The 143,479-nt window shown below is 43.8% G+C and overlaps 2 protein-coding genes and 1 long non-coding RNA gene across 6 annotated transcripts; 2 read left to right on the top strand and 1 right to left on the bottom strand.

Annotated features, from left to right (window-relative positions):
- Positions 1-24,931: 24,931 nt before the first annotated feature.
- SLC22A15 (solute carrier family 22 member 15) lies at positions 24,932-65,829 on the top strand. The gene is made up of 12 exons (XM_051779663.1): positions 24,932-25,307; positions 37,877-38,089; positions 41,176-41,308; positions 42,300-42,464; positions 43,495-43,624; positions 45,340-45,555; positions 46,919-47,059; positions 47,815-47,900; positions 49,344-49,464; positions 50,368-50,440; positions 53,715-53,903; positions 56,978-65,829. Exons 1-12 carry the CDS (start codon positions 25,221-25,223, stop codon positions 57,062-57,064), a joined length of 1,641 nt encoding a protein of 546 aa, XP_051635623.1. The 5' UTR covers positions 24,932-25,220; the 3' UTR covers positions 57,065-65,829.
- MAB21L3 (mab-21 like 3) lies at positions 57,013-94,391 on the top strand. 4 transcript variants are annotated; one of them, XM_051779669.1, is made up of 7 exons: positions 57,013-57,060; positions 76,553-76,661; positions 81,075-81,215; positions 85,989-86,280; positions 89,028-89,209; positions 89,970-90,164; positions 92,928-94,390. In XM_051779669.1, exons 2-7 carry the CDS (start codon positions 76,614-76,616, stop codon positions 93,159-93,161), a joined length of 1,092 nt encoding a protein of 363 aa, XP_051635629.1. In that variant the 5' UTR covers positions 57,013-57,060; positions 76,553-76,613; the 3' UTR covers positions 93,162-94,390. The 4 variants fall into 4 exon arrangements, with proteins under 4 accessions (XP_051635629.1, XP_051635630.1, XP_051635631.1 ...); XM_051779670.1 differs by lacking the exon at positions 57,013-57,060 and adding an exon at positions 73,848-74,890 and having other exon boundaries at positions 76,479-76,661; XM_051779671.1 differs by lacking the exons at positions 57,013-57,060; positions 76,553-76,661 and having other exon boundaries at positions 81,084-83,392; positions 92,928-94,391.
- Positions 94,392-108,983: 14,592 nt separating this feature from the next.
- On the bottom strand, positions 108,984-111,640 carry LOC127467583 (uncharacterized). The gene is made up of 3 exons (XR_007903195.1): positions 111,411-111,640; positions 110,122-110,313; positions 108,984-109,043 (listed from the first exon to the last, which is right to left on the bottom strand). It is a non-coding gene; the product is annotated as an uncharacterized LOC127467583 (long non-coding RNA).
- Between the last annotated feature and the right edge of the window lie 31,839 nt (positions 111,641-143,479).

Raw genomic sequence — 143,479 nt, 5'->3', positions numbered from 1 at the left:
TGCATCCACCTCCACCTTTTGTCCTGATGGAGGTGGCAAACTCATCTTCTACAGCTGCAAGCATTGCTGGGCTCCAACAGACTCAAATCTCTCTGGATTTTTCTGGCTGTGCACAGTTAGCACACTCCTGAATCAGGGCTGCTGCTTGGCTTCTCACCTTCGAGAAGTTCTGAACTGCATTTCCAAAAGTATTTAGGTGTGAATCAGTACCTGATGGGATATTTAGAAACACCTAGACTTGAGCAAATTAAAAACAATGGAGTGGGTACCTGTAAGCAGGCATGGTACAAAAATAAAAAACTGGACTGAATACTTAGGTCTTTCAGTTTTAAGACAAGCTGCAGTAGGTTACTTTCTTGTTAGGTAAATCAACCTTGTTTTTCTTTCACTTACCTATGTACAGATGCACTTCCCCAGGACAGGTGATGTCTTGCTTGGAACAAAAGAGGCCATTTGTCCACATTGCAGCAGCAGTGACTGCATAGTGTCATCTCATGCTCTCCTCCAGTAAATTGAGTTTGTCAGTGCTCAGCCACACAGCTGAGTGGAGTGCTGCATGATGCCTCACCTCTCCTGGGAGAGAGAAGTTGGCATAAGCAATATTGTAATGGGATCCAGAAACAAAGAAGCGTGAATGAAGTGCTAATTGCATTCATAAAGACATTAACAAAGGAATTAAAATGGCAGAAGCTTCCTTTCTCCCTCAAGATTCATATAAACAACCAAAAATATATTAATAATCACTGAGATTTACAATACTTTGAAGAGATTATACAGAGATGGGGCATCAGGTCTTGCACAGACCATTTCAGTGGTGTTTTTTATTGGATTCTATATCAGAGATGAGACACTCCACTGCTTTTGTTTATCCAAACTTGCTCTTTTCTTTCTGTCTTTTTTCCTGTCATTGTGCTTCCTTCAAGGAACAGGAGCATTGCTCCTCATTTTCCCCATGATTTCATCCTTCCATTACCAAACTCTAGCACTCAGTCTGCATTGCTAAGACTGAGAGAAAACAGTTCCTTGTTAAAATTCTTTCCAATCGATGGGGGTCTTTTTTCCTCCATGGGAATATTACTATTAGCCTTAAACTTGGAAAGAGTTTGTTTCACAGATCCTAAATTTTGAGGCTACTTTAAATTGCTTGTATCAGCAAAATTAGAGCCCTTTGCTTTTTAGACTGCTTGGCTGTACTTATCACACCTCCCTGACTCTTGCACTTGCCTTCTTTCCACCTGCTGATGTGGTTGCTGTGCTAGTGACAGCTACAGCTAAAGCCAGTTAAACATTTTTGCTCCGTTCACTCATCTTCAGGCACTCATAACTTTCTAAAATGTTCACTCTGGAGGCTGCACTCCGCCAGTTCCTCATGATCACTCAAAGGTGGGTTTATCTGGCAAGGATGAGTCCAAGCCATTCAGCAGTTCTGCAGAAGGAGACATTTGGTGACTAAGGGGATGAGGCTGAAGTGCCTGCAGAGGCATCATGCATGGAGAAGAGGACCCTGAACCAATGGGGGGAGGTTGCCAGTCCCCTTTCCCTGGGCTTGCTCCATTTGTTGGCTGCGACTCAGGACTTGTGAATGCAGGGATTGCTGTTTCTAGCTCTGGAGGGCCAGGAGGCAGGGAGAACTAGAGAGCACATCCAGGAAGATGAGATGGGATGTGTCACAAACACCCAAAGGGAATGAAGCTCAGATCTTCATGCATGTGAGAAGTGTGTGGGAGCATGGGGATGGAGTCCAGGATGCGGTTTCTGATGGAGAGGGGGGAAGGCATGAACCAAGGGGGAAAGGTTGTGTAAGGTGGGACAGGCTGAAAGGGCAGGGGGCACAATCTCTCCAGCATTCTCTGTTCTCAGGAAGAGAGCCTTCTCCAAGGAATGTTGGGACATGAGCTAACAAGGGAAGCCTTACCTGAAGACATTTTGAGAAAAGAAAGAGAAGGAAACAAAGCCCTTTGTGCTGCATGGAGTATGGAGGAAGAGATTATGCACCCCAGCCACTTTGAAAGAGCTGAACCACTCAGGGAAGTGTCCTTGTTTCAAGAGCACTCCTCAGCTCTTTCCATGAAAGACAGATTTGGGATCGTTAGGAGAATGAGGAATATTGGAGCTCAAGCACTCACAAGGGTGAGGCAGTTGGTATTAAACGCTATTCCTGAGGTGGATTTAAAGCCTGTAGACCCTCCCACACCAACATGGCATCTCCCACTCCTTGCTTCCCCACTTTGCTTCCCTTCTTTACCCCCAGGCACAACAAAATCCCTCAGAAATGCACCAACAGTCCATCCTTCCTCCTTTGCCCCTGTCCTGTCCCTGACAAGGTCCCAACAACACCTCAGTGAGACCCCCCCCCATCCACAGTGCTCTCCTGGCTTTCCTGCACTGCCTCAAGAGCTCCTGAGGTCAGGAACTAAAAGCACTATGGAAGGAGTGATGAAAAGAGTTGATGCTAGGAGTAAGAATGAGCAATGGTCCTGCATTAAAGGTAAAAACTAAAATTAAAGCAATTTTCCATGTTACAGGCAGCTACAGGAAAACTGGTTACCAATTAGCAGCAGCAGAATTTTTCAGGAGGTGCTGGGAGTCAGGATAGGGCTCAGCTATTCACCTCATTTCAGTATCCCCAGCTCAGGAAGGAAACACCCCCCCGACTGTGACTTCAGCGCAGGTGAATGGAGAGTAAGGGCAGCCTCAGCCCAGGTCTTGTTTCTGAATAAATGAAATGTGTAGCTTCCACGTGGTCAGCTGGGAGGGAGAAGCCTATCTCAGGAGTGATGGCAGGTGCTGCTGAGCTATTTCCATTTTCCAGCTCTGCAACCTCAGGAACCTCTTTAATCCAAACCACCCGCCAAGCTCCATTCATTGGCCCTGAAGATCAGCAGCCGTTTTGGATTCATTTTTAAGGCTGTCTTTAATTTTTTTGAAGCATCTTGCTGGCGGATTTTTGGTCTCACCTGTGACTCAAGAAGAGATTTGCAAATCTCATTCTCACAGTATCAGTCATTTAAAGGGGCACATCACACCAGGAATTTAGGTTCTGCTTTTAATAGAGGGAACACAGGGGTAAAGGGCTATGAAAAGAAAACTAGGAGGTACAGAAAAGCTTTAGCAGATTTGTTAGAGATGAAAACATTTTTTATTTGAATTCTGTACTCCCTGGGGCAGTGAGGGGAACCAATATGCAATTGCATTGACATAAAGTATGAAAATCAGAGAGCAAATTTGACAAGAAGCTCCACCTAACTCACCTAGCAGCTCAGTGAGGTGCAAAATGTAAAGCAAGCAGAGTAAAGAGTGGCATAGCTCAGGGGCAGGATTTTGATTATTGTGTTTTAAGGCATTAGTAACGGGAATTGAGATAGGAAAATACACAGAAGGTACACCCCAGCTTGATTTTACTTGGCGATTATGTTCCACGGTGTTGACAGCTATTGAGAGATGTCCAAGGTAGACAGTAATTTTTTAGTCAATCATGCTTTTAGTCAATCATGCAATTTTTTACTCAATCTTCACAAGCAAATATGCACACACGGAAATGTGTGTGCTGCTACTGGTCCAAGTGCTTTTTGGTGTCTAGCTTGCTGAAATGCTTTCAATTAGAGTTTGGAAATGGTTGACTCAGTCAGCCTACACGACACTTGCCAAAGACAAAATTAGTTTCAGTCATTGCTGTTTTCCTTCCCAAAAAACAAAGCCCCACTCTTTCCCTTTTCTCTTTCCCTTACATTAAGCAGAGAGTATTTCTCAGGTAGGTGTTTAGCTGATTTTTAATGTCATGGAAACTTAATCTGCAAATTTGTTAGAAACTCTTGAGTAAAGCAGCCTAGTAAAACAGATGATTAATATTGGTAAGCTCCTCATTTGCATATTAATTAGTCTCTGTACTCAACTAATTAAAACAGGGCTGCCTGTTTGTAGACTTTCTGAATTCCAGATTGTTGCTATTGCTCCCATGTAAGTGTATTTAACACAGCTAAGGCAGCCATTGGTATTACAAACTAGCCACCCCCAGCAGTGGTGGCAACATTTTAAGACATTTGAGGCTATAAGAGAAGTACTTTCAATGTTTTCTTCAAAAAAATCAAACAAGACTGATGCTTGAAATAGCAGATGTAATGACTAAGCAGTGCTCCTATTTCCCTATTCTGCTCTGACAAATCCAAGGCCAAAGGGAGAAGAACATTGAATGGCACAAAGAAATCCAGGCTGAACTGCCCTTAAGCCCTGTGGTACTCGCTTCTCTCCAGAGAGGCAGTCTAAAATCAAAGCTCAGGCTGATGACTCAAGACATGAAAATTCAAGATTAATTTTGACCTGTGGTGCTCTGGCAGAGCTCTGTTCATCCTTTCCAGGCTGGAAGTGTAACTAGACTTGGAGTCTCTGCATGTTAGGTGGAGTTGGCCTTGCAAGCCCATCTCATGGCCCCGTGTGCTCTGCAGAGATGCTGCGGGGGACGGGCACTGGATGAACTTTTATAGGTAAAGAGCTGCATTTTCCCCATTCCACATTTCCCTGTTGACACTGGCTGGGCGGATGAATTACAAAGAAATTCCTCTGTTGATTCCTTGCCTTCAAACTTTAGCACATAAAATGCAGCCCTCCCATCACCCACGAAGTTCTTCTCCATCGCAGAGCCAGAGTGCTGCCCTCTCCAACAGTATCCTGCCTCCTCCTCCCTTTGCCTGGCTTGAGGACACACCATTGCCCCCTCTGCCATCCAGGCCACCAGGCAGCCCCCTCATGTGTTTCTCAGCCAAACACCTGCTTGTGGCCATGATTCTCCTCTGTCTTCCTACAACCCCTTCTAGCTCCTCCTGCTGTTTGTGCTTCTGGACCTGATTCCTGGCACTTTTTCTTTTCTTTCCCCTTCTCATGCACCTGTTTTTTGTTCCTCCCAGCTGTTAGCATTCCCCCCTTTGCTATCCCCACAGTAGTGCTGGACTCCTGTAGAAATTCAGGGACTGAGGCTAAAACACCCAAGGCTGAGAGGCACTTCGTGAATATATATTTACTGCCATAAAATATTTTGCATGGCAGTGACAAGTAGGCTTTCTCAAACTGTCTGTGCACAGAGAATTTTCCTCACCCTAGCTGCCAATAGCAGTTTGACAGGTTTTATTATACTCCATTATTCACAACAAGCCAGGTCGCTGTGCCATATGCTGTCCAGTCCTGCTAAAGCTAACCATGTGCCCATGTTGGCTGCAAACCAAGGCTGGTTAAAACCTGCTCCTTTTTTGCATGCTATTTGTTTTGAAAGAATTGGAGACAGGGACTTCATGTCAGATGTCCCAGTGTGTCTTATCACACCACTTTGCTCACCCTCAGCAGCCTAAACACCAAAAGAACTGGAAAATCAAGGGTCCTGGTATGGTTTGGACCTGAGATTCTTCCAGAAACCTGCCCTGTCCTGGAGTTGATGCAGTTTTAGTCAGGAAGAGAGCCTTAAATCCCTCTGGGTCACTGCCAATGTGTTCAACTTGGAGTGAAGCTTTAGATATGGTTTCATGCGCTGCTTAGTAGGACCCACAACAATGAACAGTGCAATGTTTCTAGGACTAAATCTCTGCTTCACTGGCAACAGCTGTTTTAGAGGCACTGCAGCTACAGCAGTCATGTCTGCATGTGGCTGGACAGACTTCCTACTGCATTTCCAAATTTTAGCCTCCTCCAAGCCTGCTCTCCCTCCTTCATGGCCCATGCAACTTCCTGTAGCCTGCTTTTTAGCTGCTTTTGGTGCTCTGTTTTGTTTGAATGTTTACTGATTTGCCAAACCTTGCAGTTACCAATGCACAGCCCCATCTAGAAAGAACATTTATTGCTGCCTTTCAAGTTTGAGAGACTTTGAATCCCTCTCCTACCCATTGTTTGCACTGTAGCTGTTCTCAGGTGGATGTTTTCCTTCCTCTTGCTGCATCCATTTAGCTGATCCTTGCTGCTCCCACAGCTTTTTCTTCCCAACCCTCCTTTGTCAGCCAAGCTAATGGCAGAGGCTACTTGTAAGTGCACCCATTTCTGGACAGGGCTCTTTTTAATTTAGGTGTGCTGTCCGCTGGTTCTCTTGCATTGCCTTTGGTGGTGTTTTCCCTTTGGGGAAATGAGCAAACACTGTAGAGCATTCCTTTCACCCTGCTCCATGCAGGTACACCACCAGCCTGTGATTTCTCAGATCATGCTGCTATGAGGATGCTCCAACACTGAACTGCCTATGATTGCAAGGTGTGTGGCACCATAAGGACCAAACAGAGGCTCAACACTGTCCATGTGGTATCACTGTGATGGTACACATGGTTCATGGTGGCAGCCTCAGGTTGGAAACCCTGTGTCTCCTATTGCCTACAGTGAAGGCAGACTCTGCTTATGTGTGCGCTGATGACATGAGGCACATTTGATTTTAAGTGTATATCCAGATTTGCACTTGAAACAAAGTGTGTGGCCTAATTCAAGGGCTTGTACACTTCTCAGTGGTGTAGGCAGAATCCACGTGCTTTGCCTCAAAAGGTCCTTGTTTTCCATCACATCCTTAGTACATCTCAGTTTCTAAGGGTCCAGTCATTTGCAGAAGTTATCATTTTAATGCTGTGTATGATCATGACCTCTAGGTATGACTGTAGCAGACTGCATGCTTCATTTTTGCTATACAACCTGGGCTCTTCCTGCCACTGGCTTTTTCTCTTCATGTTGTCATAAAGAATCTATAGATGTTCTTCATGGTTTGCTGGCTTGACAGTCAAGTCTGGTAGAACTCTCCATTAGTCTTGCAGATCACACAAAGGGATTAATATCTAACTTTATCTTAGTCTCAAAGGGCTTTCACCTTCTTGAAATATTTTGTTACAGTGCTGGATAAGATTTACAATAACCTCTTCATTCTTATGCATGGTGAGGATGTTCTGGCATTCCGCCATGATCCTGTACAATAAATTAAGCAAGAGCATCTCTTGCTTCCTGAGGTTTTCAAACTGAAAGTTTCAAACACTCACTACTCAAAAGGCGTGTTTCTGAGTGCTATTAGTACCTGAGGGAAAAGATTGACTTTAACTGACCTGCCCAGCCTTTTTTAGGCTCTCCACCAATACACCTTCTGACCATAAGCTGAAGGACACCAAGTAAGCTCAAGACACAGGTGCCCAGATCTAGTCTGAGTTGCATCCTTTGCCTCATCCTGCCTTACTGGTCTGTTTTCAAGGCTGGACATCAGACCTATGCTGTAACCAGCTTTGTTCCAAATCCCAGCTCTGACCCTATCTCCTACTGCTTCTGACCAGACATCACTTCACCTTGTCTGGACTGTCAGTGGTCTGTCACTACTCTGCCCTGCTCAGATACTGTGAGACTGTGTTAGTGAAGGTGCTGCTTTGCCTATGCTGAGGTCACCCTCAGCCCCCTGCCTGCTCTCCTTTGCAGAATAGTCCTTATCAAGCTGCTCCTGGACAGGTATTGTGTTGGTGCTGTCAGGCATGTCCTTTCTGGTCAACTCCATAGCAATAAAAAGCAGTCAGCTTCCCAGCGTTATCAGGAGAAATGGCCCAATGTTGTGGTAGATCTAGAGAGACAATTAATTCATCACGCCTATAACCTTCAAGGAGATGTTGGCACCCAGATAACCTTGCTTTAGTACACTGCACACATCAATACTAAAATTCTTCCCTCTGTTGTGGATTTGCTCCTGACTTTTCTGAAGCATGTCTGTGGCTTCTTTTGAATCCTGCCTGAAATCAGGATATGTTTAACTGTTTCAAGATTGCAGTTTATTGTACAGAAAAAGAAATTGTATTTGCCTTCCACTGGCCAATGCATATCATCAGTACAGGATGTATTTCTCCCAGCTCATTTTCACTTATCATTTTTGCTAGTATTGCACAGCAGCTGGGTCAGCAGTCCAGCAGAAATCAAACTGGTCATTGGTTTTAGAGCAGACTTACTACAATGGTAGTTGAGTGGCAGTCTTCAGAGATGTGCCTAGCATGTGTGAATCTTCCTGGCTCTGTTATCACACTACAGAAATCCTCTGCACTGGAAGCCTGTGTCATGTACTTTACCATCCATTACACAGCTGTGCTTTCCCTCTGCAGAAGATGTCCCACTGGGAGGTGAAATGGTGAAATGGATGCTGTTTCTCCAGCATCTTCCACACCTGCTCATGACCTGTATATTATCCACCTTGTCTCTTGAATTGTTTCTGCGGGATGTGTGCCGGATTATGATTTATTAGTCAGCTTTCCTGCTTCATGAAAAGTGTTACCTCTGGCAAATACATTTGTTCTTCTGCAGCAGCCATTGTTTTAATGCTGCCTTTGGCTGGGTTCAGCAGCCCTTCCTACTCTTTCCCTAAGCTTGGGTTTGTGTCTCTGGGCAAACTGGAGTCCTCTCAGTTCAGATGTAGGATGACTTGCAGGGATCTTTAGCAAGGCTCAGTGACAGTTTTGTTGCTGTTGCTGAAGAATGTTTCTTCCTCTGTGTATATTTTTTTCTGCATTGTATGTTTATTGTCACTTCCCCAAAAGCAGCTGTCTCAGTTCTAATTTCCCTGGGGTCACTGTACTCACCAAATACATTGCAGGCTTCCCCATATCATAGGCATGTACCCACAACAAGTGTATCTCACTCACTACTTAACCTTTTCCTCCAGTGAGATGGGAAAGGGGTAGATTTAACTTCTCTGTCCATGTGCTCCTTGACCAACAGTGTTTGCATCAAAGCAGGAGCATTGCCTTGCAGGCTGGGGCACATAATTTTGAGACTTGAAATAGACTCTCCCTGCACCATTTCTGCAAGTTACTTTCTTTCCATGTAGTCTCATTCTTGCTGTAGATCTCACAGGACTGCAGTCATCCTCTTTCATATTGCCACATGCTCCCTGGGTAGGAACTAGAAAGGCTCCATCTATAAAAGAGAAGAAATCTACTTAGGGATATCTTTTTACCAATAGCATTAAAATATACGTGTACACTGACTTACCAATTCCTCTAATACTTCTTCCTGACTTCAACACACACTGCTACATCAGAAAAGATGTCCTTTGCTGGATCCTCAAAATCACTGCAAATGCTGCCCAAGGAACTGTGAGCCCTGAGCCCCAAACAACAGATGGAGAGGTTTCAAAGGCTGGAGTCTCCACTTTGTCTAGTAGCTACTTTATTAGTGCCAAACAGATGTGTGTGCAAATCCCTCCTGCTGGAAGCAATGCCTTTGATTCCTGATATCTAAACCATTCACTGGTAGAACAAGCCAACAGCCCTGGTTTAATAATGACTTATTGTTACCCATTGCTTCCTAGTTCCCTGGATCCTCTCCGAGACGAACTGACGGTTTTGGTAGATTACTTGACAGACAGAATTAAGACATTGGCAGCTTCTCAAAGACATCCCAGGCTACAGAAACTTAAATCTTCAACCTCTGCCCCTCCAAGCCAACCCTGAGGATGAATGCTGCAGCACGCTTTTGTAATAGGATCTGAAGACGAACTTCGTTATTAACAAATCACAGAAAAGTGCCCTAACCCCATGTGATTCCTGACTTTTATCTGACCATAAATGCTGCCCCTCTTGCCCAACCCTGGGAAACAGCCTGAGAAGCTTCGTGATTGACTTTCCCTGCTTACCCACCTGACACAGTGCACTTCTGTTAGCTTACAGGGGATTCTCTGCATGTGGCACCTCTTCTAGGCCAGAAAGAAACATTTGTTGTGGATAGTGTGACTCCAGAGTCACAATTCAGACTTGGGAACTGCTACCCCTGTCTTGCTTTGACAAGCAACATTACGGGGTGTATGATCCAAAGAGCTATCTGAGTCTCATATACAGGTCAGTGCCTTTGATTAAACATTCAACGCACTTCTTCCAAAAGCCTGGCAAAAGGAATGTGTTTGGAGGTGTAAACAATTTTGACAATTCAAGTGTTGTGTGTTAATACACTGATCAAAATGCTGAGAATTTTCAGGTCAGGGCGCATCTGTTCATCTCAGCAATCTTGTTAAGAGGTAAAGCCTTATAGCATGGGAGACATTGAGGAAACATTGCAGGATTTCTCTGTCTGGCAGGATTCCTTTCCAGTATTAACTAGTGCTGGATCTTCACCACAGAAGGATTCCTGTCAGGGTCTTAAGCACTAAACAGAGACCTCAGCAGATCACTATTAAACCAAACAGGACCGAAAAGGCCAGAAGCACCCCCACACTGTTTCCCAGCATCAGCACCGATGAATGGCGAAAGCCGGCAACCATTCATCAACAAATGAATGCAAGGAGTTTGGACAATGCTAAAAGAAGGAGCAGAGTCATGCAGACAATCTGCAGAGCTATTCTTGCTCTTGTGAGGTTTGGGTCAGTTCCCTGCATGTGCTACCGATTCATTAGATAAATCTGGGCACTTCTGAGGCTAACAGGAGGTTTCCCTTTGTGTGACAGGAGCTTGGCTTTAAACCATCATTGCCTCTTACTCCCTGGTTAGGAAATATGGATGCTTCAGAGGGTAGCTCTCTTTGGGCTTGCACCACCTAGGATGTAACAAAAAGCTAGATCTCCCTGCCGGGGTGCAATGCATCTTGCCTATCAAGAAATAACCCTGAGAATAAGCACTTCTGGTGCGTTGCTGCACTTCATTCCTAACAAAGCAGAACAATTTGCATTACAAGTCAGTTGTTTTAGAAGACAATGGGTGAAATCTGGAGCTTGACACTTGGCTTTCACTCAGTCTGTATTCTGTGGGACTCCTGCCAGCCAAAGAACTGACTGAAGGCAGTGTAAGATGCAGCAGTACTAACAGTGCATTTTTACAGTGCTATTTGTCCAAAGGCTTCAGAGTATATTTATTAACTGAGGTAAAGCCCTTGAAATCTTTGCATTGACCTTAAGCAGCTTTTGGATCAGTGGCAAAATAAGGAAATATGCAGGTTCTGGAAAATCTTGGCATGTGGGCAAGAAGAATGCTTTATTTCCCGTTGGAGGCACAGAGGTGAAACAGCTTGTCTGGTGCTGCTTGGATAATCTGAGATTGACGCTAGGTAAATACATATGTTTTAGGAAGTACTGACCATGGTGTGAGGATGTTCACTTGATGTGAAATGGGATAAACTTCAAAGTGCAAATTCAAATAGCTTCAAGAAACTTCTCTGTCTAAAAAAATCCCAAAGTCTCATATAGCACAAATTAAGGACAAACTTCTTATAATTGAATCCAAAAAGCTCTCTTGACTATTCTTTCTTCCATTTCTGCCTTCTCCCTCCTTTAGTGTCTCTGTAGCTGTTATGTTTTATTTACAGATAATTGGAAATGGAACATAAATGACCCCAACTGGAACTCCAAAGAATTCAGCAATTAATGAGTGTATTTAAAACAGTCTTGCTTAGAGACAATAAAGATGGATGGATGGATGGATGGAGTTGCAGTAGGTACATTCTGCCATGTGCAGTGAAAATACTTTAGACTATCCAGATCTGGCCCAAATTTTCCTGGCTTAGGGAAAAACTCAATCCCCAGACCTAAAACCTAGGAACTGACTTCTCAAGTGTTGTGGTTCCTGCATAACACTGACCTGCCTCTGATCACAGCTTTCAACTGACTCAACTGAAAAGTCTTTACTGACTTTCAAATAGCTGAAAAAATAGATCCCTGCCTGAATTATGGAGTGTGGTTCCTTTTTTGTTGTACTAGGAACATAACTTAACTAGTGGTCATAATGGGCTAGAACATGACAGAGGAGAACATAGGACTCCGCTCAGATTACTAAAGACGCAACAAGTTTTGAAAAAGGGGCAAAAAGGGGCTATACAATTCTACCTCAAGCACTGCATTCCCTTTCCCAGGAGGTATATCATCCATGTTGGCTGATTGATAATTCTTTTCTCCTCCCCATGGGCAAATCTGTGGCTCTCATCTCTTGACTATTTGCTTGTAAGTCTAGCAGTGCATCTTTGCCAAGAAAAAGACCCTGCGTTTCCATTTTCCCTTTTCCCCTTTAAGTCTACATAGACATATATGTAATCTTTCTCACTTAACTTATTTTTGTTGATTTCTTTATGATCAAATATTAAACTATAGAGAAGTTTGGGTTGCAGCCTATATGGCACATATGATAAAGTTTTTCTAAGTGGCACTGTGGACTAATCACTTCCTAACTGTTCTCCACTCACGAAGAGCAAAAGCAGCTCTGCCTGTATTCTTAGCAAATCTTTCCTTGCTTTTATTGGCAATGCTTCTGTTTTGGCAGCAACCTGTCAAGTTTAGAGCTGTCAACCACAGTTTTTTTGCATTCTCAGATGAAACGTAGGCAACATGTTTTCTATGAAAACACCCTTCCTACTCTTCATTAGTGCTTCCAACATTATTGTTCTTCGTACAGAAAGCAAACATTGGTAGCTTTCCCTCTCCCAGCACTGTATCTTGAATGGAACGGGGCTGAACAGACATGGAGTTTTTGACTGTGAAAAAATGTCCAGCAAAGTAACAAGAAGCAAAGTCCCTCTTAGCAAGCCGAGAATGGTTGAGTCTGTTTTGCAACTGTATATCGAGGTTAAGAGTTGTAAGTTGGTTTTGAATGAACTGGTAGATCCACACTACGCCATGCAGAGATACTTGATTCAGAATATTGGAAATGCTATGGAAATGAAATGGAAGTGTTAGCTTCATTGCACCATGTTCCATTCATGTTCCATGCACCTCTTTCAGCTCCACAAACCGATCCTTAGAAACACATCACACAGGAAGTAAAGCAAGTCAAGTCCAGGAAGTCAGGTTTCTTTTTCCGCTCAGTAAAATATGTGGCACATATCTGAAGCATCAACTGGATCAGGATTCTCTTTGCTTGAGCAATGAGCTTGTCCCTACAGTCTCTGTTTAAAACTCATCTGGCATCCTGTGCATCTCACAAATTATTTAAAATCCAAATCCCTGTAGGGACCTTATTTTATCCTCCTAGATCTCTGTTGTCCTACTGTGTCTACTTTTATTGGGACTTTTCTACCACTGGTTCCTTCCTCGCAGGAAGGTTGCCAGCCCAGACTTTGCAACAAGACCTGGGATAGTGGCAGTCCATTTCACAGCTGCATGTGGAAAAAACCTCGTATCATCTTCTGGCACTGTTGCTGACTCTCTGTGCATCTCACAGAGCTTACAAAATTCAGCTTTGCTCATGGCCTTCCTTTCCCTAAGTCTCCTATAACCGACTTCTGAATTCTTCTAAATTCTTCTGAATATGAGGTGGGATTCAGTTCCCAATACCCACACATGAGGATTTTCAAAATAAACTGTGAGGCAGTGAGGAAGTTAATCTCTGCTGAGAAGCTCGGAGCCCTTTCTCTTGACCACCCTGGGGTTAGGATGGATATCCCAGCTCCAGTAAAGAGTAACGCAGCTGTTCACACTTGTGCTTCCTTTATCCCTCCTAATGGAGCCTCTGCCCCCTTGACACAACTCACTTCAGTGACTGCAATCATTAAAGGCGTTGGAAATAGGGTCTGAGACTCATGCAAACTGCTGCCTCAGGTGTCATGACCAACGAACCGATCAAAAATGCCAGCTCCTCTTAGAATGCCATCCCTGAATTCATACCCGACGGCAGATCTGTCACACAGTAGCCAAACATGTTAATACAGCTCAAGCCTTTAGGTGCACTTGTACCCTCAAAACTCAGTGGAGTTGCTGTCACCCTCTAACTGTTCAGTGGCCTAGATGAAATTAGTTAGAAGTCTAAACGCAGCTGCTAATAAAGACACTGCATTTCCACCTCAGAAAAAGCACCAGCTCCCTTTTCTACCAGATGTCCTCTTTGGCAGTTTGAGTCAATGAGGAGCTAAGTGATGGAGAATGAACCCAGCCTCCTAGAGGAGGCCTCAGGCCCTGAATGCCAGTAGCAGGAACAGCAGTAGGGAAGTTCTCTATTGCTGCTCCCTACTGGGGCTTGGAATTGATGTTGGTTCCTGCTAATGTTGTTTGTCACCAGAATGTAACAGAGCTGCTTGTGTGAACGGTCTCCTGTTCAGGAAACTTCTTCCCTTGCCTCCACACATGTCTCCTGGAGATATATCTGTGGGTGAGTGGGCAGAGCAATCCCAAGAAGAAATGCAGGGTCTGGGGCCAACTGACAAGTACACCCTGTGGATGTCCAGATTTTGGGAGGAAGGAATGTATATCCTACTTTCTCTGCATGCTTGTTACTATCAAAAGGAATTAGAATGGGACACCAAACTCAGTTGGATGGACTCTTCTCACAGTCCAGAGCTCCCACTGAAGGAGGAAAAGGAGCAGGAGTGTTGCCTCCAACCTTTGCTGAGAAGTCCATAGATATGAGCGCTATGTGTAGCTTGAATTCAGCACCACTGCCACCTTTGGTAGCAAAAGTGCTCTTCAGCTTTTATTTCATTTACAGCAACGGTCCTAAATCAGATTGCTCCAAACAGCCAGCTCTGGACTGAGCAAAGTGCTTTGGGAGCTGGTCACAGAAAATCACACACCTGAGAACCTTTTACACACTTTCTCCCTGTGTTTCCAGCCAAGGAGCTCTCCCCAGGTAGTTCTTCCTCTGTGCACAGTCCCAAAAGAACAGCAGGAGATTTAACAAAGTTGGCAGTCTGAGAGAGTTCGGGCTGTTCAGCCTGGAGAAGAAAAGGCTTCAGGGAGACGTTATAGCACCTTCTAGTAGCTGATGAAGAGGGCCTACAAGACAGCTGGAGACAGACTTTTCACACATGCATGTAGTGATAGAACAAGGGGAAATGGCTTTAAACTGAAAAAGGAGAGATTTAGATTGGATATTAGGAAGAAATTCTTTACTGTGAGAGTTCTGAGGCACTGGAACAGGCTGCCCAGAGGAGCTGTTGTTGCCCCATCCCTGGAAGTGTTCAACATCAGGTTGGATGCAGCTCTGAGCAACCTGGCCCAGTGGAAGACCATGGTGGGAGGGTTGGAACTCGATGATCTTTTCCCTTCCAATGCAAACCGTTCTACAATTCTATGATTCTGTGAAAGTTTATAGAACTACAAGTGGCATGGAAGATGTAAACTTTCCTCCATTTTACCAAATTAAGAACAAGGCATTGGCAGGTGGCAGGTGGCAGAATAACAACAAAAGGTCCTCTTTTCACAAAACATGCAGTTAAACAGTGGAAATCCTTGCTACAGGACACAGTGGACAAAAAAATGAGCAGAACTTCCAAAGGGCATTGGACAATGGAAGAAAACCTGTCTAGACCTACTAAGCATAAAGGTATCAGCTGTGGTTGAACCAGCCACACATTGTAAGAAGACTGGGAAATCTTGGGGTATGCTTTCCATCTTCCCTATAGTCTTCCCTTGATATCTGCAACTGGTCAGTGGTGAAGACAATACTGATCTTTGTTGAGAATCACTACAGTTACTTCTATATGCGGTGCACACTAATGATACTGGTAAGGGTTAACGGGACTAGTTAGATCCTAGTATGAGTTAATTTCAAAGTCAGATATCCCACCCTGACCCGCATGAGAGGAACTGGCTTTCTCTGTGGCCATAAGGCACTCGTGGGAACAGAAGTGCAGGCATTCATGGCCTTTGACTCTGGATTCAGGAGGACATCCAAACTCATTTCCATGGAGCTGTGGAAGAACTGAAATCCCCCCAAAACAGCAACATTAAGATTTGGAGAGGCATCCACATTTTCATCAGATCTACAGAGTACAGAATCTGCCCTGGAATGAGTGCAGCAGAGTCACCAAGTTTGTCCAGGGAATCACCCACAATTTTCCAGGATAAAAATATTAGTGGAAATAAGCTCTCCTTTTCCTTTATCATACTTATGCAGAACAACCAGAAATGTGTTTGCCTCTTGCTGGATGTATCTTAAATTCCTCTAGAATGCATTGATTCAGAAGATCATGTATTTTTAATGAAGAGAAATCCTTCTTCTTTTGGAGAACGAGTCTCTCAGATTTTAGTATTGCCCAGACTTTCTAAAGAGTGTACTAATTTGCTGCACAAGACTTAGATTCTACCATTTCAGTTTCCTAACAGGATTTCTCCCATTCAGCCTAAGTTAACTCAAGACAAATTTGCTTCTGTGCTGTAGTCTGGAGACTTAAAAAAGTATAAAAACACCACATGCATTTACCACCAGGAATTTACCTATGTGATTTAGACTTAGGAAGGGTCACATTCTCTCTCTGCCCCTCTCCCAGGTTTTGCCAACATAAACAAAATACACAACTATTCTGTACCTGTTATGTCAATTTAATACCCTCCATACTCCCTGGATAATGTGACCATCGTGGCCAGGTGACAATATGCTGGTAAGACTGATATTTAGCACTGCCATGTCGAGTAAGTGAATCGTCTGTAGAGCAGTTGCTGCTCTCATCTCTGGTAGAAAAATGTTCTTTGGCTTTTGCTGTATATTACAGCTCTGTGCCTGTATAGCATGATATAGTGATGGGCACAGTGACTGATAGTAATGGCAATTAAGAACTAGATCTTTACAAGCCTGAATGGCAAATTTGCATATCTTTCGCCAGAAACATCCGACGAGGCTGATATTCATATTCCGACAAAGATTAATCCAGGCTATGCCATCCACCCCCGGCATCTCAGACGTGCCTTACTTAAACAGCACATTCAAGCAGCGAGATGCGCAAGTTGCTGTCACGCCCTATGCTTCGGGAGGCAAGCCAGGAAGGCTGAGGCTCGAATGCCGCTCTGGATAAGCAGCCAGCACCGACCGCGGCACTAATTAGCGGCGATTAAACAAGTCTCGGAGCGGATCGCGGCCCAGCGCGGGCCCGGCCCGGCCCGGCCCGGCGGCGCTCGGCCGCCCCCTCCCGGCCCCCGCCGCCGCCGCACCCGCTCTTTGTTCGCGGCGCGGAGGGAAACACGGCCAGCTGTCCATTTGTTTATGGGGTTTTTTCCCCCCTGTCCTGAAAAGTGATTAAGGCATCTTCCTCGGTGCCTTCCTTCTGCTGGTGGAAGGGTTCCGCCCTCGCGTTCGTTTCGCCCGCGTCAGCCCAGCGCTGGGGCCGGCAGGGAGCCTCCCCCCCACCCCGACCTCAGAGGGGCTCGCTTTTGCCTTCCTCCCACCCTGCTCTTTTGCCAGAAGTGTCAGCTGCTGAGCAAACACATGAGAACCACGACACCAGGGGAGGTTTAGATTGGATATTAGGAAAAATTTCTTCACTGAAGGGGTGGTCAGGCATTGGAACAGGCTTCCCAGGGACCTGGAAGTGTTCAAAAACATCTAGATGTGGGATATGGTCTTGTGGTGAAGATCATAATGCTGGGTTAACAGTTGGATCAGTGATCTTAGAGGTCTTTTCCAAGTGTAACAATTCTATGATTCAATGAAACTGTGCCCTGTACAAAAATAAATTACCCTAATCCTGCCCAACTGGGTTGCAAAGCCCTATTCTTGGGCTTATTTTAGGAATTACTTCAATGGTTATGCTCAGCTGTTGTGTTTGGGTGATTTCAGCTTATATTAAATCTGGTTGTAACTCCATAGTAAAAAAGACGTGAGGCCGAAGTGGTTTTTATCCAGCAGTTCCTTCTCTCACTCATGAAAGAGCTACTAATGTTCAGACTATGAGCAGTGGTACAGCCAGCCTTGGTACTGCTCTGATGTCCTCAAAATTCAGATGTAGACTTGTTGTTTCTTTGCACAGACAGCTATACAAAGCTGTTTTGACCCCAGATGGATTTCCATCCTGTTGCATTGGTTCCCAGATTGTCCTAAACCAAGAAGGTCCCAGCTGAGGTCTCCAGGCTTCCTGAGGTCCTGAGCATATAGGCAGTGATGCATCTTTCCTGTTCTCAAGGCAGTGTAATATCAGCTATCACACCATCTGCACTTTCACATCCAGGGTACATAACATCCCCTCCCATCACCTCTGTTGCAGAGACCCCATATAGTCCAAATCCACTCCATTTGAAAGCCTGCTCTGGGACCTCTTTCTACCTGAGTGCCTGTGGAAATCTCTCAGCACGTTAGATGTAAGGGCAGTTCAGTGCCATTGTATTTATCTCATTTGTATTGTACTGTTAACCTCAGTGGCAAAACCCTGTTGTCTCCATGTTTTCTGCATCCAGCTAACTTCACAGAATCATAGAAGAGTTTGGATTGGAAGGAACTTAAATGTCATCTAGTTCCATCCCCCCTGACATGGGCAGGGACACACTTGTTCACTAATGTGGATTCACATTACTGCCTTCCTGTTTCACTTTATTGCTCTCATTGACTCATATCCTCCACCAGACTGTAAGTTTCTGAAGGAAAAATAAAAACTAGTATTGTGGATAGCTGAGAAATCCTTCTGAATGTAGGTGTCCAGGAACTGCAGGGTAAAGCCAGCAGTTTCTCTGGGATGCTGTGCTGGGTAAGGGGTTTGTGTCTTTTCTTTTCCCCATATATGAACTGGGATGTCTGAACAAAAGGATGACTTGAAATGTCCTATTTCCTTGGGTAATGGGAAGCACATGAAATTCTCTTTTTCCATGGCCTAGGTGCCCAAGCTTCAAAAGTGTTCTTTGCTGCAAAAACCCTGACTGTGGCACTGACCCTTCCTGGCATTATCAAGTGAGGGTCTTTCCTTGCAGACATCTTTTCTAGATGCTCTACAGGATTCCAAGACCACTTTAAGAAGTACAGTTCTTTGGAGAAACAAAGTCCAGAAAACCTTTGCGTCTTGGGAACTCCCCCAGGGTGCAAACCTGCTTACTGGAGAAATGCCCTACTATTACCTATAGAAAAACCTCTCTGTGGCATCCTGGTTATTCACATAATGAGCATCCCCTACCTCCCATGTCTAGAGCTAAAAATACAGAATCCTGTCACCCATGGATGCTTCCTCTTTTTTGTGCAGAAGCCTCAGGTATCTCTACACGGTTCCATAGATCACACTTTGGATAGCCCTGAGCTAGTGCCAGCCAGAACCACATAGCACAGTCTGTGACAACGCATCTGGTCAGACAAGAAGGGTCTCATGAGATTTTCTATGTTGCTTCCACAGTGCTCTTAGGTCTCCAGACTTCTGCTAATTTTGACTACAAGCACCTGTCTGGCACCTGGCTGTCTTTACACCTTCATTTCTGAGGGGTTTTCCTAAGTTATTGCACTTCATTTGCAAGGGTAGGACAGGAACAGAAGGCTTATTTTGCAGATTGGAGTTTCTGTTGAAGGATAGATTGCTCCTGTGATAACCAGCAGCAGCAGTGGTTAACAAATTTGATGGGGGGCCAGACATACCGAGCAGAATACCAGTACTGCACTACATGGCACACCTGGGGCAGGAATAGCTGCTGAAATCCAGGAGGTTGTCCTTGTTATGGGCTTTTTGCATTTTGAGGAAATTGTGAGGAAGCTATCGCTCGCCAAGTGCCCTCTCTGCCTCCAAATCCAGAGTGGTGATGTCTCTGCCAGACAAACCATCTGTAAGTGCTTCTGCTTACTTCTGTGGGATCGTCATTAGTCTCCAGAGCAAGAGACATGGTCCAAATGAATCTTCTGCATGCTGGTGATGACACGGCAGAGAATGAACAGTATAAATGTCAAGATTATGAACAGTGCTCCAGCCAAATGATGGCTGCTTGGAAAGAAAAGAGCCTACAAAGAACACATGGGTTCTCTCAAAGGCAGTGAGGCATAACTGTTGAAGAGAAGCATTTTGAGGTACAAGCATTCACCTTAATGTTCAACATTGTTATCTCTGTCTCAGTCACTGCCGAGACACCATAGTGGCCAATCCTGTCTCTTAGGACTACATTGTTTTTTCTTTTTGCTTTTAAGTCTAAGATTTTATTATGTTTAAGCACAAAAGTGTGCTTCATAAACTCCTTTGCTCAGCCTGAAACCCCTGAGGGTGTTTGTGGCGAAACCAGAGCTGCCACCCCAGGATGGACACTGCAGGTAATATCTAAGTGATGGGAAACTGAGCAGGATCAGGAGTTACAGAGGCTGTTGGCCAAGAAGGGTGTTGGTCACAGATGTGCACTTTGGGACATGACCAGGGAGACATCTTGAGAGCAACTATCCACTGCCACAGATACATGATACGTGAGCAAGCTCAGATTTCCTGGGAACCTGAACTGGAGCTGTTTTGCAACAGACAACTGTCCATCTAGGAAAGGAGAGGGAATCAGCTTCTAACATCATTCACTGTTCAGACAGAAATTCAGCATGCCCAAGCCTCATCTAAAATTGAAAACTGCCTCCAAAGGAATTGTTTGTTGCTTTGTTTGCAAAAAGTGCAAACAGCACATCAGAGAAGCAAAAATGCCTTGGTGGATTGTTTGGCTGAACACTTAGTCAGGGTATATTGTAATGAGCCATATGCTAGCTTTGCACAGTCTTATGCGGTAAGCCAGCTGCAATGTGCAGCTGATTAGTCTGGTTGGAAAAATCTTCATTTTCCATAACAGGAGGCCAGCAAAGGCAAGCATTCTGTCAGATACCATCAACCCTCTGATTGCTCCTGTCATCTTGCTGTGGATCAGATGAAGTTAAGAGATCAAGGAACCTCTGCTTTATTTTCATCCTAAAGGAAGAACATTCTTTTAGCCCCAGGCTTGTTTAATAGTAACTGTTCTTATGAACTATAACCCTCTTATATTATTATGGAAGAGGTTTCCACTACCTCTTCCCACCGGTGCCATTCTCACTGCCTCAGTTAGAGCTCAGTTATTTGCAATTCAGTATTCAGCTCAGATGATGTGTTGGAAGCCTCCTGTGAGTTAAGGGAATGGAGGTCAGGAGGGGATGGAAACCTGATGAAGTGCAAGATAACATAACTGGCTGTGCAACAGGACAGCAAAATCCCATCTTTTTGACCCAAATCCCATCTCCTGCTGTGGCCAAAAGCTGATGCTTAGACAGGAATATCAGAAGAGAGGGTAAGTATTTCCTCCAGATACCAGCTTTGAACAATTTGCCTCTCAGGGACTTTCCAGAGACAGAGGTGTTTCCTCTTTGCATTTGATAAACTTTAGATAAATTTTTACCTGTTGATTCTTCACTCGAACTCACTCACCTTCAGTCATCCACAGCAGTTTGGGCTATGGAGTTTCATAGCATACTCAGAAAGTCCACTCATGGACAAGCTGAAGCTTCCTCCATCAGGAACAGATCTTCTTTAGATCTTTAACTGTGCTAAATGCTGAATCCACAATTTGTGTGATCACCCTTTGAACAGGTAAGAAATCCTCAGCTCGAAGGCTGTGTTGTGTTGTATTATTGGTTGTGTTTCTAAGGCAAAATTAACAGCCATTGTCAGAATCTACTACAAATGAATATAACAAATCTGGAAACACAATGCCAATGAACCAGAATGAGTTTTTAGCTCTAAGATATCTGATTTAACTATTGTTTGGTTTGTTTGTTTGTTTGTTTTTTACAGAGAGGAAGGTAGCTTTGAGTTATCCCTTTGCCTTCACGTGTATCTAGTGCTTTGAGTGCTCTGGGTCATCATTACGTACGGATAGAAAAGGGCTGAATGCATCTGAAAAAGAAGCCGTGCACTCAGTTTTGGGGTACCCAGATGAATTTGATGTGTAAGCCTCTACAGAGCAACAAACGCATAAAGCAGTAGTAGAGGGGGGTTGGGAGCAATGTGGAAAAGTCTAGGGGATACCATATTTATGGCTGAATAAGAAGCCTGAATCTCTCTCATTAAAAGAAAAATTCCCCACAGACAGGATTGTTAAGAGTATTCTTGTTTGACATGGTTATTAATGAGGACGAGGAGGAAGCAAATTGCACATTAATGAACTTCACAGACAATAATGCTCTGGGAAGATCTGAGGGCTCCAGCAAGGACAGATCATTGGCCAAGTGCAGTGCAGTGCTATCATTATGTCAATAAAATGCTGAAACCTCTAAACATTGCATCTAATCCTTTCCAAAGCCAGTGGCCTCGCTGGGCAGATACCTTTAATTGTCAGTGAAAATCAGGAAGATGAAAAAGCTCTTTTTCCACTAAATTCATCATATGGACATTGCAGAATGTGACATGAGGTGAGCTGCATGTTTGGCGTTTAGGATGATGGTTAATGGGTATTTTACTTGACCTAGTCAGTTCTTCCTCTCCTCCCCCTATTCTCTGCTTGGCTTCCTTGCTTCATACCTCTGGTCAGTCCGCCACAGATCCACTCCTGCCAAGTCCCACCTTCAGGCTGACCCCAAAACACTACCCTTTCTTCCAACAATTCAGATTACACTGCAAAAAATGAAAAGCCAAATCCCTACTAAAATCAGGTACTTTGATGGTGTGACCAAAATCTGTAAGGTTTAGAATGAAGTGGGAATGTGAGAGGCTCTGTCATAGTTGTGACACACAAACTACAGAATCATAAAATAGTTGAGATTGGAAGTCACTTCTGGAGATCATCTAGTCCACCTTCTCTGCTCAAGCAGGGTCAGCTAGAACAGGTTGTCCATAACCATGTCCAGCTGGGTGTTCAGTATCTCCACAGATGGACACTCCATAACCTGTTTAAGGCAACCTGTTCCAGTGTTTGACTACTCTTACAGTAATACATAAATAAATGCATAAAAATTATTGTATTCAGATTGAGTTTCATGGCTATTTCTTAATTTATTTCCATTGCCTCTTATCCTGTTTGGGGGCAGCACTGAGAAGAGCTTGGGCTCCTCCTCTTCAATACTTCCCATCAGGTATTTACACACATTGGGAAGTTCTTCCCTGAGCCTTCTCTGCTTTAGGCTAGACAGTCCCAGCTCTCAGCCTTTCGTCATATCACAGATGCTCCAGGCCCTTAATCTTCACGATTCTCCAGTGGACTCTGGGAAGCAGCAGCACAAGAGGAGACAGCTCCCTAACAGCTGTTCTCTGCAGGTGTAGAGCATTGTTGCACTATGTTGATGTGCCTAAAGCCAACATGTAAACTTTGGTACAGTCAGGACTGGGGGCTGCAGAGTCAGAGGCGTTAGCAGAGCCATGGCAGGAGCAGAGCAAGAGCACCATCTGAAAGGCAGCTCTCGTGGAGGCGAATACAGCAGAGAGCTGCCAGTTCTAATTGCTGCCTGTGCAGCGAGCAGAGCCTGTAGCTTGGGTGGCTGTAGGGAAGCAGGCAACTTGGGAAGGAAAACTCCCAGGCAGGGGTCTGGAGGTCCCAAGTGAGAGGGATGAGATGAGAAATGCCTGGGGACTGCAGGGAGCACAGCAAGGCAGTACCTTCCTGATAGGGAGCCAAGTACCATCTCCTTCCCTGGCTCTGTTCACCTTTGCTCAAGAGCTGAGGAGGGGTTGGGGGCTTGATGGCAAGGGCAGTAGCTCTCCCTGTTGCTGGGCAAGCTGGAATAAAGCTGTGATTGCCATAGAGTATGACTGAACTGACTGGGAGAGCAGGAAGGATGCAGGGGAGATGAACACAGAGCGTCCCAAGCACCAGGACATCTCCACATCTTAGCTGAGCAATAAAATGAGACAACTGCAGTTGGGTGAGCAGTAGAAAGGTCCTGACATTTCAGAAATCCTTTGCTGCTTTGCCTTTAATCAATCTCTACTAAGCCTCAAATATGAAAAGAAGTGCTTAGGGCAAAGGTGAATTTCATATTAAGAGCAAATTGCTTTGATGCTTGTCAATTTGCCAAGATTTTTACAGCAAGGAAATCGTATTATTTCCTGGCTCCTGGCATGATCCTAAAGGTCATATCTCACGACACAACTCTCTTCCTTTCTCTCCAGCTGTTGCTCATACAATAATAGCCACAAGTGTAAAGATGTTGCTGCTGTTTCTTGGTACCACAAGGTAAAAAAAGTCTCAATAATCATTTGTTTCATGTTCCTAGAGTTTTATTGTAAAGATACAATGGAAATGGACCATGAAAAGCTCATTGCCATTTTGCATGAATATTGCTGTTTCACATGTATTTATCTCACTTCCATTCCCTGTGCAGTAAAGTTTGTGTTCCTTCACAAACCAGACCCACTACTTTTAAGTGAGAAATTCTACCACATGTTCATGATGAAGGCTCTCCAAATGCTTTTCATAAAATACATTACAATTACAGTTTTGTAAAGACTTGTAATGGAGAGAGGCATGTCCTCACTAGGCATTAAATCAAGAACAGCAAGATTTGTGTAGCTCCAGAAATGGCCTCCAGTGTCACCTACGCAAGAGTCTTACGCCACATTTGGCTTTTTTTCCCCCCCCCAACTACTAGCAGGTATGCTATGATATATCATTACAGAATATTCCACAGTTGTTAGCATTTCAGGGTCCTGCATGAACTTATAGAACTTAAGCAGCGTGCACTATGTGGGTACAGCTTCCCAGATGCAGGGCTAACACCGTTCAGAATCACAGAATCAATTAGGTTAGAAAAGACCTCTGAGATCTGCGAGTCCAACCTATGACCAAACACCACCACGTCAACTAAACCACGGCGCTGAGTGCAAAGTCCAGTCTTTCCTTAAATACCTCCAGGGACAGTGACTCCACCACCTCTCTTGGACAGCCCATTCCACTATCTGTGGAGATTCCACCTTTTCTGTGAAGAATTTCTTCCTAATGTCTAACCTAACAGGTGCAAACCCGCTGGACAAAGACTGTAACTCCACTGTGCTCTTAGGACGTGCTCTTCAATGGACGACAAGAGCTAAACTGCTGCACGAAGGATGCCATAAACCCCAGAACCACCTGGCCAGCGCGGACCCAGCGCAGCCTCCTTCCCCGACCCGCAGGGCCAGCGTGTGCCTTGGTCTAACCAAGGCTCCAGGGGTAACACCTCTCTGCCCCTTCCCCTTCCAAACGGCTGGGACCAGAGGTGCTGCATCTGAGGAGGCACAACACCTCCCTCCACCTGCACCTGCACCCACCTCCCCAGTCCCGCACCCGCTCACAGCCCAGCCCGAGGCAGCTCCGCGCTGCCACGCTGGCACCCCCCCACACAGCCCCCGTGAACCCTCTCAACTCTCTCACATAGATCCTCGCACCCCACCTCCCGCACCCGCACCCCCACCCCAAATTATTTAATCCCGGGCCGTGCGCGTGCGCTAACGCCGCGCGCGCTTCCGCTTCCCCGGCGGGCGCCCGGGAAAGAAGGACAGAAGGAGGGAGGGAGGCGGCCGCATCCAGGCTGCTCTTCCCGGCGCCTGCGCATGAGCGCCGCATCGCGCCTCCCGCCCTTTCCTCCTCCTTCTCCTCCTCCTCCTCCTCCCGCTGCTGCTGCTGCCCCGCGAGGGCCCGGCCGCTGCTCCCCGCCCCGCCCCGGGGATGCGCTGCCCGGCGGTCGCGGAGCGGGATGGAGGTGGAGGAGGCGTTCCCGCTGGTGGGGCAGATGGGGCCCTACCAGGTGTATCTGTGCGTCCTGCTGGCCGTGCTCCTCCAGGTGAGAGCCCACCTCCTCCCCTCCCGCCCCTGTCCCGAGGGCCCGCGGGAGCGGCAGTGCCGGGAGAGGGATGGTCTGGGTGCCGTGGGAAAGCCGTTCTCCAGAGTGTTGGGCGGGTGAATGTCCCTGTCGGAGGTGGGTGGATATCCCTGCGGTGAGTGGGAAGGCTGGTATGGGAGGGCTTGTGCTGTGGCAATAGCTGGTCTCCTGCTCTGGATTTATCCAGCATCAGTGTGCTGTGCTCCTGGGACACGGGTGACGTCTATCCAAAGGCAGGGTGAAGTTCTACAGAGTGAATTTGGGGCGGCTCATGCTCTCTCTGCCACACTGCCTGAGCAGTTGTGCCTTGTGTCACTCACTGAGCCCATTAGGAGTTTGAAGTTTGTCAGGTGAAGGGCTGGTTGGAGTGAAGTTAAACTGAGGTTTCCATGAGCTAGACTGGAAGAAGGTGACTTCCCCCAACCTAAAGTTAATGGCCTAGGCTAGGGATTTCTAGGTTGTGTGTGGCTTGATTGTCACCAATAAAGTGGCAGGTGGTCAGTGATACCTCTCTGTGCAGATCATCTCATCTAATCAACTGGTAGGTAAGGACTGCTTATGGTACTTTGGCTTGCCTTGACTTAACTCTTGGAGTGCAGGGGGAGTGTCTCTCCATAAGGTATTTGGACGAGGCTCTACATTTTGGGTAGTCAGGTTTGTATTCTGTGAGATACAAAACTGGAGCTGTCTTAAGTTTTGTGGTAAAAGTGGATTCCAAAGTAACAGTGAGTGCTAGATTATCTTTCCGAGACTGCATGACCAAGTGATGTGCTCTGCAGCCACATTTGTCATCTTTCAACTTTGCTTCATCTTTGTGCATATTCCTGTGAGGGTAGGGGTGGAAGATAAGAATGTTATGTGTACCTTCACAGTCAGGCCTAGGACTGAAGTAAGTTTGAATCTGACAGAAGTCTGGTTCACTCCTGGTTGGCATCAAAAGCTTAATTGTAAATTCAGCTAGGCTGACAAATGCTGGGTTACTGCCACTGTGGAAACTTAATAGCTGCAGGAGGGAAGAGGGGAATTTTAGTGTCTTCCCACCTCTGCTGGTCAGTATTTTGTAGTAATCAAGAACTTCCAGTCCCGAGCTGTGACACAAGATGTCTTGTCCTGGCAACTAGGGGACTGACTGAAATACTGAGAAGCTTTATGAGATGACCAAAGAAAATGCATATGCCCAGTCTTGTTGGAGGGGAACTCCTACTTGGTTGCAAAGCTACAGTGATGAACAGCAAAAGCTTTGTAGGTTTCTATTTCCTCCCTACTTTTTTTAACTGATTTAGCTGGTTAATCCTTTAAAATTAGACTTTGCTTAAAGCTTGTTCTGCTGACTGAGTGGCTAGAAAATTTATATGCTCACTGAAGATTAGGAATTAAGGAAGTAGTAGTTACTTTTTCTTCCAGTGCTGGTTGTGTTCTGGAATGAACTGCAGCCATGACAAGTGCTCTGTGTTTCCAGAATTTTAAGTAGTATAGGTCAGCTGTTCTGTAATGTTTGTGTTTGTCTGTTTTGTTTTTAATGGATTAACTTGCATTTCTCATGCGAGGAGTAAACAGAAGGATCACTGCAAATCCTAGAACTAATTCAGAATAACTAAAGAAAAAATGGTAGCAGGTCTGTTTTTTTTTTTCTTCTCGTGTTATTTTTAATTCTTGAACTTTACCAAAGAGGATAATCCTTTGATTGGCATATTTTCTTTGCTTCAGGTCATTCAGGCACAGGAGTCTGTAAGGGATTTAGATGTGAAGTTTGTTGTCTTTCAGTCCATGAATAGATTTGGACTTATACAACTGGTTACTGCTTGGGTGGTTGATTGCTTTTTATGTTCCTTTATTGGTGCCAAGTTACATAATGTGTCACTGGGATGTGCAAGAGCAAGACTGAAGGCAGGTTCCACGACCGGTATTAGTCTTTTGTCTGGTTTATCATCAACATTTGGAGGATGGACCCAAAGGTAAGTAATGTCTGGTGTGTGTGATGTAGATTTAGGTAATCCTGGGCTCCTTTAGTGGACTTGATGCAGCATCTGTCATCAGAATGAGAACTCCTGGTAGTCTATGTCACTGGCTCTGCCATGGGCTTATTGTTCCATTTTATTGCTTGTTTGCCTGTCCATTTCCATGTCCTCCCTCAGTTGGCCTATATTTTCACGTTGGCCTATATTTTTGTGTTGGCCTGTTGGTATAAAAAATATTTCTGCATTCTTAAAGATAAGAATATCCCATGTGTGAGAAATATTTTTATCTTTGCTGTGTGAAGTCCCTTAATCTCTGATGCCTATATCCTGAGCTTAAACTCTGTGCTTTTCCTTCCCACTAAGATTCCCAGCAGATGCTCTAACTTTCCTTGGAGGCTTTTGTGCTTTTTCTTCTCTGCATGTTACTGATTTTTTTCTTTCATACTCTATAAGTGCTTTCCCTCATTTTAGTGTTTTTCTTATATAAATTTCTACAGTAAACTACTTCCACCACATAGTCTTATTGACATGCCGACATATCTGGTCTCTGAATTCTAATTACAAACATAGTTTAGGTCACAGAACTTCTTTAAGGCACCAAACACTTCTGTTTGTATGGGCGAGACTTTCCACACGAGTCAATTTTCGTGTGGGCTTGCATGAACTGGGGCTTGACCTGTGGCATGAGCTTACTGACATTCTGGCAAAACCCTTCAGGTTGCTTGTAGTCAGAAAAATGTTTTTGTGTGTTATCAGTGTAAAACCAGATTAAGTGTAAGTCTTGTGGGCTGTTTCTTTCATCTTCCCTGATTTGTATTATTCCTCTGCTACCTGCTGCTGTTATTCATTAACCTGGTGAGCTGTTCCTGTATTAAGGTATGCCTGGCTTATTCGCTGACTTAATTGGAACTTGGAAGATTTTTAGGAATGTTCTGTAGCAGTGGTTGCTAGCTTCATAATGGATTGATGACAGCTAATGTAGAGAAACATTTTTCCAAATTATATGGAGTTACACAAAGACTGAACTTACCTGAAGAATGTGAAGATAGACTAATGATGTGAATTTGAGGTTGGACCAGTCTTGCATTTCCAGTATGTCTTTGAGTGAGGGAGAAATAAAGGGAACTTGTAACTGTTAAAAACTTCGGACTTTATCTTGAGCTCAAAGTAACTGCTTGACACCTGTTGATTACTGGAAGGGTACTTGCAATCTTTTGAAGAAATTATATTGAAGCATTATTAAAGAATGGTCTTTTGATGTTCGTTTAGTGCGTGTGGCAACATGAGACAAAGTCTTACACCTTGATCAGATGCTTGAGAGCGTACAAGCATATTTAAAAATAAGTTTCTTGGTCTCTAATGATTCAATATAGGCAGTTGAAAGAAGTTTGCCTTTACCAGTGAATCTGAGCTACAGGATTGCCCAAGTCCAAAGTGAACCTGGAGAAATGTGAGAATGAAGGTGTGTTCCTACTATATCTCTATTGAGAGGCTTTTAAAAACATGTTAGAGTTTAAAAGGGAGTTCTTGTTTGCACAACTGAAAAAGACTTTGCCTCAAGTGCATGTGCATTGCACAGCAGTATGGAGAATTACCAAGGGTAGTTTTTCCATCTATCTTAGGAACTCATTACTAACTAAAGGGAAGATGGAAAAACAGTTACATCAAGTTGCTTGAATGGTAATTCGCTTTAAGGCAAAGGCATTCTTGATGCAGTGCAGCTATAATGAGCAGTGTTACTAACATCTCTTCACTGTTGACAACAATATCATGTATGACTTCTATCATTACAATATCCCAATGCAGAAAGATGCTCCTTAATCAGCCCATCGGCACAAATGTTATGAGGGAAAGTAGATTCTAGGACATGTGACTTAAGTAAGGCAGGTTCATCCCGAATATTTAGAAATAATTCAGAAGAAATACTGTCTGTTTTCTGACAGGATACAGATGTGATCCCATATGTAGCCTTGTTTAACTCTGTTTCTTGACACTTCTTATTTACATCCTCTACATATTCTACCTCTTTTAGTGGCATGAGACATAACTCGGTAGTTGCAATGATGGTAATGAAATAGTTTGTCAGTGAATCTTCTTTTAATACTTATGTTTGCTTGAGTATATTAAGCTATTCTTTGAACTTGCCAGAATTGATCATAAATTGAACACCTTACTCCCAGTCCTTGGTGATGCACACTATTAGGACTTTATTTGAATTGGAAGTGCAAAACAAATCTGAAATTTAATGAACAGTTTAAAATTAAGGAAAGAGAGGGATATTACACAGGTTGCATTACAATTGCTAGTATAGTGTGTTGCAGTTGTTCCAGAGGCTTCATTACAGGTATTATGTTTGCCCAGAGTTACTTGCACCATAACTTAAGACACAGTTCAACTATAAGTATCTCTAGGGTAAGTAAGCAAAGTGGCAGATATAAAAAGGATTTACAGAATTGCCATGTAACCTTCTTTCGCTTTGATTACCTCACTGTTTGGCTTTTTTTCTTTATGTTTGCAGAAGAAGTAAGAGTTCTAAGTCCCTCTGATTCTCAGGAAAACAGTTGCAGAATGTGGAGTCACTTATGTGGAGGGGTGGTTTCAAATGTGACATGAATGCAAACATAAAAAGTAGGGGCTCAAGTTTTTTTTCTTGAGGAGATCTTCATATTCCCCCATCTTTTTGTGCATTACTCAGAACATGCTTACGATAAAGGATGTTCTTGCTTTTCTTGTGGATGTGATGAAGGCTTTTAGAGTGGTTGCATCACTGAATACAAATCCTTGTTCTGGTATAGTGTGTTCCTGCTTAGGAAGAAAAATAAACTACATGGGCATAAATTTCATGGCTGGGCTTCAATTAGGTGGGGGGAATCTTCTAAGGGTTTAAAAAAAAAAGGTAGTTGCTTGGTCACATGACATTTCATTTCAGCAATTTACATGGTAACCAAGACTCCTTGATCCTTTAGTCTCTTACTTCTTTCATATCCATAACTGTTCCTTAAAAGAAACAATCACTTATCTTTAATTATGTTATAACCATATAAACATGAATGCAGCTGATGCAGACATTGTGCTATATTCTGCAGAAAACCTGAAATAACGATGCTGAGTTGTGACATGCTTCTTTAGCAGTGGGGTCCTTAACTCTCAGATGTAATGTGGAAGTCTGGATTGTAACAACTGCTTCCTTACCGATTAATTTTAAATAGCTAACTTGCTATTGTTTTTTTTCCAAAAATAATCCTTAGTGGAGGGAAGGCATGAATTCCTTATCCACTGCCTACATCTCCATCTTCCCTCAAAATTTATGTTGTCTTACACTAGTTTGATTCTCTCATGTAACTAAGCTTTACATTTTTATGCATAAGTATGATCAGAGCAAGCTGAAGGTTTAGAAGAAAAGTGAGCTGTAACTTCAAGACCTTCCCTTCTTCAACTCCATCTGAACTGCAAAGCATGTGTAATTGAGCTTATATTTAGGTGGTTTTAAGTGCCACTGACAATTGCTGGATGTTCTTGCTCTTCTAAGGATCACTACCTTCACTTGACACTGAAACCACCTTTTCGGTGTGTATGTATCCGTATCAACACCTCTAGTCAGCTTTTGCAATTTAACTTACAAGCCTGGCTTCAGTTTTTGTGCAGTTCAGTCCTATAAGGTGCCTGTTCACTGTGCTGTTGTAAAGACCTTGACAGAATTATTGCTGATGGGCATAGCAAGAAGGAGGAGTTCTGAGAGAGGCACAAAGAAGTAGGTATTCTGAAGGCCTAGCAACAGAGGGAAGGAAGCAGGTTGTTCTGCCTGTTTAAAAAAGTAACCCAACTGTTTTTTTTAAAAAAGGAGTTTACATGCTGTGTAAAGAGTGAAGTTGTCATAAAGAACTCGCTCTGGGGTTCTTCAGTCGAGCTGTGGATGAATGTCTTGCTTTTTGCAAAGTCTTTTTTAACAACTGGGAGTGGAAGCTGTCTGGGAGGCACTGTGTCAAGAGGGATTGTCATCTTTATATGGAGTGTGGGTAAAATACATGGGGAGATTTTTAATAATAAAGTTATTGCTATGTAGAATATTTTGTGCAGTGGAATGGTATTTAGATTCAGTGGGAGCTGAAGAAATCCCATCTTTTGCTATTCATCAAGATGTCTTTCAGCCTGGCAAACTGTTGAAAAAATCCATCTAGGCAGTCTGTCCTCTGAGCACCCTTGGGAGATGAGCCTGGGAGTTCACAGGGAGTTCTACTGGATAGCAAAGAAAGCATTAAACATATTTCTGTTATGACACATTATCTCCCTTTCCTTCTTCCCTGCCCGTGTGTACACACAGTCTCTAACTGCCCATGTTTTGTAGGCAATAAATTGCTGTGTTTTTCCACTAGCAAGGCACACCATCAAGGCTCTCCTCAGTGGCACTTCCTCCATCGTAGATGTTCTAATTTCCTTTTCTCTTGGGTGATAGAATTAGTAGGTGTGTAATTGAACTCAGAATAGTTGTTTCCAACCTGCATACGATAGTTGCTCTTTATTTCTGACACAGATAAAGTTTTGTGCTCTCAAAAGTCTTTATTTTAACTGGAGTAGTTAATATGTAGCTATGCTATGTAGCTATACTTGTGCTTTGTGTGCATTGTTTGCATTAAGTAAAACCTCTGTTTGGTTTTTCCAAGTGTCAGCCGAGCGTGACTGGAGTCCCTCTGGAGCAGCAACATCTGTTTTCTAGGTCTTGTCTGTTTACAGTATGATCTCTGACTAAGTTTATGACTTAGCCTTGTTAAACATTGTATTTGTGTTCACCTGGTCATTTTCCTAATCCTGGTGGGTTTGGGCTGAAAGGGTGTTAAGAATTTGCCTCAGAAGGCACAATGAAACTTTTGAGATCCTCACGTCAGGAAAGCTGGAGAGAGTTGTATGTACAGCTTATCAGGCTTTCTGTTTGTGATATGATGTTCAGTTATTGTTGTCTTAAAAATATATAAAGACCAGAGGTCTCTAATCTCTTTCAGTTTGCAGATCCCTTACGGACTTCCCACTGAAGAGGTTAAGTCCTTGTGCAGTAAATTTAAGACCGCTGACAGCTTTGTTTCTTAATTATTTTTTCCAAGCACTTTTAAGAAGTAATTCAAGGAATTCTGAGGCCTGTAGGCTGTAAGCTAAAAATCACTGGTTTAGCAAGTTCCACCACAAAACTGAAAAAAAAAATGTTCTTCAGTTCTGAAGCATTACATTGCTCTGAAATAGCAGTAAACCCAAGACTTTTTTTTAATTTAAAAAACCCACAAACAGCAAAACAGAAGTACAGCTAATTGCTTACACTCAGACAGGTTCTTAAAATGAATAAATAAATGAAAGTAGCTTATGCAAGTGTCATCATTGTCTTTTAGTCTGGATATTTAGGCCAAAATGTCTGAAGTAATGGGTAATTTACCAAGTTAAATGCTTTAGCCAAGAATGTGCTCTTCTCATAATTGTAGCAGAACTGCCTCTGTAGAACCAAGGTGTTCACCCAATATTCTTTGGCAGCGTCCCAGACCAGTGTGCTAAGGTGAGGACTTTGACCTCTTCTAATCCTGTCTGTGACTCAGGTATGTTCATAGCCAGCACAGGCTGGAAAGTATGGAGGGAAAGAGGGACAAAGGTGAAATCCAGACAAAAGAATAATCATGCTTTTGGAAGCAGGACTAAATCCTGCCTGATACTTGTTAGCCCACAGTTCCACTCTTTCTGCCAGCCATTGCTGCCTTTTTCTTTATGTTATCCTATAATGCCACTGAGGAGGTCCAGTCTTGGGCTGCTTTGCAATATATTCATGAACTGAAATAGGAACTTCTGGCACTTCTTTGCTTTGTTCTCTTATAAGTTCTTCTTTACATAGGAGGAGTGGAGCAGCACTTCTGATGTGATACTGGTGAAACTGTATAGCTGATGTTTGACTGAGGAGTCTTGCCACATGATTACACATAAAAGTATTTTAGCTTTCTTGAATATTCCCATTGAAGCAGGGGTAGTATTTATAAAGCTTTTTGCAATTTTGTTTCCTGTTTATTGTCTTGGTTTTCTAACTTACCAGGGTGTGAGGTTTCTTTTTGTTTTGTGTTTTTAGAGGCAGAAAAATAATACTTCCAACTTCTTTATTCATGTTCAGAGACCTGTCAGCCCATGATGTGAGGGTGCAGTGTTTCCACAGCCCTGTCAGGCAAAGGTGTTTACACAGGGACCGACCACAACTTGGGCTGATGTTGCAGAAAGCTTGTACAGTGAAGCTGTTTGCTCTTGAGATGCCAGAGTTTGTCCATGGAAAGTAAAGCAGCCTTTGTCTGTGCACGACAGCACTTACCTGGCTAATGGACATGTGTGCTGGCTGACCAGGCTGAGCAGGAGTAACAAACCCCTGCCACTGCCCACCAAAATAATGCTGAGCATGACATGGAGTTGAGAGGTGTGTGTTTGGATGTTTGGAACAGAGAAAAAGGGAAAGCTGAAGGATCATTTTCTACAGACCTATAGGAAGCGAGGCTCAAGGAGTGATGGTTTGCTGTGCAGTGTTAGTTTCCAATGTAGATATTAATTTCTAGAATGAAGTTATGGTTTGGACTTTCTTCTGTGGATTCTGGAGGCCTGCAATTTCAGGCTGAAAAACTATTTTGGTAGGTTTTCTCTGTTTCTCTTCAGAAGCCCTAATATGTGTCTGCTCTGTCATTGCTAAGTCATAGGTGATAATCAGCAATGGTTACATTCTGCATGGGGAATATTTCCTTTCAGAGTGGGACTGGGAGAGATGACCTCATGTTCTTCTGCACATGGTGATTCTCTGCTTTAACTACAACAGCCTTTCCTTCTTCCATATGGTGTTCTCCCTGTTATTGTGCTACAAAGAAGGAAGGTTACTTTGGTAGGAGTGTGTGTTTTCAGCAGCAGATAATAATTTTGCACCAAGAAGACATTTTGGGGCTTTTCTACATCATAGTTATTGAGGAGAAAAAATCATGTGAATTTAAAGACAAATCACCCTTTGGAAATAATTCAGAGCAGATGAGATCATCAGATTTTCAAAAATAAGGTTGCCCTCCAGCTTTTCAGCTGCTTGTCATGGGTTCAGAAGAAATGACTGTAATCCTGAACTGTAACCATCTCTTCATCAAAGGCTTCTACTAGGGCAAGATCATTCACTGTTCTTCCTTTATTTCTCTCTTTCCCCAGGGTGAGGTTTTAACGTTTCTATATTTGAAGGGCAGAAGTTGGTGTCTTACTCATTATTTTGTTCATCAGTGAATGCTTCAGCTGATACTTGTCTAGAATGACCAGGCTAGTTCTGAACTGCTGATGAGCTCCTCTTGGTAGCATTGAAGTCTTGCTTCTGTTTTTCTTTTGTGCTTTGTAATGGGTATTTCTTACATTATTTTTATGTGTGCTTTCATTATACACAATTGAAACTATTTAAATTCTTCCTCCCCCTCCCTTGCTAGTCTTATTAGAGATTCTGCGTCTTTTTTGCAAGTAATTCATTATGAAAATGAGCACCAGGAAAGCTGGTCAAGGCATGGCAGGCACTTCTATTAATAATAATTTTAAGTTAATTTCAAAACCTGTCAATGAAATAGCTATAACTGGCTAACTAAAATCGCTTCTGCTTAGCAGAGAAAATGGAAGTTTACAGGTTATTAAGGCCTTTTAATAAATTTCCTTACACCATAGCTTTCTCATCTAGTCTATAAAGTTTTGACCTAAGGAGAATATCGACAAACAGGAGAAACTAAAACTAACAAAACTCTCATCATTTCATCATCAGTGACTATGAGCTGGTGCCTTGTCCCCCTGTGCTTGGTATTCATCTTAATTAATACAGATCAGTGTAGGAAATTTGGTAGGGAACTGTTAACATCCATATATAGCCAATTAAAAGTGTTTGACTAGAACCTGTATACTAATGACATAAGTTTGACTTGACTTGGGTTATAGAACAAATGAAAAATGAAGGGCTTTGTTTGCCACAGTGCATATAATGCAGCCATTTTATACCTTATAGAGGTGTTATATAATATTTCTGTTTGATTTGATAGTGTTTTATATTCTTTACCAGTCTGCACAACTATGTTACTGTTAAGTGCAAGCACTGAGAATTCTTAAGGGAGAAATCTCCAGATTCATTAACACAAACTCCTGCCTCTTACTTAAATCATGAAAACTCTTTTTTGAAATTATTTTAAGTCTAGAGTTTGCTTTATCATGTTTTTATGACCACTTTTAGAAAATCTTTCTGATCTTCAGAATTGTAAATGAATTTTGGGGGATGTTTTGTGGGCCTTGTTTTCTCAATGGAATGAATAGGGTTTACTGTGCCTCTTGCCCAAACTACAAGGCAGGTGTTCAGTAGGAGGCAGAGTCTTGTGTCAAGTGACTCCAATGAACTTGAGTATAGAACTATATTATATGATAGCATCAAAAAAATCTCCGTCTTCATATGTTTTTCTGATTCCACAGATCAATTCAAAGTATTTCTATCTTTGTTCTATCCTTGGTTGCTGCAGCCACTCGGATACTTAAGGCTGATTTTTCTTTATTGAAAGAATATCTGTAGTGTTTGTCTATGTACCTGCAATCGCTTATTTTTCCTATTTCGTTTTCTGTAGCTGGGGTGGGGTTGACCTAGAGCAAAAATGAAAAGCGTTATGCTTTCTTTCTTTAAACCAAATGCCTTGAGGATTTCATTTCCTGATCTACTTCAAAAATATGTTTATTATTTCACAAGACAAAAGGAAGGATGTTATTGCTTAGTCCTGATGTGGAATCGGTTGAGTGAGTCAGAGTATAGGGGTGCACTGCATATCATGACCTATAATTCTTGTTTCTGAGTAATTTCAAACTGTTCTTGAGAGTACTGTATCTACACATCCCTAGCAACATGGCCACTCAACTTTTTAACACTGCTTTCCCCATGTAATCTTAGTCATTGCCTTCTTTCCCAAATGAATTCTTTTACTTTTTATTGTTGTCGATCTAGTTGTCCTTTATCTTAAATAATAACATAGTTAACAGATAGTGGGTTTTTTTCAAATTCCTTCTGATATTCAATAATTTTAGTATGGAAAATGGAAAGAAACTTTTTTTTTTTTAAATATCTACCTTCTGCCACTACAGTAGCAGTTTATCCCATAGACTGCAAAAAGGAGCTGTTGAGAAAAAATGCTTTCAGGGTCTTTCTTTTAAGTTTAGTAGTAATTCTCATTTAGATCTAGGTTGTAACTGCAGCTGTTATGCTGTTGTACAGAACAGAATAGTATTGCCTGGTGTTACTTGCATCAGAATTCAGAGGTCTTCAGGCTGCTTTTTTTGTACCTGTGGTCTTCCCAGTTTTGCAGATTATTTGTGTGGCAGCCTTCTGAGAGAACACACTTCCTATGGGTACATATGCAGGAGGTGCTGGGAGCAGAGCAAGGACTGTGTTAGGGAGGTGCCTGAAGTGGGGTTTGAGGACTGTAGAGGCATGCATGAGGGTTTTTTTGAGAAGCAACAGGAATTTTTTCTTCGTTTGGGTTTTTTGGGGGGGTCTTGGGGGTTTTATTTGTTTGCTTGTTTTGTTCATTTTGTATGGCTTGTTTTGGTTTGGTTTTTTTCCAGGAACTACTATGCTGAGTTACAGATCCCCAGTGAGGGCTTAAGACAAAAGGCAGTTTTCTTTGAAGAGTGTCTGGGGGTCTTTTTGTTATTACCGACAACTTTTGTCTCTCAGAAGACTTTATCATCTGTCTTCTGTTGCAAAATTCATGGCACTTCCGTGTTCAAACAGGTCTCAAACTATTGGGTTTTAAGTTGGAGCCATAATGTGGCCTCTGTGTTTTTCTGAGCAAGCAGCAGTAATCCAGCTCTAGATCAGGCTTGAAACATCTGGATTTCCAGCAGTTTTATTTGTTCTTTCCTAAGCAAAAGCTGCTACTGATCACTTAGACCTTGATCATTTAGACATGTATGTATAAATGTGTAGATACATAAAAAATATGTATATATATATATATATATAAATATATATGTTCACACTTTTCTCTCTGTCCTTTTTTAAAGAGTGAAACAGGTTCATAGAAGATTAAAAGATAAGAAGGAATAAATGTTATTAAAACTGGAAAAGATTAGATATGAAACCATGAGGAGGAGATCTATTCCAAATATCAAATTAGAGAAGTGAACAACACAGGTGGAGGGAGAAGATACAATAGAGTAATATACTTGCATTAAAGAATAGCTTTATTTTGTCTCCCTAGTGCTACTAACAAATCTTCATGCTTTCAGGAGGTGTATTTGCTACGTGTGGGAGTTTGAGGGCCTCTGATTGAGGGAAAGGGGTCAGGAGGGGAACTTATTTTCTATCAAATAATCGACAGTTAAAAAGTGCAAGAACCACTTTTTTGAAGTTATGGTTCTTCAGTGTGTGATACTTGGTAGATGGGGGCTATACCTGACATCTCATAGTGGTAGAAGGCAAATATAAGATAGGAACATTTTTAATGCTGATTTGATCCAGCTGTGCAGGAAACATTGACTGCATGTAAATTTAGCATCTTTGCTGTTTTTTGTCTTTCATGCCAGCTCTACGTGGCCACTGAAGCCATCCTCATCGCACTGGTGGGTGCAACTCCTCCCTATGACTGGGATCTCCCAGGGCTCTCAGCTAATCAGAGCCATGGCAACCATTCCATGAGTGAGCAGAGAGCTTTTGGGGAATGGCTTCTGACTGCCAATGGCAGTGAGATGCATAAGCACGTGCACTTCGGCAGCAGCTTCACGTCAATAGTCTCTGAGGTAAGTCTGAAATGGGTTTTGCTGCCTCGTGTGAGTAGTAAATCTTACTGAGTTGGTTTTGGGGGACTGGCTGTACTGCTGCTTTCTTGCATACTAATGCATGATTTGATTAGGAAACGAAACAGGTGCTACCTTCAGGTAGAGAACAGGTAAGCACATCTTTACTGACAACAAAAGCTAGCTTTATTTTGCTATGCAGATCCAATGTTCTGCTCCAAAACTTCCCACCTTTTCCATATGGAAGTTATATGTTGGTCTGGTTCCACATTTGAGCTGGAATCACAACATTCATTTTACTAATGTGCTCAAAATCCTTTATGGACCCTGAGGTCTTTCTGGCCACCTTTGGTGATTCCCTTGCTAAGCTCCACTGCACATGGTACATCCATTGTGCAGCTGGCAAGCAGTGGAGGAACTGGAGAGGAAGTGGCTTCTGCAGTCTTTGCAACTCCAGATGTGGGAGAGGACATGGGCAGTGGGGACTTAAGTGGACAAAGCAACTCTTATTCTATTCCAGAACAAGCTTCTGCTTTATTGGTGTGGCCTCTGTGTTTTGTAAGTGTTTTCTTTCATGGTCTAGTCACAGTCCCTACTGGAATGATTCCAGACTCTGCATGATGAGTGCAACACCTGCCCTTCCTGGGGCTGTCAGTATCTGTTAATGTCAAATTGTTCTGTACAAGAGCCCTAAATGCATTGGTTACAAGACCTGAATTTAGAGCTGAACTCTGGAGCTGTGTAGTACCACTAGATAGTTCATGGCTATTGTCCAGAGGTATTAATGCTATCTGAATTACTCGTCTAAAGCACTTTATTGGTTATAAGCACATTAATAAAAGTGGCTGGCTTTGGAATAGTATGAAGCTTTGTGTACAAAAGGCATTCCTTCTTACTCTGGTAACAAAGAGGATATGAGTACTTATGACACTATGTAAATTAAAATTCTAATGGACAGTGAATTTTTTAAGCATTATTTACACCCCAGTAAGGTTTGCAAACTTTCCCTGGGATTTTTCTTTTTTGTTGTTTGTTTGTTTGGGTTTTTTTTAACTTATCCAAGAATCTTTAATTCTCTAAAACTTCATGGTCAGACACACTTGTAGAGGCTAGCATATGACATAAATTTTATAAAGATTTTTATCATTTTGGTTGCATAAATAAGAAATGCAGGTAAAGAACAAAGTTTACTTGAAAACTAAAAAACTAAAACAAAACAAAACAAAAGAAAAAAGTCCCAAGGCAACTTGTGTAGATTCTGCTCCATTGTTCTTTAACATATATTTTTTACAAGTCCCATGTGAATAAAATCTTGTTACCTCTCCTGTTTCCCCCTATTAAAACACAGTTTTAAAACAATTTTTAGCTGAATCTGTAGTATATTTGGAAGTTATGTGCTCAGTGCAAAGGTTTTGGTGAGATCACACTTAATTGGGGGATAGTTCACCAGTATGTAATTTCATTACTGATGTGTAAAAAGATATTTTCTGCATTTGAGGCAGATTTTTTAATGCTTGTCTTGTGACATTACTTATTGATAATGTGACCATTGCAAATTTACACTGAAAAATATTCAAATGTAAAAAGCTTAATTTATGAATAACAAGCATATATGTAACGTGCTTTTATGTAGAAAAGCCTTCAGCTGTTTAAAGGGCTTAGATGTTGAGCTTAATTTTCAGAACAAATTTTACTATGCAACCATATTATCCCCTAATCCCTGAATGATTCAGAAATCATCTAATCTCAGCAAATTTCATGTTGGCAGCTTCTTTCATGTTTATACTAAAAGTTAAGGCATGATTCTTGTAGCTCTTATAAAACAAATTGACCGTGTTATTTCAGGATAAAATTAATCTCTCATGCAATTATACAAATGTATTTTTCTGGAAATTGTTTTTAAAGTCTGCAGAAGCTTCAAAAGCTGATTTGTGGTCATGTGTTTAGTTTTAGAATTGAATTTTGTCAGTCTTGACGCTTTATTGTCACATTACCTACTGTATCAGTAAACACCTCACCATTAAAGTGACAATTCAAAATGAGTCATATACTGCAAGTTATTTTCTTGGAGCTTATGAATGATGTTTTGTTAACTTCCTAATCTTGGTGAGGTTGAATTGCATGGCTCTGTTCTCATGGTGAGGTAGTTTATAAGTGAGCTTCGAAATAATATAAGCTTTGCTAGAAAGGATATTTAATGGGATTGTAGTAGAGGAAGAGAAGATTATGAGGAGATTAGAGTGTTACTGCAGGGATAATGACATAATCACCAGCTTACCAGCACAGGCAGAAAAGTTGGTTGTCACTAAAAGGAAACATTATCTCAAGGTGCAAGAGAAATAGAAAAGAAGATGTGGAGTGTTTAGAATACAAAAGGAAATAACTTTTAAACAATGACAGCATGGCATATTTTCATTCTGCACTTTCATGGGGAAAAATTTCTGTCAGGTTCAACTGGAGACATTGAGTCTGTAAGAATCAAACATTTGAAGATTAGGTTTGTATTTGGAATTGAGAAGAATTGGAAATGACAAAGTATTCTGTAAAAAAAATGAGTATGTGCAGAAAACTTGACTAACATGTCTAAAGCTACCAGAGTATTTCTCAGTGACAAGACAGTTCATAAGGAAGAGCATGTGCAGGATTATCTTCAGACATAAACCACAATTATCTTTTTTCATTGTGTGCCTACACGCTGCAGGACATATATCAGTAGGTAGAACTGAGTCTATTTAGGTTGATAGATTTATGTGAGAAAAGGCAGAAAAAGGGAGAGTGGGAGAAAGCTGCAAAAATTAGAGTATTCTGAGGGATCTGTTTTTGATTTCAGAATCAAAGACTGCATGTGATTTGGGGGAACTGTGCAATTGGTTAGTACCCCAAGTGAGTCTGGGATACAGCAGTTATGTTTTGATGACTGTCTGGTGCTCTACTGAATATGATGCTTAGAAGATTTACAGAGAGTTTGATCTCCTCTAAAATATGTCATCCCCTCCACCTACTAGCTGCTGGTGATCTGCTGAACTGCTTGGATTCTGGTTAATTTGCCTTTTTGTTGGTGTTTGTTTTGTTTTTTCCCCTCCATCCAGTGGTTCTTGATTGGCAATGCCTCATACAAAGTCAGTGCTGCCAGTTCTTTCTACTTCAGTGGTGTGTTTGTTGGAGCAATCTCCTTTGGTCAGCTCTCAGATCGCTTTGGGAGGAAGAAAGTCTACCTCACAGGTAACCACTGCCACCTAATGAATGAAGTGGTGTCTTGTCTCTGAAGATCAGTGGCAGGAGCCCACTTTCTGCTAGAGCTTGATATGCAGCTGTGACTCACGTGTTGTGATTTTGTTTGTTTGTTTTATCCTTCCAATATACTTCAGGAATATAAGTCATGAAAAGAAATTAATATTTGACTGTTCAATCACCATATGAATATCTGCGAGGTATTCTGGATTTGAGAGTCATGCCATAAGGGCTTACATCCATGCATATTGTGGTCATGGGATCCCTGCAGGTTGCAATTAATATTTCTAGGAATTTTTAATAGTGTTCTTACATGTATAACCTGTTAGGAATTTGTTGCACCTTTTATCTTCTCTCTGCATGATTTAATTTTTATGTATTTGTGATCCTCATAGTGTTTTAAAGCTCATAAGCTTTTTTACTATGCTTGGATCACGTATTTTAAACTGCGTGTTTTGGGTACGTATGAAGTTTTGTGTCAGTGGATAAGCACATAGAATTTAAAAAATGGATTTTTTTTTTTTTGAAGGAGCAACCTCATTCAAAGCAGATAAAGGGGGGGCCTGCTATGCAGTGCAAAGCCACCATGTTTTGTCCCCTTGCAATGTTTCTTTTCTCTAGTTTCTATACACTGCTTTCTAAGAATGAGTGGAGATATTTGGTCGTGTATTTAATCTGTATTGGGGATAAATGTCAAGCCATCTTAAGTGGAGTCAGACAGTGGTTCTGAGTATATGAAAAGAATTGTCCGTCATGAACTGAATTTGAAGATTTAATACTGCAAACTATGTATCAAAACCCACTCCTTTTGTGTCCTCCCTCTATGATATGACTCCAGGTATTTAAGTTTCTGCCCAAACCTGTGGTGGTATAGTTGACTGATTGCTTAGGACAGATGCCAGTGAACATCAAGTAAAGATACTAGTAAATGCTTTGTTTCTTTAGGTTCTCTTCTGAAGTGAAACTTTACTGTGTTTTCCAGGTTTTGCTCTTGACATCTTGTTTGCCATTGCAAATGGATTCTCACCCTCCTATGAATTCTTTGCCATCTCTCGATTCCTGGTAGGAATGATGAATGGTGGGATGTCACTGGTAGCCTTTGTTCTACTGAATGAGTGTGTGGGTACTGCCTACTGGGCATTAGCAGGTAATGTGCCTTTATTGTCAGAATTTATAGATTTCAGCCTCTCACACCACTTGAGACACACCAAAGCTAACACCATAGCAGTTGCAAATTTAGCTCTACTTGAGCATTTCTGTGACCAGTCTTTGAACTCTGCTTTGTTTAATATGAGCCTTGGGCAAGCAGAGTAGATTACTTGGGGCCATTCAGGTTTCTACATCACTCAAGTTGACAGAGGTCCAGTTGAAACATCTCCTGTGAATGTTACCCAGCTAAATACTCACCCAGGGGTTGTCACAGCCGAGCACTGTCCATCAGAATTTTGGACTCTGCTAAACAGAGAGCTTAGTGTTTGTGTACTGACTATCAATTTTTTCCTTCCTGGTAGTTCTCAAAAAGAAATCAAAAGTGCTTTTTATATAATGGGAAGATGAGACAACTGTTGTTTATATGTTAAAAAAACAAAAGTTGTCCCATGTGGTAATTAACCTTAGAATTTAGAACAAAAAATACAGACACCCTTAGCTGTCTTGGTTGCTGGTGCTGGACCTATCCTTCAGACATGATGTGTATAACCTGTACTGTTACAGCTGGAGGGCTGGACTTACCCAGTCTGTGCCAAGTGCCAAAGAAGTGCTATGCTGAGACTGTTTTAAAGTAGGGTATCTTACAAAAGGTGAAAGCTACAAATAAATACTATATGTTCTAACATACCTAATTTTTCAATGGTTTGTAGTATTTATTTTTACACATAGGAAGCTGAAACATACTTATATTTGGAATTAGAAGACTTAACTCTTTATGGGGCTTTGGGTGCACAGGATGTAGAAGAGTGCTTTTGGGGCTCTTATTGATCATTGCAATTAGATGTAATTCATCTGCCCTCCTTGAGTGAAGAACAGACTATTCTTTGGTCAAAGAGGTGTGTGGTTTTGTCTGTATTGCTGAACGAATTTTTGTTAATGAAGAGTTAGTTTTTGTCTGATCCTGTGTGTTGAGATTTACTAGTGTTTCTTAAAGGAGTGATAATGTTTTGTTTTTAATTGTATGTTAGGTTCTATTGGTGGCTTGTTCTTTGCTGTGGGAATTGCCCAGTATGCTTTATTAGGGTACTTCATTCGTTCCTGGAGGACTCTGGCTGTTGTGGTTAACCTGGAAGGAACAATCGTCTTTATTCTCTCTCTGTAAGTTATTTTTCAAACTGAGTTTCATAAAGAAAGAAATTTAAAAAATAAACAAACAAAACCAAGTAACAAAACCAAACAACTAAGTCAAGATACCTTTCTAGGATAGCATGAAATGGTGTAAATAACTTATTTCTCTCAGCTTTTACCACCCCATGTTCTGTGGTTTGTTCAAACAGTAATGCTGCAATGTTTGACAATGTTAGTCTACATTGTATGGTATATGCATAATTACTGAAGATGGGAACAGTCTCAGAGTAGTATTGAAGCACATCCTGTTCTTTAGCTGGTATATGTGGATGATCTAAACTGTTGTCTGGTATGCTACAAGGCACTACACATACATGTTAAGAGATGGAGAAATGGTTTTGTGGTTATGTGATAACACAATTTCTCCTATAAGTTTCTCTTATAATTGTGCTTACACAGAAGGAACAGCATCAAAATTACTTCCACATACACTCTTAAAGGTGACATGCAAAAGAAATGGGCAGCTTCCTTTTATTTTTTCAAATGAGATCTTTTTGGAGATAGTAGGGGGTTTGTGTTTGTGGATTTTAGCACTCAAAGCTATGTGATGCACTGTACTTTTCTTTTCTTACCTACTTCCTGACATCTAAATCTCAGTAACTGAAAGAAGAAAATAACTTTAGGTGCTGTTTAAACTAAAGTGTTTTTTATTTTCCTTTCCAATATCTATTTAACTTCAGTAACTTTTTGGATAAAACCTTTGCTAAAGAATCCACATGCCCTTTTTCAAAGGAAGCATCAGAACTCAGGAAAAGGTCTCAGAGGCTGTTCATGAGGTGAAAGGGAGAGCTGACACTCTGGATATTTCAAAACTTAGTGGTGCTTGGGGCTTTTGGCGAAAAAATTTTAACTTTCAGATTGCTATGTACAATTTTTTTAAATGAGTTATACTTGGGACTTCAGAACTGTGCTCAGAGGCCTATCTTGCTATAAGAAAGGGATTTTATTCCAAATTTCACACTGCCTTCCTCCCGCATGGCTTAAAAATTACTCTGTGCAGAAAATACAATCAGATTTTTATCATGGGGAAGAAAATACATTCTTTTCTAATCTCTTTCCTTTTATAAAAGCACAGAATCACTTTCTTCTAAATTTAGTGGTAAAATGTCATTTCTGGTCAGAGGCAAAAGTCCTAAAAAGCTTCTTGCAAAATACTAAAGTTTAAATTAGTTCTGAAAATCCAAAAGTAATAGAAGAAGATTTGTTTTGTAGTCCATGTTGAAGTTATAGACCTGTCGAGTCAACAGTGCACATGAGGAGCATGACTTTCATGCAGCATCTGCCTTCCCGTCTAGAGGAGAGAATTTGGTAAAAAGTTGGAAAATGAGAAATGGAATTGGTCTTATGAAAAGTGAGAAGTGGAACTAGTTGGTCTTACTAAAACATCCTGTGTTACTTGTAGTAATGTGTGCCTTCTTAATTCTGGATCTTCCAAAGACAGGGTCCTAATCATACTGTAACTTGTGATATTGTCCTTTCTATGTGTGTGTCTATGTATACACTCAGTGTAAATTCTTGGTATCTAAATTACATATATCTTACGTTTCCTTTGACTGTGATTTGTCTCTCTTTCAATTAAGTCAATTTTATACCTAAAGGGCTGTATTTCAGCCTTGTTTCCCATAGGCAGGTCAAGCCTAATGGAAAAGAAAAACCCTAAGGGTGTCTGTGTATGTGTGTTTCAGGTTCATTCCCGAGTCCCCCCGCTGGCTCTATTCTCAAGGCCGTCTGAATGAGGCAGAAGATGCTCTCTACCTCATTGCCAAGAGGAACCGCAAGCAGAAGTGCACTTTTTCATTGAAACTCCCAGCAGAGAGGGGCTCCAGAGAGGCTGGCAGCTTTTTGGATCTGTTCCGATACAGGATTCTCTTGGGGCGCACCTTGATCATGATGTTTACCTGGTACTTGAAATACTCTGTAGGCCCAGCTTTGCTACTGTGGCCTCTTTAAGTCTTTGAGAGAATATGTTGCTGGGAATTGGCTCATCCTGCAGATTGTACTTAGTCTCAGCCTGTATTGTTAGGGACACTGTACCTAAAAAGGATCCTTTATAGTATTTCAGTATGTATTAACAGTATTTTCTTAGCGCATTTCTAACATTAAGCCATTTTTAACATAAAACAGTCTAGTTCTGAGGTGTTTTATCTTCGCATTTCTGTCTTGCTTTTTGAGTCTCGAAATAGTTGAGAACTACCTATTCTCTTCTGACCCCTGCTGAGATTAGTCACGCTGTCCTCCTCTTAGGCCCAGTGCTGTCAGTATTTTGTCACGTGGGTTATTGTTTGTTTGGTGTGTAAGGAGCCCATGAGCAGGTGGGTGGCCTACCTTGTCGAATGAGCATGTTTCTGTTCTTCAGAGAAAGCGCTGCCAGTGCTTGCAGTTGTTGTAGCGAGGAACAGGAGCCCACCACGCTCCCTCTGGTCACTAGCAGAAATTTAACTCCAAAAGTGCCTGTTTTGTTTGAGAGAGCTCTGCTAGCCCTGAGGTCTTTTGCTGCTACTTTGAAATAAACCTTATGTATGGCATAGTGTGTGAGTCCCCTGGCATTACTGCTCATACAGTTGCTTTTATAATGCGTATATTTGGGAGAGATGTATTGATTAAGAATAAACCAAATGATTTTGTCAGCAGACAACACAGAGCTGTTTTCCTGTTGCTTTTCCAAATGCTTACTGCAGAATAAATAATTCATTGTTTTGTTCCCTAAATGAGAATTGATGATTTCCTGCGGAATGAGTTAGTAACCAGTTTCTTTACTTTCTGTAAAGACGATGGTCTTTACAGGGATGTACAAGATGACAGAGTTACAAAAGAAAAGTTAAACAGAGATGGAGAATGAATAAACTGGACCAGCAGAATGTAAAAGGGGGTCAAAGTGTCGCTTGAACTGCTGGAGATATTTAGTTTACGCACAGCTGGAAACGTATAGATGAACGTGAGACCTGATAAAAACAAAAAGGCCAAAGACATTTTTGAAGTCAACTGATATAATCATGATGATATTTAACTTGATTCTGGTTTATGCATGTTCTTTTTAAGAGTAGTCTTAAGTTTAACTCAGTAGTAAGTCAAGAATTGGGTCTGTGAAGGGACAGAATGGTTTCTTTGCCTAGAAGGCATCATACACTTGTAGAGAAACATTTTAGACCTATCTTCTGAAATGCTAAATATAGTTTATAGTGTATTGTACCAGACCAGTGCTTTGATTTGGCAGTCAAAGTGTCAGCTCTGATTTTACTTTTCTTTTAATTCTGTCTTTTGCAGGTTTGTGTGCAGCTTGGTTTACTATGGTCTTACCCTTAATGTGGGTGACTTAGGTGGAAGTATTTATGCCAATTTAGCCCTTTCAGGCTTGATAGAAATCCCAGCGTACCCAATCTGTATTTACTTGATTAACCAAAAGTGGTAAGTATGGAACTTATTAACCCATTCAGGGTTTTTTTATAACTTTTCTCAAAGATAACGTTTCCCATATATTGCATCTCCTGTCTTGTGCCTGTTGTGTGGGGCTTCCCGCTTCAATTTGAAAGTGCCATGATATATCTTTATTTCAAATAGCAGTTTAACTTGTTTTCAAGATAATAGTGAGCCATCTCGGTTTGGCTCAGATGAGGCTGATCTAGCTCAGCCGAGCCTGGCTGTGCTGACTCCATGCTAACACTAGATAGCGTTCTTTCCACCGCTGTGGGATGTGATCCCCATCCTCACTGCTGGGACAAAGCTATCGAGACTCAGCTGGAGCTGTCTCAGCTGGAGCTGTTGTGTGGTCTCGTGCAGCACTACCTGTGTGTGCTAGTATGTGAGGAGAGCAGGTATTTATTTAGTCTTTTCCTGAACCACGATACTCTGGACAATGTCGCTCACTTTTTGTAGAATTCGCCTCCTGATCTCTTCTCCGTGTGTCCCCCAAGGAGGTTCATAAATGTGCACACACAGAGGGAAGCAAATCAAAATCCTAGAAGTTGTCAGCCAGTGCAGAAAGTTGGTGCTCATTTTGCAATAGAAGCTACTTTAAAAACGGTGTGAGAGGAAGTGTTGGTGGAAGATGGCATTCAGAATTCCCAACTGCAATTAAAGAGTCAGTGTGAACTTAGAGGTTGCATTGCTCTGCAAACTACAGACCTAATGCAGAATAAAACTTTGTTATCCTTGCATCTCAGGTTTGGTCGTAAGCGAACACTGAGTGCATTTCTATTCCTGGGAGGATTGGCTTGTCTTATTGTCATGTTTCTTCCTAAAAGGAAAGGTGAGTATTTCCTTTTGTTTCTGGAGTATGGGATAAAAATAGGTAAAGGCAGCATCCTACAGCCTAAGAATTTGATGATTGCTCGTAGATCAGGCTCATACCACGTGTGAGTCTCAATTTTTGAAATCAGAGAAGCTAACTCACAGAAAGAATAAACAGCAATCTTCCTAAGACCTTAAGGAAAGCTTGTTAAGAAGGTTTGGATTTGAACTTTTGCCTTTGGATTCTGCCCTTTACTTCTGATCACATCAGTTGCTCCTTTCCAAATTTTCTGATGTAATCCCAAAGGGTGATGTTTCTTGTGGTATCTCCATTAGCCAAATGATATGTCCGTCTAAGTAGTACCCATGCAACTTGTATGTACCTGTCAAAGTGAAAGACCAGTGTCAAAAGATCCAAAGAATTGAGTCTTGGAACAAGTTTCCATCTTTTCCTCATGGCTCTGTAATGTTCAAGACTAGTGTGATTGTGGTATTAGTAGTGTGGCCACATAACTTTCAGTTCAGAGAGCATTCTGATAATCTTTTGAAGCAAGGGGTCTTTAGGAAATGTGAAATTAAATGTCTTTTTTGTTGAGACACACTAGCGTTAATTTTCAGGTGTTTATCAAAATGATAGAAACAAAACTACAGAGTAACTTTTCTTTTGAAAACCAGAGGTGTAAACTCACCTCACTTGTAAGATTTGTGGATGTATAACACCTTTGAAGAGTGATTAAAAAAATTAAACATTTAGGATAGAGCACATAAGTTGCTCTAGATGGCAATGAATCTAATAGGTGAAGCATTTTTTTAAAGGGATGCAACTCAAGTTTCCAGAATTATTCCAGATGCTAGAGCCTGGACACTCAGAGATATTCTGGTTCAACTGGTATCAGTCATCAAGTAGTTTTTGCATATTAGTCCAAATAAAACATATGAAAAGAGGGGATAGAATTGCAAGACTCCAGGAAATCAGCTGTGTACTGAACTGCCAAAGTCAGCCAGGGGCAAAGTGCCTTAGGAAGTGAAATGGCTCACTGGCCAGAAGGAAGCACCTCTTTCAGCTGGGCATGAGCTCTGATGTGCCTGATTGAAGTGAGTAAGAACTAGCTGTTCTGACAAAAGTAAACTGGATGGGATGTTTGGTATGGTCCTTTACAGCATCTTCCTTCCAGAGTAATAATGTTAGAAGCAGGTAATGATACTATAAAATTGACACTGAATTTCTTGTTACTGAAAAAGCCTACTCACTTTTGAAAAATGTATCACTCTTTTCTTCAACTTACCAATGGAACTAGTTTAGTATTTAATTAGTGGTAGACTCTGAAAATACTGAGTTATAGTTTCAGCTCTTAGACTCTTCACTAGATTCCTGTTCACTCCATACTATTGTGTAATTGAAATCATTAAAGATGTATTTGAGTTCTCAAAAGCCTTAAAAGGGTCACATTTTCTCCATCAGATACTGGGGTGTTTGCAGTGGTGAATAGTCACTCTCTATCTTTGCTGGGGAAACTGACAATCAGTGCTGCGTTTAACATTGTCTACATCTACACATCAGAACTTTATCCCACAGTGATCAGGTAACACAAGTTAATTTTTAAGTCTTCATTTCTGTGGTTCTCTTAGCTGACCATCTTTTACTTCTCTGTTAGTTTTTTTCTATTAACTATACCTTTTCATTTGAATTTTTCAGTTACATATAATGGTTATCTGTAGTTTTACGTGTTAAATTTCTTCCCTTATCCTCTTCTCACTTTGTCTTCCCTCAAATTTGCAGTGTTCTCTTCAGACTAACTGTGTTTCTATATAACAGTAAAATAGTCCTCTGGCTGCTTGCCATGCTTACGACTCTCCTTCCACCAATGAGGATAGCAATAGTAACTGCTGATATTTCTTTTAATGAGTGATATCTTACTTTTTCAGTACTTTGTGACGCACACAACTCTATTATCATACTTGCTTAACCAGGAACATTGAAGATGACTGATCAATAAGCTTTGTAAAAGTAACTTGATGCTTCATAGGCCCTATATAAGCTACAGTAAGGTTTCACTCACTAGAGGCAGAAATACCCTGTGCTTGGGCTGACAGAGCAGACAAAAGCATCTGCCATAGGGGTGCCTATGATGATCAGCCACCAGTGAAACTATAAAGTGCTGTTTGTCATGGGTGGGCAATTCTGCTGATTAATAGGATTTGGATAAATTAATTCAGGCAGAGTTTCACACAGAGACAAGATGCATGAACTGAAATCACACAAGTTTTGTGTCTCTACATATGTCTGTATGTTAGAATTCTGAACGTAAAGGGGACTTTTGCTTCATTTTAATTACAAAAATGTTTCATTCCTGTCTTGGGATGCTTTCAGTTATATTTGACTTTTCTTTGCCAGTTAATGTGCTGAGGGTGATGACTGATGAGTTTTTTTCTTGCTTAGTGGCACTTTTCAAAAGATTAATTATTTTTGTTTTTTTTTTTCTTAGGAATGTTGGAATGGGTGCCTGCTCCATGTTTTCTCGTGTTGGTGGAATCATTGCACCTTTTGTCCCTTCCTTGGTTAGTCTGAATTTCTGTTATGTATATTTTTGTTTTGTGGCTCTGATGTATCAGAGCCTTACAGAGATGGGAATATTTTTGATGGATTATGTATGTAAACTAAGATATGTAAGTTGCATACCTTAACAGTATCATGGTAGGCCAAAGGCATTGCAGTGTCATCTGTGTGATTAGACAAAACCTCAGCATTATTTAATTTAGAAGGTATTTTATCTCTAGTAAAAATTTTGGGATTTATCTAGTGGACCCTAGCAATATAGTAATTTCAAATTACCAAGATGGTGATACCCAGTTTTAGACCCTAAGCGAGCAATAGCAGAAAACCCATATAGTTAAAGGATCTGCTGTGTCAAAATAAAGCATATGGGCTCAATAACTTGTGTTTCTGAGAATAAATTTGTTTTACTGCCAGTGCACTTCATGGTGTATAAACATCAGCAAATTAGTTTATCTTTCAATGAATGAAGATGATGATGTGGAGATCTGATACACTGACAAGGCTTTTGAGCACAAACTTCACAGCAATCTGTCAAGGCAAATTAAAATTCTGAAGAACAAAACGTGGGGAAGATATTGTTATTTTCCTCTGCTTATAGTTTTATGTATATGCAGGTGAAAGAGTGTGCCAGTTTTTCACATCAGCTGCTTGCAATTCCTTTAATGTGACAGATTTTATCTGAGGTAACTTTGTGCTCTGCCATTTGCTCTCTTATATGTGAGGCAGAAGGCTCACAAAAAGGCAGGTGAGCGTAGGGAACTCTTCAATCTGCAGAATGAAACGCTGGATAGGTGAGAGTGAAAAGCCCTGGGCTACAACAGGCAAAGCCAAGACTGGTGCTGGTCTGCCAGGTAGGTTTAATAGGCAGCTTTTATGTAGCAGTTTTGTCATCGATTATATTGTGTCTAGCAGAGGTTTGATACTGCCTGAGACATAAATCTTGAATCGTCATGCTTGAAGGGGTTCCATGAAAATGAAAATAGCTCTGTTTAAGTAACAAATTAACATTGATTTGAGAAAAGAATTAAGTATTTTTGTGATTTGGAATGTCTTTGACTATTTCAATGCGTTTTCAGTGTCTTTAGTCTGGGGATCTTATAATAGTAAGAATAGGAAAAGTTAATTGCTTAGGTAAGAGGTGGCATGTTGGTCTTCCATTTGATCACAGCCTGTTATTTTCCTCAATTTAGAATTGCTCTTTCCTATACAAGATGAAACAAATAGCTAAACTCTTGCCCTTTTCTGAAATGAGCCTGCTTTACTGGTTATCTGAATGTACACATTATGGAGCTGTGTTGTAGATAACTTGAATTTTTTGTATCCACCTTTCCTCTGTGTAGTTTGGCTTGTAATAAGCCATGTGAGAACAGGGACAGGCATCAGAAGAGAACTATAAACATTGCTTAGGTTGTCACAATCACAAGTGGTGACAGGAAGACCAAAGCTCAGTTGAAGCTAAAACTAGCAAGAAACATAAATAGGGATTCTATCAGCTAAAGGAAATTCAGTGAAAATGTTTAGCCTGCTGTGAAATGGGATGGGCATCCTGTGGATGACATGGGATAAGCTGAAATACTTCAGCTTTAGTCTTGACAGGCAAAGCCTGACCCCATGACAGTCTGCCTATCAGCACAGTTGAGGAAGTGGAAGACCAGCAAACAGTAGGAGGAGCAGTAGGTTCAAGAAGACTTAAAGCTGAAAGCTTTCCATTCCATGGGATAGGATTCCCTAGGAGTTGATGAAAGAGCTGATTGTGATAGTGAGGCAATTGTCCATCATGTGTGATAAGCCATCATCGTAGTGAAGGATCACTGATAGCTGTGGGAGTAAAATAGCTAATGCTGTGTGCATCTTAAATATCAGGAAGTGGAACCAGGGTGTTACAGCCTGAGCAGCTTGAACTCAGTCTCTGGGAAGGTTGAGACATGATCTCTCAGAATCTATTTCTAAGCATGTGAAGGCAAGGAAGGTAATCAGGATCAGTGAACATGGGTTTACTAAGAATAATTCATTTCAACCAGTTGGATTTGATAGTCATTTAATCACAGAAGGTAATATGGATGAGGAAAGGGAGCAGAGCAGGGAAGGCTTTTGTAAGGCTTGTGAGACTATCCTACATTATTAGCATTTGAAAGCTGAGGAAATGTGTCCTGGATGGAAGGAATATTAAATTTGAATGTTGTATGGACCACCAGGGTCAAAGGGATAGTGGTGGGGTCAATATTTGGTGGCTAGTGAAAAGTGAAAGATAAGACTGAATGCATCCTCCTTTTTAGAGAATGCAAAATAAGGAGGAGTAGCAAGAGTTCAGTGGGACTTTCTGGGCCAACAGAAATCCCATGAAGGCTAACAAGAAGAATAAAATTCTGTTCGTAGTGTGGACTTACTGCATGGTCATTACAGTCTGGGAACCAACTGGCTGAGTAGCAGCCTTGCTGGAAGAGACAGGTTAAGTGGAAGCCAGCCCTCTCGTCACAGACAGATAGACTTCACCCCGAGCTACATCAGGCCCAACTCAGTATGTGGCTCACAGATTAATTACCTTTCTAGTTTGAGAGGGATGTTGAAAAATCTGGGGAGCGTCTAGTGGAGAGTAACCAAAATGATCAGGAGCCTAGGGCACATGGCTTCAGGTGAACACTGGGTCTTACACCTTGGTTCTTCCCAGCTATGTGGAACAGTTCAGAAGGAGTCAATGGACATGAGTTTTTTGGTTAGATAGGAAGTTTTGGGGGTTAGGTAGGAAATTTGGAAAATAATCTTTTTGAGAGGCTTTAGGCAGCATTGGAACAGTCTCCTTTTTGGGGAATATCCATCCTTGCAGTTTTTTCAATACTTGGTTACACAAAGCTATGATTGACTTGGTCTAGTGGTGGCTGTAGTTGTGCTTGAAGTAGGTGGTTGGCCTAGATGACCCAAGAGATCTCCAAGCAGCATGTCTGTGTTTCTGTGGTTTCTGTTCCCTACTACAAAAGGATGTTGCATTTGTTAAAAAATACATATGTTATGGGAAAGAATTGAGTTCAAATTCAGCAGGCGTTTCTTTTAAAGTTCATCCCAAAATCTGTGTGGATCTAATAGTATTAATATGATACAACTGACAATATTGGTTAAAGAACAAACAAGCAAATAAAAAACAACAGAAGGATCGGTAACTATACTAAATAGGAACACAAACACATGGCATGGGGATTGGTTGTAAAGGCTAAGTGCTTTAATAGGCAGTATGAACTACAGGGAACCAATCTCAATGTAACTCTCTGTTATTTTTTCCAGAAATCTGTGCAGTGGTCTCTGCCTTACATTGTGTTTGGAGCGACTGGTCTGTTGTCTGGGCTCTTAAGCTTATTGTTACCAGAGACCTTAAACAGCCCTTTGCTGGAAACTATTTCCGACCTGCAGGTATGCTCGTACTGGAGGCTGGGAGATGAAGCCATGACATTGCAAGCCCTAGATGGCTCACAGGTATATTAATTTTTTTCCTAGTACTTTTTCTGCTGTGTTTATTTCAGCTGTCAGCTTGAATATGCCACTCTAAATAAATTAGGGTAGTGATTCGTGGCCTGTGGAGGATAGACCCCAAGGAGATAGAGAAGATAGTTTAGTAACCCTACCATCACATCTGGAAATGCAGGCTGAAACATAGCTGGGTTAATTCATCCCTTCAAGGCCAGAAGCTTACAGTGTTTCCCTTTGGGATAAAGTGATGTTTGTGCCTTTCTAATCTCTGAGAAGGATTGCTGCAGCATGCTTCATCCAAAGCTGGCCACTGAAGCCTGAGAAGCCCTAGATGGTAACAAAAACAAAAGCCTGTTTGTGAAGAGCTGTTCTCAAAGGCAGCACCCTGTACTCCTGACCTGCCTGGACTGTTCTGCAGTGCCAGTTGTTAGGTCTGTCCTAGAGAGGCTTTAAATGGGTTAAAGCTAGACTAAGAGGCTTTAAATGGGTTAAAGCTAGACTAACCTCCGATACGTGTCCCACTGTTGACTCTGGGAAATGAGATTTGTTGAAAACATTGGAACTACAAAACTCCCAGGCATAAGCATAAATAAATGTGGCAACAGCATGTTTTGCAGTCAGGTTTCCTTGAATGTTGTTTTTCATATCACTTTATACTTCATTTTTTTAAACTCCTTGGCATCTGCATCCTCCAGTCATGTGGAGATTTTTTAACATGGCTGCTCCTCTGTGACTGAAATGGGATTAGAAAGAAGTAGCTGGAGAAGCTGGAAGTGGGTGTTCGAACTTGGGTAAAGTTTTAATGGTCTCAGAATTTTAAGTATCGATGGACTAGTGGTTCATGGAGGATAGATTAAGTGGTCAGAAGACTTGAAGGGAAGCTCGTGACAAAAAATGTTAGTTACTCCATTAGGCTGAGATGAGATGGGATTCTTTAGCACCTTTTACTTTCATTTGCTTAGTTTTGGGTCAAGCACTCTGAGATTCACAGGTAGTCATACTTATTTTCACAGAAATCAGGAGGCTGAGTAGCATATGTTTCTAGAATGAGAAGAGTTGCTTCCTATCAGAGACTTCAACATATTGCCTTGTTTACCAATTTTAGCTGTAACAGTTCTTGACAGGACAGCACAGTTTTAGTGACAAAAGCACCCTTTAAGAAAGCTTGAAAGAGACAGTCCTCTAACAATTAATTTTATACCTTAGCTACTTCACATGCATATTTTATAAACATTTTCAGTCATACTGGATAACATGTTATGGCACCACATTCTTGCTGACTACACAAATCCATCATATATGTTTACATCAACTGTTATTTTGGTAATTACATCATTATTACATCTTATTGTGCAGATGGTTTACCAATGAAAGCAAATCTAGCAAGCAGTGCAGGTGTTACAACTTAGGGGGAGGGAAGTCATATTTTTATTTCCTTTTTAACCAACCAGGGTCAGTATTGCCCTTTGAGGTGCCAAGTTTTGTCTATCAGGATTCTCACAACTTGGTTCACTTATGTCAATCAGTTTTCTCCGGTTTAACTTTTCCTTGCTTATTCTTCTGTATGCTTCTTTAAAATCCCACCCTGAACAGGACCCACAGAAGGAAAAAAAGTAAAATGGAGAACATTCTTCAGGAACCCTTTGGCCAGATGGATAAAAATTATTGAATCCAAATGGAAAAGTCCTTGGTTCAGGCCTGAACTAATCCTGTAACTTCAGGGAAGTTATATCTGGAATGTCTGTGAGACATTAGGGATTTATTGTAAAGCTCACAAAGAAAGTGTTGATAAAATGGAAAGCGGTTAAACATTAACCCTATTTGATAAGGCCATAGAGAGGTCTTATGAAGCTGCTGTGAGAAAGATTTAGAATTTATTTGGCATAGCCTGAATTCCCCCTGTGGAATCCATTGTCCTTTTGTACCACTTTCAAGTTAACATGTGTTGTGATTGCCCAGAATGGAGGGTTTGTCCCTGTTAACATACGTGAATGTGATATTCAAGTTGGACAGCATCCAGTGATAGCCTGACTTTCCTCAAATAATTTTAGAAATCTAGAAAAAAGCATAACATGATTCCCTTTATATCTTCTGACAGGTCTTAGTGCTCAAACTATCTGAAATTCCTTTGCAGTCAACTCACAGTGCTGTAGCAAAACTCCTCTGAAGACAGATCTAAAGCTACAGATTTTGCTTGCATGGCACTGTCAGTCAGGAACATGATTTCCATTTCTCTATTTTTCACCCTCTCTCTCACCCTTCTTAGCATATGACTAGGCAGGCAGAAGTCTTAGGATGGATGCAAGCATACTGGGGGAAAAATCCTAAATAACCAAACTAGATAAAGTTTATATTATCAGGAGAATCTTTTTAACTGGAATAATTTGCGTCAGTTCCATTTTTCCATGCAAAAATGCAATACTGGCCGAATAAAAATCTACCAGTTGTAACAGCTGACTTTAGTTTGGGTATGTGATATAAATTATGCTGTCAAAAGGACTCTGGCTGAAGTAAGTATGCATATAACAGGAACTTCACCTTCTGAACATATGGTTTTTCCCTTTTCCGTAACACTTTTAGTTAGTATTGCAGAGGGATCTTTTTAACTAAACTTGCATAGTAAAATGTCTGTTCTACACATGGAGAAGTATTAATTCTGGATGGAGAAGCTTTTACCTGATCAAGTCATTTGTGTTTGTGAGCTGTGGTGAGCTACTGTGTATCTAGCAGCTCTCCACAGAGTAGGAACCTTTGACTTAAATTAAGAAAGTAGAGTACATTATCACTTCAGAACCATTCTAGCCAGTCTAGTTCCTGCATGTGTTCTCCAGTGTACTAGTGAAGCAGAGAAAGTCCATCCACTAAACCCTATCTCTTTTAAAGATATTTTTAAGAACCAAGGACATAAAGAAATCTTAATTCACGTTATGTCTTTGACAAAGTTTTAATATAGTGATTTGACCTGTCTTCTTGCTTTTTCTCTAGCAGCATTCCATAGAGGTGTAATGGTTCATGCTTATGTATTTTGAGATTGATTTAGTGACTTCTGTGCTAACTAATGACTTAATTTTTGTTTCTAGTCTGGAGACAAAGACAGTTCTACAGAGAGTGGAAGCGAAGATCAGGAGTTTTATGATGCTGATGAAGAGACTCACATGATCAAGTAATGAAAAGAAGAAACACTGGCCCATTTTATGCCTTTTCTTACTTGTGCAGTCAGTCCAGCTGTATGACAAGTACTGGGGACCTCACTTGTCAGGGAATGTAATTGGGCAAGTGCCTGTGTTATTCCTGACTAGGAGAGGGGGTTGAGTCCTGTTCAGACTAATTACACCACTGATGCTCTTATGGGACAGCCATTCAAAGTCTTGTGGTTCAGAGTGACAGTGCATGGACTGCATTTGAAGCCAGGTGAGACAGCAAGGCTGGGATAGTGTATTTCTGAAGCCTAGGAAATTATCTAGGTTCAGATGGACTTGGACAGATCATCAATGCACATGTTGGCATTTTATTTTCAAGGTAGTGGATTTTAATTCAGTATAAACTGAGAAACTTGAAAACAACCACTGTTTTATTCCATAGGGTGGAATTAGTCACAGAATGTGCTGTATGCTACTTCAGTGGGAACAAATTCCTGAAATTGTGTGTTGAAATGGCCTCTGCATATTCAGTACAGGAGAGGCAACTGTGAACGTAAGGTTTCTCTCTCTGCACACCTGTGTAGAGTTACTGGGTGCAGCTGGTTAATCGAGCGCTGGGCATTTACTTAGTGATAATGGAATGCTGGGAGGAAGGACTACACAAAAGAGGCTGCAGACATAAGGGACATTCCTGACTTTTTTTTTCCTTCTTTTCATGCACCAAGGCTTTTCTTGGGCTGACTTACACATGTTTTTGCCATGTTTTCCCCACATCTCAGCACTGCTGTATAGACTTGCCTACTTCTACCTTGTCCTCACTTTGCCATAAATATTGAAGCTAAGCAACTTCTCTGTGGAGTGAAATAATTCTCTGACGGATATAATTTCATGGGTGTGACATAGGTAAGGTACTTATCACATACTGTGTGCGAGGTGTGTTAGAATATATAGCTCATTTTTGTAGACATATCTGTGTCTTTATTTCTGGAAGAGACTTAACTTTGAAGTGGTAAGAGGAACTATGAGTTGCTCTTACATTTTGAGCTTCATTGCCAGGAAGCTGCTAGTGTTTATTTTAAAGTCTTGTGTGTAGATAGCATTCTTACTTAAAAACCAGGCAAACCTCTTCGAGGCAGCATTTGGTTGCTTGATGTTGTTTCTTAAGCAGGTGCTACTCAAGCACTTCATTACTTGACCTTGTTGAGCATGATAACTTCATTCTCCTGTTTAGACTGAACTTTTGGTAGATGCTTCATTAGCGGGATGTGGAGTCCTGTAATATGAAACATGAACATATGAAAAGTTCCAACTACAAAAATGAGGCCTTACAGAGATTGTTTTCTTGATTACATTGTCGTCTTTATGCTCTAACCTGTGGCTTTCTCTTTGTTAAGATGGGTTTCCATAAAATGTTTCCTAGTCTTCCTACTTTGAGTTCCTAGCAAAGTGCCATACAATGGCAGAAGGTATATTTTCAGGCTCACGAGCCGTTTTTGTAGATCTTAGACTTGAAAAAGCTGAGTTTAAAAATATCAAACAGCTGACTGCTGAATATTTCCTGGTTAAACTGGGAGTTCCTTTACTCTTCCAGGAAGTGAAAGTAAACAGAATCTGAAGCTTGCAGCAAGGTGTTTGAACTTTGTTCACTGGGAACTGTAGCACTGAGCAAAGAGCAACTCCCCTGGTTGGTGCAGAGGGCAGCCCAGGGACTGCAGTTTCACACGTGCAGCATTCCCACTTGGACTGAACATGATCCAGGCATTGACTGTGAGCAAAGTTAGAAACTTCAGTCCGTATGGACAGAGTATCAGTATGGTTGTGGGATTTGCCTGTATTATGAGCTTCACTAGAAGAATTCCAGCCTTCTTTTTTTTTTCCAGACTGTTGGATAGTTGTTGTAGATGTGGCAAGGCACTTTTAAACCCAGCTGTGTAGTCTTTCTGCCTTATTTGGCCCTTTTGTACGTAAGAAAATTTCTCAAATAAGGTGCTCAGAAATACTTGAAAAGGTTGAACCTATTAAAATACTTTTTAATTTTGTATTCACATTTTAATTTATGGAGAGGTGGAAAAATGACTTTTTGTTGCTGATGGCTTCTAAATAAATAAAACCTGCTTAGTTAGAAGCAAACAGCAGTAAGCCCAGTGGTATTAACATGCTGCCAAGACCCAACAGTTGTTTTTAGGTGTTTTCTGTCTCTGTCCCTCTTCAGGTGTTAGGTGGAGTAAGTCATCCAAGAAGCAGATAGGAACAGTTAGCCTTCCTCCCTCCATGTTTTTGCTGTCATTATCCCCTACTGGTAACCCTGGTAATGCTACAAGACACCTCCACAAAATTTTCATTACAACTGTAGGATGCTGTCATGGTTCAGGTGGAGAATATCACTCTGAGCTAGATTTTGTGACAGTCTTCAACTTATAATTAAATTTACCTCTCCACTCATGCACTTTTATATCATCAGTATACATATGTAAAATTGAAAAAACAAGAGTGAATACAAAATTAGCAATTGTTTTCCATAGATATTGCTGCTCTTCTTTTAACCCTAAATCTGTCCCATGTTTGCACCTTTCAAATTTTAAAGGGACTTTTTTAGAAGGAATTTTAAATCTTCTTTCTGGCAACCGTAGGAACTCTGTGTTGTTACTGTCCCTGGTGAGTTATATCAGAAGGTTTATAAGAGAAAATCCCTGCAGGAGAAGCTCAGCAATGTAGCATCAGGCTTTGCTCTCCCCCTTTGTGTTCTGAAGTTCAAATCCATTGGGTGTTTTTGAAGTTGTGTAAGAAGTCTGAGTAGGCCCAATCAATGAATCTCAGTGTCTGAGCAGTAAGTTTGCCCTGAGAAGCTACTGGAGAGCGGAGGTCGATACAGCACTAGATACATCAGTTTATTATGTATTGTGATGCTAGGAGTCTGAGAGCTGACATCCTTGTTACAGCTGAGTGAAGTATCCTATGTTTTTTGCTAGCGTAGCTTTGTATACTAAGCAGCTGGCACTGTTAACTTTTTTTTGTGTTGTGTAGACATTAAGATACCTATCCCCAATAAGGAATTTCTTCCCTCAATTCCTCTGGCTGTCAGTTCTGGGTTTTTTTGTCCAGCTCACTTAATGGGATTATGCTAGAGAGGAGAGAGGCTTTCCCATGGTGTTGATTAGTCAGATCTTATTAATACTGTCTCAGATGAGGTATGTTTGGGATTCCGCTATCTCAGGATCTCACAAGTGATATGTGAATACAGCTTGGAATGAAGGAGAATGACAGGTCATGAAGCACGGAGGAGAATTATTGGTAGGAGTAAAAAAAAAAAAAAGAGAATTCAACTGAAATACTTCAGGGCAAGGGTAAGTGAAAACATAAGGTAACAGCTGTTTGGTAGAAATACCCATCTTGCTCTTTGTCTCAACTTGAAAGTTCTGCTTACAGAGCTAGCATTGGTTCCAGGATGTCCTATTGGGGGTATGAGTTTCATAATTTCCTTTTTCCTTTTTCTCCTTTTCAGCTTTGTTCAGCACTGCTGCTTTTGTGATGAAACATTTCTTTGAATCAATACGAAATGTGGCCTGCCTCAGTTTTAATTCGGACTTGGCTCTTCTATGAAATGGCATGGCACCAAAATAATTACAATTTAGACAGCCTTCTTTTGGTGAATGCGGTATAACTGGTCATTGCTTAATTTACCAGCTTCCCTTTAGAAAGATAGGAATATTAGAATTATTTGATGAGTTTTTGTCACACAACTTGTGAAGTGATACTTCAGCCTTCTAAAGGGATTTTACTACCTGACTGCTTTTGATAGGCTGGAGAGAATAAAATCCAGAAGTGAGAAGTTTATTTTTTTTTAAACTTCCCTGAAAATGAAGCTAGTGCTCTCTATTTAGGGATTTGGAAAGTGCTGTTCAGAGACTCCCTGACACACCAGAAACTTAGAAGCTCTGTGTTAAAGGAGGGCCACAGGTGACTCTATGTTCAGATCAGGATGCTGAGTGAAGAACATGCTCACACCTCTCCAGAGATACATAATTAACATAGAGCACATTGTAGCTTGTTTCCACCTTTGTTTCAGTCAAGGTTTTAAGGATTGCAGCCACATGCTCATCTGCTCACAGTGTACAATCCATGCCAGGGTCTCCAGGCTGTGGATGGATGTACTGAGGTTAGTAGAATATCATTTACAGAACCATGGGAAATGCAGTTGAGCCATACATTTTCCAGCCTATTTCACCTAAGCATGTAAAGGCAGTTTGCAAGAGTGTTTTTGTTGTACTGAGGAAAAGGGGAAAGTGAGGAACAAACGTACTTTTCCTGGAGTGTGTTAATGGAAACATTTGGGCTAAAACCCTTGTTCATGAGTCTTCTGCCTGATCACCACGTGCAGATTTGGTTAGCATTATTTTGTTTAGCTGAAGGCTGGTGCCCTGTGTATCCCTTTCCCCACCCTGTTAGAGCTTCTTTGATCGTGCTCTTCGACACAGCTGAGTCTGTGCATGCAAACTGTGAGCCTTGCAGTTAATATGTCAGAAAAGCCCAAGAGCAATGCTGTCATTTGATGGTGGAAGTTAGTCTGGCCTGACACAATGTCTGTGTCAGAAATGTCTATATTCAGCTGTTTACCAAACAGGAGACTTAGGGTATAGCTGTATTTTGAGTCTCATTGATTGTATCTTTCTGCAAGATGTGTTATGTGAAGGAAAGGTACCTATATAAGAAAACCTCTGTGGCAGATCTCAGTGTAGAATTGGAGGGTGAGCAAATTTATACATAATTTTTCCATGCTATGTATTTTTAATGCCTTGTCCAGTCTGTTGTAGCCTTCAGATTTTCCAGGTGCTGCTGTTATTAAATCTAATAGAGCTGGGTAAAACTTTTACCCCAACAGTCTGAATTTACTGAACTTTCTCATCTGAATTTTGGTACTACTTGCTGTTCCTGTCATTCTGAAAAAAGCTCCTGCATTGCTTAATGGGGAACAGATTTTTTTGTTCTAATTTGAAGTGCCTGTTTTATGAAAGTCATCTTTCATTTCCTCAGTCAACTTTATATGGGACTATGTGTAAAGTAGCATCATAGAATTGGATTATATAAGTGCCAAAGACAGTTTTTGCTGGAAAGCAATAGTCCAAAACTAGTTCTAGCTGCCTTCATTGAGAATTCTTCCATGCAGCCTGCCAAAACTGGTATTTAACAAGCATCTCTGAAACTATGGTGGACAGAGAGTTACCTTTGTTTGCTTGTCTTTCATTGCTCAGTTCACTTAAGTAGCTTTTGCTTCTGAGAAACCAAAGAAACTGAATGAAGGATTAAAGTGCAGGCTTTGTAGAACATGCAGAATTTATACCATGTAGCCATTACAGAGGAATCTGCAGACTCTGTTTCCTTTTGAGTTGCAAATGTCAGTTTACTCTAAAACTGATTGGAATTTGTTAGTTCATTCATCAACCTTACAAATTAGCATTGTTAATAACAGCTTGCCTGGAGCTTCACAGGATCTATAAGATTTTTATAAAATGCCTGGTCTGTTAGAGGCATTGCTAAGTAATAATGTCTAGAGTTTAAATCCCTGTTACAACTAATGTTCACTGCAAGTCAGCCCTAACATGGCTGTGTGTTTGTCAGTAAAAAGGCAGATAGATAAAGCTGGAGCTGACTACCCCCAGAAGAAAGATTATTTCTTTTAAATCATTCTCCACTGTTTATGGAGAAGGAAGTAGGACCATGGGGTTTCAGGGTCTTGTCGTATACAGCAAGATTGTAGAGTGGAGTGTGTTTAAATACTTGCCCACCCTCATTTACTAAAGGTTTGTAGGGGAAATTGGTCTTTAGTGTGCACGTTGCTGCTTCTCACCAACACATCTGAGTTGCTCATCTCATACTTTTTATGGCAAAAAATATGGCAGTAAGAAAACTTGGCCAATATTGAAGGCTATATTTAATTTAAAATCTCCCATGAGAGATATCTGGCACATCTGTTTTCAAACAAAATGTTTTTAAATTATGGAAACATGATTGGGAGACAGGCATTTCTAATGCTAGCTTATAGAAAAAAATCAGTGTTGCAGGCACTGATAAAAATTGTTATGGAGCAAACAACTGCAGGTGATTTGTGATGAAAGAGTTGTGGATGCTGTGATTTCAAGTATGACTCTAAAGGACTGGTTTCTACTATTTGATCCTTTTCACTCTTCAAAATCAGAACGAAATTTTATTTTGCTCCTGTTAAAATCTGAGTAAGTAATGTAGAAATAGGAAGTAGATTTTTCGTATGTATAGTTTTATTGCACTACCTTTGCCTTCTGAATCTAATGATACCTTGATTTTTTTAAAGCTACCTCTTTATGTTGAGCTTGTTTGTCACTTTATTTAATTGATTTTTAGGAAACTACAAAGTCTTTCCTTTTTTATTTATGTGGGAATCCATGACTTAAAGTCATCCTTATCTTTAAAGTTTTTCTTAAAGGCCTTTTAAATTTAGTTAGAAGGCTTAAGACTTTGAAGGAGCAGAATTACATGGTTAGAACATGGCTTTTCCTGTGTATACTGTTTGCTTTTAGAAGGGCCAGAAGGCTCTTAATTTTATATTAGTATCAGTTGGGGACAGTTTTGGGGGGCAATAAGTTTCGAGTTGAGTTTTAATCAAATTAATTTATTGCCCATTAAGATTTTAGTTACTGCTTTGGTATTGAAAGAAAAAATAAATAAAACACTTAGAGAAAACACTGCTGCTTTTTTCCAGCCACTGCTCTTCCTTCTCTCTCCCCTACCCCATGGTGGTTTCCAGTTCCATGACTGCATGTCATGCTCAGTCTCTTCAGCAAGGCAACAGGCAGCACAGGATCAATCTGTTGTGCTTGGTTTTTCTCTCTGCTCTTTGTTTGTTATTCAACTGCTCTTGTGTGGGTTTCATCACCAGACACAGTCCCTTTAGAGTTGTAGCTCCTTTTGAGTCTACTCTCAGCCTCTCCTCAGGCTGTGATTTTTCTTTTGGCTTTCCTCCTGCTCAGCTGTCTCTCCTTTCAGCTCCTCTTGTGCTGACATGGACTTTCCCTTTTTTCCTCCTACTGCTGTAGCACTGCAATCTCTTTCTTGCCATTTGCTGCCCTTCTTAAACATGGTTTTGTGGAAGTGCCAACAACTCCTCTGACAGTGCTGGAGTGCAGCACTGTGCCCGAGAGGCAGTGGACACTATCTGAAACACAGGAGGATCCATGTGATCATAGGGAAGCACTTTTTTACTGTGAGGGAGATCGAGCACTGGCACAGGTTGCCTGGAGAGGTTGTGGAGTCTCCACGTGTGCAGATATTCAGAAGTCATCTGGACATGGTCCAAGGCAGCCTGCTTTGTTAGGTGGCTCTGCTTAAGCAGGGAGGTTGGACCAGGTGACCTCCAGAGGTCCCTTCCAACCTCATCCATTCTGCGATTTCCGTGTTGCCTGTTGCTGAGCTGGCTGGGACCTGCATGGGGCAGTGCCTGGCCTCTTCCCTCACAAGGCACCCTGCAGCCCCCTCACTGCTGCAACCCTCACAGTTATGCTCAGCACATGACTTTACAGGGTGGGGTTTTTTTTATAAATCAAGTCCTTAGTTTGGGCTGACAGTTTGTGAGTGGTAGTTGGTACTGTATTCCCTTTCTGTGTTGCTGTTGTCTTAGGTCAAGTAAGTGAAACTCCTAAGGATATAATCAGGCATTTATAGCCAAACTCTGTGTCTGTTTGCATTTACATCCTTGCTGATTTCAGAAGACAGGACTTAGACCTCCACTTGACCAGAGGAGCAGCCGGAGGGGTAAACTACTTTGTTGCTGCTCCACCTTTCATCATCAGAAAACCAAATCTTTGTGTAGTCTCTTTATCCTGTAGACTTTGCATTGTTTCCTCATGCCCATATAATTTGAACTATCAATCGAAAGTCCTTGCCAGTTGGGAACTGAATAACAGGAAATTGGAAGTGGGGAGAATAGATTCAGTAAAATATGAAGTTGTATATAGTTGGTGTGTGTGTTGTTAAATATTTAATTTGGATTACTCGAATACTGAGTGTTACGAGCCTTCCCATGTTAAAATCAGGACTGATATATTTTAGAAGTACTTTCTCTTCTTTAACTGTGTTAGTGTGCTGTTGTTAACTCAGAGTTGTACTGCTGAAAAGTCTGTTTGTAGAATACTTCATCTGAGAAGTCACAACTGAAGACAGCATAAGCTTTTCCACAGTAGACCTTTTATGGTGGTATATTCATATGTTCTGTGAACAACTGTTGGATCCATCTTTTTAAGATGTTCTTTACCATAGGTGAGGGGCCATAACAAATGTTGAAATATTCAGAATAATTGCACTTACCTATTCTGTTTTCTTAATGTATTTCCTATGCATATTGCCTTTACCTGTATGTACTGTACTTCACTGGAGGTACAAAAGGTAAATATATAAATTCTTAATTTATAATATGTAAATGAGTTTTTTAAATAATTCTGTAATATTTTCCAGTGATCTCTGTCTATTAAGAGAGGGTGATGGTGGTAAGCCCAAGTGTGAATTTAGTAAAAAGTTAATATTGGTGGGTTTTACATTCTCTCTTAATTTCTGAATTATTTTGATAATTTGAAATATTTTTTCTTTTAAAAATTTTGTAGAGGCTAACCTATGTTAGTAAGCCAACTTTGGTGATTTGTAACAGCTCTGATACTGCCTCTGATTCATACAGTTCATCTAATGTCTTTGTAACTTATTTTGTGCCTTTTTCTTCCCCTGACACAAAAATCTCTCAATAAAAACAAGTTCTTTTGCAACACCACAAACCTATTTTATCGTACTGATTTTTTACTTGCCTGACCCTTTTGTTTTGTTTTCTGGAGGGGGATGAAGCTCTCAGAATAGAATAGATATTTATAATGGACTCTGCAGAAGAAAATTGACAAGGTGGAAAGCAGGTCATTTTGGAATGGCAGTGCTACAAAGCGCCTGGGAAACTGGGACTGTCAGTACTAATCAATATATTCCACCATATCTATCACAAATCATTTCTAACAAAAACCGGCACCAGTGGAATGTGAGAATCAATTTACTACTGGCTTCAGTTGTGCTGATTGATGTTGAAAGACTGGAAACACTTTGGGGGCTTTAAGCATAGCAAAATGTCTGCAGTGATGTTACTAACGTGTACAGGGGGGGTTCTCACGAGCACTAGCTGGCACTTATCTGGTTGGCACCCCTTCTCTAAGGTGTGATACAATTGCACAAGACCATAGTCTCTGCCCTCAGGGCTTCTGCCAAAACATCTTGTCAGGGAATGGCAGAATTTGAACATTTGTCTTCATTACCTGGAAATGAGATGATAAATAGCTTGACTGCATTTCCTGTCCCCTGTCTAGTGGCAAAGAAAATGTCTGAATGTGGAAAAAGTGGCTGGGGTGTAGGGATCTGTTTGAAACTGGTGGGTACCCGATATTTCATACCTCTGTATATCCTTAAAAGAAAAAAGATAATTTAAAGATTCTCCTTGAATAGCAAAAGCACTTTATCTGTCAGTATTCTGAAGTACACTTGCTGAAGAAGATAGATGGTCTACATGATGAGTAATATTACTAAACCTTGTGTCATGTTGCATTTTACTCTTCCTCAACATGGAGCTAAGAACAATAGTCTAGCCAGACTCCCTGTTCATGCTTCCTGGGCACTGGGCAATGCAAGAGTCATCGTTTGCTCTTCTATTGCTTAATGCAAAAGAAAAATGCAACCAACTTAAGTATCTTTTCTGCTTAATCTGTCATATGCCTTCTAGAATCTCATGGAGCTTTAAAGAAGGTGTTTGGAAGTCTTTTGAACTCAAAGTGTTTTCATCAGCAGCCTTTCTAGAATGAGTAATTGGAATATATGAAGGATGCACTGGCATCCAAAATCACTTGGATTGTTCATCCCTTGGTCTAAATTTACCAGACAAAGGCTATCTTTTGTTCTTGTTATTTGCAGTTCTTGTGAGTTCACACTCTCTCTGGTACTTGAGACACTTAGATTTTTACCACAGTTTTCACTTTTGCTGTTTCACCACGGAGGTGATGATTGAAGGCCCAGTTTTCAGATGTGTCTTGTTATGTGCTCGGCATAATTCCATCCATAACCATTCAGATTTGTCATTCTCTCCTCTCTAATATGTTTCAACTACATGCTGCAGGAAACTACTGGCTTGAAAACACTTCATTTATTGGTTATCATCTACGTGAGGATGAGGAGTGTTTCTGTGAGCAGCCACTGAGTAAGACAGCGTGATTTACATTGACACATCTCTTTGTTAGCTTGGGCTGCTCTTAAATGCAGCTTTGTTTGCCTGTGCTTTGACTGGGAACCAGCTGTATCTTGCTGTGACTGGAGCCTGTTTGACTACCAAGCCATTGCGTTGTACTGTTTGTTGGGCCCAGATAAGGAAAAAGAGAGTGAGAGACCAAGAATGAGGAAAGGAACCATAAATTACATATGGGAAGGAGAATGTTTCATATGACTGTGAGATTTCTTTTTGTTTGTTTTGTCAGTGTAGCTTTAACGTTTTCTTTGTTCTGATGCTTCTGCTGTAGGCAATTTTTCACACTAGCAGTAGAAAGACCTCCAGAAGTCATCAAATGGGAGGTGTGGGACTAAGGTGCCATCCCTTGAAAGCAGGGACGGTTGGAGAATGTGCTTGTTCTTTGCTGATAATAGGCAGTACTGGTGCTGAGATGGCAGCAGTGAGCATTGCCTACCAGCTCCAAGCAGCTATTGGGCAAAATTACTCAGTTCTTCATGCACCAGGCTCAAATTTAACTAAAGCTACCTTGCTTCTGAGAGGGACTCAACTCTGCACTTTCCAGTGTTATCACCTTGCATCTTGTTGGCTACACAGACTTGGTGAATACTTGTGGTCAGAAAAAGAATTGCTCTCTGTCTTGGTCAACAAAGGCTGAGAGAGTTGGAGTTGTTCAGCCTGGAGAAGTGAAGGCTGCAGGAAGACTTCATAGCACCTTCCAGTACCTAAGGGGGCTACAAGAGAGCTGGAGAGGAACTTTTTACAGTCATGCAGTAATAGGACAAGAGGGGATGGTAACTGCTTTATAATTGTACTGCTGGGCAAGGTGCATGAAATAAAAATAGAGAAACTGAAAATTCCTTAAAAATTAATTTATAATGCTTTGATCCTTGCATGGTACGTAGGGAGGGTGTTGGGCATTTGGGATGGCGTGGCTTCCAGCAACAGTATACACAAGGGCAGGAGAAAGCAGTGCTTGCACAATGGCCTTTTTTCAGGTATATTGGGTTGTTTGAATTGAGGGTCCATTATCCTCTCTAAGATTTTGAATTACTGCTGTGGCCATTTGATCGTTTTCTCTGCTAGTCTTGGGTTTGTTAGAGAGCAGTTCATGCAGTATAAGTGCATTTAGATGAGATCTTTGGTGTCCTTGATAGCTGGAACTGGACTGAATGACCCTGTGCTCTTATGAATGCTGTTCCCTCCTGATCCAGACTGCTCCTCTACTACTTGTGGTGTTATTCACCTCGTTTTCCATTTGAAATACATCTGCCTATGTTTCAATTTCCCTTCATCCATAAAAGCCCAAGGAGCAGAGAGATGGCTTGCTCTTCCATGCACTAGCCTGGCCAAGCAACTTGTTCTGCATATTCCCAGGCATTTTATTCCGGGATTGTTTCTTCTCCCCCTCTCCTGTTTTCAGTGCCCTGAATCTGCATTTAACTAGTTCTAGCCCTAAATATCTATCCTGTGTCCTATCACTGCCTGGAGCAGATGCAGCATAAACGATTGACCCTCTCCCTTTGGCAATTTGGCTTTGACTGCACAAAACAGCCAATAAAGTGGAAAGGGCTGGGCAGCTGATTATGGGGATTAGCTTGAAGCTGTATAGTTTTATGATCTGAGATAGAGGAGGAAGTGTTTGCTTGAAGAATGCAATTGCATTCCTCTTTCTTTCTCCTGCTGCCTGCTCTTGAGGATGACAAATTTTCAGAAGTTGCAGACTAAAAGAGTAGCATGTGTATTTGCCAGACATAGCTCGGACTGGAGGCTGTTAACTCATTTTCCAGTGACTGATGCTGGACTGTGTAGCTATGCAGGTCGTGATCTGATCTGTCTAGAAATACTATTAAAAGACTTGACTGAAGCCTATGTTGAGATTCAAGGCTTGTTCTCACTAGTTTGCTGAATCTCTTGTTATGCTTTGTGGTACATATATCATACTTCTAATAAAAAGCATCTTTTTTCTCACTACTGCTGGTATTCTCATTCTCATCTGTATAGCAATTGTTCCTCGTAGCAATTGTTTCCCTCAGGGCCCATGCATTGTAGAGTCCCAATAACTCTCTCCTCCGCTCCTTTCTTCCCACACAAAGCACATAGTTGTCTGGGCCTTTCCCTGTGCTTTTCCTGAGACATTTCTGCAGGTATAATGGCAAAATCTTCCTTTATACTGATTGCTTCTTCAGCTTCTCCTTCCCATCTTCTCCACAATGCCATGTCAGGGCCAGAAAACAACATAGTGTCCAGGTGATGTATCCTAGAGATCTGGAAGTTTGATTCTCTTTTTTTTACCTTTGCGTGTAAGATGACACAAGCTGAGGCGTTTGATAAGAAAGCTTTTATGTAGTAGATTGGCCATGCTGCTAACCAAGATTACACAAAACCACATCTTGCTTTAATATGGTTCATGACTCACAGAAAGTGGTCGTTGAGCCATCTTAATTCTGGGAAGGGTTGTTGGGGGAGTTTTGTGCTTTTTTTGTTTGGTTTTTTTTTTGAGGGGGGGTAATTTTTTTTCTTTTTTGTTTTATTTGTAGGTTTTATTTGGTTGGTTTGGCTTTTTTTAATCTTACTCTCCTCCCACACAAATATTTCTCCCAGCACTCTGAAATAGCTCCTGAGGACCAGGCTTTTTTGGGCCTGGAGACCCTTCTCAGTTTGCTTGCTGAAGCTGACCCATTTGTTCTGCAGTAATTGTATTTTCATCAAGAGAAAGCAATAGATCTGATGGGTATGTAGCTGTCATTGGCCTGTGATATATGAGACCTAGTTTCTAGCTCTGGCTCCAGTGAACTCGTGTACATTTTTTTATTAGTCAGTGACTGGATGAAGCACATAAACAGGGATGCCAGTCTGAGTATTCTCTTTCCCAAGTGAGTTTGTGTTGAAGTGACTATTCTCACTTAGCATTAGATTTATTCAATTTGCTTCAAACTGCCATAGACTCAAGCCATAAGTTCTGAATCAGGTCAATTTAGACACAACAGCAAAGTGTAAAAATAATACAAGCTAACATTGTACTCTGGAGGGCAGTCTTGGAAAAAAATACCAGCTCCTGGAAATGCTGTGATCCAGTCTGATTCAGCCCCTCATGTCGACACAGCATCATTGCAAGCATGCTTCTTGTTTTGACTCTTGTAAATCTTGCATGTGGTCAGTCTGTCCCAGAGTTATTGTGCCTCTAGATTTAAAATCCTTTTCTTTACAGCTGAAAATAATCAGCAAACCTATGCTGACATAAAAAATGAAGCAGCTTTTAGCACTGGAAGTCTTTTCAGGTGAGAAAAAGCTTTCCCAGTTGCACTGTGCTCTGCCAGACATGTTTTTTCCAGATGCCGTTTTTCTAACCATGTGTTAAAATCAGTGAGAGCTTCCTTGGTATTGACTATTTCCTTTTTGGCATGCAGGCTGTTTACCTAGGCTTATAAATAGAAGTGCTGGAAGGCTCCTGTTTTTGTGAATGTTGGCCACAGGTAGTTTTTCAAAATGGTGGAACATCCTGATTGAAACAATAGAACAGTAGTTGTAGTTTATTAATGGATAAAACATAGTGAGAGAGAAAAATGTCCTTCGTAAATGCTTGGAAATAGTCTAGTGGAATATTTTATGTTTAAATCAGGATGCACTGCACTATTTCAGTGAACTTTCAGAGGACAGTACGTGCATTTAGATCTCAAAATGCCAGTTTTCTGGCCCAACATCTCTGTAAACTCTCCTGGGAGCCTCAAAGCTGATGCAGCCAGGGCTCGCAGCTTCCTGCCTCTCCTGCCATCCTCCGAGCTGACCATTTTGAACTTGGAAATTTCCAGACCCTGAACACATCACCACACTGGGTCCCAGTGATCTTGGCAATACTGCTATGTGATTTATGTTTGCTGCCCAGTGGCTTGCTGCTTAAAAGCAGCTGCAAAGCCAACTGGATTCTTAGGAATTTCCTAGTTGAGGCTGGTCAGTGGTGGGTAGCAGCATTATAATCTCAGCATTTTTCAGGATTTCCTGCATCTTCAGCCGGTGATCCGGGAATGATCACTTTCTTTGGAAATGCTACACTGCAGCTGGAAAACATTCAGGTTGTAAAAATTTTGGGTTCCAAACCTCTTCCCAGGTTAAGAGAAGTAATTTCTAGCAAAAGGTGTCTGCCGCCTTCTGACGTGTCCAGTGTGGCCACGGATGGAAAAAAGATATCAGGCTTTATGAACCACTGGACTTAAACCAATGCTGTGCTTAGTCTGGAAAGGATATAAGCCTTTAAATTGCACTTCATACCAAGCAGGTCCAAGGCTAATGCGAGAACGTGTGGCAGTGAGAACAAGCAGCATAGGCATTCGGAGCATTTTTGAGCCTGCCAAGTATTGATTGGTAAGGGGAGGGAATGAGTAGAGAAGCATTTCAATTTGGCACCCATATGTGATTCTGATGCTGTCACAGTGAATTAGCAGCACTTTCTTTTCCCTTTAGTCCATCCCAGGCTTTTGTCATTGAAGTATCCCCTTTGCCCATATCAACTTGTTAAAAGACAAAGTGGAAAAAACCCTGAAATTAATTCCCAGAACTTCTGCCCCAAAAAAGCCTGGTTATGTTATGCTAGTATCCTCTGAATGGAGACTCTGAACAGTACTAATGATTGTCACAGCATAAATGTTATCAGGGATTCAAGCTACAATTACTCATTTTGTACAGTCACTTAATCCACTAATAGGGAGAAATGGGACAACAGTTTAAGAAGGCAAGAGAACTGTCAGAGATTATTAAATCTGTTGGGATCATTTGGTTGGATAGTCTGTCTTGACCCAAGTACATGCTTCAGCTAATGCAACAGACTTAATGCCTCTGGTAATTAGAGCAAAAAGAGATGGGTCGTCATTAGCAACTACAAATTCAGAGTTGTATTTCATCTGGAAGGCAGCATCTTCAACAGGGCTTATTTGTTGCCACTGCAGATCATCTGTGAGTCACAAGTGGTACATTGGACTGACTCATTTGTGTGATTTAGTAGAGGCTTTTTAAAACATGCTCACTGTTCCGTATGAATAGTTCTTCTAAATAGTTGCCAAACAGAAAAAGGCACAATACTAGACTTCCCCATGCAGTAAATCCTACTGCTCTTATTTACAAGATGTTGGTGATTTTTTTTTGTTGTGGTGCAGTTCACAGTTCAGATTACTTTTGATTGTAGGTTTGAAATGTATTTGTCATATCTGTGAAACTGAAGAGTGAAGAAAGGAAAACCAAGCAAGCATGGAAACCATCAGTAATTGGCAGCTTCAGAAGATACAAGAGCCAATCTGATACCATTCAAGGCATATATTCACAGAATACTTTTACATGGGTTTCACAGATCCACAGTCATATTCAGTTCTGGTTATTGCCAACAGCGTGAATGAAAATGATATATCATAGATTCAGTGTTTTTGCAGATACTAGGAAATCTCTAAATCCTCTTAGAAGAATACTGATAAGTAAATGAAGATGCAGGTACAAAAGAAATTACCCACAATCTGAACTCCATTACAAGGTACTGTGAAGTGGGAACTGAAATAATACAGATGGGGGGATGTAATATAGCTGAATAATTTCAGATCTTATGCAGACTTGAGAAGATCAAAGTATTGAAATGTGGCTTGAAAATGCTTCAGAGAAGCTGGATAAATCAATGGATGCTCATCAAGCAGCATTTGGGGGAACTGTCTGTGGTCAGCTAGCTATGTAAGTGATGCTTATAATCTCTTGAGGGACACCAAAGAGAGAAGGAAGGTTGCAGTGCTTCAGCAAGAACTGCCTCTAAGAAATATGCTCAGACCCCAATGAGGGTTTAAGGCTCTTTCAATAATCAAGAGAAAATAAAGGGTTCAGAGGTGTCAGAAAGGTAGCCATTTTCAGTCTGGATGGGAATCTCCTGAGAAACAAATATACTTGAGAAGTTTAATTTGCCAGATCAAACAAAGCTCAAAAGCTCTTGACAGGGCTCATATCCATGAAAATTGATGGATTGTGAACTAACTACAACTGAAGAAACCTTTTCTGTTTTTGTCTTTGGGTAGTTGCCTGGTTTCAGTGGGGTGTTTTGTATCTCCATGAAGCTGTTATGAGCTTTTCACAGAACCACAGAATGGGTAAGGTTGAAAGGGCCCACAGTGGGTCATCTGGTCCAACCTCCTTGCTCAAGTATCATCCTAGATCACATGGCACAGGACTGTATCCAGATGGTTCTTGAATTCATCTCCAGTAAGGAGAACTCCACAGCCTCTCTGGTCAGTCTGTTCCAGTACATGGTTGCCTGCACAGTAAAGAAGTTGTTCCTCATATTCAAGTAGAACTTTCTGTGTGTCAGTTTCTAACCATTGTCTCTTGTCCTATTGCTCGGCACCACCGCGAAGAGCCTGGATCCAGCCTCTTGACACTTCCTTCTTTCCTTCTGTACTTCTCAAAGAGTAAGAAACAAGAAATAGCCTTTTTTCACTCCCTCTTGCTGGTGCACCTGAGGAGTTAAGTTATTGTAGGCTCAGAGGAAAGGTTTTTCTCTGGAGACTGTATTTATCAGCCTTTGGAGCTTTGGTCCTTCTCAGGTTTTCTCTATTTTAGTCTTACTTTCATATACAAGCACTGTCTTGATAGATGCTTCCTGCTTGAGAAGGACCAATCTGTTAAAGGTTTCTCTGTAACAACACTGCATCAGCTCAGCAAATGTCACTGGAGGAGCCTGGATCATTCCTACTTTGTGTCTACATCCTCTTTTATCTATGCAGATGTTCCTGTTTCTGCACTCTCTTTTCTCTGTGCTCTTTCCTTCTGATGCAGGTTTTTCCCACAGTAATATTCCCTCCTCTCACATGGCCATCTGCCTCTACTTTTTCTGCTGTGTTCTGTGCTATTTGGTCCTCATGTAACAAATGTGAGTTCTTGTGATGACTGTTTTCCTAAGTGAGGTCAAGACTTGCCAGTGTCTCCCATAGCACTCTAACTTGTATTTTGCTGGTGGTGTTAGGGTCTTTTTCTGTTGTATATTTTCTGTCAGCCAAATGGCACTCTTCCAATCCTGTAAGTAGCATATGTGCTACTTATGGAATGGAAATAATGGATGGATTATAATAATAATAGGGTGGAAATAATGTGTGAATTTCCACAGGCACTCGGTGCAAGTTGTCCATTTCCTATGATCTCGTGCATCCAGTTCTTGCAAATGTTCTTCTCCTTCATTTCTTTCTTTGGATTCATTGAAGTCTGAGGAAATTACGAAGCAGCAAATTCTTACAGCTCTGGAGCAAGGAGTTCTCAGAGTTAAGAAAAGGCTGTATTTAATGTTACATTTGATATGGGGTTTCTTGTTGCTTTTTTCTCTCCCAGCTCCCCTTGCACCTCAACGGTGATGATGAGAGTTATTTATTCTTTTCAGACGGAAGGAACAGGTAGGAACTGTTGCTCAGCTCCTTGGACTTCAGCATAAACTTGAACTTAAATATGCTTGAACTTCAAACAAAAGCACAGTCCTTGCCCAAGACTTTATCACCATCTGTCAGTATGAGGAGGGGAAAGTGGGGACATCCAGACCCTCTTGGAGAAGTGCTTGCCAACAGAAAAGGGTAATAAGCATAAGGCATGTTATCGTCTAAAAGAAAAATTACCAAAACTACTTTATCTCTCTGCCAGCACCCAAGACTCTGGGCAGCTGTCACGAGGAAAGACCTTATAGGTGCAAGAAAGAGAGATCCTTAATCTCTCTCCTTGATTCTAAATACATGCCTGAGGTTCTGGGTATTAAAGTAATGTCTGGTATTGGGAGCATTAAGGAAGTTTGCTGTATGCGCACTGGCTATCTGAGGGGCACACTTTTAATGGAATCTGACCATTTAAAAAGCTAATTCTCCTCCCTTGCACACTTCACTTGGACTTAATCCCATCCAACCTGCCCTACAAGTCCTTCCCAAGCTATTGTTCCACCCCCTTCCTTCAGACCATGCCTTTTGTCTGGCTTCCCTAGCAGAGCTCACATACACTGTTAGCCCCTCAGGTGAAAGTTAGCCACTAAGTCTTGAAGTGAGTAAGGTTGTGGTATGGGGAACTAAGAAAATCTTTTTCAGTGCCCAACTCTCATGGAAGGTAAATGCCTACGTGTCTTTGTGAGGGAGTCCTCAAGTCCCTCAGCAAAAAGACGAAGGCAGATGCCTGGCAGGCACAGAGAAAGGTTTGCTTTGTAGGTTCTGGGGAAGCAGATGTCCTGCAGGTGTTGGTGCTCCTTTAATGCACTTAGTATTTGACTGTTAATAAGGAACATCATAAAGTATAACTAGCAAAAACAGTGCCTGTCCTGAGGGAGCACCCAGTGCTGCCTTTTGCCAGCTGCTGCAGAAGTAATAAATCAGTCAAGGGATGTCAAAATTCAGTTTCCAGGGGATAATAATGATTTTAGTCAAATGTGGAGTGTGCTTTTCTTAGTTAAGGGACCCTTAGCATCTCTATACTCTGTCACTCCCTTGCATGTGCTGATGTACCCTTCTTTCTAAAAGCCACCAAGCTGCACTGGATCAATAAGGCCTAATCAATTGTTTTTCCCTCTGAACTATCCATATGGGGTTGTTAGCTGAGCTGCTGGCAGAAAACGAGAGGCAGCTTTCTGTCTGTTTACTGTAAAGAAGGCGAAGCAAACTACAGGAGGGGACAGGCTGCACGATATTTACTGTCAATACAGCCGGAGAGAAAGGAGATATAAAGAGAGGGCAGCAGGGGCTGCAAACTGCAGACCCAGTGAATGATCTGAATGTAAAAATACCCATGCAGTTTCAGATGAAAAGGGGGTGGATTGAAGTCAACAAGGGATAACTGAGAGCATTTAAGAAATTGTTTAGTTAAGGGCTAGTGAGACAGGGACGTACTAAGTAGCACGCATAGTAATAATGCTGTGCATGAGTATATTGAATCTGCACTGGAATCTGAAAAGCACTTCCAGATCTGCCCTGAGACAGTGCAGTAGCTGGGATATTTCTGTGTGTCCCTACATGCAAAACCCACCATTTAAAAGTAATAAGATAAAAAATAATAATTGAACTTGAAAATTATATTTGGAGCTACTTTTCCAAAGCACCTGGAAGTCACCATTGTAATTCAGACCAGGAAAAAAAAAATAAAAATATGCATACTTCCTTGCTTCTCTCTCCTCTTCTTCATCCACAGAGGAATAAGGTGACCTGAGTTTCACAGGGCAAGAAGTCTCTGAGCACTCCATCTGAGTGTTTCTCTGCTTCCAGAGGCAGGCGAACGAATGAAGAGTGAATTCACACTTTAAAGAGCAGCAAAGACCATCTTGCCATGAAACCATTCACAGATGAAGATGTAGAAAACTACATCCAGAGCAAGGTAAGGCTTTATCTGTCCAGATTTTCTGTCTCCCACACTAGGTGTTGATTCTGAAGGGTGCCAAACTTGACAGTTACTTGCTTGCCTGCTGTCTTCATTTCTGAGACAAGACTGGGTGAAGTTTCATGAGAACTGTATTTTTAATGAGATTTCTAGGTTCCCATTGCAGTATGTTATCAGGGATCTCAGCTGGTAGCCTAATTTTTTCAAGGTTCTTGTCCTCTTCTTCAAATGTCCTTAATTTTTGCTCCTGGTCTGGAATTCCAGATGTGAGACTAGCTGTAATTGCCAGCATTTAAATCTAAGGAAAGGTCCTTGCCTCTCTCCCTTTCTTGTGGTCTTGGTTTGACAGAAACAAGACCAAAACCACACCAGGCATTGCCTGTATGAAAGATTCATGTAGGAACTAGAGAGACAGACAACTATTTGTTAGAATTCACTCATCAGTCTGTCACCTCAGCTAAGGATACTTTCCTATATACCATGATAAAAATAACATGTCTCATTAGCACATGCAGATTGGAACCACATTTTCTATTTTATGAGATACTCCAGCACTCAATTTTTCCCCCATTATGAAATAAAGTAAAACAGAATAAAATCATCTGCAAAACAATACTGTTTAATAAAAGTACCTCTAAGTGAGCCATAACAATTTTTAAAGCTGACATATTTCATCTCAGTACTTAGCTAGATCCTGCTTTATAGTCTGCTTTCTCAACAAAATGCAAGATACCAAGATGAAAACTAATTTCAAAATGGGAAAATGTATGATTTTACATTCTGTAAAGGATTACATATTCTAGTACAATGAAGGGGCTGATAAGAAATGTTTGTTTTCTCTATGGAAATGTTTTGGTGACAAGTAGATATATTTCTGTGAGAACTTTTCATTTTTCAGCCATGCAGTGTTGTGCACAGGAAAATCATTCCATCAGAATCTGTTCAGTGAGCTATAATAGCGAACACTTCTCTGAAGATTTAGAAAGCAGAGCTACAAAGGAGGGAACTGAGGGAAGCCATGCACAGGAAGATGCTCATATGACAGCTATAAGTACAGGGAACAGAAGCAGAGTGTAGTTAAGTGAGGCTCATAGTTGCTAATATTTGAAGTTCTACTGAAAGTCTGTTTTCTAGCAGCCCTCCAGATCTGATGGATTCCTAGTTTCTGTCTGCTCATGAGTCTCCTGTCCATTGGCTGCCTAACCTTCAGGCAATCCCAGTTCAGCTTGTCAAATGCTCCCTGTTTTTGAAAATAGGTCAACCACCTGGTGCAATGAATCTCTATAATAGCAGAGATTTCTTCCTTAAACCACTCAGCAAAAGAAAAACTCAAGTGCATCTGGAGAGGATGTGACTGGGTAAATGAGAGAAAACCCAAATGTTGTTGACAGTTCCTAATAAATCCCAGTCTTGCTTCACTCCTCCTTAATAAGTCCTTAATTGACCTTGTTGTTCTAGTTTTGTGCATTTCTTTTGGCATGATTCCCCTGGTTAAGACCTGGTAAGGGGAATGCCAATAGGTGGTAGAAACAGAGACCTTATGCTGTCTCTTCTCTCAGCATGTCTGTCCTGGTGCTAAAGGCATCTGAGATAAATGCCTTGGCTCTTCAGAAGCTGCATTCACTCGCACATGTTCTGTCTTCTGATTTTTATGCCCTCTCTTCTGTAGGAAGGTTATATTTTCCAATAGTATGATTAGGGAGCTAATTATGGTTAGGAACAGTAAGCACCCTCTGTCACATGTCTCTCGTTCTTTTATCCCTGCCCCAGTGATGAGGAGCACACACGAAAAGAGGTGTTTAGTTGTACCTTCCTCAATAGGTTTTTTGAGAGTCTATACTCTTGTAAAGAGTTCATGACAACTGCTATAGCCTAGCCAGTAGGTGACAAAGGCAGAAATAAATGCGGCCAGGCTGGGTTGGATGGATTCTCCCAGGATATTGGAGGTGGCAGAAGGTGTTTCTAGCAGATGCCTCTTAAAACATAGGATGAGCAATGCGTACAGAGGCACTCCAGGTCTCCATTTGAACTGACCCATGGAGAGATTGTATACTTTCAGTATTTTTCAATAGAAAAAGACTGCTTTTTTGTCTAAAAGCTCTTAGAGGTGGACAATTTTCTCTACCACTCACCATTCACTACTTGGAGAAACCATTAGGTATCATGTTGAGCAAGACAAGCTTATTGGATTGTCCTAAGTTGTTCTGGATGAACAAAAATAAGGTGGAGAAAATAGCTATAGCTACAGATGGAGAAGTGCCATGAATGAAAGCTGAGATGAGGAAGTGAAAATGAATATAGGCTAAAATTTTTCAGTATAAATTAAGAAAAAAAAGATACATATAACCTAGCTAAAACTGGTCTTATAGAACAAGGATGAATTGGAATGAGGAGGAGGGTGAATCACGAGGGAAATTAAAGGATATTATATAAACAAAAGGGACTATATGGTGTTAACATAGCAAAGAAACTGTCAAGGGTAGATGAGGACCCAGTGAAGGGAATATGATACTGCTATCCAATCCATTTCCCACTTGCAAAAGTTATTCAGGCTTAGTAAAAATACCGTTAACTTTGGCTATGGGGGGAAGGTATTCAAATTCTGCTCGCCCTCAAATTCAGTGTTAGTCAATTGCTATTCATTGGTTAATTGATCTTATGCAAGCACTAGTCCATTTTAGTCCATTGAACGGTCCCTTATTTTGAAAAAGTGAATCTATTTGTTCCTTTTGAAGGCCTGGGGACACATTTCAACACACTTGAGTGTTTTTGTCTGATAGTTCAGCATTTGACATAAAGATGTCCTAAAGGACCTTAAATGAAGTGCTTGTCAACAGTATTTTCTAAAAGGGAAAAAAAAGTGTTGTTTAGGTGCTGCAGATGCTGAGAAAGTAGGACACGGGAGTTTTAGAACAGTCACAGACTGGTTTGGGTTGGAAGGGACCTTTTAAAGATCATCTAAGTGCCAATTCCCTGCTGTGGACAGTGACATCTTTCACCACACCACTTGGCTCAAATTGTCATCCAGCCTGGCTTTGAGCACTTCCAGGGATGGGGCATCCACAGCTTCTCTGGGCAACCTGTTACAGTGCCTCACCACCCTCACAGTAAAGAATTTTTTCCTTATGCTTTTGCTTCCTTTTGGTCTTAGATAATAACAAAAGACTGTAGCAATTATGTTTGACTGTGGCAGTTATGCCTGATGATTCATTTAAGCCAAGCTGTTAATGATCTAACACTCCTGTTTCATACCTGCAAACAGCCCAGTTGAGGTTTTAGATCTTGCTCAGGGGCAGGCAGGTTAATTTTGTAGTCTTTCAAATGTCCCATCTGTTTCTGATTTTATTTTCTTGCCTGCAAACAATAAGATTTAGTAGAGTATGGTGAGGAAAAAGAAAAATCAAGAAGAAAGCAAAAGTTACAATCAAATGAGATAAAGCATAGGATGCAAAAAAAGGACAGTAAACAGTCTTAATATCTCACTCTGTGTAGGTAATTCTGGATGAATAAGTAATGATGAATATGTTCATGAATTTCATTAACAGAATCTCCTCACTTTGTTAAATGTGTAAGGATATTTGAGAAATATTAAATATCCTTTACTAACATGGTTTCTCTCATGTTCCTCCTGTTGAGTCTCCTTGTTCAGATTGTGACCATCCCCTTGCGCTCCATTCATCTTTAGTCATGTATGAAGGTGAAGGTTCATCTTAATATTTTTCTGAGTTGTTCATCCCTCACCTCAGTCCTTTCAAGACTCAGACTTTCCACTGAAATAATTTTCAGTAAATAATTTTGCTACTCCTACTTGAATTGAAGAATTATCCATTGAGTCACACAAACACCTAGTTCCCAATGGGACCAGCTTTGGAAAGATGCTTGTTCACCATCTAGGAGTAGACTCTCATCTGTACTTCAGCTATGAAGAGAGTATGGATACTTCCAATGTATAATGTAGGCATCTAAATGATGCTGCATAAACCTGACACCTGACTAATGCACAGAGTATCTGTAACTCTTGAAGTGTTCTCAGCTCTTAGAACGAAACATATCCTGGCTCCGACAATGGCTAGTATATGCATGGGAATAACTGGCATCAAATGGATAAAGAATGAGACTGTAACTGGTTGATAACAAATTTATCCATGTAATGAACTCTTTTCCTTCTATCTAATGGTATTGGCATGGAAATATCAATTAATGGTTGGTAGTCTTGAATATTGGCCCTGTGATGTTTACCAGCTCTGTCTTATGGTAAATCAGTTGCAACACACAGGAAACAGTAAGTTTTTTTCCCAGTGCAGCACAGACACAAATGTTTCAGGATGCTTTAAGCTAGTTGACTGTTCCCTACTGGAGACAAACACTGGAGTTACCTGTAACATGAAGTGTCTTTCCTGGAACTGACAGGTGGAACGGCGACATCACCTGGTTTCCAAAGCAGTGGAGGAAGTGCAGAAAATCATCCAGCAGCTGACCACAGAAATCAGCCATAAGGCCATACGATTCCAGGCTATCTCCAACTCTGGCATTCACAATGAGAACATTAAGGTATGAACAAGAGCCCTGATATACTCTGGCAGCCTGCAGGCAATCAGTAAATGATTTCTCCATTGTATGGGCAGGTACCTCACCCAAAACACCACAGACAACGTGCTGACGCTTCACTGTGGGAGTTCTAGTGACTGGGTTATAGAGGCTTACTCTCGTGGACATCTTACAATTAGGAGATCAGAGAGGGATGAGTAAATCAGGCAGAGCCTCTTTTTACAGCTGCTGTGTTTACAAAGAGCATCTGTTGCTAGAGCTGTCAGTCTGCAGCAGAAGGCAAAGTTCTTTGGGAGACAGAAAGAAAAACTTGTACAGCAGTAACATAAGAAAAAATCCTCATGCCTCCATGAGCTATGACTCATATTTTTCACAGGTGGAAAACCTGTCAACTCACTAAAAAAAAAGAAAGGAAAATCAAAAGTCCTTCTGCTATGAACATTAGAAAACTCCTTCAGAAAAATGGGGAGTTTTTGTCATAGATTGGAATTTCTTTTTAACTTGGAACAAATATGCTTATTAGTGGGAGAAATTAAATGCCTCCCCATTTTAGACCTTCAAATATGAAAATAATAATGAGACAGATGAAGACTGGTTGTTTAGTTATTTCCTGTGGCTATGTAATACAAGAGTAATTAAGAAAGATAAGATAAAAGATATAAGAAACAGTCACAGCAATGGCAACTTCTGATAAAAATTATCTTTTTCATCTAAATTAGTTTTTACATACTCTAGCAGTGTCAACCTTATACTAAAATGCAGCCAGTTACAGATCAAAACACAACAAACATGTAAAAGCATTTTGCAGCTCTCTAGGATTGAAAGGGAAGAAGTCTGTGTGTACCAAGCTGCTGGAAGGTTATGGAGGTGGAGGCGAAATATAATCACCCAGTTGGCAATATGGCTATTGTCCTGGGAACAAAGACATTCAGATTTATAGCTTTTCTGGAATTTCATGTATCCCAGGGCACGTGGCCTTGTCAATAGGTATGACCACAGTGACGTAAAACCACATCCTGGTCCACGTGTTCCTTAGTGCCAGAGTCTGCCAACCACCTCTTGTGCTGGAACAAACCTGCTTAGCTAATGAGGTCTGACAGGACCAGGGTCAGGGAAAAATTGTTGTTCTGGAAAACAAAGCAGAACAAAACCACCAAGGCAATCTATTCTGAGCAGTAATTTGGAGTTACAGTAGGCTGATCTGAACAATTTCTGCTTGGGAGAAATCCTCAAAATATATTTTCTTAAAAAGTGGCAGATTTGTTATTCATACTTAACTGAATCCAGTGTTATAAATCTGTGGAAGTAACACTAGGAGGGCCTGACTAACTTTTGTCCTGTATATATAGGGCAACGAAGAATGGGTTGATGAGAAATTACTTTGGCTTGGGCTGTCTGCTTTCAAAAATTGGAAACCTTGATATTCTTGCTGACATAATTTAACCTAGAGGAGACTTGTGTCAAGGGAAAGTCAATGTATTCATTATTCTGTGTTTAAATTTGCAACATTTTTCTTTCTGTCAGTTAAATTTGAAGAACTTTTCAGAACTTTCAGCTTCTGGTTGCAGTGACTTTTCTGAACTTTCAGCTTCTGGTTAAAAGGAATCAATTTAGCACGGTGAGAGGTCTGGATTTATTGAGAAACCACAAACTTCCTTCTAAATATGCATGGCTAAGAGGAGAATATATAAGAAAAGTCTTTAGATATTCAGTGTTTCTCTGTAACCCACACAACAAAAAGTCAGTCTTTAATAAACAACTTGAATTAAAATTCACGTGGACAAACCCACCTTATTTTAAGTATTTGTTTTAGTTGTGGCCCACCATTTTTGCAGCTGTCAATGGTGCAAGGCTGGTGCAAAAGCTGTGGAGGCTTCAGTAAGGCGTAATGAACAGGTTAGGGTCCAGACTAATCACTCGTGCAGCACTGCCCAATGGCATTGCCAAATGTTTAACTCTGTAATCACAATGGGGGCAGGGGGGAGATTTTCCTTTAAAAAACAGGCTCCAAGGAAGCTTGCAGCTTTGCTCTGTGAATGAATGACCTGGCACATGCTTTCTCTCTGTTCTTCTTGCGTACTTCTTGTTTTCCTTTCTGCTTCTCTCAGGATCAGCCAGCTTTACTGGCCAAGTGGTCAGCTATGCTTCGGAGGAAGCGCCCATTCCACCCATCTATCCAGGTACAAAGCCTTCCTGCCACCTGGTGCCTGACAGTCCATATGCCTGCTTCCTCCTCACCGACCCTCTTCTCCGGACAACTTCACCCCCCTAACTGATCCTCCCACAACTATTTCATCCTCTCCACAAGAGACTTCCCTTGGTTTTTTTTTTCTCAAAGCATAACTATTTTCTTTCTAACCTAAAGCTTCTGCCTCCCTGGAACATCCTGGCCAGGACTGCAAGAATGAGGTTGTATTTAGTTTGCCCAGCAAACTTCAGACAGGTTTTTAATGCAACACAATTGGCTATAATTTACACACCCCAGAATTCGAGGCTCTTGATCAAGCCTGTGACTTGCTGGGGTCCATGATCTGCATATAGCGCATAAGACCATCGTGTGACAGAGCACAGGTGTAGGACTAGGATTTGTTTAGGCCAAGAGGACACCAGCTGCCCAGCTTTACAGTGCCATCCCCAGCCTTTTGTCTTCTGTTGTTTCCTGGTAAGCCCCAGGTGGAGGACCCTGTGACTTGCATTTGCAGGCACTCACATAACACCTTCAGCTCTTCACTTTACGATCTGTTGGGTGCCAGTGTGTACAACACAGCATCCTGGTATGGGAAGGAATGGGGGTTTATCTGCAGATGTGGCTGAGGCAATGAGATAAGCAGTAACTGCATGACAGCCATTGTATTTTTTCCTTATGGAGCCTTGCACTCTGTTTCTGAGCTGCTCGCAGGATTACTCAACCCCACCAAACCTGACAGGTACAGGTCAGCCTGATGTGAAATGTCATCTTTCCAGTATCCTCCTGCCTTTACGGTTTTTACTTGACAAAAGAGCATCTTTCTGGTGTTTCCTTTGCCATTTCTGTGCTTCTTGCTGGCCATCTTTTGTACTTCAAATCTCTTGCCAGGGAGCAGAGAAGACCAGCTGCTCCCTATGGGGGAGGGAGGTGGGAGGTGAGCATAACAAGGCAGCTTCTGCCTTGTGGTGCTCGAGTGAGGCAGACCTAGGGAGGGCAGCTGGGTCAACCAAGAGTCTGGGTCATCAGGTAAGTCTGCTGATAAGGCAGGTCATCAGGTAAGTCTGCTGAAGTCAAGCCAGGAGCACTCACCAGGGTCAGGATCAGCTCCAACGATATTAACCAGGGTCAGATGCAGTCTACTGATTGCCAGGCAAGCCCAGAGTGGCCAGGTAAGTCTGAGGCCAGGCTGGGAAGGCAGTCTGCAGATAGGACAACAAGGTCTATGGCCAGCACAGGCATAGCTGTCACACAGTTGGAGACCAGCATTCCTATGATATAGCGCAGGGTTCAGCTGAAATGGGGGTCCCAGACCCACGGGCAGATGCTGTGGGTAGAAGTCCTGGAGAGGCTGCTTAGGGCCATTAAAGCCTGTTAGTGCCCTCAGGGCCTTGGCACCTCTGTGGTAATATTTTAAATCAGCTGACCTACCAGGAAGGCTACCAGAGTGTTTTGGGTTATTACAGGAGAGTGACAAGCGTGTTTTGTTCACCTTGGGTGTACCCACCTCACAGCAACAGCTGTCACTTCACATTCTACTCGTGCAGCAGTTTTACCTTATTTATGCCAGTGTAAGTTAGGTTTGGTAGCAAGTGGACTTGAAAGGCTCCTGAGCCAACACAGTAAAATCTGAAGGAGTTTGAATACCCTTTCTGGAGCCACAACTGCCAGATGCTTCCAAACTAGCATTTTGAGATGTCTGGCTATGCCCTGGGCCAGTATGAAGTTTCAAGGTATTTGTGTCATCTTATTCTTTATTTGCAAATATTGGCTCAGCACTGGTTTTATTGGAAAATGGTCATTCCCAAAATGAGGCAAATTAGATGTCTTGAAAACAAGCCTATTGAGGGTTCCTTTCCCATTGGTTGCGGCCTCCATCCTTACACTGTTTTTATCCTATGCTCAGCAGGAGATGCAGTTCCATACAGTAGAACTGGCCAAGACCTGAGCTTATTTCTGCAAATGCCACTGCCTCTGTAGGCTCAGGCATATCACTTGCCTTATGTCTCTGTCTTTTTAAAGGACAATCATACAGAGTGAAACACTTGTAAAATTAATGACCCATAGTCTTATTTTACTAATGTCTGTAGTGGACTTTGACAGAGATCAGAAAGGTGCACTTTTTGCCATAGTTATTATTAATATTGAACTCTCAAGTAACAATTCTGAGGAAATAAATTGCACTATTTTGTTTCCCTTTGCTGTATCTCAAAACATACTCTGATGCTTTCCTGCTCCTTGGAAGCTGCCAGTTATTATATCTCATGCAATTGCAGACTAGAAATAACACAAAAAGGGGGAAACCATGTGGTGGCAAATCAGTCAGTGAGCTCTTGCGTTCTAAGGGCCATGGCTGTCACATCAGACTCCTTCTAAGACAATTTCCTTTTAATCTGTGTACCCACAAAGTAACTCTCAGAGACAGGTACGGAACAGGTCCTGGCTATGTTCAATTGTTCCCATCATACCTTGGCTTTTCCTTTTCTCCAAAGCCCCCAGTTTTACCTATTACTTCCTTAACCCCCTTTTCCTTACTTCAGGCTCATGGATCTTCCCTTGTCTCCTCTCTCAATCTCTCTGAACTCTCCCAGGTCTTAGCACCCAGCCAGTTCCTCATCACAGTCCCTCTGCGTGGCCTGACTGGGTACAGGGAATGCCAGGTACGGCACTGGCGTTATTACACCGTAAATGGAGCCAAGCTCCTCTCCTCCGTGCGGGACCCTGAGGAATTGCATCAATGGCTAGAGGTGGAGCAGTTCTCAAAAAGCCTTCAGCAGTGGCATGAAGAGGATGTGAACATCGAAGGTGATCTGGTTCCAGCCAAAGTCCTTATCGTCTTCCGGGAGCTGGTGGAGAAGTCGATTATCTCCTGTAACCTCTCCAGTGAGTTTAGTGGGGACAGGTATAAGGGAAACCATCATACACACGAAGTGTTTGTTTGGCTCACATGATCAGAAGCCAAGAAATAGCAAATCCCTCCAAAATCAGGAAGCCTTTAGGTGATGCATGTAGACCTGCATTAAAGATAGAATTAAGTAATTCTCGGACTCTTCATACCCAAGGTGTTACTGCTTTCTTAGAAATTTGAGTAGGGTCTCCAGAAACATCACTCTCACAGTTCAACCAGGAGGCAGCCCAAATTTTTAGAACATTTAGGAATTTGTTTGGGAAAAAAAGTCTTTTTCTACTACAGCAGCTGCAATATATTTATACTATCAAGGAAGGTAGTATATGAAAATTTGATACAGGGAGGGTGCATAAGTCTGAGGAGAACGTGTTTGAAGATACTTACGAGCAGATAGTTTTCTGGGAAAACCTTAGCTGCCCATAGCTTTCCAGCATGGACTGGTGGGAACTAAGTAGGACTTCTACTTTAGGCAAAGGGTGTTAGACAAATGCTCCTTTCCCAGTGTCCAGGCTACTCCAGTCCTGTTCTGGAAGTGGACTCAGGAAGTTTACTTTCAGTAGTGGAGCTGCAGCCTCTGTGAGCAATCCAAAGTGCCTGTTTATTTCCTGTGACTGTTTATACTGAAGTGCTGTTCACTAACATAACGTGGTGAGTGGTGCACAGAACATGTCTTGACAACTGCAACATCTGTATCAAGATGCTGCTGAACAGTGATCCTCGGATTTAATTCTTAGCATCCTAGAGGCATGTTATAGAATTCAGCTACTGACAGTTTGGCTTGGTCCAAGCTACATAGTCTATGTCCATCTTTTCACATTAAGATACTGGGGCATGATTAAATCCAGACTGTGGTGCCTCTTTTCATGGCATGTTTCCAGGATGACTCCTTACTCATCAGCAGCCTAATAGGGATCTTCTGTATTTCAGAGCAATAGGAGCCATATCCACTATCTGATTGCACTCTGAATTGTGAGAGAACATGCTAAAGACAAGCTCAACTAGATAATGGCATTTTTTCAAGAAATATTTGTTATTATAGAAATGGAAAGGTGGATGGGAATGAAATTTCAAGGCTCATGGAAAAGACCAACGGGAATGGGCTTGTCTCTGAAGCTTTACTTATGTGAAAGTTACTGTATTGAAGTGAAAACCTGCCACTGTGTCTAGCAGCAATACATCAACTTGTTGTGACAGGAGAATTACTTCAAGGAACCCAAAGCATAATGTTTGGGCTGATGATTGTGGTGCTTTTTTGTAAGACACACTGGGAGGAATGAGCTAAGATGAACTCAGGAGAAGCAATTACCATTTTTGTTTGCTTCTGTGAAGAATGAATTTCCTTCATCACATAGTACGGCTAAAGTTACAGAAAAATTTCCCTGGTTTCATTGCTTTCCTGGTTTTTAATTCTTTGAGCATCAGCAAAGCCAGTTTTTGAGGTGTCTCACTTTTCATTGGTGGAAAAATAGGTATCACAATTGGAATGCTTTTGGAAATGCCGTGAACATATTTACATGCTGACACAGCAGTTGCTTTAACACTTTTCAGCTGCTGGGGATCCTTGCTGAGAGCTTGGGAGCAGTATAGTTCCTGGGTTTGTGCCAGGCTTGCCTCAGCAGGAAAGTAACATGCAAATTTTACTGAGGGTTATGAAGTTCTGGTTGGGATGGACTCTACTATTTGCAAGGTAATTCACCCAGTGCTTTCTGGAGGAGATGCTAAACTGGGGTTAGGCAGATATTTCCTCTGTAAGGGCAGAAAAGGTTGCCCTCCCAAATGTTCATCACTGTCCCTTCAAGTCTGGTACGTGGGCTCCTTGTGGAATAGCTCCTTAATCCATGCCAATCAAAATGAGGCACTAACACACTGCTATTTAAACTGCTTTTGTTAACCTGCTCAGTCTTCTACTGCAGTGGTTTAGGAGCAGAGCTGAAGGGACAGTGATCCTACCAGAGTGACTGGGAAAGCTGGGGACAGCAACTTCTTCTATGAACACAGCTGAACCAATGGGAAACAATCTCAAAGTCCATTAGTTGCAGCTTTCTTTCCTTTCTGCACTCTTAGAGCATGTTGTTCTTGGAGATGAGCCACTCTTCTTTCACACTGAAGAAACTTCCTTCCTCCAAATCACCTCAGAAGTAGCTCTTTTTGACACTCTGCATCCCCACGATCTATCAGTTAGCCTTTTTTATATGACTACTCTGCACAACAGCCCATAAATTCTGTGCAAGTGCATCTCCAGAAACAAAACTTACAGATACTCCACAAAACATTCTGAATGACTGGCAGTGGTAAGTGTGATATGGCAAGGGTTTGATCTCAGGTTCTCTGAAGGAATAAGAACATCTTTAGATATGAAGCGTTCATCTGGTCCTCTCTAAACTGCAGTGATCTCCTTGTACTGTACCATTAGAAATGTTAGGTTGCACCAGTCATCTAGCTGTATTTTTAAGAAGCTGATCCTAGGATTTAAGAGGACCCACAAAGGAAAACAAAAGCATGGTAATTGAATGTAAAATTGAGAACTTAGTTGGTCTTTCATCTTCTTCCTATTCTTGTTCACCAGGATAGATTTAGATAGATTTAAGTTCTTCTTAGATTCTGCTTATGGCATTGAAGAGGAAGTGTTAAGACAGACCAATAGAACTGCAAGATCTACAAGGTTGGCTTGTAGAAAAGGACCTTTTCATTTATATTATCTTCTCTTGTTGTTCCTTCACAGGTAAAGTGACGGTGCTGGAGAGCTTCAGCTCAGTGGTCCGGGTGGCTGTGGAGACATCAGAATCCCAGGTTGAGGTGGAGCTGGTCCCTGCTGTGGAGATTCCAACTTGCTGGCCCGAGAAGGCCCGGTGGCCTCGTTGCCTCAAGCGTTGGCCTTCTCAGGAAAAAGTGCGGTGCATCAAGGTAAACAGTGTATAAAGAACTATTAACTCTGTGCTGGAACTTACCTCTCAGGTGACAGTCACTTCCCAAAGGAAGAACTGCATGGTGATTGCAGGCAACAGCAGGGCTGGAAGATGTATTCTCTAGTGAAGTGTTTCAGAATATTCTGTCAGATTTTATTTGGATTTTATTTGGATTTTTATCCCACTTACAGTGGTGAATTCTATAGAAGAAAACCTGAGTTAACAATTTATTGCATGAGTCTCTTGCACACAGCTCTGCCATTGCTGACATGCATCATTTTTGCTGTTCTGCTCTGCCTCATATAAGCCTTCAGCACTTGCAACTCCAGCCTAATCTCACCTTTCCCTACAACAGTCGTCGCTGGATTCTGGCACTCCGGCTCAGCCCCAGTTGCCATGTTTCTGCAGGTCCCATTCCGCTTTCCAGGACTGCTCCACACTCATGCACAACCTGCTGTTCCACAGCAAAGTGCCTGCAGAGCTGCACCTCTGCTTTAGTGGCACTGCTGGTACTGTACCTGATGGCTCTAGAGCAGGATGTCTTGGGAGTAACTGATACCAGCACACGAGGAAACAATACAAAATGCATGTTTATTCGACTCAGAATTAGGGTGTGAGCACGCCTCATTTGCTGCCTCTGCTAACCCTGTTTAGAACACGCTTTGAGAGATGTCACACATCCTTTTTGTAACATCTCTCTGCATTGCTCAGAGAAGTTTGCCTCTGATCTGCTGTCACACTTCCCCTTTTGTTCACAGTCACTGGGTTTCGACCTTTTGGCCCGCTCCAATTATCACTGGCAGCTGTGCTTCTCCCGTGCTGAGCACATACTCATGGAAGGACTTGATGAAGATGGTGGTTGTCGCATGAAGTGCTTCAGGGTCATGAGGCAGATGAAGGAGGATGTCTGGTGTGCTGGAAATAAGCCTGTCATCACAGCTTATCACCTTCAGGTAGGCATCACTGTGATATCAACATACAGTTGCAGTAGCAGTTGCAGTGCCTTCCATCCAGTAATGTCAAAATATTGTGGTGTAAATCACTGTAGCACCTGTGTAACTTCTAAGGTAGCTGTCAAAACTGCAGTACCTTTTCATTGCTTTACAGTGGCAAGAAGTTCAGGAAATATATGTTTTCCAAACTTCAACATTATGATTGCAGCAATATAAATAATGTTAGAGTTGAGGCCCCTGCTCTGTTTTGACTTCACATAGGCATTGTACTGTTGTCTGTAATTGCATACTTACCTCCTGCTTCTTGACTATCTCAGTGTGATAGTTTTATAGCCATCTATATCCATCTATCTGTGGATGTGCACCAACAAAACTGTCTTAGGTGAGCATTATTAATGAATTAGGTGCAAACTGCAGTTCTGGTGGTGTTTCACCTGGGGTAGGAAGGGAAGAAAGAAGGGGGTGGTAGCATCCTCCCTGCACCTACTTCAGGGTTCAAGATGGCTTCAAACAAGATTTGTGAAGAAGAGATGGAAGACTCTGCTACGACTGTGTCCCCACATCTGACAGCTACAGATACCGATGGGCCGAGGGCAGCACCAGACTGTAGAGCAATCCTGTTTTCTGGGTCTCCACCCTCCTGGAGTTGCCAGGGAGCAGCTGTAGTTTTCACACCTTGAAGCCTCAAGCTATCAGCTTTCCACAGTACTTACTGATATTTTGGTGTCCAAAACCAGATGCAATGCCAAGATTTCTCCTAACCAGAAAGCTTGTGACCATCAAATGCTGTTAATACGCAGGGCACTACTCCAAGTCAAGATGGAGTCAAAAAAGAGATGACGAGGCTGATTATAGCTTAGCAGAATGTAAAAATTCTCAGTGCCTGTAAGAACAACCTCCTGGAAAAACTGTCATAGATAGGAGAAAGTGGAAAACCATTTAACCATCAGCAACATTTTTTTTCTCTGGCTGATGAAGCAGATGTGCAGGAAGTGCTGTTGCACAGATTCATGATCAAAATAAAAAGCTATTTAGAAGCTCTTCAGCTCTTTACTGTTACTGTACTTGAGGCTTTTACTGCAAGAGAGGATTGGTTTACAATTTTTCAAAATTACTTACATTAAACAGAAAAAAAGAAAAGAAAAAAGAAAGTAAAATGAGAGAAACAGTCACTGGATAAACCAGCAGTTGAGCAGAGGCTTAGTGTTAGGTTTCTTCCCATTCTCAGGTTTCCCCCAACAGAGCTATCCAACAACTAGGATTAAACAAGACTCTATATGAGAAAGACCCTCTATGACAGAGGAAATCCTTCCCCCAGAAACTTAGAAAGGCTTAGAGGACCAAGTAAGAGCACTCATTATGCTTACCTCCATAGGAATGAAGTTCAAGATGTGGTAGTTCAGAAAGACCTAGGTACATTTTGAAAACCAACTCTGTGCTGCTGGTAGACAGCTGGCAGTGAGGGACAGTTCCATAAATTCTGGGGATAAATCACCTGTTTGGCACCTGACTGGAAAAGCAACACTATTTCCCTTGCTTCCAGAAACTTCATTGCAACTGCTGCCCATGGGTCTTGCTGAAGTAGATTTAGTGTGACAGAAGTTAGCTGCTCTGCAAGTCTTCGATGAATAGCTCTCACAGAGTTATAGCTTGAATTCCTCACTGTATCTTTCTTCCCTGGTTACATTAAAAAAAGGCTTTGTGGTTATTGCAGCTGTGAACAAAGAAATTGTTCACATTTGAAAAGCTGTCTGGGAAGAAATTTGTCAGCAATACAACTATAGATGAAATTCTACCTCTGTAGAAACAGAAGAGTTGAATACTGTAGTTCAACCACTTCTCACAGTATGTGTAGTTCTCTTTTTGGGTTGCTGAATCTGCAAAATAAAATTGGGATTCAGAGGACAGATAAGGAACTTAGCAGAATTATTGAATCCAGGATAGGTGACTTAGTACTTTAAAAAGTGATTTCAGGTTGACTGAGGCAGTCAGTATGGCTTTTTCAGTACAGTAGTGTAAGTACCTCAAGAAAATTCTTCTCAGTCATGGGAAAGTCTGAAAAAATGCAACAAAGGCAGTGTAAAAATAATACTGTAAGAACAATAATCACAGACATTTTGTTATTTTAACTACATATTTCTCAAATGTAAAATCACGTAAAATAAACTTGGGGGAATAGAACATAAGACATGCTGTAAGTATCACATGTCAGAAAAAAAGAGGCAGCACTTGACCAGATAGCAAGCATTGCACCTGCAGGAGCTGCTTGGAATGCCAGTCTGTTTAGGATGCAGATCTGTGTGCATCTTCAGCACAAATACAGCTGAAGCTAACAAATAATTATGTTAATCTCATTAAGCTTTCCTCCCTCCTTGCACCTACTGGCTTCTACACTTGCATAATGGGCCATTTTCTACAGCCTAAAATGCCTGGCATTTCTACAGAGGCTCCTGCTGGAGGATGGTAAATAGGCTAAGATTATTTTAGCAAGATCATTTTCCATGGGCTCCTGGCTCACACAGTGGGGCTCCTCTGGGGAGAGATCCTAACCAGGCATGTCAGAGTTGCTCTGCCTGGTCCCTAGAAGAGGCTTTAACTGTGATCCCCTCCGTTGCAGAAATGTTAACACAGAGAGATAGCAGCACGAGCCTCTCTGATTTCCAAGGCTGTCAGCCATTTACCAGCACTAAAACTGCCTTAGTAAGCTGTGTGAGCCCTCGACAGAACCTCTAACACATCTTCTCTCCCATCTGCTTCTTGCAGACAGTGCTATTCTGGACGTGTGAAAAATACCCACGCACCAAGGATTGGCGCTGCTTCCCTGAAGCCTTTCTGAGGCTGGTACAGAAGTTGCACAAGTGTGTAAGCCAGCACTTCCTCAAGCATTACTTTCTCAAGAACACCAATCTGCTCAAATATGCCAACACCAGTGACCTGGACCTGGTGGCCAGCAAGCTTGCAGTCTTCTTGGAGAACCCAGTCTTCTGCCTGGACTGAGGCAGGCAAAGGTCTCCTCACCCCAACCCTGAGCCAATCCCCCACCTCCTCTCCCCACCTGCAGTTGTTCTTCATGTCCTTCCAGTAGATGTTGCAGCTGGCTTTGTAAGACAGTTGGCACATGCAGCATGAAAGAGAAGTGTCAAGCTGGCAGCAGTGGGCGGTGAAAACTGATGGAAGGTATCGCTTGATGCCCAGCTGATCTAATTTGCTTTCAACTGTGACAGCCTGCCTGGAAGCTACAGCCAGTGAAACCCAACTTCGTGTCAGTCAGAACAGGCAACTGCCTTGTTCTCTGACTCTAGTCTTGTGGCACTTAAGCAGAAAGCAGTGCAAAGGAGTCTCGCTCTGCTGCCTATCGCCTCTCTAATTTAGCACGTGTATTGTTGCTGCAATTGCCTTCCTCACAAGGACAGCGGGTTTAATTGCCTGCTTGCCTCACAGGCCAGCGCTGCAGAAGAACACAGGAACATTTCTGAGGTGTCCAAAGCTGGAAGCTTTCTTGGAGGCACTTTGAAGTCTCCATCTCCAATTCAATGGGACCCTGCTCCAGTAAGAAGACAACCATGCTGCTAGTGTTGAATAGCTCAACAAAAGCAAGAGGAGGAACAGTGGGGGTTTGCCTCCTCTTCATTTTTCTCTCCTGCACTTATATTTTTCTTCCAGTTGCTTCAAATATGTTTTCTTCTTGTTTGTCTTGCCAGTTGTGTTAGTGCCATACAACCACGAGGCTTTGCCAGAGCAGATTTCACTCCCATTCCTGACTCTATCCAGCAGGCTGGAGGAGGAGCAGGTCTTTCCCTAGTTTTTAGCACCCATGTATTTTTTGGGTGCCGTACAGAAGGAGAATATTTTTCAAAGGCTGTTAGCTCCAACTCCCCCCCCCCCAGTGCTTTTAATATTATGGATGTTTAGAAAGAAAATCAATTTAAATCTTTCAAAAGAACAGAGTTGTAGAATGAGTGTAAAGAATGCTGGTTTTAATGTTATTAAATCAGTGAAACTAAACCAAAGTTGGCTTCTTTTCTTTTTTTTTTTCCTTGTTACACCTGTGTAGGAAAGTATGCCAGTCTCTCCTTTGCCAAGGCGGGTGGCTGAGAGGATTTGCTGCTCGAGCAGCATCCGTGGCGCAGCGTCTCCCCCTTGTGCCAGACTGTGGTGTGACCACGCGTCTTCAGCGCCGCCTCTGCACTCTGGCCTGGTCCCTGCTGCCGCCACTTCAGAGGGACAGGAACCTCCTGGAATGCGTCCAGAGCGTAACAAACCTTGTGGAAGGGCTGGCAGGCATGTCCTGTGAGGAGCGGGCTGAGAACTTTGGGCTTGTCAAGTTTAGAGAGATGGAGAGATGGCTCTCTCCAGCTCCTTGGGGAGGGGGAGAGGGAGGTGCTGATCCCTTCTCCCTGGAATCCAGCGGTAGGACACGTGGAAATGGCTCAAAGCTTCCTAGAGGGGTGGTCGATGCCCCAAGCATGTTTGAGAGGCATTTGGACAACATGCTTTAGCTTTTAGTCAGCCTGGAAGGGTAGTTGGACTGGGTGATTGTTATAGGTCCCTTTCAACTGATATACTCAGTTCTGTTCTAATCTATTCTATTCTAGCCTTTCCTTCACCCAAGTATAGGAGGAGGCTTTCTTCTACAGTTCTTTGGCAGAGTAGATATGGACCAGGCAGGATTCCAGCTATGTGGTCATTCTTGTACTGGTCTCTTGCATCAGATCCCACCATGTGCAGACCTGACCCTACCATGTAAACCAGCACCCTCCTTGCTCAGAACCTGGGAATACTCTCCAAGTCACCTTTCCACATGGGTAACCGCATTGTGTGGAACTGTTTTGAACAGTTAACTTCTCTTGCGAAACCTCTGTTCTCCAGGCTCCTTTCTAAATGGGACACAAGTGTCAGTTTTGTGATGACACCTCCTGTTAAACTGTGGCTTTCCTGTTTCCTGAGCTGTTTCAGCAAAGACCAAGGAGATGCCAATCTGCCGAGCAGAGTCAGGCAGCTGTGGCAATGAAGTAATGTCTCCTGTTTCGTCTTGGGTTTGTATTGTGGTTGAAGGGCTGGCTTCTGAAGTTAGAGGAGGACAAAAGCGGTTTGAAAGGACGGTGAAAAACGTTCGGAGTTATTAATCCCAAGTTTGATATTTTTCTGCTCTGATGTAAGAACCTTTTGGGATTTAGTTCTGGCTCTTAAATTTATCTCCCTTTGTTGCTGGGTGAAAAAAATGTTTCAGTGGTGACATCTTAACTTGGATGCAGCTGCATACTGGAGCCCTCAGTTGCTGTGGTTCACAGCCTGCTATGAAGCAAAATCATGGGCATGCACCGTGTGCTGCAGAACCATGACGTGGGACGTTCCGCTGTTCTGCCAGAGTGGCAGCCTCTTACAGCCAGGAGTGAATCAGCAAAGCCAGCAAGTAAGCACAGAATGATGGACCCCTGCTCTGAGCCAAGTCTGATCATTTTTTTTGCTCCATTTTCTTGTTGGTACACAGGCAAGTGCATCATCTAGCATATGCTGCTGCAGAAAATATCTTCGTCGTCATATAAAACTAAAGATCTGCCCTGGAAAGTACGTTGCTACTGACCACAAAGACACGGGAACAGTCCCTCAGCTTTTTCTCCAGAACAGCAAGACACAACACAGCTGGCCACTAGCAAAGGGTGAGGGAAAAGAGTTCTTTGAAGTTCTTTGCAAAAGGAACTAGTGTATCCATTGAAGTAGAAGAATACAAGAAATAATTCCATCTCAGACATAGCTTTGAGGTATACTACATGCTATCTTACATCATCTAGTGCAGGTCTGGTTGGGTCTGTGTGGGGATTTTGTGAGGCAGTTTTCTGTGGTTGTGGGAGAGTTGTGTAGGAGGTCTCTGATAAAAAAACAACCAAACAAAAAACAAACAAAAAACCCAAACAACCCCCAAAAAAACAACAACCCCCCCCCAAAAAAAACCTAAAAAAACTTGCCAAATATACTTGTCACATTTCTTATTACAGTAAACTCTCTGCAAATAGCTTTTCACTTATACAGCCAGTCTGATTGCAAAATCATGCCCTCATCCCAAGGTTTTCTTCCAAAAAAAGGATATCACATCGTGTTTTGGCTACAGAATAAGTTTTATTTTTCTTTTTTTCAAAAAGTGATCATGTTGACAAATACAGACTTTCTTGAAGTAGGTTTAATCAAAAGTTCTATCTTTGTTCAGAGCATCTGGAAGGACTGTGATGACCATTTGTTCGCCCTCTCCTTTTCATTACTTTCATGAGTGTTTGCTGACTCCCAAAGGCACTGTCAGGGACAGAAGGAGAAATCTTGACCTTCATAATTTCTTTATGTTTGACAGTGACTTTTTGCTTACTTCTCAGTTTTGCTTTCTCTTCTTAACTTCTTCTTAACTCGTCTTAACTGTCTTTAAAACAAGAAGGGGCAAACAGTGGCCAAAAGGGAACTTCTTGCTTCCATGTGAAGCACAGCACTCGAGAACAACAGGCATTCCCAAAACACTCACTTAAGCAAAAGAGGGAGGAATTAAAATGCATATTTGTGATGAGACTGGGGTGCAATGAGTGTTTCCAGAAACCCTCTGTTCACGAGACATGAAACTGCACCTCTGAGAGAATTTTGGCTGACTCATGGCTGAGCTCGTGGCCACTATTGCCTTTGCACAAGATGATGGTACTCAGCCTGAGTGCTAACTGAGGGTGTTTTTCAAGGTATATGAAAGGTAGCTTGTTCAAGTAGCTTGTTGCTAGCTGTTGACTGGGCAGGAGAGGTATGTGGGATCCTCACTATTATGCCATGGGCGGGAGCCTTAGCTGAGATGAGAGATGCTGAGAAGGCTCATGGTGGGTGCTAAGGGCATCCTTACAGCTGCAGGGTGTTCACAGGCCTTACCACAGACAGCATCCCTTCATCTGTCTGAAACTTCAATTTTAATGTGTTGCTCTGCCATATAAAACCCTACAACATCACCCTCGTGATGTTTTAGTCCCTTTACATTGCCTGCCTTCAAATCACTAGAGGGCAATGTCTCTCTGAAGCACACACACCTCACTTGCTCTTAAAATCAGCATCTTGTAGTTTATCATCTTGTTAGTTTATCATCGAGCTGAGACAAATGAGCATGATTAATTTAATGCTAAAAAGGAGAGAAGAAAATAGACCATGAAAGAGCTTTCTAATAAATAGCAAGACTTGGGTAAAAAGTCTCTAAACTCTGGGAACCGCTCCAAGAGCCAGAATATGGATTTATTTCTTTCTGCAGCAGAAGATGAGCTTGCAGTAACTCCCAGCTGCCTTGGGTTGGGGAGAGCACCAACAAGCAAAGTGCAGGCAGGGTTCTGGGAAGGAGGAAACTTGCAGGAATAGCCACTCCCCGACTCCATCAGGATCCTGCCCTCTCTTCATGGGGAGCTGGGCCATGACTCCCATATATGCCTACCCCTCAGGCTCCTCTGTCTCACTCTTTTTCTCTTTTTCTCCTTCCCTCTTCCCTCCCCCTCCCCCTCAAAAAAAAAAAAAAAAAGAAAAAAAAGGAAAAAAAGAGAGATTTTCTCTGAAGTTTTCTGATGCTCTGGTGGGAATGGTCATTTCTGAGTGCAAATCATCTCTTTTAGTTCATGGGACCTGAGTGTACACAGAGGCCATTACAGACCATCTACTCACCTTCATTTTTAGTTTGAAATGGTGCCAAGCAATGAAGTTAGAGTACCTTGCATACTATGTTCCCAGTGGGAGCAGCCTGGCCTCTCTTAGCAAAACAGTGGCATGGACAGTAATAGATAGCAGGCTAATTCTCCCTTCACACTAAGTATTTTTCTCCTTACCAATGCTAGAATTTCTGTTTTCAGGAGAAAGCTACTTTTTATTCTTATGCCTCACCCCCAAGGACTCTCATCTGAAGTCCTTGAAATGTCACATGAGACAGTGACACAGCACCCAGTGCTCAAATCATGGTAAGAGATCCCAGCTGCCCTATCAGGCCAACCTGTGCCATGGCCATAAAGAGTTGTGTGGTGTCCTTGACCTCTTTGGGGTCTGACTTCTCTGGCTGGAGTAATATGCATAGTTGCAAAGGAAGTAAAACAGCTCCAGGTAGCAAATGTGTTTTAGCCTGTTCTGACCCCAGCCATTGCAGCACAAAGAAATGGACAATGCTTTCATCATGTTACAGGTATTTATTTGTCAGTTCTGCTCCAAGCAACATCTTCGGTCTGAAAGAAAGGACAGGATCAGAGCCTGGCTTTGAAAGCATCTCCTGGGTGGGTGATGAGGAATGCAGAGATGCCACCAGAGACCAGGCCTGTGGAGAGTGCAGAATGTATTTTTCACAGGAAAGATTCTCTAATTTACCCTTAGCATCCTCATAAATAGAAATTACGAGGAAATGCATCAAGGAAAGAAATAATCAGATTGAAAGGTTTTATAATAATTAGAAAAAAGAATGGCATCTTCTCAGGCTCTCCTGGGTGATGGTGATTACCAGCTGCACAACTGTGCAACTTAAAGATTTCTGGAGTAAAAAGCTAAATACCTCCTTGTTTCTGTTCTCAGAGAAGCCACCCTTGGAAACAGGCAGCAACACAGGCCAACAGCTCAGAGAAGCCTGAATTGAGCCTCCTTCAGCCTGGCAGGGCACCACTTTACATGCAGGGTGGTCCAGAACCTGATCCCAAGCCATGGCTTAGTGGCATCTGGCCCAATGCATTTTTCTTGTTGCCTTGTTGGAGGTGGGTACTATTTGTTATCTAGCTACTCAAACAGCCAAACAAACCTCTTCTGCCACAACTGCAGGCAGCCTTACACCCATCTGCTTCTGCTGCAAAGGGCAGGTCATAGCACCTTCTGGTGCCAGTGTTGTCACCAGCACGGCTGGGCGGCCTCAGGGTCAAGGCAGCATGCACTGTAACTCAAGAAGTCTAGGTAATGCCTTCCAGGGAAGAAGTTTGGTTAATTCAGGAGAGCTTAAGAAAGTCCAGTTCCAAGCTAGTAATGAACCAAAACAAAAACATAGCTCAGGGGAAATTTAAAAAATCCCTCGTAAAAAAATGTTAAGGAAGTGAACATCAATGTTGAATTCCTGTGATTCTCTTTTAAAAGGATGTGGACATGTAGCTGGGAGGAATGTCATCAACCACCAAATCCATCTGCTGCTCTTTCTTTCCTTTCCCCTAAATCAACCAAGAGCTATTTCAAAGGTAGGTAGATTCTTTGCCCCTGGCTCCTCAGGCAGGCAGACTGTTTTGGACCCACACAGATCATTAGGAGCTTTCTTTGAACTTTCAACCTGTGTTGACAGCCAGTGCTGTCTGGTTTGTACCAACACAGATCAAGCTGCTGCTCTCCCTCCACTAGGGTTTGGTGTCTGTGCAACCATCACAAGGATAATCATACACTCTCTTGCCTTTAACTGAGCATGACTAGATATGCCAAACTCTATGATCTCTTCTTCTCTGATAAACCTCTGTTCCAGTCCTGCTCTGCACTGAGTGTAACAGCACAGATAGCCAGGGTGGTTTGCAGCATTCCAGATGGGGTCTCATCAGTATCTCCTATAATGGCATGCCACATTGATAGTACTAATCCATGCAGTATATCCCCTGTGCTGAAGAGGAAAAAACACCTAAAGGTCAAGTTCCCTCAAAAAACAACTGCAACTTCAAAGAAGGAGCGACTGTCATCAATGATTTTATTTGGCAAGCCAGGTTAGGCTGGTTGAAGGCTTGCCGTGGTTGGATTGTCTTGGAAGTGAACTCTGTTCCCAAAGCTGTGGGCCAACAGATTCATCATCTCCATGAGACTTGAGGCCAGGCCAAAATCAATGAGTCTGCTTCAGCCTGTTCCTCTCTGACTTCCCCAGTCAACAGCGAGCTTTGGCTTATATTTCTCCACTACTTCTTCCCTTTGAGTTAATGGTAGACACAGTCCCTCCTTATAACACAAATGCAGCTTTTTACCAATAGCTTGAAGATTTTGTCTATTTTCTAGCTGTGTCATTAAAATGCCATAGACTGGAGAGGTAACAGATCAGTGACCAGAGCTAATAGCAGCAAAAGGGATTAAATGAACAATAGATCTTGAGTGTAATTTATGAATGCCATTAGCCACCAAGAGGGAATTACATTATGGCTGCAGTTCTGAGGGGGAAGGGTGGGTCTTATCTAGGCAGGAAGAAAAAAAAGTGTCTGATTGCATTTGGATTAACAAACAGCTATATTAATTTGCCATGTGATACGTCTTGGGCTTTTATGTTTAGATCAGATGTAATAGCATCCGAACAAAGACAAGCTGCATTTTCTCTATCTTGTGTTCAGATCCCCATGGCCAGCCAACATTGTGGTCATATCTCACAGCTGCCAGTAGCGGAGCATCTGCCACCCTGCCTGGTAAAGCACACTCCTCCATCAAAACTCTTGCAGAAAGGCAGGTTTTCTTCTCTTAGAGAAGAGACATGACTTTAGTTGCATGAGTGTTTCCTTGTAGCCTGTGCCCCACATCCTGGGGTGGGACTGAGCAAGAAATGCCTTTGTTTGCAGTGTCTCCTCTGCCTTTCCTCAGTATCTCATTAAACTGCTTAGCTTGACAGCTGGGGGCATTTGTTATAGTGTCATATGAAGGATCGTAATCAGATTAAACCTCAGGATTGTGTTGTGGAGGGAGAGATTAGACTGGAGAATAAAGAGAAAGTTTAATTTTGTGTGACACTGCAGAGTTGCCTCCACTTGAGGTGGTGACAGGGGTAGAAACTCGTAGTGGAGACTCAGGCTGGGGGGGGATTTGTTTCAATGTCTCCCTGCTCAGTTTGGAGCAGAAGGGTTTTAGCACCCACTTTGAAATAGGGAGTAGCTCTGCAGCCACCAGCCCCTCACAGGGTCGGTTCACTCTGCTTTGCTTCCTAAATGAGGGCTTGAATAGAGGGCTTGCATGAGGGAGGAAAGCCCAGGGGATGTAAATGATGCCAGAAGCCAAAGCTGCATGTGTGCCGAAGCACAGTACTTCTGGGAGCAGGATGGCCTTGGCACTAGTCACTTAATTATCATTATCTTTGTGCTGGAGGCCCAGGTCCTTGACCTGAACTGCTGTTTCCCAGTTCCTTCCTGTACTGGTGCATTTAGCACAGCATCCTATGAGTCCTTTAGCAGTCTGGTATCAGGAGACACTCTACAAAAGTCAGCAGGAGCCCCACGGTGGGAATATACTTCTAGGAGGTTTTGCTGTGAGCTCCTCTGAGCTGATTTCTCTAGTATTAGAAGTAGCAATAAAACTTAGCAGGTTGGGAAAGGCAGCATGCAGATGGGTTTCTGGCTTCTGTGCCATCAGAGAGAAATGTGATTATAGGTCAGAGCAGCTTCAGTCTCTGTCCTGAGCCCATTTAACAGGCAGGTCTCATGGAAAGACTCCAGCTACCACCAATTTCAGAATCAAACTCAGACCCCTGCAGCTCTCTCCATGGGCATTATGTACTCACATAATCACATGCACATCCCATCATAACCAATCCAAACAGTATGAACATATAAATATACCCATTTCCAAAAATGGTGGCTAGGCTGAGTCCTATCCCAAATGAAGTAAACAGCTGTCAAAAAACGTGGAGATAAAAATGGCTATATAAATTTTTTAAAACTGTACCTAAGACCATTGTAAGTTCTGTTCCCACACTCCCTCTGTTACTTGTCCTGGAGATACACTTAATGAATAATATATTCTCTCATTGGCTTGATCTTTTGCTCAGATACTGTAGTCTCTTCCTTCTCCTTTGTCTGCTCTCCACTCCCTAGAGACTAAGTACTTTATGGCAGGAGCCTGACATAGAAAGATCTTCAGTTTCATTGTGCTTCCTGAAACTTAACACAATGCAAACCCTTATCAAAACCTCAGACTAATGAAGGAGATCCTGATCTGAACAGCTGAAAAGATGTCAGAGCCTTTCCAACCACCCCAGACAACTTCTGGGGTGATGAGGAGGTACTTGGCGGGGAGTAGATGGATGAGAAACTTGTACCCCACTCCTTTCGAGTGCTATAGCCATACAGATCACTAATGACATTCCCTGGTTTAGGATGATGAAGTGCCAGCACACAGGGGATGGCGGTGCCAGATGCTCGATATATGGCTTCGGGGGACTCACATCCAACATTAACAACCAAAAAAAGACGGCAACAGACTGACTGCCCCTCCTGGTGCCTGACAGAAACTGCAAGCGGCCACTCACACAGTGGGAAGGCACATATTTAGCTGTGATACTCTTAAGTTTGCAGCAGGATGGAGTGATTCTTGCTGCTTCTCCCGGGCCAGACATAGTCCGGGGCTGCTCTCAGGACCTCTGCACAGCATGTTGACTTTGGGCAAGCTCAAGGACCCATGAGGAGCCAGGGGAGCTGCATTGGAGGCAGAGCCTTTTGACAGTGCTTGGAAACTTTTCTGCTCAGCCCACAGCTGTGGTGGAAGTGGAGCAGTGGCAGAAATCCTGCTCTGGCTGGCCAAGCTCACCTTGGGTGTAGTGGTGCCCTGAGACAGTGCTGTACAGGATGAGAGCAACGGTGTGGCCTCAGGAGCTGCTCCCTCTCTGGCACCACATGCCACCAAAAGCATCCCTGATGATGAAAGAGGCTGCTTTCAGCAACAGCACCTCAGGTCTTGATGAAAGTTTGAATAAGTGGTGATGATCACGTGCAACATGAATGTGATACACATTATATAAAATATGCACCAATCTAGCCAGTCCTAGGCTGCATTTGCCTTCATCACTCTCTCTAGGTACATGGGCAGAATGAATTTGGGGCACAGCCCAAACTTTCTCTGCCTGTGCACCCAGCTGGAACAGAAGGTGGCTGCCCCTGTAAGCACAGAGCAAAAAGAACTGCTGAGAGAAGGAGACCGACCCCATCAAATGTCATCCCGCTGTTTAGTCACCGCCCTGGTGACTTTGTCAGCTAAGGTAGCCTGTGCTCAGGTGCTGTCCTTGTGTTAAAGGCTCCTAAAGGCAGTGATCCTGCTCAAGCCCCACACAGAGTAGCCCAGTCTTTATTATGCCTCTTGGAGCTGCTGCAACACAAGAACTTATTTGGAAATGTCTTCAATTAGGTTCCTGTAGGAACTGAGAGAGGGGGATCTGAGGCACAGTGATGAGACATCAGACCTAATAAAGTCAAACTGCATGACACACATGGGACCTATGACAAGGTAACACCTAAAACCACGGGTACCAACCCTCCAGTCAATTAAAATACTTCAAGAGCTGTTAAAAGAACCCCCCAAAAATATGAGCCAAGACCTAAGGTGACCCCTGCTCTTCCTGCTGTGCGTGCAACAGCCATGGGGCAAGCTGGACTGATGGAGATTGGGATGTGACAGGGGTCAGGAGTGAGCATGGCTAGGATGTGGAGGTGGCAGCAGGCTCATCAGGCAGACTGGGCAGAGCAGAGTTTTTCCACAGTAAGTGAAGAACAACATCCCTGTTTGTATTCCAGTACTAAACATTTCCGTTTTGCTTGGGAAACCACAGCGAAGACTACATTGGTGTTTTAAAGTTTAATCTCTTTGAATCTTCAGCCTACACTCAAAACAAGGAAACAGAAAACAACGCTTCAACAAATAGTCACTGTTTACATCCAAAATATATGTAATTTATGAAAAACATGCTAGCATCCAAACCAGTGTCTGCTCACTGAACTCTGTGTAACACGTGATTAGTGAACAGGAGGGCACTGGGGGCTGGGGGTGTTTTTCTAAACAGGAAACATCTCAGAAAACAAATAGAAATTTTGGCAATACTCAGTAGTTGTTGAAATACAGCATAAAGCAGTCTAGGAGAGCCCCAATACACATTTCTGCTTCACCAAGGTACTGCAGGCATAGCTCTTTGAGAGGCTGGTCAGGTATCCATAAACTTGCTGTGCTAAGCGACACTGAAATTTCACACCAAACTTGGAGGTATGAACAGATGCATCCCTTTCTCAGTTCACAGAGAAACTGATCTGATCTGTGATCAACAATAAAGGAAAACCACAATATGTGCCAAAGTCTAGGGCTTAACAGACAGAAGCACTAATGTCAGCCCAGCAAGAGTCTTGTAATGCTGACAGCAGAGCTATGTGAGAACAATGTAATGGTTCTTACCTACAAATGTTGGACAACAGCTCTGTCTAAACCTCATTCTATAAAAGGCTGCAATTCAAACTTAGCTTTTATTGATTTTTTTTCCAGTGGTCTCCTCTTATAAGCTGTAAAAGCCCTATCAAGCCCTGGTCGAATGTGGTGCAGGGGTCTTATTTGAAACATTTTTAAAACATATGGTAGTGCTTTGAAAGATGACCATTAAAATCAACAGGACTCCCTCTTTTTCTTCCTTCAGTTTATCACCACAACATCCCCAAAGCATCTTCAGACCTTCTCCTCTCCCTGGCTTGGGCAAGACATGAACCCACATCATTGCTGCTGCTGCTGCTAGTGATGCTGTGTTGTTTTTCTCTCTGTTGTTATTTGATTTTGTTAATGGTATGGTTTCCTTCCTGTTTGCTTGTTTAAATCCTTCTTGGTGATTATAGAGTCATCTCTTGGCAAATTGCAGTGCTCTGTCTGCAACATTTCTTGTGCCTTGAATGTAAATAGCATTAATTATTTTCAATAGTTTCCGGCTGTAAATGCAAGATTGACACGAGGAAAGCATTTTATATATTGCTGCCCTGGCCTCTGTTTCAAAAGTGGTCCCAGCAACAGGGCAGGAGTGACTGGAAAGGTGGTATTTCTCAGACTGACCAGAAATAGCAGTATTTGCAGTAATTCTGTTCCTCTAGCCTGGGCAGGAAGCTACACAAGTATCTGGACTACTGTCAGTATCTGCTCAGAAACACAGAGGCAGGGTGTGAATGGATGCTATCCCACTCAGGGAGGCCACACTTCTCTGTGCTTCTTTCTGCTTCCTGATCCAGCCAGCTCAGGTGAGAGCCCTGCCTGTGTCTCAGCTTCATGAAAACACCGAGGGTCTAATGCTATATTTGGGGGCAGTTTCTGCACTGCAGCCGCACTTGCAGGTGAAGGGGGACCTCTCTGTATTTATTTCTCCTTCATGCAGGGCAGAGCATCACTCCAGCCCTGCTGCTGGCAGCTGAGTGCTCTGGTGTCCGTCAGGGTGACAGCAGGTATGCAGCTTCAAGCTCTGCCCAAGGCCTTCCAGGGAGAGCCCTTCTGGCTGTACCGCTCTGCTCCCTGAGCTTGTAGGGTGTGTTGTCTGCAAGCTGGGGAGGGGGCATGTAGATCATGCCCTATATCCAACATGTGTCCCCTGATTCTCTTCAGAGTGCAGCAGTGCCATCCCCCCACTTCTTCCCCTGGAAGATTCACAGGCAGTGGGGAGATGGGGGGGAGCAGCTCCAGTTTTCCTTAGTTGTGTTCTCCTTTGCGCCCCGTGTCTCTTTGGTGTTGGGGAAGAAGGTGCTGCCAGAGGTCTCGCTCTGTTAACTTGCTTTACACGTGTGTGCCTGTGTCTGCTGCAAACAGCCCCCACCCCCCAAACCCTGCACCTAGAGTCCTTGAGCGAACCCTTCCTCTGGCTGCAGTGCTACTGAAGGAAGACTGGGACAGAGGGGAAGTGAGATAACGGGAGAAGCTTTCGGGCACTAAAGTGACTGTAATACTGAAGAGGTTTTTCTGACAGGGAGGCACCGAGGAGGGCTTGGGGCTCTCGCAGTGGAAAGGCTGAGGATGCTCCGTGGGATGCGGAGGGAGCCTGAGAGTCTACGGGGATCCTGGGCTTGCGGAGCGCGGCGGCCGCTGGGGTGCAGTGCAGCCCCGCCATCCGCCCTCCGCCCACGGGCGGGCTGCGGGCAGGGGGCGAGGCACCTTCCCTCCCCGTGCTCCCCCTCTGGAGCAGAGTGGCCGGGGAGCTCCTTGAAAATAGCAGTTCGGGCACACATAAGCCTCCTCCTTTCCCTCCAAAACCTCTTAGGGGGAGCGTGGTCCCCTGTGAAGTGTGCAATTAGGAAAAATCCCCAATCGTAGGAAGTAGCAGAAGGAGCTGGGGCAGATAGAGCTGATCCTCCATCTCGCTTTAAGCAGGGGGCTCCTGGATTTGGGACACCCCAGCACCAGAGCCATCCCTGCCAAGGCAGTAGGTACTTGCCCTCCCTGGGCAGAAGGCAGAGGTGATCATCTCTACACCCCTGGGCTGAGTTTCCTTTCACAGTCAGGTAATGCAGAGTGTTGTTTCAGACATGGGCACCTCCACAGAAACCTTCCTAAAAAATTTCTCATGCATTTTAATTTCATCCAAATGTGCACAGGTTTGGGTGTTTTTTTCTCCACCTTCTCTGATCCAAGCCTAAATTTCTCGCTGCATTAGCTGTGCCAGCATGACCGAGAAGGCTCTCCTTGGGTAGCAAATGTGCCCATTGCCCTGTGCCTGCCCCGTGCCCCTCCTTGGCCCCAGCCCGGGCCAAGAACATCATGTACCTGCTGGTGGGCGGAGCACATCAGCGACTCCGCTGCACTGTTACGTTCCTCAAGCCAACGCCAAAAGTTATCCATTTCCTTTTTTTTCCCTCCTTTTAAGTGAGTGTAGTAGATTTATTGGGCAATGGAAACTTTCCATTCCAAATGACTCGAGTCACACTGGAAACTGAAACATTTAAATATTTCTCAGCAGTCTTTTACACGGCTGCCTCACGGTCCTTCTCTCTGGAAGAGCTTTTAAACCCACAGATGAGCTGGAGGGACCACTCCATACCTCCACTTCCCCAGACCACAGTGCAGACACCAGGTTGCTGATCACGGCAGGAAGCGTGCTGGAAGCGAGGTGTCCTCAGCCAGCATGGAGTCCAGATGCAGCCAGGCAATTTGAATACAATCTCTAGTCCTAAAGCCACGCTTTCAGCACGTGATGGCTGTGTGTGCGTCCTTAACAGCACTGGCAGTCAGATCCACTGGGTCCAAATTCCTTCCCACTCACCCAGATACCAGCCCAGGGAGGCAGCTGGTGCTGTGCCAGCCAGAAGGAAGGAAAGTCCATGAAAGAGGGTAGCTGGGGTGGGGGGTGGAGGTTAGGGGGGCCTCTTGCATTACCTAGCATAGTGCTTCTACCATCTTGCTCTGATTTGGGGCACCCCTTGGCTCCCCTGATCACAGGGATCAGTCCAACAAAGTTAGGATGGTGCTGTAAACTGCATCCACCTTGGATCTGTTTTGAGCTTTATCCATCTCAAAAACCTTGTCTATAAATGGAGTTATTTCAGAGTAGAGGAAAAGCACTCACTCTTTACTCCACACATGGTGTTACTTAGGCAGAGTAATTATGCAAATGCTGTTTGCATCCACCCTGTGTCAGCAAGTCAGCCCTACCCTGGGTGACTTTTGAGGGCAGCGTTTCCTGGAACAGGCAGCCAGGGCATAAAGAGCAGTGGGCTGTTGGTGTAACTCCCTCTTGGCACTCAGTGCAGCTTGGCTCAGCCCTGGGGATGGAACCTGGGCTTCTGCTTTGCTGTCCTGTGCTCCATCAGCAAAACTCGTCTCTGCTGCCAGCCCCAAAACCTTCTGCAAAACCTGGGTGCAGCTGGAAAGAGGTGATGCCAGCAGGATACCTCTCCTCCTGCCCACCCTTGCAGCACAACAGCCAACCCTGCCCAGTGTGTAAGGGGATGGGGTGATAGGATGGTGGGAAATAGGATGCTGCAGATGGGACCTCTTATAAGCATGATGGTGTGCCCTGATACACATCTTCTGTGCCACAAGGTAGATTTCCAGTACCTAAAAGGGGCCTACGGGAAAACTGGAGAGGGACTTCTTACAAAGGCATGTAGTGATAGGACAAGGGGGAACAGCTTCAAACTTCAAGCAGGCAGGTTTAGATTAGATATTTGGAAGAAATCCCTCACTATGAGAGTGGTGAGGCACTGAACAGGTTGCCCAGAGAAGTTGTGGATATCCCATTCCCGGAAATGTTCGAGGCCAGGCTGGATGGAGCTTTGAGCAACCTGGACTAGTGAAGGTGTCCCTTCCCATGGCAGGGGAGTTGGAACTAAATGGTCTTTAAGGTCCCTTCCAACCCAAACCATTCTATGATTCTATGTGTCCCCATGTCATGGCCAGGTGCTTTCAGCTGCAGGCATGAGGATGAGCATGGCCCCACTGGGGATGGCCTGTGCAGCTGAGCCAGCTGCAGGGAGCCCAAAGCGTTTGGCCTTGTGCTGGTGTGACCAAATGACTCATGTCACCCTGAAGAATAACAGGCGGCATTGGCAAGGCAGGGTGAGCTGAATCATTCTGGCCAGAGCAGCTGTACGCAAAGTGCAACAGGCCATCTCAGATCTGTTCGCAGCAGGAGCACTGCCACAGTCAAATCCCCATGGCCGTGGGCTGGGTGGGACCAGGAGCAGAGGCTGGAGCTGTGCCGCAGCAGTAACAGCATCGGATCAGCATGCTGCCTGTTGCAGCACGGCTGGAGACTTGGCTCTGCTCGAGAGGTTAAAACAATCCCTCCCTGTCTTTCGGGGGGGTTGGATTTCCACTGTGAGAAACATCAGCTCTAATGGAAGATTTCTGACTGAAGTGCTGCTTTGCTGCAGTTCTGCAGGCAATGGAGATAGCTATTCATTTCTTTTCCATCTCCCTTCTGAGCTCTAGGTCTGTGCATACCTTTTGTTGACTTCCCCTTAGTCTGTACCCAAACCTTCTTCTGCATCCTGCTGGGGTTTTCTTTGTGTTACATACAGGGCAACTTTTAAATCTGGGTAGTTTCCCTCTTGATAGTAATAATTTTAGAAAAATCAAACCAAACCAAACCTCTTCAATTTGACCTGTTTAGTACATCAAACCTGTATAAATCATCATAGTTTTTTGTAAATCACTTCTAGGGTTTTCATATTAGATATTACTTCTCAAAGCCTGAAAGAGAAGATAAGAGACTCTGCTGTTCATCTTAAATGTGATGAAAACCTCAAGATTTCTGCGTGGGTGGTGGCACTGGGCATCACTGACAAGCACCCACAGTGAGTAGTTATTCCAGTAAAGCTCCAGAGTTTGGAGCTATGTAATTATGAAAAACCCCACATTTCCATTTAAAAATAATAAAATATCTTTCCAGGCCTGGGGTGTGTGTGTGGGAAAGTGTGAAAAATGAACCTACAAGCCTCACATTTCTCATACTAAGCAGCAAATAAAACCCCTACACATTATTTTAAAAATAAAATCTTGACTTTTTTTATCCACCTTCATGAGACTTGAAAGCTTCACATATGGGGTTTTCTTATTACTTATTTTTCTCCTTTCTCCACCCCCCACTCCACCCCACTGAAAGCTAAGGAGCTGGCAATAAAAAGGCAGCCATTAATCCACCCATCAAGTGGTTCTGAAAACGCGACCTGTGGCCATGTAGCTGAGATGGATGGTGGTGCCAGGCTGGCTGTGTACATAGCCAGGGTGGAGCCTTCTATATTTAAAAGGCTCATACGGTGGTCAGAGGAGAAATAAGACAAGTGAGTCTGTTAATTAGGAATAGAAAGCCTCAGTCCCTGAAGCTCTGGTACACATCACACTTTCCTCCAGCCCTTGACTTCCTTTCCACCCTAGTTATTCCATCTTTCCTGTTTGTCTTATATTTGATTATGAGTTCTTGAAGTAAAGGCTTCCTTGTCCCAGCACAGCAGGGTAGTCAGCTGTAATGGCCTTTTCAGGTCACTCAAAGAGTTACTCGGTGCTTGATTCCTTACACACTGGGATAGAGAGCTTTAGTGCTCTAAGAAAAGTGGCCCGAAAGACTTATCAGCTCTGGGCAGCTCCTCTGTCCCTAAGGACAGTTTCCCAGGGGATCTTGTCCACTTTTTCTTTAAAGAGCTGGAAGTTCACTCTTCGGAAGTTCACTCTGCTCCTCACCAAGACCATGTTCCTCAAGATCATGAACCCAACCCAGGCCTTGGTTGCTACAGCCCAGACTGCCTCCACTTAACTTCTCTGATGAGCTCACCTGCATATGTGAGCACCAGGTCCAGCAATACTTCTCCTCTGGGTGGTTTGTGCAGTACCTGGACCAGGAAATTGTCCTCTATGCACTCCAGGAATCTCCTGGATTGCTCTCGGCCATCTGTATTGCTTTCCCACTAGATGTCTGGATGGTTGAAATTCTCCATCTGGATGAAAGCATGTGAGTGTGATGCTTCTGTAGATGAAGTAAGAGGCCTCATCAGCAGGCTCCCCCAATCAGGCATCTGGAGCAGACCCCGACCACAAGGTATCCTTTGTTGGTCCAGTCCTCGATTTTCACCCACAAGCTCCCAACCTGTTCACGGCTGTTTCTCAGAGGCAGCTTTCCACAATCCATCCATTCCTTAACCTAGAGCACAACAACCCTCCCTCCTTCCCATCTCTTCTGGAAAGCTCGTAGCCCTCAATTGCAGTGTCGCAGTTGTGCGAATCGTCCCACCATGTTTCTGTGACGGCAATTAGCTCATACTTTTCCAATTGCACCATGGTTTCCAGCTCCTCTTGCTTGTTTACCATGCTGCGTGCATCGGTGTAGAGACACTTCCGCTGGGCTATCAACCTCCTCACCTTATGGGAAGAGCCCTCTCTAATTCTTTTGGGACAGTTTACAGCATTTCCCTGCTGCTTCGTAAAGTGTTGGTGTTTCCTGGTTCCTCTCTAACACTCAGATAAACAAACTTTGTAATTTGTGGCTCCATTTGGGACTAAAGCAGTCATATTAAAATTTGGGAGAGCAAGCACTGCTGTGTTGGTTTTGGCCTGGTATTCAAAGCCGGAAGTGCCCGAGGTCTTAGGAAGCCAGTTTCCACAAATCCAGCCTAATTTTGGCAAATTCGGGAGGCTTGGAAACAACAGCTAGCTCTTATATGACCTTAATCACGTGGAAGCCCAGAAAGGCTGTTTTGGGCTCATCCAGAAAAAGTAAATGTTGGATTGTAGATATTCTCAGAGAATGGGGTAGAAGGGAGTATCTCTCCACCACATGCTTACTGCAATACTCCAAAAAGCTGTAAAGGACTATCAAACCCAGTAATTCCCAGGGCAATGATGGTCTGTACCACATTCACTCCAGCTGCTTTGTTTTGCTCCGCAGCTGAGAAACCATCCTGCAGCAATAAGGTGGTTTTCCATTAGAGGTCCATTACACTTAATATCAGCCATCTGTAAAGCTCTCTGCTCCACCTGCAGCCTTAAGAGATCACTTCTCCTTAATAATTCAGTGCCTTTAGATGTGCACAGTAACAATTTGGCTCCTTTCAGTGGGGATTTTACCTCACAAGCAGCAGATAGAGGTTTCTCAGTATGGTAATGCTGCCCTTTCCCTCTGGGATGGGCCTCCCTCGGCAGATACTGGAGGCAGAAATGCAGCTTTCCCTCTGGTGCTGGAGAGCTGCCATCCCCATTTGCCTTCTGGAAAAGCCAATTTTAGCAAAGCCGTAGCTCTCCAGAATTGTGGTCTTGCTGCAATTGCTGTTGCAATCCAATGTGGGACATTCCAGGGCTTCCTAACAACAGCTGATGTGGGGCTGCCCCATTAGCTTGGGCTTCCTATGGCTGGTAGTGCTGAGCTGATTTATCAACTGCTGTTCCCTGTGTCCCACGACCGCACCTGGATGTGCCAGCGCCCAGAGTGAAAGAGCCTCTTGTTCCCCACAAGGGGTAAAGTCTTGCCAGGTATATCATGTCCTCATTAAGAGAGGGCTGCTTATCTCCTAACCTGCGGTGGAGATTGCAATGTGCCCTTGGTTATGTCTCTGTCCCACTGTACAAAGCAGCCAGGAACAGAGTCTGGAAGCTGGGAGCATGGGGGTGCACAAATGCATGCTCCTTCCCCGCAGCTAGCCGAGGACTGGGAGATCTGCACACCCCCCACATCAGCCTTCTGTCCTGAAACATGGCCATCTGAGGAAATTTAATTAGGCTGCAAGAAACAAGCGGAAGGCAAGGGAAGTTAACTGGGTGGTTGAGGGACAGAAAAGTAATTAGATTTATTTTTTTTTAGCCTTCCCCTGTGAGCAGCGAAGATGTCCCCTCCTGCTGCTGTACCTGAGACCACTGGCAGCTGCAGGCATCCCTCTCTTGAACTTTAGCCTTGGCTGCATTAATTTTTTTTTAAATTTCTCTTAAATTAACTACTAGTGGTAAAATCCAGAAATAAGCTGAAAATCCAAACTGCCCACCAGTTCATGTGCCCAGTGTGAGCAGGAACCTGGGACAAGGCTCCTCTGCTGACAGGAGGGGAGCCAGGCACCACTGCAAGGCCCTCCATGTGGCTTCACTGCTTTTACTGGATTCTCATGAGCATCAGTTCTGCAGGAAGGGGTAGAAAAAACCAATCACCCTTAAATTAGCAAGCCAAGTGAAGGAAAAAGGCCAAACCCTGCTGCTCTCTGCACTGGTGTGCCTTACAGGCTGGTCTGCAGGTAGGCACCCCTGTGGGGATGATGGGATGCAGCAGCCAGGGACACAGATGTGCATCTCTAGGAACCTGCTGCTCCGAGGTGAGCTGGCTCCAGCTGTGGGGAACAAGGGGCACCTGGAAAGCCATGTGGTGAGGGGAGTGGCCAGTGTGCAGTGGGTCTGGGTCCAGTAACACCAGCAGCACCCAGTAGCACAGCCCCTCTGGAAAGTTCATAGCCCTCAAATTCAGTGTTCCAGTTGTGCAACTCATCCCACCATGTTTCTGTAAAAGCAATTAGTTCCTAGTTTTCCAATTGCACCATCATTTCCAGCTCCTCTTGCTTGTTTCTTCTGCTGTGTGCATTGGTGTAGAGGCACTTCAGCCTACTGGCCTCCTTAACTTTTGGGAAGAGCCCTCCCTAATTGCTTTGAGACTATTTACTTACAGTCTGCTTTCTAAAGGCTTGGTGTTTCCTCTCTGACAGTCAGAAGTACATCCCTTTTTCTTTAAAGCCTTGCTAGTAAGTCCAGCCAAGAGGTTGTAGCCAGGGGTTAGTCTCTTCTCCCAGGTAACAAACAATAGGACAAGAGGACATAGCCTCAAGTTGTGCCAGGAGAAGTTTAGGTTGAATATTAGGAAAAATTTCTTTCTTGAAAGGGTTGTCAAGAACCCAAACAAGCTGCCCAATGCAGTGGTGGAGTCACCATCCCTTCAGGGATTTAAAAGATGTTTAGATATGTTGCGCAGGGACATGGTTTTGTGGTGGGTTTGGCAGTACTGGATTAATGGATGATCTTAGAGGTCTCTGCCAACCACAATGATTCTTATTCCATATTCCCTCCACTTGGGACTTCAAGTTTCCACCACCTTGACAAGAGAGACTCGACACAGAAAGGGACTTCAGGGCATGCTTGAACTTACCAAGCCCTCCCTCTTTTTACCTCCAGAAGGCTTTGGACAGGAGGTGCATTGGGCATACGGTTCTCTACATGCAGAACTGACAGAAATGTGGCTCCCATGACTAGTGCACGTGCAGAGGGAAGGCTGGGATGGACAGAGGGAGGAAAGGTCAGATGCCGGGAAGGTTTCTGACCCACAGAGAGAGAGATAAGCCCCTCAGGGCAGGACACAATACTGCCCTTGGGTCTGGTGGCAGAGGGGCTCAGGGTTCCCAGTGATGGCAGACACCCAGAGAGGCTTTGGGGATATGCTAGGTGCCTCTCTGCCATCCAGACCTGATGAGCCGCCTTTCCTCCCACCTCCTCCAGGCCATGGCTGCAGTAACCACTCTTATCCAAGCTCTGCTGGCCAGAAGCATCATCCAGTCTGGCCTGAAGCAGCAGCACCAGATCGATGGAGCCACAGCCAAACATGCCGGAGCACAAGATGTTTCTGCACCAGGAGCTGGTTAATCTGCTGCAGGAGACTGAGAGCCGCAATGGTGCAGAGAAAGCCATGATCCCTTCTGTGTGGGTGTTTGGGATCGCTGCAGCAGCCCTGATCCTGCTTGCTGTGGTCTGCTGTCTGGCCAGGCAAAGCAAGTTTCAGGAGTCTCCTCAGTTGCTTACAGTCTGCTGTCCTGATCTTCCAGCAGACATCTCTGAGATCGAAATCAGCTTAACAGTTTATGAGGACAATGGTCCACGTGCAACACCTCGCACTCGGATTTGTAAGCCCGCTTCTTAAGTTTGCCTGGGTCTATCTGAATGGCATCCCTTCTATAGCAGTCGTATTAAAATTTGGGAGAGCAAGCACTGCTGTGTTGGTTTTGGCCTGGTATTCAAAGCAGAATCACAGCCGGTCTCACCAGCCCTCCTGCCAGCCACCACTGTGGCTGTGCTGGTGACTTCTGCTGCAGTAGTTTTCCATTGAGGTTGGGTATTTTCCAGAAAGTGAGGCAGAAACACTGACATCTTCCAGGACCCCCCCTAGTCATCAGCTGGTACAGCTGACTCATTTTCATCTTGTTTTGTGGGCTGTGCCTGCCTGTGTGCCTCTTCCTCTCTGCCCACCCCTGCATCTCATGCCAGCACAGCAGCTGCCTTGCCTCCCTGCACATGTGAGTGCTGCCAGCATTGCCAGTGCCCCAGAGTGGCTCTGACCACTTGTGTGGCATGGCCATGCAGAAGCTTGCTCTATCCCCCATGCCAGTTCCATCTTCAGAAACCTTGACAGTCCCTCCTCTCCCAGAGTTTCTCACCTGGCCTCTCTGCATCTTCTAACTTGGCCTATCAGGGTCCTCTGCACTCAACGAGGTGCCCACAGCTGCCACAGCCCTTTGGGCAGCTCCCCTGCCCTTTGCAAACACTTTTGGATGCTTAGTTGCAACATGCCTTTGGTGTAGCATCCTCCCCCCTCCCCACTGGACTTGTGGGCACAGCAAGGAAGCCCCCCACTGCGGGTGGCAGTTCATCTGGCTCCTGATGTGGTGGCCAGCAACACTGCGTAGGGGACAAATTTGTAACCAAGGTTCTGAGAAAGTATTTACAAGCTGTGTCGTGCAGTGTCGGCTGCCCTTTCTCTGTGAGGGAGGGGTGTAATGTTACTCCTATTTTAAACAGCCATAATTGCTCACCCTGCATTTTTCTGAAATTGGAATATTTTTGCCATGCGTCTGCCTTTTCCACTCCCCTTCAGCCCTCCCCTTTTGCCTGAGCTCTGATGCACATCTGTGCCCCTCCCCTTGACCCCCATGAGCCCAAGAGGCGGTAGCCTTGGAACACCCTCGTCCTTTCTTGTCTGGCAGGATGAAGGAGCAGGATGGAGAGCTTCTCTTCACGTCCAGCTCGGTGGCTTGCAGGCATTTGGTCGTTATCTTAACGAGCAGTCTTATCTGACGATCTTTTCCATGAGAGCACTGCAAAGGCAACAAGAAGCTGGGCTGTCCCCTAGGCCTTTTCCAACAGCCCTTTTGCTCCCCTTCACTTCTTCCACCCCTCCTCCCTCCTCCCTGTCCTTTCATCTTGGCTCTTGGCCGGTGCAATTCGAGCCAACTTGGGTGCACGCGGCTTGGGTGCACGTGCCTGTCCTGTTTACCATGGATAAAAGGGCCCGTGGAAGGAGATATACAACTGCAAGCAGAGATGCAGGCAGGCACTGGAAGGCAGACACAGGGCGAGGCATGCGAGCGTAACTGAGCAGAAAAATACAGATGGGATGGAGATGTGCACGTAGCCGCCAGGCAACCTGAGCAATTATTAAGAGCAAGACACGCACTGGGGCTAAGGGAGACAGCAAACGTGAGCGCGCTTGCAGGCACACACATGGGGACAGGACATCACACGTGCTGAGGAAGAGACAGACAGATGTAGCCAAGCAGAGAAATACTAGGCAGGTAATGGGGGACGAGGACGGGAGGACTCGCAGAGATGTGGTGAGAGGAAACAGCAGGAGCTGCTGTGCAGGGCGTGCGCACTAGTGTGTGCCGTGGCCCCTTTTCCCAAGGGAAGGATGAGTCCAGCCTCCTGCCTCCTATCTGGCTGGATACAAATCGTAGACAGCAGTTGCTTTCAGCACTGGGACCCACCCAGAGCAATATCCCTCATTTATAGACAGTTTCCTGCCTTACTAAACCTTGCAGCAAAAATTATGGTGAAGGAAGTTTTTTGAATGTTGAATGCTGACCTGCACAAGTCCAAACCCGACAGCCCAGATATGTGGGCTCATTAATGCCACTGTGTAAAATGAGGAGAGAAAGTAAAATCCTTTCTCAGTCAGGAAATTTTGAAACTGTCTCCTGGCTGGAATACTTGCTTAGCAGCTCCAGCCTCTTGCTGTAGACTTGACTCAACTAATCCTTTTCCTCTGGGTTCTTTGGTCTCCCTGATCCATCTCCCCTCCCTTCCCCAGGAAGGAGAATGATAAAGTCTCAGTCTTCAACAAGAAGGTTAATGGAGCCCCCTTGTAAGAGGGGTTCCAGACCATGTGAGAAGTGTGAAGGGGGCTGCCCAGAGGTGCCCTGCCCAGAATCTGCCTCACACACCTCCTCCTCTTGCTGATCTGGCATTGGGGATGGGAAACCAAATCCCCGTCACTCTCTCTGAGCCACCAGAGTCTGCTCCTGGTCACTTCCTGGAGACAATGGTTTTAGTCCTTGGACCACTGGACAGCTTTTGGCACAGGAGCCAAATCAGTGAATGGAAACATCCTCCCTGTGAGCTGCAGTGACATCCTGCTATTGTTGGCACCCCTTGGCAGGTTTGTTCAGCTGCTTTGTACCAGTTGACATCTCCGGGCTTTCATCAGTGCGTCAGTATCACCGTTAGGCACATGGGCTTCCTGACCTAGTGCCCAAGGAAAGCCCTCTTCTCCTGTTTACGGTCAGGATGCGAAAGTAAAGGAAGTAGAAATGCTACTCAGGAATCCACCCCAGGCTTTAATCACCACTATCACTGCTAGAAGACATGGGGAATGTTGAAAAATAATTACCATGCTGTGTAATAGGATGCAGATGTTCAGGTTGTGATCTGTGCAAACACTGTGACCTCCTGGCTACTGGAAGACAAGCCCTAATCAAAACTCTGGAGATGAAAAAAAATTGTTCCCGCAAGCCTCCAAGAAATCGAGAAGATCTTTTTGTATGATTATTAGATGCACAATGGCTCTGAACAGGACTTTGGAGGAGGAGAGATCTCTCTGTTGTCAACACTGGAGAGCTGCAGTGGCCTCTCTTCGCTGTGGTATTGCTGCCTGGGGGCATGGGAGTGAATCACTGCCCATACCGGGATTCACCCCTAGTCTAGTGCACTGATGATTTAGGGGGAATCTGAGTGAAGCTGAGGCACCCTGGTCATAAACGAAGAGATGGAGGAGACGCTACCTCAGTGCAGCTCCTTTCTCCCCACACAGCCCACCTCTGGGCACAGCATAGGGCAGATGGGGTTAACCACGCCCGTAGCTGGTTTGGAAAGGCCCTTGGCAAGACAAGAAAATTAAAATAACGAGTGTCTTGTAAGCTGTAGGGTATTAAGGTACATACATACATGTGTATACATATGTGTCCACCCACACCTCCTTGTGAAGGATGGTAGGTTGATGAAGTCCTTTCCTTTCTGTTCATGGTGGCCACGTGTTTCCCATGCTGCTCTTTACTATGCAGGAGCTGACTGGCTGAGAGTTGCCAGGGCAGCTTTGGGAAGCACAGAGGCAATAAACTGCTGCCTTCTATGGGCCATCACAGTCCCACCACACCCCTGGAAGGCGAAAATGTTCAAACCTCCTTCAGCGCCACAGTGAGTTTTCCTGTAGCTATGAGAGTGCTGGGGTGGGGAGAAGAGGTCCAGACAGTGCCACTGCAGCTGGTTGTGCCATCCATCCCAGCCTCTTCCTCCCCTCTCATCCAGCCCTTGGCACATACGGAGGCATCTATGCTGGCCATCTCAGCTGGGGACTGCTGAGCTGCTGTGGGCGGGTGGGTAGTGCATAAACGCTTTTGGAGGAGGAAGAGGAGGCAGAGAGATGAGGGGATCGGGACTGCATCTCCCCACGGTACCTAAGCTCCCAGTATGACCAATACACTGGCCAAAAATATCAGCCAAGCAGCACAGACGCTCCCTCCTCCGTACACACCTCATTGGTGCAGACAGTTATGGCAAATCCAAAAATAGCAAGGTTAGATAAATACAGAGAAAAGAGTTTACAAATTTCCAAGAGGGTGACAAACAGCAGTGCTGGCTAAGGAGGGGAGCTTTTTTTAACTCAAAGGCTTTTTCATTCTGAAGATTCTTTCCCCACACAGAATAAAAGATAATGTACTTCTAGAACAAACTGACCTGATACTTGAAGTCTGAGTGATAGAAAGTGATGCTGCGGGCTGCACTGGAGCAGAGAGTAAATTTGTGGCAAATACATGTCTGTAAGACAGAGAATAGCCTGAGCCTCCAGTTTTCTTTTTCACAGCTCTATAACTTTCTGCCTGCTGAAAGCGTGAAAGAGTAGCTATTTAGGAAGCATATAGGAAAATAAATATGCAATGTACCTGGAGCTGGGAACCAAGATGCCTGCTTTTTTACCTGGCTCTGCTTCCTGCATCACCTTGCTTCAAGGTACTTGCATGGATACAGATCGTGGTACCAATTTCACTGAAGTCAGTGAGGCACATTCACCTGCCATTTAAAGCCAGCAGCACATGGAAAAACTTCCCCCACTGCAAACAGACTATTTTAAAATCAGAATTTTTGGTAATATCTGATCCTCATGCCATACCAGATGAGAATGGGGGAAACGTATTGCCGTATGTTGCCTGCTGGGAATACATCATCCTCTGCCAGCACTTCCAGAAGGCACAGGGGTACAGCTGACAGGTGAGGGGGGAGAGGAGCTGGGCATCATCCTCATTTTACTGTCAAATAGGCACTGGGTGCTTGCAAACACCCCGAGAGAAGGCAAAACTCCTTCCTGAGCTCCTGCGCTTTCCATGGTGGGGGTACCAGGACAGCCAGCTGCTGCAATGAGTAGAGAGCAGTCCTGGGGATGCTCACATGGCTGAGCTGCAGCTGGGCTTTCAAACCAGGCTGGGAGCACTGGGAGTAACGGAGACCCTGCCGGTGCCCCTTTCTGAAAGGCGCATTGTTATTTCACGGAAATGACCTTTGGAGTCCAAATGTCTTTATTTAAAATTAAACAAAACCTACCCTAACTGCTCTTTAGGCAAAAACAAATTAGCTGTTGTTGCCGCACAGCTCTAAATACGCTGTGGTGATCTTCCACGCTTCTCTGTGTCTTACTGGTCAGTCAGTACACTGCTGCCACTCCCACTCAGGTGAGAATGGCAAGGAAGCCATCGGGTATCCTCCTGCGCCTTGTACTAATTTCACCTCAGCGCAAAGATCTTAAAGTGATCAGAAAAAGAGGAAAGCAGTTTAAAACTGTTGAGCAGGAAGCAAAAACCACTGCGAGTCTGAAGTATATTATTTTATATTTTAAAAAAAAAGCACTGTGGTCTCACCAGGGCTCTCCTCTTTCTTCTGTCCCTGCCATGAGTTGCTGGCTTTTTTCAAGTATTTCCTTTCACTATCACTCCAGCGGATGGTTGCAGGAGCTCTGCTTCATCTGCCTCTTGGCTGAGTGGTGAAAATGAGCTGTAAAAAGCAAATTTGGAAATCAGTTTCTCTGGCTGCATGACTTGTTCACTTTCTTTTTAGAGCACCTGATCATTTGCTTGGGCATTTGTGTCTACAGTGAGCAAAGCACAAAGAGTTTCCCAGCCAAGCTTTGCAGTATCAAAAATGGCGTGTGCTCGTATTCCTTCTCTACCTCCCTCCTCCTGTAGAGCCACAGCCAAACACAGTTTGTGTTAAAAGTTTGTGACCCTTGCGTGGTATTTTCTGAGCCTTTCCAAGCCAAACCCAGAGACCTTTTTTCCAAAAAACTTGAATTTTCCACTGGGGCCTGGATAATTGCAGTGCAGAGGAGGACACTAAAACCAGTGCTTGTGCTCTGGAGTCCCATATGTCTGTAGCATCCTTCATCTAGGAAAATCGCAGAAGCTTATCAAAGGGTGCATTGCCAGCTGCAAGAGGCAGGATGTCAACTAACCTGCTTACCATGAGGACATTGGTATTTGAGCAGCTATTTTAGAAGGCAGGAGGGGGCTGCCCAGGGCAGCCAGGGGAGAAGGGCTGACCCAGGGAAGGGGCCCTGGCGTGACCGTGCACCACAATGGCAAGCACAAAGAAACCCAGATACCTTGTCCCAGCACGGGAGAGCAAAGCCTTCCACACCTCAGAGGAAATCTCCACGGGTATTGTCAGTGGCTGTCCTCAGGGCTTTTGCTGCCCTCAGGGGTGAAGGGGAGCTGTGCACAGGGGCACAGAGCAGGCAGTGTGCTTCTGCACCAGCCCCTGCACGACCCTGCGTCCATGGCAGAAGGAGACTTCCCAGGCTGGGCAGACACACTGTCTCCTCTCTCTAATTGCAGCCTTGTGCATGTCCCAGAGTGGGAGCTGGCTCCTTCCCCTTCATCACATTGTCTCTTCCCACAGCCCAGCTCCCACAGGGCTCACTGCTTTTCCTCTCCAGTTCACAGCCCAGCTCTGACTTGCTGGCTCTGTCTTGCCCTTCGCATCTTGACATCATCTCCTCTCCTTTCCCCCTCTTCTTCATTCAGATTTTCCTTTTTTTAGCCATCACCTTACTGTCCTCCCTTATAATGTCTTTTGTGCTAAAGTCCAAAAAGAAGTGGTGCTGCACCGTGGAGACCCAAAGGTGGGCTGCCCACTCCAGAGGCTTGTCTCCCTCCCTTTCACCTTGTCATCTGTGCTGCTGGGCCACAGAGGTCCCGACTGTGCCTGCCTGGTGGGGATGAGAGGCCCCAGAGCCCAGCTGGACAATAGGGGCTCTGTGCTGGAGAAAGCGGCTCTGTCCAGCTGCCACCACAGTCCGCATCCGCTGAGCACGTGGGAGGGGAAGGGTGTCCTGCTCCCCTGCACTCTGCTCACTGCACAAAATCAGGGAGAAGATGGAGGGATTGATGCCTGAGAGCAGCGTCACCCCACTCCCCAATGCGCTGTGAAGGCTGGTACCACTTTGCAGGGACTGCATTCGCCAGGCACTGGCTGAGTCAGACAGAGCTTGGACCTTTGCTTTGCTACAGACTCTCAGGGGAACCTTGGGCAGGTCCTTTGGGCCATGATAGTGCTTTGTGATCCCTGCAAGGCATGGAAGCTGCCCAGGCCAGCTGCACAGCTGGGTCCCTGCAGCTCTGCACTCAAGGTGTGGGCTGGGACCCCAGACATGGAGCCACACTGATGTGCCCCAGCCCCAGACCAGCATGGGGCACAGGACCATGAGATGCACCAGCTCAGGAGTCTCTGAGGCAGCCCCATGCTGTATGGGTTGAGAACACTCACAGGCTTTCCCTGTGTCCTTTGCCTGAGTGGCAATGGAAGGAGCAGCATCACAGCTCCATTTATGGGGCCCATCAGACAGACCTTCTCCAGATCCAGGATGCACTTCTGGCATCACTGCTGGGCTGGTGTAAAAGGTGGCTTTCTCAGCCCTCTCCACATCCATTAGTGCCACACAAAGCAGTGAGTTACCAAAAAGTAGCAATTGCAGCATCAAAATAATATTGCTGCCACTTGCAAAACTGTAGCGGCACTCAGCACCCCTGAAGAAGGCAGGAAGAGGGAGCTCCACCTTCAAGCCCAGGGGGAAAGCTGCTAGTCACAATGTGGTGGCTGAGCTGGGTAGGCAGTAGGGGCCAGCTGCTTTGTCTGTGGTCTTCCAGAAGCCCTTATAGGGACAGGAATGGGGGGCTTGCCCACATGTACATATTCCCACCTATATGCCTCACCTAGAGAAAGAAAAGGCAGCTCTTTCCAAGCTTGCTGGTGCATTGCCAGCATCAGCAGGGAAGAAATCACAATTTGCTTCCTTCTGAGATGTCTCTAAAGTGTAGTTAGTGCTGAAACAGATGCAAACTTGAAAAGAGATTTTCCTATCAGAGCTAAAAACCCCCTTCAAACCCTGGCTTGGAAAACACTCAGACTTCTGTTTCTTCCTCTAAGGTTCTCATCATAAAAAGAACCACAAAGGGCTCTTCAAGCTCATGGCAAGAATGAAGGCCCTGTTTGGGTTTCCCTGCATACCCCAGTTCCTTCCATGCACATTTGTGCACATACATGCCATGGGCATCATCCCTACAAAAAAGCCTTCCCTGCAAGCTTTCTTTTAGCTCTTAGAGAAAGAGAACATCTCCTCTCCTTCAATTCATGCACTGAATTGAAACTGGGTCTTCCTGCTTCTCCCCTGAAGCAACCAGAAGATCAGACTGGGAGTTAGGGACCAGGAGGGAGTGGGGAGCCCCGGGTGTTCCATCCCATCCATGGGGCCTGTGGTGAGCAGGCATGCAGTGAAGCTCCCTCATGCAGTGTGAACATGGTTCATACTGCAACATTCCAGGGCCAGTCCTCAGCCTCATGGAAATGGGTCCAAATCTAGCTGGCTTCCCAGCAGCAGAGGTAGGAAAGGCCTGAGCAATTGTCGGGCTGCAAGCCAGTCACTTTGTGATGGCGCGACACCTGAAAAGCCTGGTTCCTCAGCTCCAGCAAACCCTCTGTCTGGGACAAAAGCCCTGAAACAATGGTCCGGCTTCCCAGCAGCCAGTGACCCAAAGGATGCCGAGTGCTGAGGTAGTCAAGCCTACAAGGATTAATGACAGCTAGAGGAAGCAGCTCTCCGGATGCACTGCTGTGGGATTTGGCAATACAATAGCCAGAAGGAGCACGCAGTCTCCTCCACTTTTTCTCAGGGCCTAGGTAAATAATCCCCTTTCATGGGAGTTGTATGGATTCCCATAAAGCTGAACAATAAAAGCAGTTCCCAGGCTTATGGTTAATAATAATTTTTTCCAAGCCACATAATTATTGAGAATCAGGAACCTGGGAGAGAATGCGCAGACACAGAATTTTCCCAATCAGCTCATGGTGAGCAATTTAAGTTTACTTAGAATGAGCCAGATGTGAAACAGTAAGCACAACCTTGACCCTTGGGAAAGGAGCATGGTGAGTACCCTCATGCCTGTGGACCCACCGCCCCCTGCACTAGCCAGGAATTGAAGCTAAGAGCATGTGACAGAAACCACATCTCCACAGCTCATGAATTTGTCTTTGGGTCTTGGATGCCACAAAAATGCTTTGGAAATTGTTGGAGGGCAGAGCAAAGAGGGGAGAAAGGAAGGAATGTGCTTAACCAGGCAAGGGAAAGCAAGGCAGCCTCTGTGGAAGGGCTAGGAAGAAGCAGCATGCAGGGCCTTCTGCAGTCAAGATCCAAGTATTTTGCATGGCTCATGCAGGAGAAAGCAGTAAGCAACTGATGGATGTTCATTCAAAGCCAAACTGTCAGCATTGGAAGGCAGGTCTCTCTGGCTGAGGATGGGAGGGCACTTATATGGAGCTGGCAACTTGGCAACTCAGCAACTCAGGGGCTTTCAGCAGGAAGAAAAGGAGGACAGGAATGCCAGCAGCTCCAACACAGATAGGTAGTGCAGAGCACTGGTTAGATCACACTTCTTGGTTACCAGCAAATTAATTTGCATGGCTGGAGAAAATCATGCTGTGGGCAAAATCCTGCCTTTACAGGTTGGTGCAGCTACCCCAGCAGCAGGGGTGGGACCAGCCTCAGACTTCTCTTGTGAGGAGACAGGACGGCTCAAGCCCGTACAGTCCCATCACACAGTGCTGCACATGCCAGTGCATAGAAACGTGTGCTGCTCACACGTGCCAGAGCCGGCCTGCCTCAGCCCAACCTTGCCCTGGGGAGTCGTGGGGCTCTGGTGCAAGAGCTGATTTTGTGGCATGGCATGGCATGGCATGGCATGGCACACTTGCCAGGGCAAGGGGTGGCAGGGTGCATCTTGCAGGGGTGCCCTACACCTTCCCAGCTCTGCCTGGGGAGCTTCCAGCATTTGCACACTCCAGGGTAGCATTGGAAGAGGGAAGACATGATACAGTTCAGTGAACATGTGGCTGACTTGACAGCTCTGGACACAAAAAGGTGATGCTTGAAACACACAGGGTGAACAGCATCTGCACAGGTGTCCTCTATTGGCTTTTCAAATTTGGACAAGTCTGGCTTGTCTCTTTTTCCAGCAGTGTCTTCACCTTGTTGTCCAGATCTGTACATGCTTCATGGCAGAGATGGTTTGGGAGAACAACAGAGAGGAAGGAGAAAGTCACTGGAGTGGAGGTTAGAACTAGATGATCTTTAGGGTCCCTTCCAACCCAAGCCATTCTTTGATTCTATGACTGGTTCGTCTCCTCTCTTCTGGCTTCTCATGGGACATGGTGTTCGCCCCAGCAATTGGAGCCTCCCACTTGTATCTCCTTTCACATCCCCTTGCCAAAAGTGTTTTACCTCCTGGATATTGCATAACTGCTTTCCAGTGCCAGCACCAATTTCGTATGCTCAGGTTACAGGAGGATTACAAGAGCCATTTGAAATAAAGGAGCAGCATTTAAAGGGCCCAGGTCTCAGCTCCAGAGCGTCTGTTTGGTCAGCTAAATGTGCTGTATGTGCTGGGCTTGCAGAGAAATTCATGTTCTTGGAGAGATAAAGCAAGATCAGGAAAGTTTACTGTTACCAGGCTTGAGGTGCGGACAACCGAGGCAGCAACTTGCCTGAGGTTACACGCAGAAGCAGAGTGTATACACAGCCTCCTCCCTGGCATTAGGAACAGTGTCCTAACTTTTGGAGCCTGCTTTTGGCTGCAATCTGGTTTCAAGGCAGTTCGTAGTAACTGTGGTTCTCAGAGCCATGTTATGGAGTGAAGAAATGTTGGGTTTTCTATTTCCAGGTCTGAGTAAAGGGTCCTTCAGCTTCAAGACTTTTCTTGCAAGCAAGCACACGACTGCTCTGAGGCTTGTGAGGGCTGCAATTGCCTCAGCCCCTGCAGCTCAGACAGTGAAGGGGGAGACAAGTTCAGGGGTCTGCCTTGAATGCATAAAAATAAATATCTTTTCCCTGTGTCCAGTTCTAGGGCAGATCAGTCATCATGGGTCCCGTGGGTGAGATTCAGGCTCAGAAGGGCATCTTCTATACGTAGACCTTCTCCAGGGACTTTCCTGGCATCATGCCCTCTGTAAACCTTTCTCTGCAGACCGTGACACTGTCATGGAAATGGGCAGTTGAAGTTGCTGGACTGTTGGTATGGAGCATGGATAACCTCTGTCCTCTGGCTCTCCTGCTGCATGGGGATGGATGGAGGCAGGTGGTGTGGGAGTCCTGCCAATAGGGAAGGGTAAAGCAGGTTGCCTGATGGACACATGGTGTCCCTGAGCCTAATGCTGCATACGTAGACCTCGGGGAGGTAGGGCACAGTTCAGACAGTGTCAGAGCAACCTTTCCCCATGCATCTTCCTTTGCAGGCCAGGACCTGTCTGGATCACTCGCTCCTTGGACAGTCAGCTGAGCCAGCCAGAAGAGCGGCTATGTTGGACCAGTTGGCAATGGCTTGGTTCCTCTAGGGGAGGCAGATGCCAATGACATTTAGCTTCTGCTAGAGTCAGTTTGGAAGTGGTGCTGCAGGAGATGGGCACCTTCCATATGGTTTGAGCTTTGAACAACTGGCTTGTGGATGCTTCACCAAGACACTCAGCTCCTCTGAGCAGCCAGAAGCTGCTCCCAGCAGCTCAGATAACAATAAAATTCCTGTTGCCTTCAACTGCTGTCATATTTGAGCCACTGTATCTGTTGATGATACACTGTGGGGAGAGCTGAGGTGCTTCCAAAAATGTCTCTTCAGGGCTAGCCTGTGAGTGATATAATTCCTCGGTACCCTGTCAAAGCACTCAGCTCAGCCCCTGAGTGACAGCAGTGCTGGGATGCTGGAGAGAAAGTGAAACAGGGAGGGATGAAAGACAGAAAAGGAGGTGAGTGGAAGGATGGAGACTATAACCCAAACCTTCTTGCTTTCATCTCTCCAACAGTACTCCCCTCCTGTAGCACTTACAGTGAAAGAAACAATTTATATTTTGTTTCTGTTCTGTTTCTCTCTTTGGGCTTGATAGATAGAAAAAAAAAAAGGAAAAAAAAAAGCAGCAGATGCAATGGAAAAATGAAGTGAGAACAGCAATGCTCCCAGGTCACCCTCTTTTTCCTTTCCACTGTGCTTGCCAAGCACAGCCCATTTCAGTCTCTGCTGACAATGCTCCGTGCTGCACTACGGCTGCTCCAGCTCTCCAGGGCATGAGCTGAAACAGAAACTCCTCACAGCCCCCAGGAAATGCAGCAGTGAGGAACTCCAATAACCTCCATGAGGCTCCTACCCTGACTCCAAAGCTGGGGAACGTCACTGTCCTGAGACGTGTGCGTCAGGGAACTTTGTGAGGGTTGCAAATGGCCTAAGAAGACACCATGTCCAGTATCTGAGGGAACAGCCAGCTACTGCTCTGAGTGCGTGAGAACTGGCATGGCAGCGATGATGAGGTTGCTGACAAGCCCCTGGGGTGTTATAGACTAGTCTGTCATGGTTAATCAAAAAGATTTTTTTTCCCTCTGCCTGTCCCCTTGACACTAAACTGCTTGTTTTTTAGTCTGTCCCAAAGAAGAGCTTCAAAATAAAAAATATTCTCTGGGAGCATAATCCAAGGCAGAGCCTCAGGCAATATCACGTTCAGATGCCTGATCCCTTGCACTTGGTTTTGAAGAGACTAAATCTGAACTCTCTTCAGCAAAGTGCCCTTTGACCTGTGGGTTGCAGATCCCCTGTTTTGAAAGGTAATTAAGGAGAGCAAGCCTTTTGCAGGCCAGTTTAAATTCAGTGTATGGGGCCTGCATCTTCAAAGGGAGAAAATCATGTGAAGATCTCTAATCAGAGAAGTTGAAAGCCACCAGTCCAAGAAACTGGAGGCACTTACAGGAGAGATTGCTGTGTATCTTTTGGTTCCCACAGGAGAAATTTTGCCTGCTTTTAGAAAGCACTGCAGGACCTGGTTTCTCTCACAGTCCTCCCTTAAGCATTGACTACGGAATAAATAGAGGATGTTTTCCTTCCCTGAATATCTATTTCCTTCCTAAATAAACCATGGGTGACTCTGTTGGGTTTTTCTGGTTTTTTGTTTTGTTTCGTTTTGTTTTGGTTTTGTCTTTAATGGGAGAAACACAAACCAATAAGGATCTTACAAGCTTTTAATAGCTACATTTAGTCCCTCGGTACTATGAAGATTGGGGAAATCACCAAACACAGAATAAGACCTTGGGATCAGCTAACTCATCCTCCTCTCCAAGGCAGGATTAACTAAACCTAGCACATGCCTGACAGATGTCAGGCTTTTTGACATGTATTTAACAGCCCTGCAATCCTCCAGCATACTCAGGAAGTGATTCACTCACCTTATTATTTAGAGAATGTTGATGGTATTGATGTGGGTCTTCTTACTGTGTTTTTCCCCAGTGAGAAAAGAGAACGGGTTCTTTTTTTTTTCCCCCTTTCCCTCTCCAGTGACCTTTCACCTGTTTGAAGCCTGTTACTGTGGCTCCTCACAGTCTCCTTTAGGTTGGATGAAAACAGAATCCGTACTTTCTAGACCTCCCATCACAGTCAGAGTTGGGGAGGCAACTCTTTGTGCAATTCTTTCACTGTCTGGGATGGTGATGATACAGGGGTAGTGGATAAAACTAGGAGAGGTCAAATGCTATCCATGCTCTGTACTCAGAGAGCTCAGCTGAGAGCAATTCACATGCACCAAGGTGCCTTTTTGCAAACCATCCAAAGGCCTGAAGCTATGATTCTGCAAAACTGCTGTCATTCTCATGAGTCACTGGATAAAGGAACCTCTGGATTTGGCCTCTGCTACCTATTCTGAACCCTCTGGTGATATGAGCCCTGGGATCTCTTCTGCTCTGACTCTTAACCTCTTACACCACTAAGCTTCCAGGAAGGCTTGGACTGAGATCCAAACACCTATTCTGCGTGGGCAAGTTCAGACACAGGTTTTTGCAAGCAGGTCTTTGCTTCACCCATGGACAGTTTCCATCTGGATGGTTTGCCTCCAGACCCATCTGTTGTTGTGGCCTCACAGATATAGCTCATGGCTTGTTCTTGCCTCCTACTCCTTGGCCTGGACAATGTCCCATCCTTGTTGCAAATACCATAGCCCTGAAGCAGCCAGGTACAGTATTCCCCTCATGTTACCAGAAAATTGATCCTCTTCAGCCACGGAGAACTAGAATTGTATTTAAGTATTTTCTGAGTCAGCACCACTCTCAAAGCTAATGAAATGTCAGGATTTGGTCCATGATTTCTGCAAGGCTGTGATATAGTAAACTTATGTTGATCCTTCTACGTAGATGAGGCCAAGCTTTGTTTATGACAGGACATTGCTCCATATCTAACCTATTGCATGAACACTATCTGTAATGTTATTGTCTAACCCTCCTACACTTAAGACCCTGGTCACCCCATCAGTACTGCAATAGAGTGCGATATTGTCTCACTGTATTCAGTAAGACAAAATCATGTTTGCAGGTAGCATTTCAACAGCTCTCCTTAGCCAGGCTGAAGCCCATGCATGTTTAAGTGCTGGAGAGGTTCTGCCTGTAGAAGACTCTACAAAGCCAGAATGAGGCCCCTACATTGGGGCTTTTGCTGGGATACAGTTGTCATTGCACAGTAGAACTTTGTGATTCACCCCAGTATGTGCTCTTACAAGCTTTCAAGAGCAGGTAAGCACTTTTCACAACCACAACAAGTGTGTGCTGCAGACTAGGGTGCATTTTTTGTTGGTGGCTGGGTGCCCTCTCCCAATGGGAGGTTTTGGTTGGTCATTGACACATGTGGGGACCACACCATGCCCTCACCAACCAGCCTACCAGTGCCTCTGACAGCGTGGCCTCTCTGTGCTCAGCACTGAACAGCTTTGCCTCCACTCCCAGAGCAGCTATTTCACTGGCCTTGGAGCTGTGGTCGACCTCACAGCCTGAATGCAAAGGAAACATCCTTGAAACCATAAATGATCATATATTCCTTCTGCTGAGGGCACATCTGGGAGTCCCTGCCCTGAGACAGGAGTTTTCCAGTGGAGATCTGTGCAAAGAGACAGGCTCTGTGTGAACTCCTGTGCCAGGCTGCTTTCCACATCAGTAGGAAAAAGTCACATCTTGCAAGTCACATCTCTACTGTGGAAATGCGGATGCCAGTATGTATGCATACATCCTGACGCATACAGAATGCCTGTCTTGTTAGACTCCCAGCTCCACATGATGATTTTTTAAGTCCTTGGCAATATCTATTCTGAATTCATATTCTAAAAGGGCAGAAACTGTTCATGCATTTCCCTGTTCCAGAAAAGGCTGAAAACCCCTTGGATGACCTACCCTTTAATGTGCTGCTTTTGTTTAGAGGGTTTCTTACATTGAAAGCCAGGTGTGGTGCTTGCTTAGCTGCTCTGAGCAGTGTGAAAATGTTATATTATGTGGTTGTCAGAAAACCATGATGAGGCTTGCCCACTTGGGAAATTTTACTGGCTTAACTTCTTTGACTGTATGAATTATGCTGGTGTAGCAAAACAGATGATAGATATGACCACAGATTATATGTCATTCCTTAGTTAACAATACCATGCAAAGAAGACATTGTGGGCAATACCCTGTTTTGATGTCTCTGGCCTGTGTAGACAGCAGCTTCCTCGGACTGCAATCAATTCCCAAGATTGCACAAAGGTTATGGACTGCCTCCAAGCTTCCAGTTTGAGACCATTGTTGTGTGCAGGGGTATAGTAACAGCTAAACTGTATAATCACATCTGATCACATTCACATCAGGGACTTTAGGACCAGGCCTTCGCTACATCTGCTATCAGTTAGGGCTGTGCAGAAGTGGGATCTTTTGTTTACTGAGCTGTGCCAGCAAGCCCCTGCTGTGTTGTACGCGCAGGAGTTGAAATGAACTACAACTGTTAAGTCGTAGTTACTGTTAAGCCCTGCACGTTTTGCTTTACAATATAGCAGTGAGCTACCTTGAGGAGGAGTTTCTTAATATGGACTTTGTGAGAGAATGGCCAGCTAAAAGATTTTTGCAGCTAGCAGCCTGCAATCAGTCTGCATAAAGAAAGGACAAGGGTTTGGGGGTCTTAAGAGCAGTTGGTCACAAAGAAACTGCATCCCACAAATCCAAGCAGGGCTCAGATAGCAAAGCCTAGCAACTCTTTGCATCCTGCCTCATCCTCACTGCCTATGGACACCTCTCCAGCTTCATGACCTGACAGGGGAAACAGGCTCCCAGCAAAGAGAATTGAGATAGTCTCCACCCTGCTCAGTCCCAAGTCACTTAGCCTGACCAGCTCCATCTGGATACCGGTAGCTCTAGACATGGGCAAGACATAAATACAATTAAAAATGTAAGACATCTCTTTTTTTCTGCAAGGAACAAGTAGACTTCAGTCTTCTACATTTCCTTATGCAAGAGGGCTGATTAGGAAAGGGCAAATATGGAAGGCCGAGCTCCCCAGGTGTAATTGAGACCCATGTTATGCTAAACACGGAGCTTTGCTACCCACGGCGCCATTTGTTGTGCTGCTGTTTGGCCGGGCTCCTGCTGCACAGCCGGTCACACAACAACCTCTCACTCTCATTAATGCCAGATTGGGTTCCTGTCGCCACTCCCCCGCTGCTTTTAATTATGTGGCCATCAGCCAAGGACTGCTGGGGAAAACCCTACCCCTCAGTTTCGGTGTCAGCTGACCCTAACTAAACTATATAGCTCTTGGAGTGGGGGGTGTAAAGGAAAACAGCAGAAACAGGAACAATTCAAGGGAGAAGAGGACAAAGGTCAGAGGGTTAAAAGGGCAAGAATAGGGAGCCAGGAGAGGATGCAGAGCAGAGCCCCACCATTCGTGCCCACCTTTCCCTACAAGCATCCAAAGTACAGGGACAGAAATAGTCACTGTGGTCCCCACTCTTCATCCTCCTCCTCCTGGGGCTGCAGGTGGTCAGCCTGACCAGGGCAAAGAGGAGGCTGCCGAGGTCTTGTGACATAGTGGAGCTGCAGGTGGAGAGGGTACAAGTAGAAAGGTGAGGAGAAAAACACTTAATCCTTGAGGGAGATGGGAGAGGGGCTGGGGCATGCCAGGTGCATGTGTGCCAGGGTCTCTCTCATGCTGCAGAAGGGATTTGTGTCCAGGGTCCCCATAAACCATGTTGTGACCATGCTTGTACCTGCTCCTTCTGCAGCATGTGGAGTTAGCTCATGGAGCTAGCAGTCCTGCTGGTGTCCTTCAACATCTTCTGAGGGTAAGGGTTTATTCCACTTAGGGGTTGGGAAAAGGGAGCAAGTGGAGTCCAATCACTTGTAGAAAAGCTCCAATTCTGATGACACTTGCCAGGATTGTTCTCTAGACATCTAGGGTCTCTCTGCCACCTGCACACAAGATGTGGACAAGGTAATACCCCCAGGACGTCCCCCCGCTTTACCTTGGTGGTTGCAGGAAACCTGGTTGCTCTGAGGTGTTTGCTCTGAGCTAGAAAAGAATCAGTAGCAGAGACAGTCCGGGGCATCCCAGTGTCCTCAGGATGGCACAGAGCATAGGCAAAGGGACACGTGTGGCTGTTGCTCTAAGCAGCACTGATGTGGGCAGGGGGGCTGCCATGTAGGTGACCACATAGACTCCACATGCACCAGGTCTGCTCTTCAGCACATGCCAGAAGCAGAACCTACAAGCCCAGCTCTCAGCACGAGGCCCCTCACCTCACTGCACACAGAGGCAGAGATCCCTGGCAATTCAGAGGGTCGATCTTGGCGACACCAGCCCAGAGGTACTTGCTGTACTGGGGTATAACACTGGTACTGCAGTAGTATTTTCAGGGGCAATGACAGCTGTGTTCCCAGGCATACAGACACAAGGTCAGTCTGACCCTCGTACTCCTTCCTATTGCTCAGCCCCAGGCAGTTCCCCACACAGGCCCTCTGATTTGCTCAACGGCCTCCTAAGTGTTCCTAAAAATCTCCACTGTCTGCACACAGGGTCTTGGGAGGGACACAGGCCACCTGAACAAAAGGACAGTGGTGGGTTGACCATGACAGGCTGCCAGATGCCCACCAAGCCACTTTCTCACTCCCTCCACCTCAATAGGATAGGGGAGAAAATTAAACTAAAAAAGCCCCTTGTGGTCAAGATAATGACAGTATAACAAGAAAAGCAAAAGCTGCACATGGAAGCAAAGTGGAACAGCAAATTCATTCACTACTTCCCTTCAGCAGGCAGATGTACCATATGGGCTGCAGTAAAAAAAAGTTAACTTCCTAACTCCATTCCCTCCAGACCAAGCACAAGACAATAGGCATGTCTTGTCTCTTTTGTATACACACTTGCAATAACTCATCTTTTTTATTATTATTTTTTTTCACACTCTTACCATCTGATTTGGACCTATGTCTGCCTCCCAAGTGATACCCCATTCTTAAATGCCATCATGGCAGCTCCATCATGTATACAATGAATGAACCATTCTCCAATGTCCTCAACAACCTCAAGAGTGCTCCAACTCAGAGATGCCCATTTCCCATGTGCATACCACCACGTGCATACTACACCTGTAAATGAGCCATTACACAGATCTGTGCTCATACACACTCATTTGTTCCTACCACAAATAAAGCTCAGACATGAATCTGAACCTCTGTGCTGGCAAGCTACTTAGCAACCTGAACTCTTAACATAAATTAGACTGACTGCACTGGTGAGCAGCACTTACAATAAAAATCACGTTAGCTTCCCTTTCTGGCTTCCCATCCAGACAACGTGGCAGCCTGGGAGTCATGTTAGGTCAAGAGGTGTAGAAGTCTGAACTAGCTACAGCTGCCTCAAACAGCTCTGGAAGGATCTTTTTGTCTTTGTTCAGTTTTGATAGGCAAGAGTAACTGGTTTAAAGCAGCATGCAGAGTCCCTGGGAAACCCACTGCTAAAGCAGACACTTGGCTTTGTCCGGTGCCTGGGCACCTCATGCAGAATGGGGACTTTGTATTTGCTTTTAGAAGATAACCAATTCATATAGGAGGTTCATGAATATTCAGCTTGTGCTTAGGGTTGGGGAGAACAATCCCTAAAACAAAGAGGCAAATTCTTTTACCCTTCATTTGGGGGAATTAATTTTTCAGCCCAAGGGCTGCGAGTAGCCTGTGGTCCCTTTCTGTCACAGTAAGATCCATTAATGATCCATGGTTTTCTAAGCCTGATCCTGCATCACTTGTGAAAAATGGATGCAGTCAGTGAGGGCTTGGGGTTAATGTTTCTGGATGAAGGAGAGTTTGGAGGTGAGTCCAAGAGCATAAGGACCCAGGCTGAGAGACCCAGGCTAGTCAATCAGCTAGTCAGTTTAGCTGTTGTAGCCTCTCTGGCTTTGTCCCCTTTCTGTGGCTGTACTTTCTGCCCTGGGAATCTGTAGCAGAGAAGTCTCCCAGCACTTGTGGACATGGCTTTCTCTGCATAGCTACCATAGTTACTCCTCTGTGCAGTGAAAAACAATCAGTGAAGACTTAGTCTTCCCCAAAGAGGTTTGTCAGTAGCATGCTATTCCCAAAATTGCATATGGCCTCCTCCCCCATTTTCCTTGCACAGCACACATTTTAGAACTTAGACACACTGTCCAAGTATGGTAACAAACTACTAATAAATAATGATTGTACCTTGTTTGTCTATCTGCAATGCCCCTGCACGTGTTGGGAACTCGGATGTTCCATCCCAGGCAACATGCAGCTGACGAGCAGGAGTTTGCCACGCCACAGTGATCTGGGCGCATATCCAGTCTCTTGTATACATACTTCTCCATACAAAACAGTTGTTGATGTTGTTTACAGGAACCTCCAAGTGAAATAAGCTTTTCTCGAAAAAGTGAAATAAGCTTTCCTGTTAAAAGTGCTCCTTTGCAGTATAACAGTACCCACATTAGGGTTGTTACTGCTCTGACAGAGTGCTGTCTTCCCGCCCCTTCCCGGCCCCCTTCCAGAATGATTACACTGGTAACACTTGTAAGTACAGCCTTGTTTTCCTTGTCCTTATCCTCATGGGAACTCTCCTGTAACTGTTCAGTGTTGTACAACCAAAGCAGCAGAACAAGTTGGGTGACTACGGTGTGACTGATCACCACCCTACAATGGGGAAGGCAAAGAGTTGTGGCTGGAGCTGGGCAAAGTGGGCACTGCTTGCACCAAAAGGTGGTGTTACCTTTGTGGATCTCTGATCTGGTCCCAAAACTCTCCTCCAGCAGTGGCAGGTGAAGACGGTTGCTAACTGGGCACATCAGTGTCCTAGGTGTCCAAGGCACCTGCCTGGAGATGAGTTCTGGGAAAGAAACTCTGTGTGACTTGTTATCTTTTCCCACTTGCCAGGAAATGTATGCAACACCAGCTCCGACTGGCAGGCCCTCCTCCATACTTTCACCTGTTGTTTTTCTTTTGCAAGCATTTCTGTGTGCTCCTGTCCAGCTCCAGATTTTTCATTCCACCCCTTGCTGCAACCCTTCATTCCCCCTGCCTTCCTTCAACCTTGCCCTACCCCTCCACCACCATTCCTCTTTTTGTTTTCCCAGGTGAGAGGCTGCTCAGTTTGGCCACCTGCTGACCAAGGAGGAGGAACAGGGCCTAAGGAAAGACACAGTCCATGGGCAGCAGGACCTGGTTCGGCATAGCTGCTTTAGCCCCGAGTATTGATGGAGAGGGCTGTCAATGTTATTGTTGTGTTGGCATGGCAAAGGTAGGAGGAAGGAGGCAGGGGATGAGGGGGGAAGGGATTTGAAACTTCAACTGCCCCTTTGTCTTTTCACGTCCTCCAGTTTATCTGGTGCCCCGTGGAATTTATGATCCTCCCCCCTGCAAAGAGCTGTTGCATTTCAAGTCACAGAGTGCCTTCCAGCTGAGTGATAGACTAGCTACCCTGCTCTTTTAACAACTCCAAAGGGCAGAATGAGCAAAAACAAACTTTCTCCCAGCAACAGTTTTGGGAAAATTAATTATGTCTCTTTTACAAGAGGGGAAACAGTGTCAATCCAGTTCAAATTTCTGAGGCAGAGCTGAGTGATGGATACAGCATATGATTTCTCATATGTTTTTCTATGGCTGCTGACAATCCCTTGTCCTTTCTCCCTCTCCATGCTCAGTTGGATATTTGCCTAACTTAGGGAGAATAAGGATATTGACTCTTGTAATTTGAAGAGGCAGAGAACAGGTAAAGCAGAGGAGAATGGGACCAAATGTAGAAGTCAGCCAGAAAAATCTCATCTCAGCAGCAGGAGTTGCCATCTAGGTATTGCTTTTCAGGTAACCCTAGTGAGGGACTTAAGAAACCTCAGCCTTACTTGTTTCTCGTCTCATTGCTATGGGGTGTTGCCTAGAGGACAAGAGGCACAGTTTGGAAGGACGCAGTCCGTGTGACATGCAATTGGAAAACCACAGCTCCCAGAGCAGCTCTGCCAGCAGTGGATTTTACAAACAGTGCAGCCCCTCAGTGAGACCCCAGTGCTAGCAAGCATGAGGGTCAGCCCCCCACTCCATCACCCCATGTAGGTTCAGGGTCCACTTTCCCCTCTCCTCCAGACAAGATCCTATGTGGGATGGGCCCCAGCACAGGGCAGCCCAGCAGCAGAATCTTTCTGACCACAGTGGCCTTTTCTGATTAAGGGACACACATCTGAGAGGCACAGGGAACTAGAGATATGCCCCAGCACCGGGAGCGTGTCTTCTGACAGCCCTGGTGGGAGAGACAGATGAGTGCAGAGATGTGAATTTCACAAGCCCTGTAGCAGGTTTGAGGCACACCCAGCTCTGGAGGATGGAGGTGAGCTCTGAGCAGCTGGCCATGTGGTAGGCTGACCAGAAGCCCTCTGAGGACATGGGTAGTGCCGATGCAGCCACTTACATGCTGGGTGAAGCACCAGGTGCCCCAGCTCCTGAAGCAGGTGCAGGGCTGCAAGGTATCACATGTGTCTGGTGGCTCCACACCCTTCGCCAGCTCAGCTGGGGATGGAAGGACAGAGAGACCTCAGAAAAGCAGGATGCCTGACAGATATTGCTTTCTTCAAACACTACCAGCCCAGTCTGCTTTGCCTGGGCACCTGGGGCAGCTTTACTACAGTGGTACAAAATGCAGCTGCAGCACTGCTGTGTGCTCCCTGAGAGCTGTTCCCAACGACAGAGCACATCAGACATCCTGTAACCCTCCCTTTCTCTACCTACACAGCAGCCTGAGGGCCCATCAATCCATCCCTCCTCTCTGCCTAGGCATGTACTGTGCCTTCAGGCTGTAGTAGGTAGCTGCAAGACTGTTAACACCCTCCTCTCTGTCCCAAGAGATAAATGCACAGATGCATTCAAGCCAGGCAAAGCTTCTGTGCAGCTGACACCCAGACTGTCTACTTGACAGGAGTGGCCTCCTCTGTGGAGGCATTCTAGATGTGTCAGTCTTCCTCCTAGATGCTAAACTTCAGAGGTCAAGCTGCTACCTGTGAGATTCAGCTCTTGCTGTTGCTTTGCTACACATGCTCTCTCAGGTTCTCAGTGACTGAGACAGGGACACAGAAGATGGAAACTCGGGTTTGAATTTATTTTTATATTTATATTTATAAAATGTGAAAGGCCTGTTTTCAATAATCTCTGATACAGTGGTACTGATGTCCTCTCAGTGGGATTTGCAACAGGATAGCTGATGGATTGCACATTTATTGGATCGATTTCAGCTTGCCTTCCTTATGGCTCTGCCACGGCTTCTCTGGTTACCACGTGTAGATGTGCTGAAACCTAAATCAGTAATGCACACCATGCCTTCTGCTGTCCGTGCTGGTGGGACAGGGAGAAGGAACACCACCTGCAAAGGCTCCTCCACCTCTGCTGCCCCAGAGGTCATGCAAGCCTCAGTGCTAAGACCTGTAACTCAATCCGTGGACATGACCTTTTTGGTAAATGAAGCTGAGTGTCCCAAGTTTCTAATTCTCCTGCATTATTAATGTTTTGCCCAGGAATTAATATGGATTGGGTTCTGCTTATGGGCCCATGTGTGCATTTCAAATGGAAGCTTAACCATTGTTTAGAGATGGCTAAAGGCAGGGTTTTGGTTCAATCTTTTTTTTTTTTTTACAAAAGACTCTGTGAAGTTATGACCCAGTCACAAGGATCCTCACTAAGAGAAGTCCTGCGAAGGAGGATCTGGGGATTCTCGTAGATGAAAAGCTGGATATGACCTGGCAATGTGTGCTTGCAGCCCAGAAAACCATTTGCATTCTGGGCTGCTTCTGAAGAACCATGGCCAACAGGTCAAGGGAAGGTATTCTGCTCCTTTACTCCACTCTGCTGACATCTCAACTGGAACTGCCTTCAGCTCTGGGGCCACCAACATAAGAAGGACATAGACCTGTCAGAGTAAGTCCAGAGGAGGGCCACAAAGATGATCAAAGGGCTGGAGCACCTCTCCTATGAAGACAGGCTGAGAGAGTTGGGGCTATTCAGCCTTGAGAAGAGAAGGCCTTATAGGAATCTTCCAGTACCTAAGGGGGGCCTACAAAAAACCTAGAGAGGAACTTTTCACAAGGGCACATAATGATAGGACAAGGGAGAATGGTTTTAAACTGAAAGAGGGTAGGTTTAGATTAGATATTCAGAAGAAATTTTTCACTATGAGAGTGGTGAGGCACTGGAAGAGGTTACCTAGAGAAGTTGTGGGTGCCCCATCCCTGAAGGTGTTCAAGGCCAGGCTGGATGGGGGTCTGAGCAACCTGGCCTAGTGGAAGGTGTACCTGCCCATGGCAGAGGGGTTGGAACTGACTCATCTTTAAGGTCCCTTCCAACCCAAACCATTCTATGATAGATAGATAGGAACCCATGTTTGAGTTTTGTTTCTATTCCCTCAACAGGGAAATTATTCACTTAGGGTCACAAGGAATGTTATGTTTGGGTCAGAATTCAGACAAAGTTTGCATTATATCAGGTTAAAGGCTTGGAGACCTTAGTAAAAATTCTAAGAGAAAGCAGCAAGCTGGGCAAAGGGCTCAGAAAACATGACCTCTGAGGAAGATGTGATAGACTCCAGAGTGTTTTCCTCTAGATGCAACAACTGAGAGATACCAGAAAACCTGCCCTTTTGTAAAAATTGCGATGCATTTTTCTCCATGTCCACAGAGGCAAGGCAGGCCTGGCTTGATTTACAGTCAGGATGATTTATGGTAGGCACAGGGACAATATTTTCTAGTTTTTAAGGATTGCTAGTCTTCCAGTAAGTACCCACAGACTGTGCTGCTGGGCTACCACCCATCAGTCCTTAACAGTCTGTCTCCAACAGTTTGGGCAGGGTGAGGTATCTTTGATCCTGTCTCAGAGGATCGAGTGTCTTAGAAGACCGTGAGCTAATCGGTGAGGCAACTGGGTATGGCCCATGACCTTTTTCCAAGGAAGATGTCTTTTGGAGAATGCATTCAGTCAGCACCCCCTTCATTCAGCTGGGTGGGGCTGGGTGACAAGAACCAGAGATCTCTCAGCTAAGCCATAGGAGAACTGTGGGAGAAAATGTGGAGGGCACCTTGTATATAAATGCATAGTGCAGTGGGGAAATTCAGTTTTCCATTTAGGATGTACCTAGAGTTTCCTAAGCTCCATCATGAATCCTCACCAATTAGCACATGGTGTTTTAGACTTAAGTATGGCTAGAAGTGGGGTGATGTCTATGCAGTGAAGTTTACAGCTTAATCTCCTTCTTGGTTCAGCTCTAAACCCAATCCTTTGGATCAAACTTTTCTTTCTCTTTCAGATTTAAGAGTAGGAATCTAGTCTTGCAATCAAACTGGTATAAAGGTCTAGTAAGAGTGAGTAACAGCTACATAGTGCTAAGCACAAAATTAAGTAGTTGGATTACCTTTTTTATTACACTTCAGTCTTCCTTCAAGGCATTCCTTTTTATAGTGGCAATAACCTAGTTGATACTCATTAACGTAGATGGACTGACAGTAAGGAGCTTGGCTTTCCTGCCCCAACCACATTAAACAAACAAAAACTAATCCTGCATCAACAGAGACACAAACACTACTTGCCAGCAGGAACCAGAGGTGTAACCTGCATCCACTTGCATGGTTTTTTCCACCCCAGCCTTCTCTGATCATTACATTTGCTAATGGCATTGCATCTGCATCTGCACTGTTCCTGAGCAGAGGAAATGAGGCTCCACATGGCACAACAGGAGAGCGGAAATTTAAAAAGTTAACAGCACGAGATGGAGTACCATTTATGGCCTGGTCCCTCTGCAAGCCTGAAGACCTTCAGGTGAAGAAAGGGAGCTGACATCTTTCCACTGTGCTCCAGCTTGCCACACCTGCCTCATGGCACCTTGCCTGGAGTCCCCATATCTGATCACACACCCATCATTGTGCTGTGATTTTTTTTTCCTTGCCATAATATAAACTGATTTGAGGCTTGCTAGATATACACGGATCAAGAAGGCACCTGTGTTTTGCTATCAAGGACTCTGGAAGCATTGCTAAAATCTAGCTGACCCCTCCACTGCTGCCTGTGTTGGCAATATTGACAAAAAGGATTTCCAAACCTCAAACACAGAGCAGGCTTCCTCATTGAAAGAGCAATAAATAAATGTCCCCTCCTCTTTTACCCAAACAACTTTTTTTTCTTTTTTCCCCCCTCCTACTTCTCAAGGGGTTATGCCTTTTTACCACTCTGCCTGTTCTCTTTCTCCTGGAAGAGGCAGAAACCTCAGCATGACAGATCCATCTTTCTTAGGGTGGAAGCTCTCCCAAAAGCCTCAGCATACTGACGAAATCCAATACCTCAGAGAACCACCCACCCCCACTTCACGCATGCTAAAACCATTTCGTGAAAGATCACATAAAACAACCTGTTACGCAGCTCTCAGAACATCAAATTACCCCCTTATTTATAGTATATACACTTGCAACAATAAACCTCCCTTCTGAACTGCATTGGTCAATATAGATTTAAAAGGCTTTTCCCTTTTCAATCAACATCTCAATTTGTTGTTTAAGCATTCAGTGCTTTGGCTTGAGAGGAGCTGATCTCGTGACTTGCTGTAGGACTAGGTGATCAGGTTTGCAAAAACTTCTGTTTCCTCCACCGTGGTTCTCTGAAAAAAGGTGGTACCGCTCCAATTTTGTAATACCAGGTTCTTGCTCAGCTTACATCAGGAAGCCTGTGTTTTGCGCTTGGAAGAATATCTGGGAAATGTTGTCCCAAAAATTAAGGAAGAGGAAAAAGGATATTTCTTCAAGCTGTTAAGCAACATTTAAAAATATCTGTAAAATTCAAGAGACCTTTTCTGCAATAGCTCAAGCCTGTAAAGCATCAACCACTTGTAAGTAGTCCCCTCCATGCCCACCACAGCTCCTTTGGTCAGTCAGCAGAAATAATGTCTTTCTGCCAGTGCCCTGGGCACTAAGCCAGCCCCCAGAAGTCACATATTTCTCTAGGCTCCCTCCACGATGGCCAAGAGAGCCAGACAAGCCCAAGCTCAGGCACAGCGCTTCAGCCACCCCAGTCCTGCCAGTCAGCAGCTGGTCACCAGCACCCTGAGCCCATCCAAGGGCCACCACAGCTGACCAGCTCAGGGTGCACTGAGCCAGGAGGGGAGCCCTCTACCCCATTCCCCGGTCCTGCTGGCCAGCATGGTGGTTTGGGGTTCTCCATCACTCAGCTTGTTTCAGCCTCCTGTTATTTCAGCTAGGGAAGAGCTGATCCCCTCCAATTCTTCCCCAGTCTTTTCCATCTCTTCTCTTTATTGCCAGTGACTTCCTCAGGGCAAGGAAATATTTTCTTTTACACGTTGGTACAATACTTAGGGAATTATTTGCATACTTTTATGGGCGGTTCATGCCCTTGCCTGGAGACGCAGGAAAAGAGGATTGCATGGGTGTGACGTGCATTAGCTCTTCAGAACATACCTCGGGAAGGCTGTCTGGTGAGTTAGGCAATGCCCTTGGAGAGGTTTGTGTGCACACTCTAAAGGTAATAAGCTTCAAAGAATGAAGACAAGGCTGCTGGTGTTTGTTACTGTTGTCTTCCTACTCATCGGGGTGTAAGTACGAGAGAGGAAGCTCCATCTGTTTATGTAGGAACTGGAAGCTTTCTCATCCATCCATTGGGATTGACTGGAGATGACTCAGACTGTTTTCCTCATCACTTGTTTGCAATATATATATTTCCATGTATTTACTTCAGTGATGTCTTAGTCTTAAAATTTCCAGGTGTAGGTATTCCAAAAGAGACATCCAAGCAAACCTTCCTTGTGAGAGTACTGCTTTTGCTGTCACAAGAGAGTTCTGTTGGTTTAACTGATTTCAGTAAGTGAAACAAAAATGACTATATATTGGCAAAATGACTTACAAGTGGATTCAACTGCATTGCACTATGGTTCTTGTCATTATGGAAATTTCAACATCTCTGCCAAAAAAAAAAAAAAAGATGGAAGAAGAAAAAAAAGATGTTCCTTAATAATATTGCTATTCTGGCACAAAAAAAACTTTCACAGACATGCCTTAATTTTCCCAGGTATTCACTTAACTTTTGATTAGCCTCTACCCACTAAATACTTTCAATTTAGCTAAAGACTGGGCTTGAAACAAGTTAGTGCATCCAGCATCCTTCTGAACATTCGTATATATATGAGAACAAGATCTGAACTCTGACACTGAGCCCTCAAACAAAAATAAAATCCTCAGACTCTTTAGAACTGAGAAAATTCAGCTTTGGAAATGCTGGCTTTGGGTTTTGGTTTTTTCTTCTTTTATCTGCAACAGAGGAATCTTCTGGATTTGAGCATTAGGTCAGAACATCTTGAGGCTTAAGGGTGGATCTCAATTATCCAGCCCAGGTCTATCACTAACCATAATGGGCTCTCTGAATCGTTTCTTGAGGACATGCCCATGCAGACAATAGCTATGTGCTGGCAAGCCAAGGTCTAAATGTATCTAAACACCATATAATTATTAAAAAAACCACACTAGGGGATAGGGAACTGGGCTGCTGTACTGCATGTACTTGGCTGATACCTGGGCACTGTACAGAGCAATGTCACTGCAGGAGAAAAGCATGTTCTCCTGGGACATGCTATTCCTCAGAGCTGCTCTCCTGGTCTGCCACAGTAATTGCCTCTTGGAGTGCTAGATGTAAACGTTATGGCCCCAGGGAATGCTGCTTTTCAGCAGCCTGTGGGAAAGAACAAAGAGGACAACAAGAGAGTGCCTGGAGCAAAGCACAGGGCTAGACATCTCATTCTTCATCAGGGGAAAACCCAAGCTACAAGTCAGCAGATTTACCACAATTTTAGGTGCTGTTAACCCAGCCTTTAAAGTCCTGGTGCATGTATGTGTTGCATGAAAGTAAATCTGCACTTGCCCAAAAGCAGCCTGTGCCAGAAGGACATTGAAAACAACCATCAACATTCTGGTGAAGAGCTGATTGATAACCACCTTAAGAGAGGCTAGGCTTTCAGGTTTGCCTGGAACTGTGTGATCCCAAGCAGAACATGGGCAGATCTTTGCCATGAACTTTCCAAGGAGCTGTGGCAAGACTAGTTTTTGTGCAATTCACTGTCCCCAACTTTAGCTTATTGAAAAGTTTAGGTTTTTGAACAGGGCCAAAGTCAGTGGAGAAACATGGGGTCTTCTGACACCTCACTCTAGGATCAGTGGCAGATGTCAGCAGAATGAGTTGCTCCTTGAAGAGGTGCTCTCTAGTGAGTGTGGAAACAGCACAAATCCCACCCTGGTTCCTTTGTGCTGATATCTTTGTCCCTCCAGTACAATGTAGGTAATGAAACTATGAGGTTCTTAGTATGGGACTACAACTGGGAGAGTCAGTTTGCCAGCTGGGTAAATCCAAAAGTGGCTAATGCATTGCAACAAAGCAGCTATGAGAGCACAAGTGAGCTCTCAAAAGGGTGTACACATGCACCTCTTCCTACTCATGGCAAATGGACAGCATCCTGTCCTCAGCCCTGAGCAGCCATGGGAACTAAAGCTTTATAATTCACATGATCTTCCTCAGCATGATCTTCTTCCTGTGTGCATCGTACATGCCTCATCAGCTGCCAGCTCGTACTTTTGCTAATTTGATTAAACACAGGACCACTTTTTTTTAATCTGGGTGTAATCCCTACGACAGAGCTATTACTGCCTCTGGTCGATGTGCAACTCTTTTATCTAGGGCAGCCAGAAGAGTGTGACAGTTGCATGATTGTCAGCCTGGTACAATGGGTGGTCCCTGGTCAGGAAGAAAGGACCTGCCACCCTGTTCCCCTCAGCTGCACAGAGGGACTACTGAGGTGCCATGGTGGTACAGGGGAGTGCCTGGGGCAGCCTGAAAGTTGTAACTCACAGGCATATTTGGATAGATAATTTGGAGTGGCCTCCTGCACGTCTTAGTGCAGGGTTGTAAATCCCCTTGGCCTGCAAAGCCCCAAGGTCAGAGAGGGTGGAAGAAGAAATGGAGCAGCATCCTCCCC

The sequence above is a fragment of the Manacus candei genome, unplaced genomic scaffold, assembly GCF_025592945.1.
Source record: "Manacus candei isolate 608988 ecotype Guabito, Panama unplaced genomic scaffold, ASM2559294v1 h1tg000014l, whole genome shotgun sequence".
NCBI lineage: Eukaryota > Metazoa > Chordata > Aves > Passeriformes > Pipridae > Manacus > Manacus candei.
This window is presented reverse-complemented; position numbering and strand designations above follow the sequence as displayed.

What these genes read in the sequence shown, in the direction of transcription:
- SLC22A15 (XM_051779663.1), top strand. Translation starts at nt 25,221, where the DNA reads ATGGAGGTGGAGGAGGCGTTCCCGCTGGTGGGGCAGATGGGGCCCTAC. An exon ending in GAAGAAAGTCTACCTCACAG is followed by an intron (nt 41,309 to 42,299) that starts GTAACCACTGCC and finishes TGTGTTTTCCAG; the next exon opens with GTTTTGCTCTTGACATCTTG. An exon ending in ATCGTCTTTATTCTCTCTCT is followed by an intron (nt 43,625 to 45,339) that starts GTAAGTTATTTT and finishes TGTGTGTTTCAG; the next exon opens with GTTCATTCCCGAGTCCCCCC.
- MAB21L3 (XM_051779668.1), top strand. Translation starts at nt 85,662, where the DNA reads ATGCAATTGCAGACTAGAAATAACACAAAAAGGGGGAAACCATGTGGT. An exon ending in TATCTCCTGTAACCTCTCCA is followed by an intron (nt 86,281 to 89,027) that starts GTGAGTTTAGTG and finishes GTTCCTTCACAG; the next exon opens with GTAAAGTGACGGTGCTGGAG. An exon ending in TCACAGCTTATCACCTTCAG is followed by an intron (nt 90,165 to 92,927) that starts GTAGGCATCACT and finishes TGCTTCTTGCAG; the next exon opens with ACAGTGCTATTCTGGACGTG.